The sequence below is a fragment of the Loxodonta africana genome, chromosome 5, assembly GCF_030014295.1.
Source record: "Loxodonta africana isolate mLoxAfr1 chromosome 5, mLoxAfr1.hap2, whole genome shotgun sequence".
In the NCBI taxonomy this organism is placed as follows: Eukaryota; Metazoa; Chordata; class Mammalia; order Proboscidea; family Elephantidae; genus Loxodonta; species Loxodonta africana.
In genome coordinates, this window is record NC_087346.1 from 126,657,131 (window position 1) to 126,801,309 (window position 144,179).

The window sequence follows — 144,179 nt, forward strand, 5'->3', positions numbered from 1 at the left end:
AAATAAAACATTATATTTTCTCAGCGTTAGCATTAGATTCGACTTCCCATCGAATTTCCTTGACTGCAGTGGAATAAAATAAAAGTCTGCTGACCGATGGTGGCCCATGAAGACTTCGTTAGGGGAAATAAGAAGCTTATGCAAGATCTCAAATCACTTTTGTTACAAAACACACTGCTTATGTCAGCTGACAAAGTTTTTATGGACGATCATTGGGATTTTGAAATAGCAAGACTTTCTCAGTGAAGGAAGCCCACGGATTTACATTCTTTCTTAAGCTTCTTGTCTCACCCTTATCTAATAACAAATAGTTAATAAAGAAGCTACTTTGAGTACCACTGCTTTACCCAATTCTTACTGCAGTCTTTAGTTTAGTAACATTCTGTCCAACTAGGTTAAGCTGATGTGGTAAAAGACAAACATACAAACAGATGACGCTCAACTTATTCAGATTTCCAAACTCTGCTTTACTCCACCTACTCTTATGCACTTTCTTATTAAGACTTGGTGAAGCATTAAAAAAAAAAAAAACTAAACAAAAATTCCAGAAGCACCATCAGGTCACCCTTAAAGGAAAAAGTGATTTAGAGTCCACCTTATTCTTTCTCACAATACGTATTGCAGACACTGAATCTATTACTTTGAGGTAAGGATATCAAGTTCCTTAGGCTAGAAAGGTTGAAGAACAGGTTTTTTTTTCTTTTTTATATGTTTGTCTCTTTTACAATATGATAGAGATTTTGTTGATTGCACAGTTCTAGACATGACTTTTAAGAAGAAATAACGATGCTCAAAATTTGCTATGCTTTTAAGTTTGAGTCCCCAGATGTGGAAAATTTCACTGCTTTAAGCAGCTTGCTTAGCTCGCCTTGCAACTTTGCATTAGAATCCTGTTTCCTTTGCTTGGCATGCCCCATAATTTTACATTAAAATCCTGGTGATGCAAGAAGTTATATGTAAACCCCACTGTGCTTGGATAGTATGATTAAGGATGTTGCTGATGTAACTTATACGAACTTCCTACTTGTAAATCCTTGGGAATCACTGAGCTGTCTTGGCAGCAGCAGCTCTATTTGCTTCCTTTCCTTGCACAACAAAATAAAGATGCCTTTCTGTTCCCCCACCTCCATCTCTCGTTTACTGGCCTATATGAGTCATGCGAAGCAGAACCTGGGGTTTCCACCCGGTAACATGATATTGACTATTTTGGACAGTTTTACTTAAATTGAATTTTGCATTCAGCCTAGGAAACATACAAAATTATAGTATGGTAGTACTTTCCAAACCTTGCATATTTCACCAGTTGAAGCTTCAGTATAAATGCAAAAGAAAAACAGAAAATCAACTGCGTGATGTTTCCCACAAATAAATCGGAATGCATCTAGGCCTAATATAACATTGGGATGATTACATATAAATTAGATCTTACTTTCAATTCAGAATACATTTTTTCACTGAAGTATACAACTGTAGGTTCAGAGATACAAATCTTCATAGTTACGATGAATAAACTCTACTTGTTGAGAATTCAGGGACACCCATATTCTTACCTGTTGGATAAACAGTGGCTGGAATATCTGATCACGGATTTCTGCTAAAATAATACACTCCGAAACGGAGCAAAACTATGAATTTCCATTGACTAGTATTGATGATAAAAGATCTAAAAAGAGGGGCAGGGCCAAGATGACTGACTAAGTAGAAGCTACCTCGGATCCCTCTTGCAAAAAGACTCGGAAAAACAAGTGAATCGATCATATACATGACAATCTACAAACCATGACCATCAAACACAAATCTAAAGAGTTGACCTGAGTGACAGAGACTGAGAACAAACAACCACGGGGAAACAGCGACTGTTTTTGGAGCCTGGAACCAGAGTCCCAGTCAGGAAACCTTGGCGCCAGGCTTTGGACTGGGTACAGGGGAGCTGAGCACCACATCCTGAGATGGCACAAACACAGGACACACCCCTGGCCCTCAGAAGTGACCTTGGGGGAAGCCCAGCCAGTGCAGGCAGACAGCGCAGTGACACGGCTGACAGAAGTCACTGGGAGGCAGCGACGAGTTTTGGAGCCAGGAGTGCAGCGTTCCAGCTGGGGAAACTTGGCGCTGGACTTTGGACTGGGACCAGGGGAACTAACCATGGCTTCTGAGACAGCACAAGCACGGGACGTGGGCCTGACCCTCGGGGGCAATCAGTACCCAGCCAGCCCACACAGTTGACGCGCCCCTCGGGAATCTCAGATAAAACAGTCATCCCAAGCAAGATGAGCAACTTTGTCTATATTCTGGGGTGCTACTCTCTCCTGTTTATCTGAACCCTCCCCTCCCCTTCCCAGGTGGCTTCATTAACATTGGAATTTCCTGAGCCAGAAAGTGAACTGCACTAAGGTTTGTCTGTCTGTCTGTCTGTCTGTCTTCCTTCCTTCCTTCCTTCCTTTTCTTCCTTCCTTCCTTCCTTCCTTCCTTCCTTCCTTCCTTCCTTCCTTCCTTCCTTCCTTCCTTCCTTCCTTCCTTCCTTCCTTTTCTTCCTTCCTTCCTTCCTTCCTTCCTTCCTTCCTTCCTTTTCTTCCTTCCTTCCTTCCTTCCTTCCTTCCTTCCTTCCTTCCTTCCTTCCTTCCTTCCTTTTCTTCCTTCCTTCCTTCCTTCCTTCCTTCCTTCCTTCCTTCCTTCCTTCCTTTTCTTCCTTCCTCCCTTCCTTCCTTCCTTTTCTTCCTTCCTCCCTTCCTTCCTCCCTTCCTTCCTTCCTTCCTTCCTTCCTTCCTTCCTTCCTTCCTTCCTTCCTTCCTTCCTTTTCTTCCTTCCTCCCTTCCTTCCTTCCTTCCTTCCTTCCTTCCTTCCTTCCTTCCTTCCTTCCTTCCTTCCTTCCTTCCTTCCTTCCTTCCTTCCTTCCTTCCTTCCTTCCTTCCTTTCTTTCTTTTTGGTCTTTTCCTAACCCATTCTCCTGGACTGAGAGAAGCAGCTACAAAAAACCCACAAACCAAAAATCCTTCCCTAATTGGACTAAAAACACAGAACCAGCTCCAGCCAAGCATATGTGATCCACAGTCTTTGGCTTTCATCCCTACAGGGAACAAGGTGGCTATTATAATGCAAAGGCATTTCTAATAGGGATCTGATTGTACTTGTTTTAGGGGATTACTGGAAAGACAAATTTCCCAGGTCTGATATCTCTGTATATTCAACAGAGCCCTCACTGACCCACAACAGGGAACTGAGGCCTGAAGCTCCCCCCAGACCACATAGACTCCTGCCTTAGGGGTCTAAGGAGGGTGATACCTACCAATCTGTAGAGGTACTTGCACTGGGGGCCTAAGGTACAGCTGCAGAGCCCACCCACCAAAGTGCTTTAGGAATAGAGACACAACTACCTCACTGGCACTTGGGGGAAGCCTGTCAGCATCCTGCCCCCCCCCTGGAGTGTGAAACCCTGCTGCTACTAGAAGCTGGTGCACGTAACTATCACCACTACTTCTCTAGGTGGATAGGTAAGAGTCTACACCACACACTTGATGACCCAAAATCAGATTCTACTCAAGAATAGTGAATGGACTCTTAGGCTTATATATCTGGTAACAGACCAAACCAGCCGGTAATAGGACATAAGTGATTCAAGGGCTACAACAATCAGGACTAGTTCAATCTAGTAGCCCATCTACATACATTGAAAGAAAACAAAACAAGATAAGACACAGTGAGCAAATAAAGAATAAATCATTACAATATCTTAGTGATGGCTCAGAGACAGCAGTCGATATCAAACCACATAAAGAAGCAGACCATGATTGCTTCTACAATTCCCCAAACTAAAGAATCAAAATCTTTCCCAAATGAAGATACAATCATGGAATTGCCAGATGCAAAATATAAAAAACTAATTTACAGAATGCTTCAAGACATCAGGGATGACCTCAGAAATGAAATAAGGCAATCTACAGAAAAAGCCAAGGAACACACTGATAAAACTGTTGAAGAACTCAAAAATATTTTTCAGGAACATCGTGGAATAACCAATAAGTTGCAAGAATCCATAGAGAGACAGCATTCAGAAATCCAAAAGATTAACAATAAAATTACAGAATTAGACAACGCAATAGGAAGACAGAGGAGCAGACTCGAGCAGATGGAATGCAGAGTGGGAAATCTGGAGGACCAGGGAATTGACATCAACATAGCTGAAAAAAAATCAGATAAAAGAATTAAAAAAAATGAAGAAACCCTAAGAATCATGTGGGACTCTCTCAAGAAGAATAACTTGCGTGTGATTGGAGTCCCAGAACAGGGAGGGATAACAGAAAATACAGAAAGAATAGTTGAAGATCTGTTGGCAGAAAACTTTCCTGACATCATGAAAGACAAAAGGGTATCTATCCAAGATGCTCATTGAACCCCATCTAAGATTGATCCAAAAAGAATATCACCAAGACAAATTATCATCAAACTTGCCAAAACCAAAGATAAAGAGAAAATTTTAAAAACAGCCAGGGTTAAAAGAAAGGTCTCCTACAAAGGAGAATCAATAAGAATAAGTTCAGACTACTCAGCAGAAACCGTGCAGTCAAGAAGGCAATGGGATGATATATATAGAGCACTGAAGGAGAAAAACTGCCAGCCAAGGATCATATATCCAGCAAAACTCTCTCTCAAATATGAAGGCAAAATTAAAATATTTACAGATAAACACAAGCTTAGAGAATTTGCAAAAACCAAACCAAAGCTACAAGAAATATTAAAGGAAATTGGTCAGAAAACCAATAATATCAGATACCAGCACAACACAAGGTCACAAAACAGAACATCCTGATATCAACTCAAATAGGGAAATCACAAAAACAAATTAAGATTAATTTTAAAAAGAAAAAAAATGCTCAAAACAGGGAATCCTTGAAGTCAATATGTAAAAGATCACAATAATCAAAAAGAAGGACTAAATACAGGTGGCATAGAACTGCCCTATGGAGAGGGATACAAGGCGATATAGGACAATACAAGTTAGGTTTTTGCTTAGAAAAATAGGGGTAAACATTAAGGTAATCACAAAGAGGTATAACAACTCCATAACTCAAAATAAAAACCAAGAAAAACGTAATGACTCAGCAAACATAAAGTCAAATACTATGAAAATGAGGAACACACAATTTACAAAGAAAAACATCTCAGCACAAAAAACTAAGTGGAAAAATGAAATTGCCAACAACACACATAAAAAGGCATCAAAATGACAGCACTAAACACATACTTATCTATAATTACGCTGAATGTAAATGGCCTAAACGCACCAATAAAGAGATAGAGAGTCTCAGACTGGATAAAGAAACACGATCCGTCTATATGTTGCCTACAAGAGACACACCTTAGACTTAGAGACACAAACTAAAACTCAAAGGATGGAAAAAAATATATCAAGCAAACAATAAGCAAAAAAGAAGAGGAGCAGCAATATTAATTTCTGACAAAATAGACTTTAGACTTAAATCCACCACAAAGGATAAAGAAGGACACTATATAATGATAAAAGGGACAATTGATCAGGAAGACATAACCATATTAAATATTTATGCACCCAATGACAGGGCTGCAAGATACATAAAACAAACTTTAACAGAACTGAAAAGTGAGATAGACACCTCTACAATTATAGTAGGAGACCTCAACACCCCACTTTCGGAGAAGGACAGGACATCCAGTCAGAAGCTCAGTAGAGACACGGAAGACCTAATTGCTACAATCAACCAACTTGACCTCATTGACTTATACAGAACACTCCACCCAACTGCTACAAACTATATTTTTTTTTTTTCTAGCACACATGGAACATTCTCTAGAATAGACCACATATTAGGTCATAAAACAAACCTTTGCAGAATCCAAAACATCGAAATATTACAAAGCATCTTCTCAGACCACAAGGCCATAAAAGTGGAAATCAATAACAGAACAATCAGGGAGAAGAAATCAAATACTTGGAAACTGAACAACACCCTGCTGAAAAAAGACTGGGTTATAGAAGACATTAAGGAAGCAATAAAGAAATTCACAGAATTCAACGAGAATGAAAACACTTCCTATCAAAACCTCTGGGACACAGCAAAAGCAGTGCTCAGAGGTCAATTTATATCAATAAATGCACACACACAAAAAGAAGAAAGAGCCAAAATCAGAGAACTGTCCCGACAACTTGAACAAATAGAAAGTGAGCAACAAAAGAATCCCTCAGGCACCAGAAGAAAACAAATAATAAAAATTAGAGCTGAACTAAATGAATTAGAGAACAGAAAAACAATTGAAAGAATTAACAAAGCCAAAAGCTGGTTCTTTGAAAAAAATAACAAAATTGATAAACCATTGGCCAGACTGACTAAAGAAATACAGGAAAGGAAACAAATAACCCGAATAAGAAACGAGAAGGGCCACATCACAACAGATCCAACTGAAATTAAAAGAATCATATCAGATTATTACGAAAAATTGTACTCTAACAAATTTGCAAACCTAGAAGAAATGGATGAATTCCTAGAAAAACACTACCTACCTAAACTAACACAATCAGAAGTAGAACAACTAAATAGACCCATAACAAAAAAAGAGATTGAAATGGTAATCAAAAAACTCCCAACAAAAAAAAAGCCCTGGCCCGGACTGCTTCACTGCAGAATTCTACCAAACTTTCAGAGAAGTGTTAACACCGCTACTACTAAAGGTATTTCAAAGCATAGAAAATGACAGAATACTACCTAACTCGTTCTATGAAGCCACCATATCCCTGATACCAAAACTAGGTAAAGACATCACAAAAAAAAGAAAATTACAAACCTATATCCCTCATGAACATAGATGCAAAAATCCTGAAAAAAATTCTAGCCAATAGAATTCAACAACATAACAAAAAAATAATCCACCATGACCAAGTGGGATTTATGCAAGGCCGGTTTAAAATATTAGAAAAACCATTAATGTAATCCACCTTATTAATAAAACAAAAGACGAAAATCACTTGATCTTATCAATTGATGCAGAAAAGGCGTTTGACAAAGTCCAACATCCATTTATGATAAAAACTCTCACCAAAATAGAAATTGAAGGAAAATTCCGCAACATAATAAAGGGCATCTATACAAAGCTTTTTTTTTTTTTTTTATACAAAGCCAACAGCCAACATCACTCTAAATGGAGAGAGCTTGAGAGCATTTCCATTAAGTACGGGAACCAGACGAGGATGCCCTTTATCACCGCTCTTATTCAACATTGTGCTAGAGGTCCTAGCCAGAGCAATTAGACTAGACAAAGAAATAAAGGACATCTGGATTGGCAAGGAGGAAGTAAAATTATCTCTATTTGCAGATGACATGATCTTATACACAGAAAACCCTAAGGAATCCTCCAGAAAACTACTGAAACTAATAGAAGAGTTTGGCAGAGGCTCAGGTTATAAAATAAACATACAAAAATCACTTGGATTCCTCTACATCAACAAAAAGAACATCGAAGAGGAAATCACCAAATCAATACCATTCACAGTAGCCCCCAAGAAGATAAAATACTTAGGAATAATTCTTACCAAAGATGTAAAAGACCTATGTAAAGAAAACTACAAAGTACTACTACAAGAAATAAAAAAGGACCTACCGAAAAACGTACCTTGCTCATGGATAGGAAGACTTAACATAGTAAAAATGTCTATTCTACCAAATGCCATGTATACATACAATGCACTTCCGATCCAAATTCCAATGACATTTTTTAATGTGATGGAGAAACAAATCACCAACTTCATATGGAAGGGAAAGAAGCCTCAGATAAGTAAAGCATTACTGAAAAAGAAGAAGAAAGTGGGAGACCTCTCTCTACCTGGTTTTACAGCCTATTATACAGCCACAGGAGTCAAAACAGCCTGGTACTGGTACAACAACAGGCACATAGACCAAAGGAACAGAATTGAGAATCCAGATATAAATCCATCCACATATGAGCAGCTGATATTTGACAAAGGCCCAGTGTCAGTTAATTGGGGAAAAGAAAGTCTTTTTAACAAATGGTGCTGGCATAACTGGATATCCATTTGCAAAAAAATGAAACTGGACCCATACCTCACACCATGCACAAAAACTAACTCCAAGTGGATCAAAGACCTAAACATAAAGACTAAGATGATAAAGATCATGGAAGAAAAAATAGGGACAACGTTAGGAGCCCTAATACAAGGCATAAACAGAATACAAAACATTACCGAAAATGACAAAAAGAACCAGATAACTGGGAGCTCCTAAAAACCAAACACCTGTGCTCATCTAAAGACTTCGCCAAAACAGTAAAAAGACCACCTACCGATTAGGAAAGAATTTTCAGCTATGACATCTCCGACCAGTGCCTGATCTCTAAAATCTATATGATTCTTTTAAAACTCAACCAAAAAAAGACAAACAACCCAATCAAGAAGTGGGCAAAGGATATGAGCAGACGCTTCACTAAAGAAGATATTCAGGCAGCTAACAGATACATGAGAAAATGCTCTCGATCATTAGCCATTAGAGAAATGCAAATTAACACTACAATGAGATTCCATCTCACTCCAACAAGGCTGGCATTAATCCAAAAAACACAAAATAATAAATGTTGGAGAGGCTGCGGAGAGATTGGAACTCTTATACACTGCTGGTGAAAATGTAAAATTGTATAACCACTTTGGAAATCTATCTGGCATTTTCTTAAAAAGTTAGAAATAGAACTCCCACACATCCCAGAAATCCCACTCCTCGGAATATACGCTAGAGAAATAAGAGCCTTCACACGAACAGATATATGCACACCCATGTTTATTGCAGCTCTGTTTACAATAGCAAAATGCTGGAAGCAACCAAGATGTCCATCAACGGATGAATGGTTAAATAAATTTTGGTATATTCACACAATGGAATACTATGCATTAATAAAGAACAGTGACCAATCTGTGAAATATTTCATAACATGGAGGAACCTGGAAGGCATTATGCTGAGCGAAATCAGTCAGAGGCAAAAGGACAAATATTGTATAAGACCACTATTATAAGATCTTGAGAAATAGTATAAACTGAGAAGAACACATTCTTTTGTGGTTACGAGAGGGGGGAGGGAGGGAGGGTGGGAGAGTGTTATTTACTGATTAGTTAGTAGATAAGAATTACTTTAGGTGAAGGGAAGGACAATACTCAATACAGGGAAGGTCAGCTCAATTGGACTGGACCAAAAGCAAAGAAGTTTCCTGGATAAACGGAATGCTTCAAAGGTCAGCGGAGGAAGGGCGGGGGTTTGGGGACTATGGCTTAAGGGGACTTCTAAGTCATTTGGCAAAATAATTCTATTATGAAAACATTCTGCATCCCACTTTGAAATGTGGCGTTTGGGATCTTAAATGCTAACAACCGGCCATCTAAGATGCATCAATTGGTCTCAACCCACCTGGATCAAAGGAGAATGAAGAACACCGAGGTCACACGATAACTAGGAGCCCAAGAGACAGAAAGGGCCACATGAACTAGAGACTTACATCATCCTGAGACCAGAAGAACTAGACGGTGCCCGGCCACAACCAATGACTGCCCTGACAGGGAGCACAACAGAGAACCCCTGAGGAAGCAGGAGATCAGTGGGATGCAGACCCCAAATTCTCATAAAAAGATTAGACTTAATGATCTTACTGAGACTAGAGGAATCCCGGGGGTCATGGTCCCCAAACCTTCTGCTGGCCCAGGACAGGAACCATTCCCGAAGACAACTCATCAGACATGGAAGGGACTGGACAATGGGTTAGAGAGAGATGCTGATGAAGAGTGAGCTACTTGTATCAGGTGAACACTTGAGACTGTGTTGGCATCTCCTGTCTGGAGGGGAGATAGGAAGGTAGAGAGGGTTAGAAACTGGCAAAATTGTCACGAAAGGAGAGACTGGAATGGCTGACTCATTGGGGGAGAGTAAGTGGGAGTATGGAGTAAGGTGTATATAAGCTTATATGTGACAGACTGACTTGATTTGTAAACGTTCACTTAAAGCTCAGTAAAAACTATTAAAAAAAAAAAGGATATAAAAAGAGTTAAGAAGTATAGAAAAAACCTTGGCATCCATAAGGTCATGTAGAAAGGGGAAAACAAAAATATCATAACATGTTTCTCAATATAAACTATTATAGGTCTAAAAATCATACTTCCTAGAATTTTTGTATTATTCTCTAAACTCATTCTCATAACTCCTTTCTACTCTAAAATTTAGGGGCCCAGGTGTATGATAGATGTTGCACATGAACAATCTCAATGAATTATTATTCAAAAAAATCACTAAAATCCAAATCACTAATCGAAAGGTGTTTCCTCTGTTCTAATTAAATTAACAATTTATAGATTAAGTCGTATATGCCATCATGGTATATCTGACACTAAAACCAGTTTTTGGTACCATGCCTGATGAAGCAGATACCATCTTTCAGATACACTGATCATGGATAAAAAAATAAACAAGAAAACGCTTTTGTTTTAAGCACTTTCCTGCATGAATATAAAATTATCCAGTTTGTTTTAAACAAGACCACAGATTTGGCTGCTTTTATTAAACACTTAGCAATAAATGGAAACCATTCATGATCTGTAATTAATCAAATGGTGGAGAAGCTACAATGCTAATATATGTAGAATCTTTAAACCCAGCCCAGTGCCATTGAGTTGATTCCGACTCATAGCAACCCTATAGGACAGAGTAGAAATGCCCCATAGAGTTTCCAAGGAAGTAGAATCTTTATTACTTTGCAAACCACGATATGACAAAGCATAATTCAATTGTAGTTTATGTCCAGATGATACTCATTAATAATTTTATTTTTAAATGTGTAGATCAGAAGTTTAATAACTAGTCAATCAATATTCAACTGATTGTATTTTGAAATGTGTTAGAAAAATAATAGGTTTACTAATTGAAACATCTATTTGTAAAACATTGTTTTGTCCTTGTCCTAAGAAAAATATAGCAAATATAATGAAAAAAGTTTTAAAAGTCAATTAAAAATTTTACTTGTATATTTCATTTTTTAAATAAAAATTTCACAACCATACTCTAAGAGCAGCATAAAACTAACTTGAGAAATTATTTTCCATGAACTATACTTCGGTGACTAATTTTCAAAACAATTCAGTCACAAGCTTTAATGTTCTTGATGTGAATCCCAATTCATAAATAAATGAGTCAGGAAGCTCAAACTAATGACAACTCTAAATGTTATTTAGAAAGAACATTCTGTTCTTAACATATTTCAAACATTCTAAACAAGTCAAGTAACTCTAAGGGAAGACAAGATACTGAAGATTGGATATTTCCTAAACTGTTTGTAAAATACCTTCTCTGTGTAGAGCACTGTGCTGTGTTTTACGGAGAATGTAGGAGTAAGAAGTGATTATTCCTTCAAGGATCACATAAAAATTGCATGATTCCACATATTTGAAATATCAAGAATCAGCAAATGTGTAGAGACCAATGTTTATTAGTGGTTGCCGAGACCAGGGAATGTCATTGTTAGGAAGCATTGAGTATCTGTTTATGGTGACAGAAAACTTGCCAAAGGATACTGATGATGGTTGTACAACATGATTGATGTAGTTGGTGTCACTGAATTGCACATTTAAAAAATTTTTGGAATTGGCAAATATTTATATACATGTATATATGTTTACTATTATAATAAACAAGAATCATATACTATACTAAGATTTAAAAGACAAACTAGCATCTCCGCTCTAAAAAACACACCTTTTAACCCGAATGTCATTTCTGAAATGGTAGCCTTCTTGTTTTTATTCTATTCCGTATAAACAGAGCAAGACAAGTAAACAAAAACTTTCTTCTTTAAACTTGCCCATTATTTTCAACTGTACAAAGATTGTAATGTAATTCCTTCTGTATGATCATAAATAGTTCAGTTGAGTAATCAGTTCGTATTTAATATATCTAACCTCAAGACCATTTAGCCCCAAGACCCTTTAGCCTAAAGCAGTTACCCAAACATACTCAGAATAGGTATTTATTCATAGCTCACCATTTGCTTTCCTCACAACACTTACCTATACACCTACGTGTATACACACACACATCCATATGTGTATATGTGTATAGATGTATATACGTGTATAAATCTATATTTGTGTGTGTGTGTATATATATATATGTGTGTGTGTATATATACATATAAAGAGAGAGAGGGAGGTTGACCTGGTGGAGTAGTAGTTAAGTGCTCAGCTGCTAACCAAAAAGCTGGCAGTTCGAATCCACCAGCTGCTCCTTGGAAACCCTATAGGGCAGCTCTGCTCTGTCCTACAGTATCACTATAGGTCAGAATCAACTCGATGGCAAAGGATTTTTTTTTTTTTTTTTGGTTTTATATGTATGCATGGGAAAATCTGGTGGCTAGTAGTTAACAGCTACAGCTGCTAACCAAGAGTTTGGCAGTTCAAATCTACCAGGCACTCTTTGGAAACTCTATGTGGCAGTTCTACTCTGTCCTGTAGGGTCACTCTGAGTCAGCATAGATTCAACGACAATGGGTGAGTATGTGTGTGTGTGTGTTGCGTGTGTGTATTGGAGCCCTGGGGGCGTAGTGGCTAAGAGCTACGGCAACCGTTTGGTTTTTGGTTTCGGCTAATGGTTTTATTGCCAGGAGCAGTTCAATGAAATTTAGGGGCTCAGTGTCTCCAGATTCCTGGTAATCAGCCCTTTTGTCCCCATCCCAAGTTTCAGGGTCCCAAGTCTTTCCAATGAATGTCCTCATTTTAACTTCAGAGATCACTCGAGGTTGGGAATTTAGTTGGAGTTATAATTCAGCTGCTCTTACAATGGGTGCCTTGCCTTTCACCAATAGCTGATGCTATTTTTCTCATTTCTATTGCTATCTCATGCCATGGATTTGCAATGCCCGCTTTATTACTGAAAGTAGAGTCATTAACATCTCTAAGACTAGTTACACTGGAGAACCCATTTAGAAAACATCCTTACAATTTTGTTTCTCTAGAACCAATCCCAGTACCAAATGTCTTAGGCTGGGTTCTCTAGAGAAGCAAAACCAGTGAAGTGTACATATATATGTGTGTGTGTGTATACATACATACATATATACATATAAAGAGAGAGGGGGGAAAGATATATATCAAGCAAATGGCCACGCAGTTGTAGAAGCTGGAAAGTCCCAAATCTGTGGGTCAGACTGGAGGCTTCTCCTGCCTCACGTAGCTGCAGAGGCTATAGAACCTAAGATCCAGACCACCGAGGCTGACTAATCTCAAGATCAGCAGGCAAGCTGCTAGCTCAGGTCCCAAGAACAGGAGCCATCTGCGGGATCCAGAGCAAGCAAAAGCCAGAGCTTTGCCAGAAAGTCCACCTAGATTGAATGCAGGCCACATCCTCAAGGAAACTCCCTTTCCACTGATTGGCTTTCACAGTATATCCCATCATGGAAGTGATCATATTAGATCAGATATCATCCTGGTGTGATTATATGACTGCCAAAATACATCATAATTGCCAAACCACTGAGAATCATGGTCCAGCCAAGTTGACACACAACCTTAACCATCACACACCCTGAAGTATACATAACCAGTGATCAACTCAATACATGTATATTGGTCCATTCTTTCATTTTAAGGATGCTTGTGTCTCATACTACACTAAACTTTCTAAAGGTAAAAAATAAACAAATAACAGTTTATAACACAACCTGCTTAAAGACATTCTTAAAGCTGTCTCTAATAAAGTCTTATTGATGCATAATACCAGCATATCACAATGTTTTTTTTTTTTCTTAAGAACTCTATGCATTTGACTAACAAAGTAAGAAATACATTAAATAATAAGAACAAAAAAGGAGGAAAAGGAAATAAGGATTAGAGACTTCCATTAAAAAGAAAAGCAGGGAATACAGCACAGAATTTAGAAAAATATCATGGGAAATTCTTGAGGGAAAAAAAGAGACTTTTTAGAAAACAGTAATAAGAAAGGAGAGTGCGAATTATTGCTGTCTTTGAAAGAATAAAAACTTTGTTTTTGTTGTTTACTTTTTTAAATTAGTAAATAGAAAAATGGAAACATTTACATTTGGGAATAGGGTTTTGCTATTTTTTTAAATATTATTTTTCTGCTTGAAAATGAATCACAGAAAGTGTTTAAACCCAAAGATACAATGACATCATGTAATGATTTGCACTGCTTAAATGTTCAATCTGTAAACGCTGTAAACAAAAATTTGGTGGAAGATTCCAGTCCTAGAATTGAGTATGTTCAATCATGAATATTAAATTCATATTTAAGTGAGAAGTTATGGACAATTTCCCAAGTCCTGCTAGCTTTTTCTAGCTTAACTTACTCTTTAGGAATATCTGTTTTATCTACTTAAATTCTATGTTACTGTCTTGCTGGCTTTTTGTCTTTCTTCCCTCACTCTCTTCCTTGCTCCTTACCTTCTTCCTACTCTTCCTGCTTTTCCTTCTCTGCCTTCTTGTGTATTTTGTCAAATCAAGTATTTCAGCAGCAAACTGCTACTTCTTTAATGCAAATCCTTCTCAACTATTTTCTCAACCGAAAGATGAGGTAGCCTCAATATTTAGAAGCTAATAATTTAAAGCATTTGGAAATAATTGAAAAAAAAATGAATAAAGTATAAGTTCATTGAATTTAGATATTTATAAAATTTAACCTAGATACTCAAACAGACATTTTCAAAGCATTCTTCACTGCTTAAAATATGGTTTTTATAACTTAAAAAATAACAAGCAAAATAGATTTTTTTGCTTTTAAATTTTGAAACTTTGAACTATTGTTTTTTAAATTAAATACAGTAATAATCACATTGTAACGTTACATGAAATTATCTTACAAATATTAACACAGTGAAGATTCTTAATTTTTTTTTTTAAAGTGCATATAAAATGACCTTTCTAAGTCCCTCACTTAAATTATCAGCTTAAAGGGTGATCTTGTGAAGTAGAGGAGTTTTGAATTCTTTATGAATGTATTTCTTGTATAGAGAGTTCTATACGCAGTTGCACTTCTCTTTTTGGCTTTGTTTAGTGAGCAGCTGCCAATTCCTTGAAAGAGATTAAATATAAAGACAGTCACAGAAATTTTAATGATCTCATGTGGAAGGACAGCGAGGGCAAGAAAACCTAAAGCAGGACTAATTACAAATTTCAAATGGTTGTCACTTAATTATGGCAGCTTTTACGTTCAAGTAATATATCTCTTTATATGCCCATCATATTTAATTAATTACCACAAACTGCCCTCTTAAAAATCACAGTTCGTCACTTAGTTTTATTCTTTTCACATATTTTCTATTTTTACTGCTCAAAATGACCTCGATGATTGGTAGTACAGTGACCCTCCCCCTGCCATCGAGTCGATTCCAACAGCGAAGGCGTTTTATTAATTGGCTAAATGTATTGAATATATATAACATTTTTTCCACTGAAAAACCTTTTCAGGTCAACGTTTTAAACTTAGTATACCTGTTGAGAAAGAACACAAACTGTATAGACTTTTTAAATCTTCTCTAATTCTAAAGTATAAATAAACCAACCAAAAGAAAAGAAAAAAAAAAAAAAAAACAGTTGTCGTCAAGTCCATTCAGGCTCATAGCGACCTCATATGTATTAGAGGACAAAAATACAAATTAAGCAATAAAAATTAAATATAAACATATTGTGTATAACAGTTGTTTATATACCGTATAACTCAGGGTGTACTAAAAATGTCCTGCTTAAAAAATCGTGGATTATTGCTTTAAGATTTCTAACCCAGGACTCTTTTTACATTTCTGTGGCATATATACCACAATCAGATTAAACAATTCTTTTCCCAAAATCCATACTCTCAAATGAATTAAAAAGTAATAGTTTCACAATAGGTAATATGCAGAGGGAAAATATAATTCATTTATAAAGCATTATCAAATAATATCTTGATTTTTATTTCACTAACTTGTTTCACAAAACATCTTAGCAAGCATTTATTTGCTTTATACAGAGGAGACAGAATAATATTACAGAGTAGAAAATACAGTAAAATTCCTAAAAGAGTCAATCATATTTTTTGATAATTTTAAAACTTAAAATTACACAAAGTCAAGCACAAGTTATATTTATGGTAATTGAGGAAAAGTTTATTAAAACTTTCCTATTACCATAGTTTCAACATTTTTCTAAAATAGCAGTCAAAATCAGTGAAGATATGAAATATACAATAAAAACAATAGTCTCAAGTGTGTATGACACAGGGTAGGTCTTACAAGGCCAAAAGAAGAAAGAAAAGTATCAACGGGGTCTGTTTAGTTCTATTCTGGCCAGAGGAATAGGCTTTCCCATAATTCCTCCTTCCTCACACTAAGTTGTCTAACTGGATTTACAAGAGCCAAAGATAATAAGTGACCATTTCGTGGCTGAAGAGAGGGCATATAATCTAGGGTAGTTCAGCAAGGAGTCCTTTCTACTCTCCTCCACCCAGTTCTTTGGTCTTCCGGATGAGTAGCCCTTCTTCCTCCATTGAAAGATCAAGTTTATTTTTTTCTCCTTCTCAGTCCATGTCTTATTTCATCTTCAGAATTTGAAAAATTTTATGAGAATTCATTTATACTTTCTGTTCTACACTTTGTTCAATGACATTTTTGGAATGTATCACTTCTGTGTTGCCTTGGTGGTACTACAAAAAAAAAAAAAGAAGGTAAGATTACTACTTCGTATTATCATTCTGCCATAACAATTTTAAAAATGTATTTAATAAATAAAATTATTACACATTACCAGCAATTGTGAATGAAAAATGTGCTATGGTCTATGGATGTTGAAAAATCATTTCAACAAAATACAAAATATCTTGAATAAGCATTGTCTTAGGCTGGGTTCTTTTGAGAAGAAAAACCAATAAAAGGTGTAAACATATATAGAGAGAGAGATTTATATCAAGGAAACAGGTCACATGATTGTAGAGGTTGGAATGTCCCAAATCCATGGGTTAGGATAGAGGCCTTTCCCAATTCACGGAGCCACAGAAGCTGGTGAACCCAAGATCAGCAGGTCGGGCAGCAGGGCTCCAGCTCACAGGCTGTGAAGGTCAAGGAATCCCCAAGGTAGGCAGGCAAGACCACAAGGTTTCTCCTATTGCAAGATAGCTGCAGGGGCTGGTGAACCCATGATTGGCAGGTTGGGGAGCAGAACCCTTGCTCTCAGGCTGTGAAGATTGATGAATCCCAAGATGGACAGGTAAGCTACTAGGCTTAAGTCCCAAGAACTGGAGATAAGACAAGAGACAGCTGCTGGATCTAGAACAAGCCAACAACCTTGGCAAGGTGAGCAGGAAAGAAGTAGGTGGCAAAGGTGGAGAGGTGAAGGCTGAGGGGGTGGTGAGCCACGACAGTCCCCACCTGCACTGGTACCACTCAGGAGATTCCATCATGGAGGTGATCGCATATGAAATTTCAACAAGGAAATGATCACAACGTTATACAACTGCCAAAACACTGAGAATCATGGCTCAGCCAAGTTGACATATGACCTTAACCATCACAGGTATTATTCTTTTCCAATTACAATAACTTCTGGAGGGTTAGTAACGTCCAAATCCATCAAAATAATATGTTTGGATAGGACATAATGGAAGGAGGAGTGAAGGTAATAGAAGAGTGTTAGAAAATCTACATCTATAGTTACAATTCCTGCTTTAAGATTCATTGCTATTCCCTTGATTCTGTAGTATGATTTCCTTTTTGAAGAGCTAGCTACAATAGGTTTTGGCCTGCACCAAGATGACTCCAGGCTGAGATGTCAGTTATTGTCAGCATATCCATCATGGAGGTGATCACAACATCATAAAAAAAAAAAAAAGGATTGCCAAATCACTGAGAATAAGAGCCGAGCCAAGTTGACACACAACCTTAACCATCACAGAAATTTTACTGTTCATCCAAAACCAAACCAAACTCATTGCCCTCAAGTCAATTCCAACTCATAGCAAACCTAATGTTGTAAATTAATCCATTCTTGGATTTTATCAAAATACTTCCTTTCATTAATTATTATGGATTAATTTCTTTAAGTGTGAAATTCCATTTAAATTTCTGTTAATTTTTTATTTTATTTCAGAAATTTAAAAAATCCCAAAGTTGTACAGAAGAAAAAAAATCCTGTAATCTCATCAGAAACAATCAGGACATTAAAGTCTCCTGAGCATAATTCTGTACATAGATACTACTCTCATTTCTAAATTGGGATCAACTGAGTTTACAGTGCCATAGTTTTTATCAAGAACTTTTCTTCTATAAATAATGGCAAACCTTACAGCGGGGGTTAAGTAAGAAGGAATTAAGAATGGCATCAAGAAGCCCTGACTACACAGTGGTTAAAGTGCCCAGCTAGTAACTGAAAGGTCAGAGGCTTGAGCCCGCCAGTGGCTCCATGGGAGAAGGATGTGGCATTCTGCTTCTGTAAAGATTTACAGCCTTGGATACCCTATGATGTAGTTCTATTCTGTCCCACAGTGTTACTATGAGTCAGAATTGACTCAACAGCAATGGGTTTGATTTTTTGGTTAAGAATGGCATCAGAAGGATAGACTTTTCACCTTTGCTTTACCCCAGTCTTAGGATGAGACTTTGCCATTATTTACAACATCTTATATTTTCAAGATGGCTACTTGTCCCTGAAAGCATCATACCCATGTCTGGACAAGAGAAAGAAAAAGGGGGCAAAATGCAAGTGTGTCTTTAAAAAAAAAAATTTTTTCTGGTAGTTGCACCCAGCTGCATTTCATTTCTCTCTGTAACTTGAATATTTTCCCCCAAACAACACTTGCATACAGGAATTGAAGTTATTTTGGTATGTGATTATATCGAAAACGAGGGAATCGGGAAGAGTTAGGTAATTAAGAGGGACAATCCCACCTAAGGGCACATGGTTAAGCTGGTTATAACTATAGGCAACTGAACCTTGATCCCATAGTATAGAATACACTTCAAAATTTTCACTCTGAAGCAAAGGAGAGAGTGTTTACCCAATGGCTTCTATGCTCCACTCACATAAGACAAAGGTTTCCCACAGGCAATTAACTTCCTCCAACTTCTCTGTTAGTGTGTGTCTTAGTTATCTAGTATTGCTGTAGTAGAAATACCTCAAGTGGATGGCTTTAACAAACAGAAGTTTATTCTCTCACAGTCTACTAGGCTAGAAGTCCAAATCTAGGGCATCAGCTCCAGGTGAATGCTTTCTCTGATGGCTCTGGAGGAATGTTCATGTCATCAACCTTCCTGTAGACTGGGAACTTCTTCATGCAGGAACCCTGGGCCCAAAGGATGCGCTCTGCTCTCAGTGCTGGCTCTCGGTGGTATGAACTCCCCAACTCTCTGCTTGCTTCCCTTTCCTTTTATCTCTGGTAAGATAAAAGGAGGTGCAGGTCACACCCCTGGGAAACTTTCTTTACATTAGATCAGGGATGTGACCTGAGCAAGATTAATCCTCTTTAACCACAGGCAGAGATTAAGATTTCTAACACACAGGCAAATGACAAAATGGAGGACAATCACACAACACCGGGGATCATGGCCTAACAAAGTTGACACATATTTTTGGGGGACACAATTCAATCCATGACACTCCACCCTTTTCTCCCCAAAATTCATGTCCTTGCTAAATGTAAGACACATTCATCCCATCATATCATACCCAAAGTCTTAACTCCAAGTCCAAAATCCAAAACTTCCTCTTCTTCTGTGAAATCTAGATTAGAAGTTAACTGCTTCCACAGTACAATGACAGAACAGGCACAAGCTAGACGTTTCCATTACAAATAGGAGAAGTTGGAGGGAAAGAAGTCAGCGGAACACATTACATTACATTCTCACCACATCCCCATTCAATTTGTCTGTCTGGCCTGTGCAAGAAACAAATGGGTCTTGGAGAATGACAACTGATTATCATAAACTTAATTGGGTGGAGACTCCAATTGCAGCTACTATTCCAATTGTGGTTTCATTGTCTGAGCTAATTAATATATCCACTGGTACTTGGTATGCAGCCATGGATCTGGTCAATGCCTTTTTCTCCTTCCCTGTTTAGAAAGACCACCAGAAGCAATTTGAATGGGGCTAGTGCAAGCAAATTTCTATAGCGTAGTGATTACCACATCTACCTAACACAGGAAAGGTCCCTAGGAGTTTGAAACCGGATGGAAACAAACAACTCATTCTTTTCTGAAACTCTGGTGGTACAGTGGTTAAAAGCTCAGGTGTTAACCAAAAGGTCAGCAGTTTGAATTTGCCTGCCGCTCCTTGGAATCCCTATGGGGTACTTTTACTTTGTCCTGTAGGGTCGCTGTGGGTTAGAATCAACTCAAAGACAAGTTTTTTTGTTTGTTTGTTTTAGTGTGGTTTTGGTTGCACACATCTTAGTTTTATCATGTTAGGCACAAGTATAACTTTATAATTGTCTTTATTTACAGATTATGTATGGTTTAAGGGAATGTGTAAAGGTGCCATGTTGAGGAGGGGTAGAATGTGATGGTTAATGCTGTGTGTCAACATGGCCAGGCTATAATGCTCAGTGATTTGACAGACACTATATATCACCTGTCATTTTGAGATCTGATATGATCAATCCATCAGTTGGAAGAGGAGTTCCTTTGAGAATGTAGCCTGTATTCATGATATAAATGAATATTCTGGCAAACCTTGCTCTCTATCTATCCTGCAAAACCCTACAGCCTGCTGTCTGACTTGTAGATTTTGGATTTTCTAGAGACTAGCAACACTGTGAACCAGAAACCTTTCTCCTAAACTGTAAATGTTGGGTTTGTCAGTACTATAATGACGCTATTTAGAGAATCTCCAGGCTGCTACCTGACCCATGGATTTGTGACTTGCCAGCCTCTATAATTGTGTGAGCCATTTCCTTGAAATAAATGTCTATATACTTATATATATTCTTCACTGGTTTTGGTCCTCTAGAGAACCCAGCCTATGACAATAAATTTCTTCAGAATAATTTATTAATCAATTGTTCCTTTCCCAATTTAGTGGAACACTATTGGTCATTTAGAAATTTACATTATATTTATATCCCATCATTATTTGAATTATAGAGGAGTATTCCTCTACATTTTAGTATTGTAACTTGTATTATATAATTTGGAATAATAGTGCTAAGAACAGAATGTAACAAAGGAAGAAGTACAAGCTACACTGAATGTATCAACGAAAAACAAGGCTCCAGGAATTGACGGAAAACAGTTGAGATGTTTCAACAAATAGATGCAGTGCTGAAAGGGCTGTCTTCAATACCAATAAATTTGGAAGAGAACTTCTTAGCCAACTGACTGGAAGAGATCCATACTTGTACCCATTCCACATTCCAAAGAAAGGTGACGCAACATAATGAGGAAATTATCAAACAATATCATTAATATCATACCCAGTAAAAAAATATGCAAGTAAAATTTTGCTGAAGAAAATTCAAAAATGGTTACAGCAGTACATCAACAGAGAACTGCCAGAAATTCAAGCTAGATTCAGATGAGGATAAGGAACGAGGGACATCATTGCTTATGTCAGATGGATATTGGCTGAAAGTGGAGAATACCAGAAAGATATTTATCAGTATTTTACTGACTGCACAAAGGCATTCAACAATGTGTATCATAGCAATTTATGGATAACATTACAAATAATAGGAATTCCAGAACACTTAACTGTCCTCATGTGGAACCAGTGCATAGACCACAAAGCAGTCATTTGAACAGAATAAGGGGACACTGTGTGGTTTAAATTCAGAAAAGTTGTGCATCAGAGCTGCACCCTGTCACCAAACTTAATCTTTATGTTGAGGAAATAATCTGAAAAAATAGACTATGTGAAGAAGATTAGAGCATCAGGATCAGGGGAAGACTTCGATATGCAGGTGATACAATCTTGCTTGCTGAAAGTGAAGAGAACTTGAACCACTTACTGATGATAATCAAAGACTACAGCCTTCAGTGTGGACTATACTTCAATACCAAGAAAAGACAAATTGTCACAACTAGATGGATATCCAACAGCATAATAAATGGAGAAAATATCGAAGTAGTCAAAGATTTCGTTTTACTTGTATCCACAATTAACACCCATGGAAACAGCAGTCGAGAAATCAAATGATGGAATGAGTTGGGCAAATCTGCTGCAAAAGACCTCTTTAAAGTGTTAAAAAAAAAAAAAGCAAAGATGCCACTTTGAGATCAAAGGTACCCCTGACCAAGGCCATGATATTTTCAATTCCCTCATACACATGTGATAGCTAGACAATGAATAAAGAAGGCCAAAGAAGAATGGATGACTTTGAATTATTGTGCTGACAAAGAATGTTGAATATATTATGGATTGCCAGAAGAAGGGACACATCTATCTTGGAAGAAGTACAGCCAGAATCCTCCTTAGAAGGGAGGATTGTGTGATTTCATCTTACCTGCTTTGGACATGTTATCAGGAGGGACCCGGTGGAGGACATCATGCTTGGTAAATTAGGAAGTCAGCAAAAAAGAGGAAGACTCTCAATAAGATGGATTGACATGGTGGCTGCAACAAAGGGCTCAAACATAGCAACAATTGTGAGGATGGCACAAGACTGGGTAGTGTGTCCTTCTTTTGTACACAGGGTCGCTACGAGTCTGAGTTGACTAGAAGAAGATTACCTAATAACAACTTGTATTATACCTGTTATTGCAAATCATTCATTGTTCTGCCGCATCCGTTTAATTATGGTTACCCATTTGTCATGGATTGAATTGTGTCCCCCCCAAAATATCCATCAACGTGGCTAGGTCATGATTCCCAGTATTGTATGATCATCTACAATTTTGTCATCTGATGTGATTTCCCTGTATGTTGTAAATCCTTTCACTACAATGTAATGAGATGGATTGGTGGCAGTTATATTGATGAGATATACAAGATTAGGTATTGTTTTAAGCCAATCTCTTTTGAGATATAAAAGAGAGAAATGAGGAGAGAGACATGGGAACCTCACACCATGAAGAAAGAAGCACCAGGAGCGTAGCGTGTCCTTTGGACCCAGGGTTGGTGCTCTGAGAAGCTCCTAGACCAGGGGAAGATTAATGACAAGGAAGTTCGTCCAGTGCTGACAGACAGAGAAAGCTTTCCCTGGAGGTGGTGCCCTGAATTCGGACTTGTAGCCTACTAGACTGTAGAGAATAAATTTCTCTTTGTCAAAGCCATCGACTTGTGATATTTCTGTTATAGCAGTACTAGATGACTAAGGCACCATTTTTATTCCTTTTTTTATCAGATGTACAATTCCAATTTTCAAAGAAATTATTTGTTTTTTCTATTTTCTTCTAATAATATAACCATGAAGAAAGTTGATGTTTGCATTATGACATATGATTCATCTCTTAAATGAATTAAAATGTCTTTATTTGCATTATCAAAGTTGTACTTTTTAAAAAATTTTAGTAATTTTTTCCACTCATTTACTTATGATATTGTTGTTCTTATGGTTAATTAATATATCCCCCCATTATATTTTATAACTTACTATTACCACTAACCCATACTCATATGAGTTGTACTCATACTCAAAGGGTCACTATGAGTCGGAATCGACTTGAGGGCAGTGGGTTTTATTACCATTAAAAAAAAAAAAGTTCTAATGTATGTACCTGACCAAATTCCTAAACTCACTTTTATTAGTTTCAGTTTCTAAGTGGATGTTATTGGATTTTTGGAAGGATCCCTGGTGGTACTGTGGATAAGTGCTGGGCTGTTAACCAAAAGGTTGGCAGTTCCAAACCCTTGGCTGCTCTGAGGGAGAAAGATGTGGCAGTCTGCTTCTGTAAAGATTTATAGCCTTGGAAACCCTTTGGGGCAGTTCTACCCTGCTTTATACGGTCACTATGAGTTGGAATCAACTTCACAGCAGTGGGTTTTTGGGCTTTGGTTCTGGGTAGGTAGAAAAACTCTTCCTAGAGTGGTAACAATTATCTTTGTTTCTTGTCTCCTTGCATTTACTAGATCTTCAAGAATAAATTGTAATAATAGTGGCAAGAACAGGCATCATCTTCCTTTTCTTGACTTTAGTGGGAATGACTGTAATGTAGCATGCTCTTCAAGATATTAATATGTATGTGTAAATGAGGTTTTTTTTTGGTCAAATAATTTGAGAAAAGGATAGGTTGAACACAGAGGAACAGGTCTTCTACCTGAAAAAAATCTTATAATTTACCTTTTATTAGTGCCTTTTGTGACTATCTAAGAAAGAGATTAAAAAAGGTGCATTTTTTTTAACCATAGAACATTTTTTATTCTAGGATATTTTAATGGATCAATAATCTACTACCCCACAAAACCCAGTTTTGGAAATGCTAATAGAGTGATGATTTAAGTTTGACATTTTACTACTGGTTTTGGATACATGCATTTGCTACATTGAGTATCTTTGTCTTCTCAGTTTAATGTAGTCATTATTGCAACAGAATATTGAGCTTTCTTCAGGGAATTCTTGATACTTAAAAAATTGTAGTTATATATTTTATGTCCCTTATGATAAAATGATAAATATGTTATATACGTAACTCATTTTTTTTTGCATTTATGGACTAAATCCACCTTGATCATCTTGTATGGACTTTGAATATATCGTGCAACAATTTGGTAGTATCTTTGAATTGTGGTATTGGTGAAGAATATTGAATATACCATGGACTGCCAAAAGAATGAACAAATCTGTCTTAGAAGGAGTACAGCCAGAACGCTCCTTGGAAGCAAGGATGGGAGACTGCATCTTACATACTTTGGACTTATGGTCAGGAGGGATCAGTTCCTGGAGAAAGACATCATGCTTGGCAGAGTACAGGGTCAGCGGAAAAGAGGAAGACCCTCAACTAGGTGGATTGACACAGTGGCTGCAACAATGAGCTCAAGCATAACAACAATTGTAAGGATGACTCAGGACCGGGCAGTGTTTCGTTCTGTTATGCATAGGGTCGCTATGAGCCGGAACCGACTCGATGGCACCTGACAACGACGGCTAATGACCGCAAGCATTTCCTCATGTATCTGTTAGCTACCTGAATGTCTTCTTTAGTGAAGTGTCTGTTCATATCTTTTGTCCTTTTTTAAATTGGATTGTTTATCTTTTTGTAGTTGAAGTTTTGCAGTATCATGTAGATTTTAGAGATCAGGCACTGATTGGAAATGTCATAGCTAAACACTTTTTCCCAGTCTGTAGGTAATCTTTTTAATGTTTTGGTGAAGTCTTTGGATGAATATAGGTGTTTGATTTTTAGGAGCTCAATTATCTAGTTTTTCTTCTGCATTGTTAGTAATGTTTTGTATACTGTTTATGCCATGTATTAGGGCTCCTAACATTGTCCCTATTTTTTCTTCCATGATCTTTATCATTTTAGGTATTATATTTAAGTCGTTGATACATTTTGAGCTCGTTTTTGTGCATGGAGTGAGGTATGGCTCTGTTTTGTTTTGTTCTGTTTTGCAGATGGATATCCAGTTATACTAGAACCATTTGTTAAAAAGACTGTCCTTTTCCCATTTAACTGTTTTTGTCATATATCAACTGCTCATATGTGAATGGATTTATGTCTGGATTCTCAATTCTGTTCCATTGGTCTATGTGCCTGTTGTTGTACCAGTCTAGGCTGTTTTGGCTGCTGTGGAGGTGTAATAAGTTCTGAACCCAGGTAGAGTAAGGCCTCTTACTTAGTTCTTCTTTTACAGTAACTCTTTACTTCTCTGGGGCCTCTTTCCCCTCCGTATGAAGTTGGTGATTTGTTTCTCCATCTTATTAAAGAATGTCGTTGGAATGTGGGTCAGAATTGCATTAAATGTATAGATTGTTTTTGGTAGAATAGACATTTTTAAATGTTAAGTCTTCCTATCCTTGAGCAAAGTATGTTTTTCTACTTATGTAGGTCTCTTTTGGTTTCGTGCAGAAGTGTACTGTAGTTTTTCTTTGTATAAGTCTTTTACATCTCTGCTAAGATTTATTCCTAAGTATTTTATCTTCTTGGGGGCTACTGTAAATGATATTGATTTGGTGATCTCCTCTTCGATGTTCTTTTTGTTGGTCTAGAGGAATCCAACTGATTTTTGTATGTTTATCTTGTATGCAGATACTCTGCTGAACTCTTCTATTAGTTTCAGTACTTTTCTTGAGGATTCCTTAGGGTTTTCTGTGTGTAAGATCATGTCATCTACAAACAGATATACTTTGACTTCTTCCTTGCCAATCTGGATGCCCTTTATTTCTTTATCTAGCCTAATTACTCTGGCTAGGACCTCCAGCACGAAGTTGAATAAGAGTGGTGAGAAAGGGCATCCTTGTCTGGTTCTTGATCTCAGTGGGAATGCCTTCAGGCTCTCTCCATTTAGGATGATCTTGGCTATTGGCTTTATATAAATGCCCTTTATTATGTTGAGGAATTTTCCTTCTATTCCTGTTTTGCTGAGAGTTTTTATCATGAATGGGTGTTGAACTTTGTCAAATGCCTTTTCTGCATCAATTGATAAAATCATGTGATTCTTCTCTTTTGTTCTATTTATGTGATGGGTTACATTAATTGTTTTTCTAATGTTCAACTATCCCTGCATACCTGGTATGAATCCCACTTGGTTATGGTGAATTATTTTTTGATATGTTGTTGAATTCTATTGACTAGAATTTTGTTGAGGGTTTTTGCATCTGTGTTCATGAGAGATATAGGTCTGTAATTTTCTTTTTTTTGTGGTGTCTTTACCTGGTTTTAGTATCTGGGATATGCTGGCTTCATAGAATGAGTTTAGGAGTATTCTGTCCTTTTCTATGCTTTGAAACACCATTAGTAGTTGTGGTGTTAACTCTTCTCTGAAAGTTTGGTAAAACTCTACAGTGAAGCCGTCAGGGCCAGGGTTTTTTTTTTGTTGTTGTTCTTGTGTGTTTTTTGATTACCTTTTTGATCTCTTCTTTTATTATGGGTCTACTTAGTTGTTCTACCTCTTTTGTGTTAGTATAGGTAGGTAGTGTGTTTCTAGGAATTCATCCATTTCTTCTAGGTTTGCAAATTTGTTAGAGTACAATTTTTCGTAGTAATCTGATATGATTCTTTTAATTTCACTTTGGTCTGTTTTAATATCGCCCATCTCATTTCTTATTCAGGTTATTTGCTTCCTCTCCTATTTTTCTTTTGTCAGTTTGGCCAATGGTTTATCAATTTTGTTGATTTTTTCAAGGAGCCAGCTTTTGGTCTTGTTAATTCTTTCAATTGTTTTTCTGTTTTCTGTTTCATTTAGTTCAGCTCTAATTTTTACTATTTCTTTTCTTCTGGTGCCTGAGGGTTTCTTTTGTTCTCTTTCTATTTGTTCAAGTTGTAGGGATAATTCTTTGATTTTGGCCCTTTCTTCTTTTTGTATGTGTGCATTTGTTGATGTAAATTGACCTCTGAGCACTGCTTTTGCTGTGTCCCAAAGGTTCTGATAGGAAGTGTTTTCATTCTCATTGGATTCTCTGAATTTCTTTATTTCATCCTTAATATCTTCTATAATCCAGTATTTTTTAAGCAGGATATTGTTCAGTTTCCAAGTGTCTGATTTCTTTTCCCTGCTTTTTCTGTTCTTGATTTTCACTTTTATGGCCTTATGGCCAGAGAAGATGCTTTGTAATATTTCAATGTTTTGGATTCTGCTAAGACTTGCTTTATGACCTAATATGTGGTCTATTCTAGAGAATGTTCCATGTGCACCAGAAAAGAAAGTATACTTAGTTGCTGTTGGGTGGAGTGTTCTGTATATGTCTATGAGATCTAGTTGGTTGATTGTGGCATTTATATCTTCCGTGTCTTTATTGAGCTTCTTTCTGGATGTCCTGTCCTTCACCAAACGTGGTGTGTTGAAGTCTCCTACTATTATTGTGGAGCTGTCTGTCTCACTTTTCAATGCTGACAGAGTTTGTTTTATGTATATTGCAGCCCTGTCATTGGGTACATAAATATTTAATATAGTTATATCTTCTTTGTATATTGTCCCTTTAATCATTATATAGTGTCCTTCCTTATCCTTTATGATGGATTTAACTTTAAAGTCTATTTTGTCAGAAATTAATATGGCCACTCCTCCTTTTTTGGTTGTTGTTTGCTTGATATATTTTTTTTCCATCCTTTGAGTTTTAGTTTGTTTGTGTCTCTAAGTCTAATGTGTGTCTCTTGTAGGCAGCATATAGAAGGATCATGTTTTTTTATCCATCCTGCCACTCTCTGTCTCTTTATTTGTGGATTTAGTCCATTTACATTCAGCGTAATTATGGATCTGTATGAATTTAGTGCTATCATTTTGATGTCTTTTTTTGCGTTGTTGACAGTTTCTTTTCCCCACTTAATTTTACGTGCTGAGTAGATTATCTTTATATATTGTCCTTTCCTCATATTTTTTGTTGTTGATTTTGTTTCTGCTGAGTCTCTATTTTTTTCTTGAATTTTATTTTGTTGTCTAGGATAGTTTGTCTCCTTTGTGGTTACCTTATTATTTAGTCCTATTTTTCTAAATTTAAACTTAATTTTTATTTCTTTGTATCGCCTTATCTTCCTCTCCATATGGAAGATCTATGACTACATTTCTTAGTCTCTCTTTATTGTTTTAATGTTGTCTTCTTTTACATAATAACATCGCTGTTACACTGTTTTGAGCATTTTTTTATCTTGATTTATTTTTTTGATTTCCCTGTCTGTGTTGACTTCTGATTGCTCTGCCCAGTGTTCTAGTCTTGGGTCGATACCTGATATTATTGATTTTCTAACCAAAGAACTCCCTTTAGTATTTCTTGTAGTTTTGGTTTGGTTTTTACATATTCCCTCAACTTGTGTTTATCTGGAAATGTCCTAATTTCACCTGCATATTTGAGAGAAGATTTTGCTGGATATATGATTCTTGGCAGGCAATTTTTTTCCTTCAGTGTTTTATATAAGTCATCCCATTTTCTTCTTGCCTGCATGGTTTCTGCCGATTAGTGCAAGCTTATTCTTATTGGATCTCCTTTGTAGGTTACTTTTCGTTTATCCCTAGCTGCTCTTAATATTCTCTTTTTATCTTTGGTTTTGGCAAGTTCAATTATAATACGTCTTGGTGAATTTCTTTTAACATCTACCTTATGTGGAGTTCGATGAGCATCTTGGATAGATTCCTTTTGATCTTTCACGATATCCTCAACAATTCTCTGTATTTTCTGTTATCCCTCCCTGTTCTGGAGTACTAGTAGGTTATTTCTCTTGATAGAGTCCCACATGATTCTTAAGTTTTTTTCATTTTCTTAATTCTTTATCTGATTTTGCTTCAAATATATTGGTGCCAAGTGCTTTATCTTCAAGTTCAGAAATTCTGCCTTCTACTTGCTAAAATCTGCTCCTCTTTCTATCGAGTTGTCTACTTCTGTAATTTTACTGTTAATCTTCTGAATTTCTGATTATTGTCTATCTATGGATTTTTTCCAGCTTATTAAACTTTTTGTTATGTTCCTGAATAATCTTTTTAATTTCTTCAATTGCTTTATCTGTGTGTTCCTTGGCTTGTTCCGCGTATTGCCTCATTTCCTTCCTGATGTCTTGAAGGGTTCTGTATATTAATCTTTTGTATTCTGCCTCTGGTAATTCCAGGAAGGCACTTTCATCTAGAAGATCCCTGGATTCTTTGTTTTGAGAGCTTGTTGAGGCGATCATGGTTTGTTTCTTTAGGTGACTTGATATTGACTATTGCCTCTGAGCCCTATAAGTTATTGTATTAGTTTAATTTATGTTTGTTTACTGTGTCATAGCTTCTTGCTTTGTTTTGTTTTGATGTGCCCAGATGGATAGCCTGAGTGAGCCAGCTTGATTATTTTCACCTTTGGAGCTTTGATGTCCTGTCCCTAGGTGGCTAGAGCTGTTATCAAGTATATCAGTGTAGGAGCCCATTCGCTTTTCTTGATTCAGCTCAGATGTCCAGGTAGCTGACCAAGTGTGCGGTACAGGCTCTATCCTACAGTCTTAGAGTGGCAGGGGTGATTGGTGTAGGTACTGGTATCTGGTTGCAGCAGGGTGTCACATTCTGAACAAGGCTGGGAGCTGAGAATCTTCCACCATGTATCTCTGAGGAAAGCGTATCCCTGTTCCCTAGAGCATACAGGTTGTTAGGTTCTGCAGACAGAGCATGGGCACCCAATGTTTTTTTGTGAGGACTGGGAGGTACCAGTTACCCTTGGACCCCTGTCACAGGTGGCTGCGTGACCTGAGTGGAGCTACCAGTCCTTAGGCCTCAGATGTGGCTATGTGAGGACTCTGTTTAATGGGCAAAGCAATGTCAGACATCAAACACCCACCTCTCTGCCATAGAGCTGAAGGGGTTGCAGTCTCCCAACAAGGCCTATTCCTCTGAAATAGGCCCACACAGGTCCATGCAGAGGGGAAAGGTACTCAAAGTCCATGGACTGTTTATGCCTAAACAGGAGCCACTTCTGTCCTGAGCTCCCCTGGTTAGTGGAGTGTAAAAATAATTGCAAATTTATTCCTTCTCCAAGGCCGGGAGGATGGCTCTAGGTGCTCAACCAGGCCCATCTCAGGCCCAGGGGAATCAACAGCCACTGAAGCTGGCTTGGGGGCGGGTAGAGCAGTAAAATATACACAAGTACTTAGCTTTTGTGGGGAAAGCTGTTCTTCTCTGGTTCTGGAGGTGTCATCAGGCTGTATAGCTGGCTGCTTCTCTGTGAGGAAACTGTGGCTGAGCACTGGTACCAGCCCGCAACTGCCTCTCCAGGAATGGTACCTTAGGGCACCCTGTGATTCAGTCCTCTCCGCTTCTGAACCATCTCTTTCTCTCTCTGTCCTCAGTTCATTTTCTAAGCTTGCCTTTGATGTTCTGGGCTCCTAGCTTGTCATAAATATACTCGTTTCACTTGTTTTGGGGGGTCTTTGTTGTAAAGAGGGCTTGCCGGAAGTGTCTGTCTATTCCACCATCTTGGCTCCACCAGTCCTCTGATATCTTGACTGTTGCTTCTGTGGTGTTGATTGTGGACCCAAATAAAATGAAATCTCTTAAGACATCAAAATTTTTAAAGTTTATCATGATGTTGCTTATTGGTCCAGTTTTGAGGATATTTGTTTTCTTTATGTTGAGATGTATTCCATACTGAAGGTTGTGGTCTTCGATATTCATCAGTAAGTGCTTTAAGTCCTCTTCACTTTCAGCAAGCAAAGCTGTGTCATCTGCATATTGCTGATTGTTAATAAGCCTTCCTTCAAACCTGATGCTGCATTCTTCTTCATATAGTCTACTTCTCAGATTATTTACAAATTGAATAGATATGGCGAAAGAACACAATCCTGACACACTCTTTTCCTGATTTTAAACTATGCAGTATTCTCCTGTTCTGTTCAAATGATTGTCTCCTTGCCTATGTACAGGTTCCTCATGAGCACAATTAAGTGTTCTGGAACTTCCATTCTTTGCAATGTTATCCATAATTTGTTATGATCCACACTGTCTAATGCCTTTGCATAGCCAATAAAACACAAATAAACATCTTTCTGAAATTTTCTGCTTTCAGCAAAGTTCCATCTGATATTAGCAATGATATTCCTTGTTCCACATCCTTTTCTAAATCGTGCTGGAATTTCTGTCAGTTTCTTGTGGATGTACTGCTGCAACCACTTTTGAATGATCTTCATCAAAATTTTACTTGTATGTGATATTAGTGATATTGTTCAATAATTTTCACATTACATTGGCTGGCCTTTCTTTGGAATGGACACAAATATGGATCTCTTCCAGATGATTGGCCAGGTAGCTATCTTCGGCATTTCTTGGCATAGACAAGTGAGCACTTCCAGTGTTTCATCCATTTGATGAAATATCTCAATTGGTATTCCATCAATTCTTGTAGCCTTGTTTATTGCTAATGCCTTCAGTGCAGCTTGGCCTTCTTCCTTCAGTACCATTTTTTCTTGATCATATGCTACCTTCTGAACTGGATGAACATTGACCAATTCTTTTTGTACTTTGACTCTTCATTCCTTCCATCTCTTTTGATCCTTCCTGCATCATTCAATATTTTGCCCATTGTTGTTGTTGTTGTTCAGTGTGTTACAGTCAGTTCCTATAGTGACCCTATGTACAACAGAATGACACAGTGCCAGGTCCTGAGCCATCCTCACAACCATTGTTATGCTTGAGCCCATTGTTGTAGCCACTGTGTCAATCCATCTCATTGAGGGTCTTCCTCTCTTTCACTGACCATCTTACTTTCCCAGTGCCCTCTAGTTGATTCCGACTCATAGCAACCCTATAGGACAGAGTAGAACTGCCCCATAGAGTTTCCAAGGAGCGCCTGGCGGATTCGAACTGCCAACCCTTTGGTTAGTAGCCGTAGCACTTAACCACTACTCCACTACCAAACATGATATCCTTCTCCAGGGACTGATCCCTCCTGACGACATGTTCAAAGTATGTGAGATGCAGTCTCGCCATCCTTGCTTCTAAGGAGGAGTATGACTGTCCTTTCTAAACAGATTTTTTTTTCATTCTTCTGACAGTCCATGGTAAATTCAATATTCTTCCCCAACACCATAATTCAAAAGGTCAATTCTTATTTGGTTTTCTTTATTCATTGTCCAGCTTTCACATGCATATGAAGAAATTGAAAACACCATGGCTTGGGTCAGGGTCATCTTAGTCTTCAAGGTGAAATCTTTGTTTTTTAATACTTTAAAGAGAACTTTGCAGCAGATTTGCCCAATGCAGTGCATTTTTTGATTTCTTGACCACGGCTTTCATGGGTGTTGGTTGTGGATCTAAGTAAAATGAAATCCTTGACAACTTCGATCTTTTCTCCATTTATCACGATGTTGCTTATTAGTTCAGTTGTGAGAATTTTTATTTTTTTTTTTTTCTTTTTTGCCCATAGTATCCTTCAAAATTGCAACTCAAGTCTTGAAATTTTTCTTCAGTTCTTTCAGCTTGAAAAATATTGAGCATATTCTTCCCTTTTTGTTTTCTAACTCAGGTCTTTGCAAGTTTTGTTATAATACCTTACTTTGCCTTCTCAAGCCTTCCTTTGAAATCTTCTGTTCAGCTCTTTTACTTCATCATTTCTTCCATTCCCTTTAGCTTCTCTAAGTTCAAGAGCAAGTTTCACAGTCTTTTCTGACATCCATTTTGGCCTTTTCAATCTTTCTGTCTTTTTCATGGCTTCTTGCTTTCTTCATGTATGATATCCTTGATATCATCCCACAACTTTTCTGGTCTTCAGTCATGTGTTTCCAATGTGTCAAATCTATACTTAAGATGATCTCCAAATTCAGGTGGGATATATTCAAGGTAATACTTTGACTCTTGTGGACTTATTCTAATTTTCTTCAGCTTCAAACCAAGTTTTTCTTTAATCAGGCTCTAGATTTAGTCATTAACTTAAGAGGAAAAGTAGTAGTTTTTTTTTCCCCCCATTTATTTGTTAATTAACATACCCAAAAATATTGTGACCTGCTAAATTCTTTTAAAAAAATTGTATTAATTTTTTTTATTGTGATTTACAACTTTTGGTTTTATATTATAAGCCGTTAAATTTTATTTGACTTGGATTCATAGTCTATAAAATAAAAAATCCCCCAAAATACAGCTGAAAACTTGAAAAACTATACTAGATTTTTTTAGAGACAAAATTGATTATGTTCACTTAAACTAACTTTAAAAATATTTCATTTCCCTTTTTGCTTTAAAAATTTAATCTCTTTAATCTGTGAAACTGAGAGATATCTGTTAAAGTCTTTAAATGTTTATTTCTTTTATTGATAAAACATAGCTCTTAAGAAAAATGGAATTTCATTAGGATTTTTTTTTCTTTTTAACATTGATTTGGGGGGAACTGGTATGTCTATAATTCTTAACTTTTTGTTAAAGAATATGAAATATTCTTTACTTTGTTCAGATCAACTCCTATGTCCTCTATAACAGATTTTGTTACTACTTACAATGGGTTTTTTTTTTTTTTTAATTATTGTTTTTAGTAGTTAGCTGTTGCTTGTATAGCAAGATACTACTGGAGTTTGCAGGTTGAGCTTGTGTTCAGCAAATTTGCAAAGACTTTGTTATTTCTAGTGTGTCTTAATTCCATTATAATTTAATTTCTATGTAAGTAAAATTCCATCTGCAAATGGTGGCAGTTTTATCTCTACTCTTCTAACACTAATATATTTTGCTTTGGTTTACTTTAAAAAACATGTAGACAGTACTGTTAAAGAGAATGGAGACAATGCACATCTTTGTCTATTTTGCAGTCTTAAAGAAAATACATCTAACATTTTTCTATTAAGTAAAATATTTGTGGTAGATTTTTTAATATAAATTTTATCAAATTAAGTAAGTTCTGTTTTATCCTTTGTTTGCCAAAATATTTTCATACATAGATATTAAAGTATACTGAAGGAGGAATTGTGGTTTTGGTTCAATATTTGAAGAGCTTGGGAGTTGACATTTCTACCCTCAAAACAACAAAAAAAGCTGAACAAACTGAAAATCAAAACCCTTGTTAGATCCATGAGATAACTGAGGTCCCAGGGATAACCGACATACCAAAAATAGGAGAGAAAGAAAAGTAAATAGTGTCGTAGCTTACTTAAAGGGTCATCAACAATTGTTGGAGGCTAAAGTGGACTAGCTTTAGAGGTAAAACCTCCAGGAAGTCCACCTTTAAGTACGGCCCCATGTTTTGTTGAGTTTTATATGTAGAACCTCATCAGTTTTTTGAGGAGTGAAGGCTGTAGAATAGTCATCTCATACTTCCTGCAGGGGGATGAGAAAATAAACCTTTTTGAAATAAAATTGAGTGTTCCATTCTGCTTAACAAAAGTCTGCCATCAGGGAAAATTATTTTACAAGAGCCAACCCGTGTTGTATCTACAAGAGCCTAACCAATGTGGAGGAAGGAAAATACCAAACCTCAGATCCTCTAGCCTTCCTGTCTCACCTAAATTGGGAAAAAATTTGAGAACACTTTTGAAGGCTACTGTCCAGGGGCAAAGGCCTACCAAAAGACTTAGAACTAATCAGAGGATTATAGAATGCTTCCCTTCCCCTCAATATTACCACACATCAGTAGAGGATTAGTGCTGAAGAACTGCAAAACTCAGTTTATATTTAAGAAGGAGTTTCTGTTGTTGTTAGAGGTCATTGATATGGTTCTGACTCACAGTGACCTTATGTGTAACAGAAGGAAACATTGCTGAGGCTTGTGCCATCATCACAATTGTTTGTATGATTGAGGCTATTGTTGTAGCCTCCCGGTCAATCCATCTCATGGAGGGTTTCCATCAATCTGCTGATCCTCCATTTTACCAACTTTGATGTGCTTTCTAGGGATTAGTCTTTCCTGATGATGTGTCCAAAGTAAACAAAATAGTCTCTCTACCCATGCTTCTGAGGAGTGTTCCAGTTTTATTTCTTCTAAGACTGATTTGTTTGTTGGTTGGCAGTCCAGAGTTTATAGTTTTTTAGTTGTGTTTATTTCTTTATTTTCCTATCCATTTTATTCTTTGATTCAATCAGTGTGTGTGTGTGTTTGTGTGTGTGTATAATATCTATTAGTACTACTTGGTTTCTGCTTATGTTTATATTATCATTATATTACTTTATCTCTTTATGAATAGTTAGAGGGTGTATTTTAAATTACTGGTATGTCTCTTTTATACTCGTTTAGTATAAACTGCCAAATTTAGTCTTTATTTTGAGGTAGATATATGTTTAGCTGTTTATTTTGTCCTTTAAGCTTATATTTTTCTAAGTGTATTAGCTGGTGATATGTATTGGGGAGAGACTTAAAGTGAGACCTTGGTCCGTATTAGCCCTATAAATCAGAGAAAAGAGGCAAGGGAGAGACCTAGAAGAGGAAACTCCAGGTACAATTATTGACACCTACATTCCTTTACCTTTTTTTTTCTTTTTTCTAATCAGGTAAAATCTATCTTCAGATGTTTACTTCAAAATTTTGGGGAGACGTGGCACTGGGAAAAGGCAGTCACCTAAATCTGAGAACTTATAAGACAGAATTAGAATAGTGAAGGTCATTACCCACAGAGAAACCTACACCAGGTATCAGGGCTATTGCTGATGGTTCTTGAAAAGAGCCAAATGCAAAAGTTTAAAATTTATCCCTCAACCTATTATTTCACTATTGCCTGTGGCCACCTTCTTCCTCCCCCTCCCCTACCCCACACACATCAAATTCAAGAATTTTTTTTTTTTTCTCACACTTTACCATTCACGAACTGTAGTTCAATAATAAATAAATACCGGGAGGGGAAAAAAAAAAAAAAAAAAACAATGTCTTAGTTATCTCCTGTTAACAGATATACCACACATGGGCAGCTTTAAAAAACAGAATTTGAGGCGGAGCCAAGATGGTGGACTAGGCAGACGCTACCTCGGATCCCTCTTACAACAAAGACACGGAAAAACAAGTGAACCGACCACATACATAACAATCTACGAACCCTGAACAACAAACACAGATTTAGAGACGGAGAACGAACTAATACGGGGAAGCAGCAATTGTTTCCAGAGCCTGGAGCCAGCATACCAGTCAGGTACGGCACAAGCACAGAGAGCGGCTCCACCCCCCTGAACTTACCCCAGGAGGGGGACCAGCCGGTTCCATGGGTGGCATGGGATGCAGCCGGTAGGAGAAGTCCCCGGGAGGCAGTGACTGGTCTTGGAGCAGAGAGAGCAGCGTCCGAGCCGGGGAACCGTCCCGCAGGGATTTGGACTGGACGCAGGTACGGCATAAACACGGACAGTTGCTCCACCCCCCTGAACTAGCCCCGGGAAGGGGACCAGCCGGGTCGCGCGGGTGGCCTGGGACTCAGCCGGTAGGAGAAGTCCCTGGGAGGCAGCGACTGGTATTGGAGCGCGGAGAACAGCGTCCCAGCCAGAACACTCGGTCACAGCACAAGCACGGGGACCTGCTCCACCCATCTGAACTAACCCCGGGAGGAGGCCCAACTGGTTCTCGGAGGCGGCACAACCACGTGGCTGGAGGGACGAGAAGTCCCCGGGAGGCAGCGACTGATTTTGGAGTCGAGAGTGCACCGTCCCAGTAGGGGAGCCTTGACGCTGGGCGTGGGGCTGGAAGCGGAGGATCTGACCGTGACTCCAGAGGGCCAGACCCCCCCCCGGGCAATCTCCACACAGCCAGCACACATAGGCGACGCACCCCTCGGGAGTCTCAGATATAATAGTCATTCCAAGCAAGACAAGCAACTCTGGCTATATTCTGAGGTGATACTCTCCTATCTCTCTGTTCCCTCCCCCACCCTCCCCAGGCGGCTTCATTAACATCTGAATAGCCTGAGCCAGAGGGAGAACTCTGATAGGGATTTGACTGCATTTTTTTTTTTAGCGGATTTTCTGGAAAAACTAGTTTCCCAGTGATGGCTCGGAGACAACAATCCATATCAAACCACTTAAAGAAGCAGACCATGACAGCTTCTCCAACCCCCCAAACAAAAGAATCAAAATCTTTCCCAAATGAAGATACAATCCTGGAATTATCAGATACAGAATATAAAAAACTAATTTACAGAATGCTTAATGATATCACAAATGAAATTAGGATAACTGCAGAAAAAGCCAAGGAACACACTGATAAAACTGTTGAAGAACTCAAAGAGATTATTCAAGAACATACTGGAAAAATTAATAAGTTGCAAGAATCCATAGAGAGACAGCATGTAGAAATCCAAAAGATTAACAATAAAATAACAGAATTAGACAACACACCAGGAACTCAGAGGAGCAGACTCGAGCAATTAGAATGCAGACTGGGACATCTGGAGGACCAGGGAATCGACACCAACATAGCTGAAAAAAAATCAGATAAAAGAATTTAAAAAAATGAAGAAACCCTAAGAATTATGTGGGACTCTATCAAGATGGACAACCTACGGGTGATTGGAGTTCCAGAACAGGGAGGGGGGACAGAAAACACAGAGAAAATAGTTGAAGAACTCCTGACAGAAAACTTCCCTGACATCATGAAAGATGAAAGGATAGCTATCCAAGATGCTCATCGAACCCCATTTAAGATTGATACAAAAAGAAAAACACCAAGGCATATTATCATCAAACTCACCAAAACCAAAGATAAACAGAAAATTTTAAAAGCAGCCAGGGAGAAAAGAAAGGTTTCCTTCAAGGGAGAATCAGTAAGAATATGTTCTGACTACTCAGCAGAAACCATGCAGGCAAGAAGGGAATGGGACGACATATACAGAACACTGAAGGAGAAAAACTGCCAGCCAAGGATCATATATCCAGCAAAACTCTCTCTGAAATATGAAGGCGAAATTAAGATATTTACAGACAAACACAAGTTTAGAGAATTTGCAAAAACCAAACCAAAGCTACAAGAAATACTAAAGGATATTGTTTGGTCAGAGAACCAATAATATCAGATATCAGCACAACACAAGGTCACAAAACAGAACGTCCTGATATCAACTCAAATAAGGAAATCACAAAAACAAATTAAGAATAATTAAAAAAAAAAAATACACATAACAGGGAATCATGGAAGTCAATAGGTAAAAGATCACAATAATCAAAAAGAGGGACTAAATACAGGAGGCATTGAACTGCCATATGGAGAGTGATACAAGGCGATATAGAACAATACAAGTTAGGTTTTTACTTAGAAAAATAGGGGTAAATAATAAGGTAACCACAAAAAGGTATAACAACTCTATAACTCAAGATAAAAACCAAGAAAAACGTAACGACTCAACTAACATAAAGTCAAACACTATGAAAATGAGGATCTCACAATTTACTAAGAAAAACGCCTCAGCACAAAAAAGTATGTGGAAAAATGAAATTGTCAACAACACACATAAAAAGGCATCAAAATGACAGCACTAAAAACTTATTTATCTATAATTACCCTGAATGTAAATGGACTAAATGCACCAATAAAGAGACAGAGAGTCACAGACTGGATAAAGAAACACGATCCATCTATATGCTGCCTACAAGAGACACACCTTAGACTTAGAGACACAAACAAACTAAAACTCAAAGGATGGAAAAAAGTATATCAAGCAAACAATAAGCAAAAAAGAAGAGGAGTAGCAATATTAATTTCTGACAAAATAGACTTTAGACTGAAATCCACCACAAAGGATAAAGAAGGACACTATATAATGATAAAAGGGACAATTGATCAGGAAGACATAACCATATTAAATATTTATGCACCCAGTGACAGGGCTGCAAGATACATAAATCAAATTTTAACAGAATTGAACAGCGAGATAGATACCTCCACAATTATAGTAGGAGACTTCAACACACCACTTTCGGAGAAGGACAGGACATCCAGTAAGAAGCTCAACAGAGACACGGAAGATCTAATTACAACAATCAACCAACTTGACCTCATTGACTTATACAGAACTCTCCACCCAACTGCTGCAAAATATACTTTTTTTTCTAGCGCACATGGAACATTCTCTAGAATAGACCACATATTAGGTCATAAAACAAACCTTTGCAGAGTCCAAAACATCGAAATATTACAAAGCATCTTCTCAGATCACAAGGCAATAAAACTAGAGATCAATAACAGAAAAACTAGGGAAAAGAAATCAAATACTTGGAAAATGAACAACACCCTTCTGAAAAAAGACTGGGTTATAGAAGACATTAAGGAGGGAATAAGGAAATTCATAGAAAGCAACGAGAATGAAAATACTTCCTATCAAAACCTCTGGGACACAGCAAAAGCAGTGCTCAGAGGCCAATTTATATCAATAAATGCACACATACAAAAAGAAGAAAGAGCCAAAATGAGAGAACTGTCTCTACAACTTGAACAAATAGAAAGTGAGCAACAAAAGAATCCATCAGGCACCAGAAGAAAACAAACAATAAAAATTAGAGCTGAACTAAATGAATTAGAGAACAGAAAAACAATTGAAAGAATTAACAAAGCCAAAAGCTGGTTCTTTGAAAAAATTAACAAAATTGATAAACCATTGGCTAGACTGACTAAAGAAATACAGGAAAGGAAACAAATAACCCGAATAAGAAATGAGAAGGACCACATCACAACAGAACCAAATGAAATTAAAAGAATCATTTCAGATTATTATGAAAAATTGTACTCTAACAAATTTGAAAACCTAGAAGAAATGGATGAATTCCTGGAAAAACACTACCTACCTAAACTAACACATTCAGAAGTAGAACAACTAAATAGACCCATAACAAAAAAAGAGATTGAAACGGTAATCAAAAAACTCCCCACAAAAAAAAGCCCTGGCCCGGACGGCTTCACTGCAGAGTTCTACCAAAGTTTCAGAGAAGAGTTAACACCACTACTACTAAAGGTATTCCAAAGCATAGAAAATGACGGAATACTACCCAACTCATTCTATGAAGCCACCATCTCCCTGATACCAAAACCAGGTAAAGACATTACAAAAAAAGAAAATTATAGACCTATATCCCTCATGAACATTGATGCAAAAATCCTCAACAAAATACTAGCCAATAGAATCCAACAACACATCAAAAAAATAATTCACCCTGATCAAGTGGGATTTATACCAGGTATGCAAGGCTGGTTTAATATCAGAAAAACCATTAATGTAATCCATCACATAAATAAAACAAAAGATAAAAACCACATGATCTTATCAACAGATGCAGAAAAGGCATTTGACAAAGTCCAACACCCATTTATGATAAAAACTCTTACCAAAATAGGAATTGAAGGAAAATTCCTCAACATAATAAAGGGCATCTATGCAAAGCCAACAGCCAATATCACTCTAAATGGAGAGAACCTGAAAGCATTTCCCTTGAGAACGGGAACCAGACAAGGATGCCCTTTATCACCGCTCTTATTCAACATCGTGTTGGAAGTCTTAGCCAGGGCAATTAGGCTAGACAAAGAAATAAAAGGTATCCAGATTGGCAACGAAGAAGTAAAGTTATCACTATTTGCAGATGACATGATTATATACACAGAAAACCCTAAGAAATCCTCCAGAAAACTACTGAAACTAATAGAAGAGTTTGGCAGAGTCTCAGGTTATAAAATAAACATACAAAAATCACTTGGATTCCTCTACATCAACAAAAAGAACACCGAAGAGGAAATAACCAAATCAATACCATTCACAGTAGCCCCCAAGAAGATAAGATACTTAGGAATAAATCTTACCAAGGATGTAAAAGACCTATACAAAGAAAACTACAAAGCTCTACTACAAGAAATCCAAAAGGACATACTTAAGTGGAAAAACATACCCTGCTCATGGATAGGAAGACTTAACATAGTAAAAATGTCTATTCTACCAAAAGCCATCTATACATTTAACGCACTTCCGATCCAAATTCCAATGTCATATTTTAAGGGGATAGAGAAACAAATCACCAATTTCATATGGAAGGGAAAGAACCCCCGGATAAGCAAAGCACTACTGAAAAATAAGAAGAAAGTGGGAGGCCTCACCTTACCTGACTTCAGAACCTATTATACAGCCACAGTAGTCAAAACAGCCTGGTATTGGTACAACAACAGGCACATGGACCAATGGAACAGAATTGAGAACCCAGACATAGATCCATCCACGTATGAGCAGCTGATATTTGACAAAGGACCAGTGTCAATTAACTGGGGAAAAGATAGCCTTTTTAACAAATGGTGCTGGCATAACTGGATATCCCTTTGCAAAAAAATGAAACAGGACCCATACCTCACACCATGTACAAAAACTAACTCCAAGTGGATCAAAGACCTAAACATAAAGACTAAAACGATAAAGATCATGGAAGAAAAAATTGGGACAACCTTAGGAGCCCTAATACAAGGTATAAACAGAATACAAAACATTACCAAAAATGATGAAGAGAAACCAGATAACTGGGAGCTCCTAAAAATCAAAAACCTGTGCTCATCTAAAGACTTCTCCAAAAGAGTAAAAAGACCACCTACAGACTGGGAAAGAATTTTCAGCTATGACATCTCCGACCAGCGCCTGATCTCTAAAATTTACATGATTCTGTCAAAACTCAACCACAAAAAGACAAACAACCCAATCAAGAAGTGGGCAAAGGATATGAACACACATTTCACTAAAGAAGATATTCAGACAGCTAACAGATACATGAGAAAATGCTCTCGATCATTAGCCATTAGAGAAACGCAAATTAAAACTACGATGAGATTCCATCTCACACCAGCAAGGCTGGCATTAATCCAAAAAACACAAAATAATAAATGTTGGAGAGGCTGCGGAGAGATTGGAACTCTCATACACTGCTGGTGGGAATGTAAAATAGTACAACCACTTTGGAAATCTATCTGGCGTTATCTTAAACAGTTAGAACTACCATACAACCCAGAAATCCCACTCCTAGGAATATACCCTAGAGATACAAGAGCCTTCATACAAACAGATACATGCACACCCATGTTTATTGCAGCTCTGTTTACAAGAGCAAAAAGTTGGAAGCAACCAAGGTGTCCATCAATGGATGAATGGGTAAATAAATTGTGGTATATTCACACAATGGAATACTACACATCGATAAAGAACAGTGACGAATCTGTGAAACATTTCATAACATGGAGGAACCTGGAAGGCATTATGCTGAGCGAAATTAGTCAGAGGCAAAAGGACAAATATTGTATAAGACCACTATTATAAGATCTTGAGAAATAGTAAACCTGAGAAGAACACATACTTTTGTGGTTACAAGGGGGGGAGGGAGGGAGGGTGGGAGAGGGTTTTTTATTGATTAATCAGTAGATAAGAACTGCTTTAGGTGAAGGGAAAGACAACACTCAATACATGGAAGGTCAGCTCAATTGGACTGGACCAAAAGCAAAGAAGTTTCCGGGATAAAATGAATGCTTCAAAGGTCAGGGGAGCAAGTGTGGGGGTCTGGGGAACATGGTTTGCGGGGACTTCTAAGTCAATTGGCAAAATAATTCTATTATGAAATCATTCTGCATCCCACGTTGAAATATGGCGTCTGGGGTCTTAAATGCTAACAAGCGGCCATCCAAGATGCAGCAATTGGTCTCAACCCACCTGGAGCAAAGGAAAATGAAGAACACCAAGGCCACACGACAACTAAGAGCCCAAGAGACAGAAAGGGCCACATGAACCAGAGACCTACATCATCCTGAGACCAGAAGAACTAGTTGGTGCCCGCCCACAATCGATGACTGCCCTGACAGGGAGCACAGCAGAGGACCCCTGAGGGAGCAGGAGATCAGTGGGATGCAGACCCCAAATTCTCATAAAAAGACCAAACTTAATGGTCTGACTGAGACTAGAGGAATCCCGGCGGCCATGCTCCCCAGACCTTCAGTTGACACAGGACAGGAACCATCCCCGAAGACAACTGATCAGAAATGAAAGGGACTGGTCAGCGGGTGGGAGAGAGACGCTGATGAAGAGTGAGCTAATTATATCAGGTGGACACTTGAGATTGTGTTGGCAACTCTTGTCTGGAGGGGGGATGTGAGGATAGAGAGAGAGGGAAGCCGGCAAAATTGTCAAGAAAGGAGAGACTGAAAGGGCTGATTCAAGAGGGGGAGAGTAAGTGGGAGTAGGGAGTGAGATGTATGTGAACTTATATGTGACAGACTGATTGGATTTGTAAACGTTCACTTGAAGCTTAATAAAAGTTATTAAAAAAAAAAAGAATTTTTTTTTTTTCTAAGTGTTTAGAAGGCTAGAAGTTCAAATTCAAGGGGTCTGCTCTAGGGAAAGTATCTGTCAATTCTAGGGGAAGATTCTCATTTCTTTTTCAGCTTCTGGTTCTTGATTTCTTGGAGGTCTCATGTGGCTTGGCATCTATTTTTGCCAACTGCCCTGTCTGCTGCTTGCTCTTTTATATCTCAGAAGAGATTGATTTAAGACACAGCCTACACTCCACCCTGGTGTTGCAGTGGTTAATGCTTGGCTGCAAACCAAAAGGTTAGCAGTTCAAATCCACCAGTAGCTCCTCAAAAAACATATGTGGCAGTTCTACTCTGTCATTAGGGTCACAATGAGTTGGAATCAACTCGATAGCAATTTTTGTTTGTTTTTTTTATCTACACTAATATTGTCTCATTAACATAACAAAGAAAACCCATTCCCAAATGGGATTATGATCACAGGTATAGGTTAGGATTTACAACATATTTTTGTGGTCGAAACAACTTAATCCATACGAAATTATATCTAGTGACTCTACCACTCTGTACAATTAAAATAGTAAAAGAAATTTACTGCAACTACACCTATCTTGTAAGTCCATCTTTTATTTAATATTACATATCAGATGCATGTATTTTTCTTATTATCTAACAACTTTTATTTGATAATTAACATTTTTAAATAAATATTTCTGACATATATCATGTACTATAAACCAGGTTAATTAGACTTCTAGTCATGCATAATTGTTTCAGGCATCATCACTAATGTTTTTAGAGCATGGTTTTCTCATTGCTGGATTCTTCTTTCTAGACAATATTTTAAGATTGCTGGAGAAGGTGCCCTTTAAGCTGAGGTCCTAAGTGAAAGTATAGTCTAGTGGTGACAATGTATCAATGTATCTGGGTGCATCCATGCAGTCATTCAAGGATGTGTGTGTGTGTGTGTGCAATGGTGACCCAGGTGAATGGAGTAATTCGTGGGATGATGCTAAGGTAGAATGACACAAATGTCACATTCTAGGAGATAAAGGATATTAATAGGTGGGAAATTGTGGTCAGGGGTAAACATGGGCATTAAATAAAAACCTCAGTTTCCTTATGAAAAGATGGAACATATGTTTATCTCTCTGAGGCTCTGAAGGCTTTTGATAGAGAATTAATTTAATCAGATACATATTTAAGAGGATTATTCCAGCAGTTGTTTGGAGAAAGAAATTGGAGGATGAAGTGGAATTATGAAGGATTGATATCAAGTTTGCAGTTTGTTGTAGTAATCAAAAAAGAAGAGAATGAGATTCAGAGGAAGGTGGACAGATGAAAAGCTGTTACATGAAACAAGCAGGGTATGAAACTGTGGAATCTCCACTCTGTGTCTGAATATCTGTCTACATAGGTGTGGGCCTACATCCACCTAGGACGGTTCTGTTAGCCTGGACAGAGGATCCACCTCTCCATGGCAAGTGGATAAATCCACACGGAAGTGTAATTTCACATAACGTAGCAGAGGTGTGCAGTGTTTAATTTCATATCATGCTAAACATCACTGACTGCTTAGCAAGTGTGGACTGCAACAGTCACAAAGGTGTTCAAGCCAGGTAAACCATAGGAGTGATTTTTAATGTCTACAGTCTAGAAAATTCTTTTTTATTATTATTCATAGCTCTGCTTTCATATGTCAGTGCTGCCTTCCTCACCTGCGTTAATATTTGTATAGCTTTCTCCCACCTCCAATTGTTCTTATGGCAAAATTCTATAGCTAAATCTTTTGAATGTTTAGCCTATTTAAATCTGTCTTAGTCTGGGTTCTCTAAAGAAGCAAACCCTGGGAATATAAACACAAATATACAGAGAGGTTTACTCCAAGGGATAGCTCAACAATTGTGGGAGATGGCAACACCCAATTCTGTGGGTCTCATAGAAGGCTGAAGGCTTCTTCTGGCTCCCATGATTTTATGGGTTGATAAACCCAAAATCTGCAAGTCAGGTGGTAGACTAAAATGTTGCACTGGCTCATGTGGCTGCAGGGGCTGACAAACCCAAAATCTGAAAGGGCAAATGACAGACTGAAGACTTCTGCAGGCTTGCATCCCAAGAAACAGAGGCCAGGTGACAAAAAGAGTACAGAGACGAGAGAGCACGCTTTGCCAGAACATCTGTTTATATGCTGGAGGCCGGCCAAACCACCCCCAAAGAAACTCACCTTTCGACTGATTGGTTTCTCAGAAAATAGAAGGTGATTACATAGTGTCAGCCAAATCACCGAGAATCATAGCCTAGCCAAATCGACATGCAACATTAACCATCACAAAAACATATTTTTTCCCCTCTAAAGAAGCACTTTAAAACAGATAGGAAGGTCATTTGACTTGGGAAAAGAATCAAGAGCCTATTTTATAACTGTAAACATAGATATTAACTCTGTTTTCTCTATACGAACTGTAATTTCTTTTCTAAAGCAAAGCCTACCTTTCACGTATTAAGAGAGATCTTGGGTTAACAAGCACATAGGAGGTATAAAAACCCAGTTAATACCTCAAAACGTATTAAGCAACAGGTGACATTAGCACCATAGAAAAGGAATTTGCCTCAGATTTTTGCAGAAGTTGTTACGGAACACAAGCAATAGGAGAATACATAAACCACCCACAAGCTGCCAAGATTTACAGTTGAGTAAAAAAAAAAAATCTGTAATTCAATGAACTGTAATGGTGTAGGTCAGCAGAAAGAGCAGTTAGATTTTACTGAAGGAAGGACCTGGAATGGGAATTCCTTGAAGAGTTTGACAAAAGATAAGAGGGGTTTCTGTTATTTGATATTTAAAGGATATGTTTTAGGGCACAGAGAGGCAAACTTGCAAAGAAATAGAATAAGGAATGAAAGTTATAAGAATGAAGACTGGACTAGAAAACATGATTACTGAATAGTATTTGATACAGATAGCTATCTATGTTAATGTGGAGCTCTGTCGACACAGTGGTCAAACATTCGGCTACAAAATAAAAGGTCAGTAGTTCAAATCCACCAGCCGCACCTTGGAAACCCCATGGGACAGTTCTACTCTGTTGCTATGAGGTGGAATTGATTTGATGGCAATGGACAGTCTAGCTTAATAGAGATGAGAAATATTGTCTGTTGGCTGTTCTTGAACAGTAATGGACCCAGAAAATCTTTTATTCCAGTTAACATCTGAGATCTTCACTTAGGTGTTCAAATTGAACACTGGTAAGAAATTGTTCAAAACATCTAAAGATTATGGCAGTAATTAATGGCATTGAATTTTAATTATATGTTAATGGTTTATATTTCATTAGGTTGGAAGTTTAGTAAGAGAGAGTAATTTTCATCTCAGGATCAACCAACAACTTGTTTAGTGTTTACCAAATTGTAGATTCTAAATAAAGTTTTATTGAATGTTGTAAGTAAATGCTTAACCATAAATTATATGTTCATTCAACATATATTATTGATTGCTTATCAAGCGTTGTTTAATTCTTAAGGGTAAAGTAGTAAACAAATATCATTATATCTTCTCTTTTACCTATTACTATATTGGTTTTTTTTTATATATATATTGGTATGAAAGAGGAACTTTTCCACCTTTATATTAACTTGTCATGATCGTTGTACTGTAATCACATAGAAATTGAAAATACTTACCAAGATATTTCTTGATTTCATAATCTGATGAGTTTGTTCCATATACATACACACACACATATATATATCACATTTGGAAGACTATTGCTGTTCATAAGCCAGATTTTAAAAAAGAAGCAATAATTTCGTGTTTTTTTAGCTTTTCATAAAGCAGTTAGAATTTGGAATGTTATAATTTGGTTTTAGCCTAATTCTGCCTTCTTATACATGGGGAGATAGCAAGATGTCTGAGTGATATCATCCAATAAGTACCAAGAATCTCTGATTTTAAAAAGAATAGACTAAATGATATTTTCAAATATTTGGATATTCTAGATAATTAAAAGACAATCAAAAATACCTTATTTATTTACCATCATCTTCAATTTAGCAACTTACACTGCATACCTAATAAATTTTACACATTGCTTTCTGTGCTAGTGAAACTAAGTAAACAAAGTTGAAAAAAATCAAACTTGTTTCCACCTAGCTGATTCCAACTCATGGTGACCCCATGTGTTACAGAATAGAACTGCTCCATAGGGTTTTCTTTGCTATAATCTTTACGGCCAACTTTCTACTCTCAGTTTGCTTTACTGTCGTGGCTTTCGAGTTGTTATGGTACTGGAAACAATGCCACCAGGATTTCAAATATCAACAGCATCACCCATGTTAGACAAGTTTCAACAGAGCTTCCAGACTAAGACAGACCAGGAATAAGGCCCTGGCAGTGCAAACCTTATGTATAGCAACAAAACATTGCCAGATATAGTGCAGAAGATGAGCCTCTCAGGTTAGAAGTCACTCAAGATAGGACATTGTGCCAGCAACAATGAGCTCAAACCTTGCAAAGATCATGAGGATGGCACTAGACTGTTAGTGTTTCTGTTGTACATAAGGTCGCTATGAGTCAGAACTGAATTGAGGGCACCTAACAGCAAACAACGACAATCTTTATGGAATGATCGCTCAGCCTTTCTTCTGAGGTGCCATTGAGGGTTCAAATTGCCAACTTTATTTGCCATCTAGTTGATTCTGACTCATAGCAACCCTATGGGACAGAGTAGAACTTCCCCCATATGGTTTCCAAGGATTCCAACTGCTGACGTTTTGGTTAGCAGCCAGGTTCTCAACCACTGTGCTACCAGGGCTCCACTTTAGTTAATAATGAAGCACAAACCATTTATGGCCCCCAGGGACCTCAAAAACTAAGCTACAGTCGTGTGTAAAACAATATTTTACCATTAAAATTTTTCTAATATATATTGCTTAATTTAATGAATAAAATATTGTTTAGGTGTTTTCCACCATGAGTACACTTAACAGAGCCTGCCACCGTTCTCAAGCGGCCCTCTATATTTCCCTACAAAGAGATATATTCTTCATTGTTGATAGGATTTGATATAATGGGATTTTGTATAACATTTAGAAGAGTTTATACGATAAAACATTGAAAATTGGGATTACTCTTTTCAGCCTGGTAAGTAGAGTGAACAAATGGAGGAGGCTGGAATTTAGAGCAAGTGTCTAGTTGGTTAAACACAGACTCCCCTGTTTAATGACATGATGCTGGTAAAGTTTAAGGGCTATAAATTTGGAATTGACTGGATGAAATCCTTCCCATGGTGTATTGGTCATTGGTAAAATACTGTGCATGAAGAAATCAGCCAGAAATATACTGTAGCTGTACTTTAAAAAGGACTATATAATTTTATGACCAGAGTAACATGTGTAGCTATGAAAGGTAAAATAATGAAGGGTAAAATAAAAAAAAGAGATAATTAAATATCACACTTCAGTGCATCAACCATTTATCTAGAGGGGCATGAGAAATGTTCCTTTTCTTTAATTGGTTCTTGTGGAAAATAATGTTAGAGTTGCTATGCTTTAGTAAGATCTATTTTATTTTTCTGTTGCTGAAATACCATTTGTGGCTCTGTACTGAAAGGATTTTGCAAACATATTGAGAAGGCCATGGTATTTATTCCAGTGCTCAGCACAGTGTAGATACTCAGGCAATCTGTAACCTTCATGTTATATTTCAGATCACAGCAGCCTGAGGGTATAAAATGGTCTGTGATCTCATGTATAAACTGTTTCTCTGGTTCTGCCTCTACCTCCCATTATAAGACTTAAGAAAACTTTCAAATTCTCAGCCAATTTTCTTTTTCTGGGACCCACATGTGCTAATAAAATTCTAATATAACTTTATCCGTACTTATGAAGCTGTAAGTTAACTGTTCTAAATGCTTAAAATCTCCAGAGCTTTTGTTTTGTTTTGTTTTGTTTCTGGTTTGCCTTTTTTATTCTCATTTCTTGGTTGCCCAAGCTCTTTCCATCACTTCTCCTATATCTACCACCCCCCTCCAAAAAACAAACAACAAAAAAAGAAAATATCAAATGAACTCATGTTTATGTTTAAATAATGGTAATTATAGCATATTTATATTCTGAATATTTTAGCTAAAATTGCTAAACATTCGCACATCACTGTTTCATAAAAAAAGTACAGTGTGGAGGGAATCCTACTCAAGGCGTTTAAGGCTCAAGTTGTATAAACAAAAATAGAAAAGTGTTCTATTATTATGACACATTGTGGAAGTAGTTTTACTGCAGGCATTAAAGTTGACCCAACTATTTGGTTTTCCATCAACCTTTATTTATTTCTTGTAACAACGTAGTTTAGGAAGATTATTCAAATGATCTAGTACAGTTGTTCACACAAAGCATGAATGCATGTAAGATAAAATAATTAAAAAAAATAGATACTACATGACAGCGGAATAAACAATAGAAATTCTTAAATCTCTTTTGTGTGCACTAACTCACCTCAACAATGAATTTATATTCTCTTATGACTTCCTATGACTGCCCACAGGACTATTTCCATAATACTTTATAATTTTTTTTTGGAGGGGTTACTAAGTACTACCTGTATGTCAGATGCTGTTTGATTATCTGCATCAATTCAATTAATTATGACAATTAATTTGCACAATCAGTGTAATTATCTCATTTTATAAGTAACAGGATTGAGGAAGAAAGCACAAATACCTTTCCAAAGTCACCCAGCTACTTCGTGGTGCAGCTGGAATTAAGTATCAGATTAAACTGAAAAGCCTATACTCCTTAATCACTGTGTTTTACAAACACCCCTTAATATTTATCTCACTGTAGTACAGCTTATGTATAGACACCAATATCACAAAGGGCACTCTGAGTTCCTTAATGGAGGAAAGTCAGCTTTATTTAACTATTCTCTATTACCACCCAAAGCCAAATCCTTTGTCTTCAAGTTGACTCACTCACAGCAACCCTCTAGGACGGAGTAGAATTGCCATATAGGGTTTCAAAGCTGTAATCCCTAAGGTGCAGAATGCTACATCTTTCTCCTGCAGAGTGGCTGGTGAGTTCAAACCAGGACCTTCCAGTTAGTAGTGAAGCACTTAACCACTGTACCAGCAGGGCTCTCATTAACAGCAACAACAAAAAACCTGTTTGCATCTATTCGATTCTGACTCATAGCCAAACTGTAGGGCAGAGTAAAACTATCCCCATAGGATTTCCAAGTCTGTAAATCTTTACAGAAGCCTACTACCACATCTTTCTCACACAGAGTGGCTAGGGTGTTTGAACCACAGACTTTTCAGTTAGTAGCCAAGGGCTTAATCACTGTACCAGGTCCTCAGAAATAGTCCTGCAACTTAGTTGTGTGACATTGGCCAAGCCCATGTATTTCACTGTGCCTCAGTCATATCCGTAAATGAGGAATAATAACCCACAAAAAACAAAGGGAAGGATAAAAGAAAACAAGAATGGCAGTGAACTGCTCCCTTCGGTAACACATATACTAAATTTGGAACTATACACAGGAGATTATTATAGCCCCTGTGTAAGGGTCAGAAGCCTTGGTGGCGTAGCTGTCAGCAGTTCAAATCCTCCAGGCACTCTTTGGAAACTCTATGGGGCAGTTCTACTCTGTCTTATAGGAGCGCTATGAGTTGGAATCGACTCGAAGATAACTGGTTTGGTTTGGTTTTTGGTGCAAAGATGACACACAAATTCATGAAGTGTTCCATGTTTTTTAAAGCCAATCAATAGTTTAGCTTAACTAGAAAAAAGGTCTGTCTTGAGCATTATGCTCTTTTAAGAACTATCTATTTGGGATCAAATTGACAATAGCTACCGGAAAGATTAAATGTGAACCTTAGGGAGCAATGAATTTATGTTAATGGAGGAGGAACAACTCAGGAAAGGAAGGTGAGAATGGCTGCACAACTCAAAGAATGAAATTAATATCATTTAAATTGTTCATACATAAATTGTTGAATGTTTTGCTGTACATATTCTCAACAACAACAAAGTAAACAAAATTTCCAAAAAGAAGGGAGAGGAAAATATTAACAGGTATCTGAGTGTGGAAAATTTGGTAACTGCCCCCTTGATTTTATTATATAATGAAATACTGACACATTTCCATGGATTATGGAGCAAATTTCTGTCTCTGGCAGTTCCATATGTTTAAAATATTAGTGTGGTGGAGAGGCAGATGGAGAATTGACATAAATTAATTTTTAACCTTGCATATTGAATACATTTTGACCAATGGCCTCCAAAATAGGGTGATTCTTTGGGGTAAAGAAGAAATTTTAGAACTTCTCTTCACATTTATATTTACACCTATTATATTTAAAATACAAACTAGTAAATAAGCTTTACCTACATTTATAATCTGCATTTTAAAATATGAGTTAATATGAAATGAATATTACTTTTAGATTACAATGAAGACATTTGTTAAAATGATAAGCATCTCAAGTGTACAGATTTCAAAATAATTTTATTTCATTATTATACAAATAAAACTTTTGTTAATAAATTACAAGATGATTCTTGGGCTCTTATCTTCTTGGCCTGTGACAAAGTAATAATACACCATGATAGTAAACATTCAGTGCAACAAAATGAAAGAAAAATTATAGAAATAAAATGAATTCTTAAGACTCAAGCTGTGAGTTTATGTCATTATCAGTGATATATTATCCAGGAGTACATACGACTCTACATTAGCTTAGAGGACAAAGACTGGTTGAAATTGTGAATCAAGGGATAGCATGGAAAATAAAATAAAATATCTTAAAACAACACACTCTTTGCTACCTATGAACTATAGCAAACTATGGAAACTGTCATCACCAATATGCTCTAGAGATAACCTTTAATCATTTCTCAAGATCACATGAACTTTGAAAATGTCAAGGAACAAATACTATAGCCTTTTCAGAATGGAATTTGGGTGCCTGTAGTCATCCTAGAAACAGTTTTTAAGTAACCATTGCTGTTCTCAAACAAATGCTGTTAGAATATAAAATTGGATTTTTCTTTTGGATGGCTGTGCAATTGAAATACCTTCCTAGCCAAAGCATCAAACTTTCTATCAGTCCTGTGAAATGTAAGGTATAATATTGTATGTAATGTAACTAAGAATTCTAATTATCTTAAGAAAGCAATGATATGGTAGGAAATGATTTAAAATTAATTCTCAATTGTAACTTGGTTTGTTTAGGAAGAAGAAAAGACCCTATTTTTTCTGAATAAATCTTAAAAAAGAAGAAAATGAAACAAATATATGGCTACCTCCACATTTCCATTAAGACATACTATATTCTTGTCTCCTTTTTTAAATATTTGTAATAAAACATGAAATGAATCTTTAATAATATTTTGTTTTCCTTGATTACCTTAAAGCTCAGTTAAATGGAGGTTGTGATGATGATGATGATTACCGAAAATTACTTTGTTCTTTGACTAATGACATCATGAAAAAACAGTATACCATCACTGTATCGACTCTGCCTTAGCAATTAATGTCCTAGAGTAGAGAGAATTTTAAGCAACAGTTGCCATATGAAAGTAAATTTTCTGTTGTCAAATTATTTACAAAATAATGTAATCATTAAAATCTACCATGCATTATTACTTATGTAGTTTTTAAGATACCATCTTAAATGAAAAAAATTATTATAACACATATAGCTGTATAATTATAACACAAATAAAACATAGTACATTGACAAGGGGAATGAGCTAATAAATTCAGAAGTATAAAATGATACATGAGTCTATAATGAGGCTCATTATTCCTGGTATCTTCACATGACTATGGAAGCTCTCCTAATAAGACAAGAATCTAGAAACTACATCAGGTTGAGAACTCTGGCAGTTTCAAGTTGATAAGTCTTCTCCATTGTTTTTTTTACTTATTTAAGCAATTTACTTACTAAACAAATTTGCTAAGAGTTAGAAATACAAAAAGGATCTTTCAAATCTGTGTAAGATAATAGTGTGAGACAAATAATTGACTAATACAGTGACAAAGTAACTGTTAATAGAAATAGCAGGCACTGATCTTCAGGAAAGGTGTCTACAATGACCTTAGTCAAACTTCCTGGTAAGAGTCTTTCAGGTCAATGATTTCAACGTCAGTTTTTAAGTGACGATTTTGTTCCCAAATTACCTGATTGCAGATGAGTCAGGAAGAGGGTCTGGTTAGCTGAGAGGCTAGTGTCTATCTCAGAAAGGGCACTGCTGGTCACATTTCCCTCATCCACAACTAACGGAGATGGAGGTGGAAATTGGCCTGATTTCCAAAGGAAATCACTCTACAAGCTGTGTGAAGACTGGCACTTTGGAGATTCTGCCTGGGACAAAAAGCTTTGCAAAGGAGCATGTCTGTTAACTCTGCCTTGCAGAGATCCTTTGCTACACACAGAAAAATAAATACAACTGCAATGAGCATGGACTAGCAGATCATATTTGTGGAAAGGAAGGGTGTTTTCAAAATAATTTACGTGATCAAAATGAATGGAACACTTTTTGAAGAAATCTGATGTAGTAATTGCCTAACATTAGAATTAATATACTAAGTATATATTTAAAATTTCCAATGTTCCTTCCCTGATCAAATTCCCCTACATCAAAAGATAACTACTACTCTCATTCCCATGCATATTTTTGTATTTTGCTATACATAAACATATCCCTAATAGATTTATTTTAATATATTTCTCATGAATATATAGTATTTTCATCTTTGTAATTAATCTACAGGGCATCTTTCTTCACTCCAAATATGTTATATTTATTTATGTTGATGTGTACAGCTACAGATTTTGTGTGTTTACCTCAGTCTACTATTCCACGATGTGAATACTTCTACTGGTATACTTTTTTTTTTTTTTTGATAATTTTTCATTTTGATAACATTTTAAGTCTGCATATGCTTGTGTAAGAGAAATTGGAGTTTGTACCTAATTACACAGTCTATTACTGGATCGTAGAATTTGTAAATCTTCACCCTTACTGAATATTGCAGGAATGCACTCTCTAAGTGCCCCACTGAGTGCTACGTGGGAGAGCCTTAGATGTGGGGGATACCTTATTATACATAGAAGACATATATGAAGGTTTTATTTTTGGAAGCAGTTGTATCTAAAACTAAAATAGAGATAAATAAACTTTCTACAAAATGCTGCCTTCAGTGCATTTCTCTTTATGATAAACATTCAGCAAGATCCATAAAACATAACTTTTGAGTAAAAACAAGCAATATTCACTTCCTTCACCAGTCTAGTTGTGGCTTCATTAATATTATTAATCTGATCAAATCAAAGCACGCTAGGAGTGAGTACATTTTCATTTATTAGCTTCATTTTATGTATCTTTGAATGTTAAATTACCTAAAATTTCAGAAGAATTTTTAATCAGGTCTGAAGAGAAATATAAAACTTTTTAGATTGCTGGTGGCTAGGGAAATGTTTTTCAATATAGATTTTCTGTATTTACTGCTCATTTTTGCTTGCATTTACATTTAAAAAATATTGCCTCTGCCCTAACGCCATTGGACATAATTAATTAAATGCATTCAATTTTGGAAAATTAATTGTCTTTTAAAGGGATTGAGATTATATACTTCCAGACATTTAACTTGCAAATTTCTCCTTGTTGAAAAATTATATGGAAAATGTAGCACTAAGTACTTTTCTTCTGTGAATGCCATGACAAATGTTAGCATTGTTTATCTTCAGTGTAAACAGAGCTGACAAATTTCAGAACTCATAAATACATAGAATTAAAGAAGTTTCTTGAAATTTAGGTCTATTCTGCCTTGAAATGGTTTTCCTTCTTAAATTTTTAAAAAACACAGGTAGAACTAGACTGTTAAGAGTGACAATTAACAAAAATAATATTGACTCTTAGTTATCATTTTTTTCTCTACCCTTTGTTTCTAAGACTATTATTAATTTAATTGTCATGATTCCTTCTTCATTTAGTGAAATATTATAGGGAAATTTTACACAAAGAAATCAAAGAATTACAAATACAATGATGTCTGTCTGCCTTTATATCAATATTTGTACAGGGAAACAATCAGATTTGCCTAAATTCCACTCGATTAAACTCTCCTAAGAAATTCAAACATCTTAACTTCTTAAAAAATGTTTTCCACCATGCATTTATATTTTAATTTATTTTCATTTCAGTACTAGAAAATATGCTTTAGGTCCCTAAAATACTGCTGGGGAAGTTTCAAAAGGAATAGTTCAGTGTTCATGAATATATACACTATAACAGGCAGAACACTGTTGTCGTTATGCTGTTGTTTGCACTTGTGTCGATTCTGACTCATACTAGCCCCAAATATGCTCATGTTGTTATCCCTGGAACCTGTGAATATGTTAGGTTACATGATAAAAGCAGTAAATTAAGGTTGCTAGTCAACTGACCTTAAAATGATGAGATTAATTTAGATTATCTAGATGGGCTCCAAGTATTTTCTCAAACCAAAGTAGTAACCATTGAATTGATTCCAACTCATGGTGACACCACATGTTGTAGGTTCTCCATAGGATTTTTGTAGCTGCAGCCTTTCAGAAGCAGACTGCAAGACCTTTCTTCCAACGCACCACTGGGTGTGTTTGAGTAGCCAATCTTTCCAGTAGTAGCTGAGCACTTAACTGTCTGAGCTGGTGGTCCTTAAAAGTAGAAGAAAAAGAAAACTGTTAACCAAGAAAACCAAAGGCTCAGTGAACAAATCCGGTGGCAAGTCCAAAAGGAAGAAGAGATCTAAAGGCAAAGTTCAAGACAAACTCAATAAGCTAGTCTCATTTGACAAAGACACATACGGCAAATTCTGTCAGGAATTGTCAACTACAAGCTTATAACCCCAGCTGTTGTCTCTGGGAGACTGAAATTTTGTGGTTCCCTGGCCAGGGAAGTCTCTCAGGAGCTTCTTAGTAAAGGATTCATAAAGCTGGCTTCAAAACTCAGAGTGCAAGTAATTTACATGAGAAACACCAAGGACGGAGATAGTCCAGCTGCTGGTGAAGATGCATGAAAAGATTCGACCAACTTACATTTTGAAAAAAATAAAACACTATTAAATTAAAAGAAAAAATATTTAAGAGGGAGTCAGAAAAGGAAGAGCCCGACAGATGGTAGCATGAGGAGGACTTAGCTCAACTTTGCTGGATTTAAAAATAAAGGAATAGGAACATAAGCCAGGGAATCTGAGTGGCCTCTAGAAACTGGAAAAGGCAAGGAAATGGTTTTTTTCCTACAACTCCAAAAAGGAATAAAGACCTGTCAATACCTGAAAACCCATTTTGGACCTCTGACCTCCAGAATTGCAAAATAATACATTTGTTTTTTTTAAGCCACTAAATTTGTGGTAATTTGTAATGACCATGACAGACATTTCAGAATTTTTAGTGAGTCCTATTTGTCATAAGGAATAGAATGCAATTAGAAAATATTTTATGTTATAGAACATATACATGAAACAGAAAGTACATTCCACATCAGCTGAAATTCATAGACATAACACTGAACTCATAACCTTTGATTATCCAGCAATCATTGCCATCAGAAACAGCTAGTACACTGATCCTGGGTGAATTTTTCTTTTCTTCTTAGCACTCTCTTTCAGGTGAATGGGAGGCCCATGCTGCCCTGAAATTCCTACATTTTTGTTTTTCACTCTATGTGTAACATTATGATGTAACGTCACTTTAATCACCTCCTGACATTTAGCTTTAATAATTTCCTTACTCTTACCCCATTTCAGATTGTCAAATCCGTGTTTCATTTCTCAAGGATTAGCGTCTGGATACTAAAAAATTAACCAGGTAAGTAAATAATAAAAAATAAATTCTTTGTTTTGCCAGATGAAAAGGAAGCTATTTCTTAAAGCTTGGAATTTCAAGTAATCTTCATGTGCCTGAATTATTCAAATTCAGAAATCTCTAGTTTCTGTATGGAAAGCTCACTTTTGAATAGATAAGTATCCATGACTTGTTTTGATCAGAAGATCTTGGCACACTCAAGCCAGGCAGTTGGAGGATTTTAACACATCTCCTATAATGCTGTACCTAATTTGACCAAATGGTGATGGATGTGTCTTGAAAATGAGAAAATAGATACAAAGAATCTTTTTAGGGAGAGTTAGTAGGAAGTTACCCTTCAGCAAAAATTATATAATTGTGGTAGAATGTAAGGGTAAAGGAAATAAATGAAAATTGACTATTTAAACAGAGAAAAAAGCATTGGTGAGCTTTAAATGTATTTTTTTAGCTTCTAAACCATTGACATCCCATCAAATTTGCTAGAAAAAAAGCCATGCCTATGAAGAACAAAGGAAAGAATATTATAGTATTACAACATTTATTTTATTTTACCTACACATAAAATTGATCTTGCCTAATAAAACTCCTAGACCCCAGTAAGCATTAGTATGAACATTTCTAACACCATAGAAGTCCAGCCAATTAAACAAAAATTAACAAAAAATTCAAGATGGTGAATTTTCCTAATTCTATGTCACAGGAGTAGCAAAGATAATCACCTTTACTAAAAATTATAATCATTAATGAAATTAGGGCAACAGGGGCAATCTACTCAATATAGTATAAATTTGATATTTTTTTTTCTGTTTCCCAAAACACACAGGGACTCATCTTTAATCATATTATATAAGTAAATGGAAACCAGAGTCTCGTATATATGATTCTATTACTGAACCTGAGAAAGTATGTTCTTGTCCAATGCGTTCAAACCTGCTGGTAATCTGGATGCCAGAGAAAGTAACTTTACTGCAATGCTCAGAGCAAGGAGGCAGGAGGAAGTCTTCAGATCTGACTCCCTAAGGTATGGAAAAGCAGGGCTTACATGTGATTTGGGCAGCAAGATGGCAGCTATGCAGGTGTACTGGGGAGGGAAAATTCTAGAAGGCAGCTAGGAAACAGGAGGTGACATGGTTCTTGTCATACCTCTCACTTTGGAATAAGGTTTGGGTGATGATTTTTTCTGATTCATTCCACCAGTTGTTGCATCCTCCATTGAGGACAATTAGCTGTCAAACCTGGCCCTTTTGTGTATGCGGGCTGGGCCAAATCTGGATTGGGCTAGTTTAAGGACTAACAGAAATTTACCAGTATGCATAGGGTCATGTCACAATCCTCGCTTGAGTTGTAGCAACTCCTTAATCTTAAGGGATAAAGGTCTGTGACATATCTGGCTACTTTCTGCTGACGTAGGGCAGAGATTCAGGGAACTAGGTCAAATTTTCCTGGGGGTAGCAGGCAAAGAAGACTTGAAAGGTGGGAGAGGCTATAAGCAGAAAGAGGTGCATGTAGATCACTGATTTGTAAGTTGAGTCTTAAGTCTCCCAGAGGCTCACACTCCCACTACTTTGTTAAGAGTTCTGGGAATTGATTGTCTCTGTGGTTCCACAAATGGTGTGAACTTCGTAAGGACCAGTAAGCTGGCTACAGAATGGTGTCCTACTTCTTTATGAGATGAAGAGGGGTATCTGTGGGAAAGAACATATGACTGGAAGCATACTGGCTAATAGCTTTAGGATTACATATAGTGACCTAAGATAACTGGAAACCCTAAGTTGCTGACTACTTGAGGGAAGCACTACTTCATTGAGGAGAACATTGCTTACCTCGGATACCTTTTCCACTGGGAAGAGGAAGGCTACTAACCATCCAGTAAAAGTATCTACAAACACTAAAAAATACTTGAAACTTCCTATAGCTGCCACCATAACTGTTGAGTTCACTTGCCAGTGTTCTCCAGATCCGGTCCTTTGAGCTTATACCCCAGGCATAGGAGGTGGTGGGTCTGTTTTTGTATTGGTCTTCGTACAGGTGATACGCTGTTGAGTCTTTTGCAGATAAAGCCCTTTAATCGGTTTTACTAGCCAGTGAAACATAGCATCTCAACCATAATGTGCACTCTCATGAGCTGCCTTGATTATCAGGTGCATCAGGTCTTCTGGTATTAACACCAGTCCTTAGAAATTATACAACCACCTGTCTTTTGCTCTGTTATCAAGGTCAAAGCCCCATTCACAAGCTCTGTTTATATCGCATTCAGTGCACTGGGGGTTTTCTGGTAGTTGAAGAGACTCTGCCTTCTGGTGTCTGGGGCAGTGTATAACTGCCATCTTGGTAGGGCATAGTACGTTATTCAAAATAACCACCTGTAGTAGGCTTTTTTTTTCCTTCCAACCGAGATGCTCCTTGCTGTCATGGCCCTCTCAGCATTTGGGGTGAGGTAAGGATGGTGACCTTCTTACCAGGCCCTGAGCCTGTGTGCTGCATCTGCCTGTGTTTGGTGGCTCTCCACCTTGCGAAAGAAGCCAGCCAAGGGCTGGAACTGAAGACTTATCCCTGCCTGGTGTGGCTGGAGTGCCCCCTGTTTGCCTGGGACAGCAGCAGAGGTCATGTTGTCCAGCTCTCTAGTCTGTTGTGTCAGTAAGTTGTCCTCCCACTGTTATTGCAACCCAGGGCTCCTCGTGAATTACAGGGGAGCCCCTGGGCCGCATCAGTTCCAGTCATCTGTTGACAACTGTGAGAGCTGTGTTATGGGTTTCCTGCTCAGACTGGGTTGGCTGCGAGGGGCACTCTCATTTCCAGTTGTCTTGTTGTTTGCAGTAGGCACCCTGTCTGGGGCCTAGCTTTAGCGGACCTTGAATTGGTCACCTGCCCTTTTGCATCCCATGAGGACTTACCCCAGCTGAGGCCTGCTTGGGTTCTGGGTTACCTCCAAGAGCAGTAGCGGGGTCTTTTTTCTTTGTACTGGTCCCGATTATTGAAGACCTTAAAGGCAATGTCAACAAGTTGTGAAGTAAATTTGAAGTTTCTACCTGATGTTGGGGGGTGCCCCGGTTGATGAAAGTCATTTATTAACCTAGCATTCTCTGGGCCTTCAGGGTTTATATCAGTAAATTATATGCTTCATATACCTGTTTAGGAAGCTGGAGGTATTTTTCTTGGGGTCTTGTTGTATATCCTGAACTGTTCTAACGCTCTCCTGTTTTGGGTCCCCTTGCTTGCTGCAAACCAACTCTCAAAACAGTTTCTATACTGCTCTGGCAGTCCTGCCCCCAGCCGATCATTTGGGTCCTAGTGTGGGTCTATGGAAAGTGCAGCTTGGGCTGCTGGGAGTCTAATACCAGTAGCGACTGAAAGTCAGCCCAATTAGGGTGATGTGTGGCAAAGATGGAGATGAACAAAGCTTCTGTGCTTTTTGAGCCATCTCTATTTACTGGGAGACTGTTCTTCCAAGTATACAGGTCAGAGTTGGAGAACAGTGTGTGGACCAAGATAAACCCTCTAGGCTGGCTGTTGTGATCCAGTCCGGCAGGCATTTGTCTCAGCAGAAATTGCCTTGAGGAGACTTAGGTGAATCCCTGGCCAAACTACACCCCACTACTGGTGTGTGCTGGGGAGACTACTGCCTGGATAGGACCAGGAGTTTTGACTCATGAGGGGCCATCGAGCAATTCGCCAGAAGGGTGGCAGAGAGTGCTGCTGAAGGGATAGTGGCTACCAGGCTGGGAAGCAGTCCTATGTCTCCAGGTAGAAGGGATCTGTTGCTGTTGTTGTTGTTAGGTGCCGTCGAGTCGGTTCCAACTCGTAGCAACCTTATGCACAACAGAACGAAACACTGCCTGGTCCTGAGCCATCCTTAAAATCGTTGTTATGCTTGAGCACATTGTTGCAGCCATTGCATCAATCCACCTCGTTGAGGGTCTTCCTCTTTTCTGCTAACCCTGTACTCTGCCAAGCATGATGTCCTTCTCCAGGGCTGATCCCTCCTGACAACATGTCCAAAGTTTGTAAGATGCAGTCTCACCATCCTTGCCTCTAAGGAGCATTCTGGCTGCACTACCTCCAAGACAGATTTGTTCGTTCTTTTGGCAGTCCATGGTATATTCAGTATTCTTCACCAACACCACAATTCAAAGGCATCAATTCTTCTTCAGTCTTCCTTATTCATTGTCCAGCTTTCATATGCATATGATGCTATTGAAAATACCATGGCTTGGGCCAGGCACACCTTAGTCTTCAAGGTGACATCTTTGCTCTTCAACACTTTAAAGAGGTCCTTTGCAGCAGATTTACCCAATGCAATGCATCTTTTGATGTCTTGATTGCTGCTTCCATAGCTGCTGAATGTGAATCCAAGTAAAATGAAATCCTTGACAACTTCAATCTAGATAAATGCAAATCTGGGTAGGGTTCAGGTTATAGACCTAAGTCCCCACTCTATAAACAAAAAGCCTGTGATTCTCTCAGGTAAATCCTAGTTCCAATTAAGTATTGGATAAGGCAGAGTTACACACTCTTTGTAATCTCTAACACCCAATGTTTGTTTCTAGCATACATTTAGGTCTGATTTACATTAGGCAGGAGAAACATTAAATATCCATTGTGCATTCAGTTCAACATATGTCCTAAACATGTAGCCCTTTTAAAACATTCCAGTTGAGTCTTCTCTACACCTTCATATGCATATGGTCTTGGGCCCCTGGCTGGGTGGGGCCAGAAGATTCTGGCCCCCTATCAATCAACCCCTTTATCAGTCCTGGCTTTGGCCCCAGTCCTCTCCAGATGGGGCTTCACTCCCCTTCCTTTTTCCCTGTACTTTTAGCTTACACTATTTTGTAGTTTTTATTTTGACAGAGAGACATAAAAGTTTGTATGTAAAACAGATTTAACTTTAAGATGGTAACATAGTTAAGCAATTAGAATCCAAACAGTAATTAGAATTCACATGAAGAAAAAAAAAAAAGAGTACCAGTAAAAGTACACTAGGTTGGTTCCCCATATTTTACTCATGCACACACACACACACACACACACCCTCAGAACCAGAACCTATCCAAGATCAACAACCAGAAACTAGGCTGTCCATTCTCTGCCGTCAGCTAGGAGGAGAGGTGGAGTAACAGAGATGATATTAGTAGGGCTTTGATCCCCCCTAATGGGATGTCTTTGTCCTACTTCAACCCTCCAGATATCTCCCCACTTCAGAACGAGGGAGTGGCGGAGTAATAAGGATGATTTTAGTAGGGCTTCAATCCTTCCTAATGGGGATGTCTTACTCCTACTTCAATCCTCCAGATACCTCCCCACCTCAGAACCAGAATCGAAATGGACATCAACCAGAAACTAGGGTACCTCTTCTCTGCCATCAGCTAGGGGGAGTGAGGGAGTAATGGAGATGGGCTTAGAAGGGCTTCAATCCCCTCTAATGGGGATGTCTTAGTCCTACTTCAATCCTCCAGATACCTCCTCACATCCAATCCCAAGCACTTAACACTTAACAAGAGAAATTTTGAGGGTGCTTACCAAGTGGATGCCCATATCTGAGTTAGCTTCTAATTTTCAAGGTAAAAGCATCCCTGGCAGTCATTGCCTCTGGTTGCAGTTAGGAGACCCACCCAATTCTGCTGAATAAGAGGCTTGGTGCACACTGAGGATTGGTGGAGTTTCCACTCTTGGTTGAGGGAGTGCCGGGCTTTGGACATAGGGTCTGTGTGACCATCTGACCCCACGCTAGCTGCCAAAATTGTGACCATAACCAGGAAGGTGAGTCCTTGTCTGGTGTGCTCAGACCTGCCAATAATCTGGACACCAACTTTTGACAAAGAGAAAGTAACTTTATTGCAATGCACACAGCAAGGAGCCAGAAGGAAGTTCCTCAGATCCAACTCCCAAGCTTTGGGAAGCAGGGCTTATACCTGATTTGGGCAGCAGCAAGATGGCGGCTATGCAGGTGTACTAAGTAAAAAAAAATTGGGAAAATTCTAGAAGGCAGCCAGGAAACAAGAGGTGACATGGTTCCTGTCATTCCTCTCATTTTGTAATAGTATTAGGGAGATGATTTTTCTTCTGATTCATTCCACCTGTGCTGTGTCCTCTATTGAAGTCAATGAGCATTCACAGCCGGCCGTTTTGCACATGCCGACTGGGCCAAGCCTGGGTTGGGCTAGTTTAAGGACTAATGGAATTTTACTGGCACTGGGAGGGTCAGGTTAAAATTCCAGTTAACAGCAAGCTTAATAGCAATATCTTTAAAGATATGTTGTTTATTATACATTATGTTTTCATGCACACCATCTATATGAACTTTCCTCTAGCTTGCATCTCTATATTGGAGAGGTTAAAATTTTTTAACTATATTTCTTGTGTGCCCTTGTAGCTAGTCTTGTGGATGCAATGTTGATTTGCTCAATCAGATGTATTCTCGTGAGATAAATTCAGAACCCTTAAGGGAATAGGGAAGCGGGACATGAGATAGCCTTTGTGCTGACCCAGTTAAGGCAGAGACAATGCAGTTCTGTGGTCTCTGCTTCCTTATTCCAAGTTTTTTTTTTTTTTTTCTTTCAATGAAGCCTGTGATCATAGAAGAGGCAGTTTTATTGGGAAAGTGGAAATCATTCCTGGAAATATGTCCTAGAATTTTTCCAACACACTTTCAGTGATTTTGTATCCTCGTAATACTTGGTAATAAACCTATTTTGGTTTAAACTTGCCAGAATAATTTCCATTGCCTGAAAGCAAACCCTAGAAGTGAGGGGTTCAATATTTGGAAGAAAGAAATCATCTTTAATTTAAGCTCCCTCACAGCTTTACTTGAAAAAATTTCCAAAAAAAAAAAAAGTCAGTATTTCACAGAATTTTCATTTCAATGTTTTCTTCTTCTTCGATAGAAACACAACCAAATACAGTGCCAATTTGCCTAATGGATTCCCAACCTACCAGAGTGAGCTCTACTCACATAAAAGGCACAGTCAAAGTCTTATGCGTGACTTTGTTCCAAAGTGCTCTTTACGTTTAGTTTGACAAGATAAAATGAGATTATTAATTGTGTATAGAAAGTTCTCTGCTAAACCCATAAAACAGTTATGCCAACATGAGAGTCACTTTAAGGTGCCCACCTGAAACCATTTATTCCCTCACCTCTGTCAGATTCTCTGGAGAGCATCAGCATCGATACAGAACAGATCCATCCCATTTTCTAAAGCTGACAACAAAGAAACAGCCAGGAACACATGCTGAATCATAGGCCAGCAAAACTCCCACTGGTCACCACAACTCCTCCATGCCTTAGGCACTTCCTAGCCTACAATTGTGAGTAAAGGACAACAATAACTCATAATATGAGTTATATGAAATCGTTCCTGGAAGAATTTAAGTTTTAAGGCACGCACATAAAGTCATATCGTTTAAGATTCTGCGTCTCCAAACCACCGAAACCAAATCCGTTGCCATCGAGTGGGTCTAGAGAAACTCTTAAATTTCCAAAGTAAATTTAAATTTTGAAAGTAATTTATGTTTCTGTGTTTGGAACCTCTAAATAAAACTAAAGAGTCACTAAAATGAAAGCATGTAGTGTTTGGGAAATTGTTTTAAAAATAGGCACAAAAGAGGCCTAAAGGATCCTTGGCATCTTATAACACGTTTTATAACCTGTGTTGCCTAAGGAAGAATGTATTTATTTATATTCTGTCCTTCCCTTATGCAAGCATAATTAACAAAATTCTATTTTGAAAGTAAAATATAAATAATTTGTACTTCAATGTTCAGTTTCTTTTTATTCTCATCAATACATGAGAAAAACAAATATTTTGGAAACAAAGTTTTAGTTACCAAGCAGTAAAAAAAGGGAACTCTGCAAAGTATAATCAAAAAGAATAAGAATATAACTACAATCTTCTAAAGAGTCCTAGGAATATGGGTATACAAGTTGAATAAAATAATTGGTATAAAATATTCTGAAATGGTATTCAAACATTTATGTTCATGTTTCTATTTGATAAGATACATTTAAAAAAAAAAACAATATTTGCAGTAATCCTTAGTTCTAATCACCATTTCATATCATAAAGCCCTTCACCCTCATACCAGTCCCATCTTAAAAGTGAGGAAAAATTATTCAGGTATGTTTTCTTTGAATTTCTCTTTTCAGAATAAAAGAAATGATGTATTTAACTTAAGGGGAGAAGGAGAAGAAATGGTCCATTAAGACTTAGAATAAATAAGATAGAGGAATGCAGGCAGAAGAAAGGATTATAACGTCTATAATTATGACAACATTAAGCCCAAGTTTACAAAACAAATGCAGTTGTGCGTGTGTTATATGATATACTAAATAAAACAGTTTGAGAGAGCATCTCATTGGTTGTAGCAATATTGTATAATTGGACCCTGTTTTAGAGCATATGCAGCTTCCTGGACAATATTGCCACAATGCTGCAGAGTATTGCCATCTAGTTGGCACCAAAATTGTGTCTTTAAAAGCCATTCCATGGTTCTATCGAGCCAGCTGCTTCAGGATGATAGGGAACATGGTAAGGCCAGTGAATTCCACCATCATGGGCCCATTGTCCCATTTCATTTGCTGTGAAGTGAGTCCCTTGATCTGAGGTGATGTTTTGTAAGATGCCATGATGGTGGATACAGCATTCTGTAAGTCCACAGATGATAGTTTTGGCTGAAGCACTGTGTAAAGGAAAGGCAATTTCATATCTAGAGTATCTATTCCAGTACGACAAACAACATCCACAGTCTGGAGGGCAGGTCGTTGGTCTCTTTGAACAGAGGATTATTTTCAAGCCTTGAAAACTAATGTCATATGTTCTGCTGACTTGCTTGGTGCCTGTTATCCCTGGTTTCTCTCAAATTTCTCCCATTTATAATGAAAATGTTGTACCTTGGATCTGCTTCAACATTTTACTTTGGAACTGGTCAATTATATTCTACATGTTACAAATGAAGAAGAATTTTTCCCCAGAATAGAATTTGTACTTGAAGTTGATTTAAGGTTTTCAGATGATATGATAGTGTAAATGTGTTTGACATATGGCAAGGATATGAATTTGAGGGGATCAACAGGTGGCATGTTATGGATTAAATTGTGTTCCCCAAAATGTGTGTCAACTTGGCTAGGCCATAATTCCCAGTATTGTGTGGTTGTCCACCATTGTGTGATCTGTTGTGATTATCTTATGTGTTGTAAATCCTGATCTAATGTTAACAAGACAGGATTAGAGGAATCCTGTTAATGAGGCAGGATGCAATCTACAGGATTAGGTTATATCTTGAGTCAATTTCTTTTGAGATATAAAGGAGAAAAATGAGCAGAGCAGAGTAAGACTTCATGCCACCAAGAAAGAAATCCCAGAAGCTGAGCACGTTCGTTGAACCTGGGATCCCTGCACTGTGAAGTTTCTAGATCAGGGAAAGATTGATGACAACAGTCTTGCCCTAGAACTAACATAGAGAGAGAGACTTCTCCAGGAGCTGGCTCCCTGATTTGTACTTCTAGCCTCCTAGACTGTGAGACCCCCACACATCTGTCAGTTAGTCTTAGCATGGGCTTGCACGTTGCTGTGATGCTGGAAGCTATGCCACTGGTATTCAAATACCAGCAGCATCACCCATGGCTGATAGGTTTCAGCTGAGTTTCCAGACTAAGACTAGGAAGAAGGACCCTGTGGTCTGCTTCTGAAAAGAATTAGCTAGTGAAAACCTTATGAGTAGCAGTGGAACATTGTCAGATGATGTTTTCAGTTGCCTCATACGCATGCAAAAGTTGGATGATGAATAAGGAAGACCAGGGAAGAAATGTGGTGTTGGCGAAGAATATTGAATATACTATTGACTGCCAAAAGAACAAAAAAATCTGTCTTGGAAGAAGTACAACCCAGATGCTTCCCACATAAAAACGATTGTGAGGAAGACGCAGGAGCAGGCAGTATTTCATTCTGTTGTACATAGGGTCGCTATATGTTGAAGCCAACTCCAAGGCACCTAACGACAGACTGTGAGAGAATACATTTCTGTTTGTTAAAGCTATCCACTTCTGGTATTTCTGTTACAGCAGCACTAGATAATTAAAACATTCACAACCATTGTTATGTTTGAGCCCACCAATGCAGCCGCTGTGTCAATCCATCCTGTTGAGATTTCCCTCTTTTTTTTTAACACTTTATGAAGCCTGATGTCCTTTTCCAGGAACTGGTTCCTCCAGGCATCTCAGTATCCCCTTATTCTGTTTGAACAACTTCCTCTTGGTTTATGTACACATTTCTCATGAGCACAGTTAAGTGTTCTGGAATTCCCATTCTTTACAATGTTAACCATAATTTTTTATGATTCACTCAGTCAAATGCCTTTGTGTAGTTGATAAAATGCAGAAAAACACCTTTCTCTTATTCTGTGCTTTCAAGCAAGATCTAACTGACATCAGCAATGTTATCCCTCATTCCATGTCCTCCTATGAATCTGGCTTGAATTTCTGGGCGTTGCCTGTCAATGTACTGCTACAACCATTTTTTAATTATCAACAAAATTTTACTGTGTATGATATTGTAAAAAAAAATTTCCACATTCCATTGGATTACCTTTCTTTGGAATAGGCACAAATTTGAATCTCTTCCAGTCATTTGACCAAGTAGTTGTCTTCCAAATTTCTGTGGATAGACTAGTAAGCACTTACAATGTTGCATGTTTGTTGAAACATCTCAATTGCTATTCCATCATTTCCTGGAACCTTGTTTTTTGCCAATCCCTTCTTTGCAACTTGGATTTCTTCCTTTAGTACCATTGGTTCTTGAGTCATATGCTACCTGCTGAAAGAGTTGAATGCCCAACAATTGTTTTGGGTACCGTGACTGTGTATGTATTCCTTCCATCTTCTTTTGATACTTCCTTCATTGTTAAATATTTTGCCCATAGAATCCTTCAATATTGTAACATGCAGCTTGAATTTTTTCTTTAGTTCTTTCATCTTGAGAAATGCTGAGCTAATTCTTCTCTTTTGGTTTTCTAACTCCTTGTCTTTGCACATTTCATTATAATACTTCACTTTGTCTTTTCAAGCTGGTTTTTGAAATTTTCTGTTTTGTTCATCATTTCTTCCATTTTCATTAGCTACTTTACGTTCAAGAGCAAGATTCTGAGTTCTTCTGACATTCATTTTGATCTTTTCCTTCTTTTCTGTCTTATTAGTGACCTTTCGCTTTCTTCGTGTATGATGTCATTGAAGTCATCTAGCAACTGGTCTGGTCTTTGGTCATTTATGTTCAATACGTCAAATCTAATCTTGAGATGGTCTCTAAATATAAGTGGGATGTTCTGAAGGTAGTACTTTGTGTCTGTGGGCTTGTTTCAACTTTCATCATCTTCAACTTGAATTTTCATATTAGCAATTGGTGGTCTGTTATTCATGTTACTAAATTTCCCATTGAAATAGATGTAATCGATTTGATTCCTGTGTATTCCATCCAGTGAGGTTTTCTTGTATGCTCATTGTTTATGTGTTTGAAAAAAAATATTTTCAGAGAATAAGTAATTGGTCTTTCAAAATTCTATCATGTACTCCCTGACATTGTTTCCATAGCCAAGGCCCTATTTTACGAATACTGATTTTTCTTGTTTCCAACTTTTGCATTCCAATCAACAGTAATTGTCAATGTATCTTGATTGCATGTTTAATCAATTTCAGACTGCATAAGTTGGTAAAAGTCTTTAATTTCTTTGTCTTTGGCCTTAATGGTTACTGCACAAATTTGAATAATAGTCGTATTAACTGGTTTTCCTTGTAGTCGTATGGGTATTATTTTATTATTGTCAGTGTTGTACTCAGGATAGCTCATGATATGTTCATTTTGATGATGAATGTGGCACAGTTCCTCTTCAAATTATCATTCCTGGCATAGTAGACCATATGACCAATACCAGTCCGTTTCAGCTCACTAATGTCTAAGATATCAATCTTTATGGGTTGCATTTCATTTTTAACGACTTCTAACATTCCTTGATTCATACTTCATACATTGCATGTTCTGATTATTAATAGATGTTTATAGTTGTTTCTTCTCATTTTGGATGGTGCCACATCAGAAAATGAAGGTCCCGAAAGCTTTATTCCATCTTTATTAAGATTGACTCTACTTTGAGAACATGGCTCTCTCCCAGTATTATTTTTGTGCCTTCCAAACTGAGATGTTAATCTTCCAGCACTGTAAAAGACAATATTCCACTGCTATTCACAAGGTTTTCACTGAATACTTTTTTTTTTTTTTTTAATTCAGAAGTACATTGCTAGGTCCTACTTTCTAGCCTGTCTTAGTCTGGAAGCTCCACTGAAACCTGTTCATCATAAGTGACTGTTCTTGTATTTGAAATAATGGTGGCATAGCTTTCATCATCATTGTGACACACTAGCTATCACAGTATGAGAAACTGATAGGTTTCTAAGTCCCAGTAAATATAAAGCATATAACTATGAGACATCAAGTGTAACCATGTAACCAGAACTGTCTGTCCTAAGCTGGTTCTGCAGACTCACCCAAGCATAAGCTTGGGTAGGCCCAGAAGCAATTAATCATTAATATTAATATTTAATATGTATGTACATTAAAGTACATACAGGAGCTGACTTGAGCAAGTCCAAAAGGCCCAAGCATACTGAATAACAGGCTTCATGACACCTAGCACAATTTTAATGTCTTTTTTTTTTTCCCTATTATTGTGATAATGATACCACATTTATTATTTCATGGGAGCTCCATAAAATAAAATCCCAAAAGTGGATGAAAATGAAGTTTGATTCAGAGATCAATTGGCTCTGTGTAGGGACATAAGCTGAATATGAACTGCTTTACTACAGTTACATATAAGAGTGGCCCTAAAATTCAATGATGAAGGAAATTCTTCCCACTGTGTGGAATTTTGGATGCGGCACTTCATCACCCACATTTATGGAGAAAGCATTGGCCTGAGAGAAAGGTACACATGGGCTTACAGGGCGTGGCAGGTAGTTTAGCTGGTTAGTTAATGTCCTGGAAAAACCAGTATTTGAAGATCAAAGCAAGGAAGTCAGGGGAAAAGGCATGTAAATAGAATTTTGAGAGTATGTGTAAAGGATAAAAATCTTTGTGATAAACATTAATTTTCATTAAAGAGCATCAGTTTAAAAAGAGGCACTGTTATGGACTGAATTATGTCCTCCCCAAAAACTATGTTGAAATCCTAACCCTATACTTCTAAGATGACCATGATTGGAAATATAGGTTTTATTTTGTTATGTTAATCAGGTGATAACAGAATAGGGTGGGTTGTAAAACTAGTAACTTCTGAGTGATTATAAAAATAGCAGAAGATATACAAAGACCTATAAGGGAAAGATGTCACGTGAAGACAGACACATGGATGATGCATCAACAAGCCAGGAATGCCAGATTTCTGGCAGTGACTAGAGATGAAAATAGACAAAGAAGAACCTCCCCTTAGTGCTGATGCCCTGAGCTCAGACTGCTATCCACCTGAACTGTGAGAAAGTAAATTTTTGTTCTTTAAAGCCATGCACTGTAGTATTTTATTGTTGTTGTTGTTGTAACAGTAGCACTAAGAAACTAAGCCCGACACTAAACCATCAGGAGGAAAAGATAAGCTAGCCAGTTTGTATCTGGCAGCCCCTGTCTCTGATCATCCCAGTGTTTACAAAACGGACTGTTTAACAGAGGAGTCATAGTGACAGAACTGGATAGTATATGTAGACCCAACAACATTGCCTCCTACTCTTGAGTGCTGATTGAGCTACAGTTCATAATTAAGCTTTGGCTTGCCAGCATCAGAGGTGGATGCTGTGTACCTTACACAAAAAGATCTGATTTACTAACATGGGAATCCCCCTAGTATCCTTGAAAGTAAAAGACATGATTTATGACAAAGGAAGTTCATCAATGGACATAAGCAATTTACTGGTTCCACCTCACCCAATATCTCCAGAAGATGCTAGCACAATATTATAGTGAAGTGATCTCCTAATGATGCAGCTGAGGTGCAAGCTTAGAGATCACACCCCGAAATGGTGGAGCACTTACTTCACGATGCAATATTCATTACATGTTGGTCTGTCAAATAAACAGAGAACAAAGGTCTGAAATCCAAAAGGTACAAAATATAGCAGTTCCCAGCTTACCGTAACACTCTGAAAATTTTTGTAAAGTTGTACTTCTAGTCCCCACAACTTTAGACTGTATGTGTGTAGAAGCTTAAGAGGAATGAACTATATATTGTAGGCAATATGGGCCCGCTTGTACCAGTGGGCCCTAAAGCACAAAGAGCAATTATATCGTGCTAGTGGTTATTAGGAAACCCTGGTGGCATAGTGGTTAAGTGCCACGGCTGCTAACCAAAGGGTCCGCAGTTCAAACCCGCCAGGCGCTCCTTGGAAACTCTGTGGGGCAGTTTAGTGGTTATTAGGAAACTCTGGTGATGCAGTGGTTAAGAGCTACGTCTGCTAACCAAAAGGCTGGCAGTCTGAATCCACAAGGCACTCCTTGGAAACCCTATAGGGCAGTTCTACCCTGTCCTATAGGATCACTATGAGTCAGAATGGAATCGAAGGCGACTGGTTTTAGCAGTTATTAATTGAATTGTGGCCATCGTGAGGAGATACTGCTGCTGTCTAATGGAAGCAAGAAAGAATATGTACAACACAGGTGATTTATCTTGTGCACCTCCTTCAGACATTTTATCCAAGAACAGCTGACCCACCAGCACAATTTGTGATTCCTCATCTTCCCATCTTAATTTAGAAAACAAAAAAACAGCACTCTATTAAAAAAAAAAAACAAAAAACTTTATATCCACAAGTAGTCATTGAACTTATCAAATGTAAAATAAACAAAAAAGTAATCAGGAAACTTCTTTATTTGCTTCTCATTCTTTTCCATGACAGCAAGTAGAAGTAAGAATTCTCAGTGTATTAGGTAGGTGACAATTTAATTCTTTGAAATTCTCCTAAAGCTAAATATATGATATGCATTGGCATTATTTTCAGGATCTAATTTTTTGGGTGGTAACGGTCATAATGAACTTTGTTTAGTCTATCATAGATTATAGCTAGCTCCCACGTCTGAAGATAAAATTCTATCATAACAACAACAACAACAAAATTGTCAAATGGAAATAATCTCAGAAAAAATAAAAATTTAAGAATATTGTAGTGGCAAATGATTGGCTTAAGAAGCTATAAAAATGGTTGATAATAATAACACAGTGATTTTTTGAAAAACCCAAATAAATCATAGAAGACATTTTAGCATAAATGATGTACATTGTTGTTGTTTCTTATAAAATTCAAGTCGCTGTGAGTAACAGAGGTGACCAGTGTCTTTATACCTTCAGCCCAAGGATTTGAATCACGTCTTCAGCACTTTACTTTTTGTTGGTTCCGGATTTTTGACATGTCATTAATCAAAGAAACCTGATGCTTAACCACTATATGCAGTTTCTCTGATGTAGTTTAACAGCAAAAAAAAAAAAGTGAGAGGGATAAAGAAACTTAGAAAGAACCTATCTAAATGCATCACAGTGATATCCATTCCTTTAATTAGATAAAATCATCCCTCAAATATGACTCATCCTATTGAAGAAAGTATAATTAAGAATCAAATGATCAAAATCATAATTGGGCCAGAAGACAATATAATGCCAAGTTTGTTTTGATTGTTTTATTGATTTTATGTTCTCTCCTGGGCAAAGAGAAATTTCCAGTGTTTACCTCTCAGGCACTCAGATAAAATATTTTGCAGCCTTTAGCAAAGTTCCCTGTTCTGTTTATGATGCAGAGATGCCTAGTTGTAAAATAGACCATAAATATTTCAACTTGTCTGCCACTTATTCCCTAATGGGGTATTAATTTCATCCTTAAAATATTACCCAGTCTTTAATAAAACTATTCCCTTATATTTTATTTTATGGAGATAAAGAAAAAAAGTGTTTAACCTGATGCTGTTTTAACACTTTAAGAAAAAAATGCATATCTATCTATCTATCTATCTATCTATCATCTATCTATCTATCTATCTATCTATCTATCTATCTATCTATCTATCTATCTATCTATCTATCATATCTCTCTATCTATCTATCTCTATCTCTCTCTTTATCCATCTATCATCTATCTATCTTTATCTATCTATCTATCTATCTATCTATCTATCTATCTATCTATCTATCTATCTATCTATCTGTCTGTCTGTCTGTCTGTCTATCTATCTATCTATCTATCATCTATCTAATCTATCTATACAAACTAAAAACTAAATTCATTGCCGTCAGTCTATTCTGATTCATAGTGACCATATAGGAGAGAATAGAACCGTCCCATAGGGTTTCCAAGGAGCAGTTGGTGGATTTAAATTGCAGACCTTTTGGTTAGCAGCTGAGCTCTTAATCACTGTGCCACCAGGGCTTATATTTACAGGGTTAGTAAATGCTTTTGATGATAATGTTTCTAGACTATTTTTATTGTTTAAAGTGCTCATTGGAAATGTTAACTCATGTGTAAACATATTCTATGCTCTGTTGCAGTATCAATAGAATTCAAAACCCATGAACATAAATGTGAAATTGAAAGGTGTAAGTGCATATCAATGTTAGGTGTATCAAAAGACTGTTGGAGAAGTGACATGATCATCTAAGATATTCTATCATCTAGAAAAAAAGTTTGAATCACGTGCTTTAGATAAAGGCTATAAATATTGTTACCGCAAATTGTGGGTTCGAGCCACCTGCCACAAAGCCCATACTGAGACAGGAGGAGGTAAGCAGTAAGAAGGCTTTATTGAATACCAGCATTCAAAAGACAGAGGGGATTAAATTTCTCCGAAATTCTGTCTCCCCTAAAGGATTGATGGGAGGGTTTTATATGGTTACCCAATGTTTTGAGCATGTAGTCCACGGATGGTCTTATACATCAGAAAACAACTACAAAAACTCTTTTTTAAACTAAAGATAAACATGTCAGGCACCTGGACTCTAATCAGTATATTTGTAACAGGCTGAAAAACTCTCACAAGAATCTTTCGGCTAGTGGAGCTGTTTTGCCAAGTCCTGTGGCTGAGATAGGGAGCGAGAAAGAAAGCCTACCTGTTGGTTTGCAGGCTGAAGGCCATTTCTCAAGAGAACAAAAAAAGAAGAAAAGAGACCAAGGCCACAGGAGCTGAGATAGCTCCACACCCCTTTGGAAGAGACCAGTGTAGCTGGTGCGATTAAAAAAACATTCAGAGATTACTTAGAGCATCATAATGGCGTTAGTCATGTCAAACTCTCAATCATCTATGTTGAATAGGGGAAAACATGTTGTAAGGTATTAGGGTGTTTGTTATGTTTAAGAGTGGAACAGGCTGCTCAGCTATATTTTGAACAGAACCTGCACCATTTTCCAAGGACTAGAGATTACTCACAGGTTATACAGCTGTATTAAAACAAATGAGAAAATATATTCTCTTTCTAATGTTAAAACACTGAAGACAATGCATTTTCTCTAATTCAATATTATTGTATTAAAACTCATTTTCAGGACTGTAAATCTTAAATATCAGGAGAATATAGTTTAAAAAACAAAAACCATTGCCCTTGAGTTGATTCTGACTCATAGTGATACTTTAGTACAGAGTGGAACTGCCCAGTAGGGTTTCCAAGGCTGCAAATCTTTATGGAAGCAAACTGACACATCTTTCTTCCATGGAGCAGCTGGTGGTTTCAAACTGAACTTTTGGTTAGTAGCCGAGCACTTTAACCACTGTGCCACCACCACTCCTGAAAGTGTACAGTGTCCAGTCTTCTGAGAAAATGGTTACCAAGTACAGTCTGAATTTAAGCAGTTGTAAAAGTAGGCTACAAGTGACAAGCTTAGCCATAAGAAGATAGGTCAAGTTAGCTAATCTTGTTTACATTGACATTTTCTTCTTTTAACCAGTGCCTTCATGTTTCCTCTCCACTCTCTTCCAATCAAGTTGGCAATCTCACTCATTCTTAAGATATTTTTGAGGAACTTATATTTACTTACATTTTACCAACTAGGTATAATATATTAATGTTTTAATATAGAGAATTTAAAGAAAAGGTGTAACCTCTAATAACGGAATTGTGGAAAAATAAGGATTGAGTCTGGCAGAAATGCTGCCTATAAAGGGAGAAGAAAGACATCTAATAACTGTCCAGAATGTAATCATGTAGGAGGGTCCTGGCCCTAAGAACAAGAGGCATGAGACTAAAAGAGACGCTGGATAAATATCCATATTGTTTGATTAATTACATAACCATATATAATCCAGGGGCCCTGGTGGTGCTGTGGTTAAGAGCTACACCTTGCTACGGATGCTAACCAAAAGGCTGGGAGTTCAAATCCACCAGCTGCTCTTTGGAAACCCTGTGGAGCAGTTCTACTCTGTCCTATTGGGTCACTATGAGTCAGAATTGACTCAAGGGCAACAGGTTTGATTCTTTTGTTTTTATAAAAGTGACAATATCTCAATGCTCTCATACTTAGCTTATGTGAATGCTATGTAGCTAAAGTGATCTCTTTAGATACTTTAAATACAAGAGCTGAATATGCAAAGATGTTATTCAAAAAGTTTTATTTGGTAAATAATGTTTCTACAATATCGACTTATTTGACCATGTGCCCATTATTATTGTTGTCTTTGTGAAATTAGTTGTGCAAATATAGAATTCACAGACACCTAATTATTTTTATCTTTTATTGATCATGGTTTTAAAATATAAAATGTAGTTATTTAGCATCACTCATAAGAAGCCCTAAAAGTGCGATGATAAAGCACTCAGTTGCTAACTGGTGGGCTGTTTGAACTCACCAGCTGCTCTACTGATGAAAAGACCTGGTGATCCGCTCCCATATGGATTTGTTTTTGTTGTTGTTGTTAGGTGCTCTCCAGTCAGTTCACTGCCCAGTCGTGTACCATACTCATAGATGTTGCTATGTTTAAGCCCATTGTTGCAGCCACTGTGTCAATCCTTCTCATCTAGGGTTTTCCTCTTTTTCACTGACCCTTTACCTTACCAAGAATGATGTACTTCTCCAGATACTGGTTCCTCCTGATAACAAGTCCAAGGTACATGAGATGAAGTCTTGTCATCCTCACTTCCAAGGAGCACTCTGACTGTACTTCTTCCTAGATAGGCTTGTTGGTTCTGTTGCAGTCCATGGTAGAGTAGTCAAATATTCTTCACCAGCCCCTTAATTCAAAGGCATCAATTCCTCTTATGTCTTCCTTACTCGTTGTCCAGATTTTGTGTGAATGTGAGGCAATTGAAAATACCGTGGCGTGGGTTAGGCACACCTTGGTCCTCAAAGCGACATCTTTGCTTTTCAATACTTTAAAGAGGTCTTTACATAAAAAAAAATTACTGCCTAGGGAACCCTGTGGGGCAGTTCTACTCTGTCGTATAGGGTTGCTGTAAGTTGGAATTGACTTGATGGCACACAACAGCAATAAATGGCATCAGTCATCAGGTGTGTACTTAATTTGTAATATCATCTTTCAATTAAGCTTATGTGGCAGAGACTCTTATTCTATTTCTTACCTAATTACAATTGTGTTCTTGAATTTAGTAGAACATGTTGAAATTATCGAAAATGATGATGCCTATTCAGCCTGTGTCTTCAATCAAGTGTGAAGATTGTCATAGGGGAATGAAAAAATGACTTAATTAAACTTGTTTTATGTAAACTAATGAATGACTTTTAATTCCTGAAAATAATAAAAGTTGTATGCATTTTCAAATAATATTGCATACTAAATTAACTTATAATGGCCTTGTCACATTCTAGGATATTAGAAATATTTTACAAAGGTTTAATGGGCATGAGCTCATGACAGGTCACTAATGGAGTCTACTTAATGTATGCCTTAGGAAGCTTTTTTTTTTTTTTAACATTTCATATAGATCAGCCCCAAAATAGATACTTTCCCTAGGATTAATCATGTATAGTGAATACGACTAAATTAAATTGGCAAAAAGCTGTAGTATGTACTCTCACATAATATTATCTGTACATAAATATAAAATAAATGTGCCACAGAATTCTGTACTTTCACTTTTTGAGACTAAGATCATTAAAAAAGTCTTTCCATTCTCCATCCCTCAGAATTTATAAACCGGTCATTATTTAGAAGCAGTAGCGTGGGAATGGAACAATCAAATGTTGATGGCAAACACAAATTTAAAGGTATATTATTGGATACATAACTCTACAAAGAATGTTGAATTATTTATTAAACAGTAATGTCTTATTTAGCAAGTTTCAATACACTAGTGATTAAAAAAAAACTAGTGATAGGACAAGTAAAATACAGACAAAGAATAAATCACCATTTTTTTAAGTCATTAACTATTTCAAACCCACTGCCGTCAAGTCGATTCTGACTCACAGTAACTCTTTCAGTATTTACATATTATTTAGATTGACTCAGATTTGGGGATTGCATAAAAATGATTCACATGCCTCAAATTTCTATTTCTTTAGAAAGATACACTTCTATCATGGTATTCTCTGTCATTGAACTAAGATAGGTTTCTCTCTGTTCTTGAAAGAATGTTCCCAGTAGATTTTGCCCATGAATTGGAAGAAGAACATGAAAAATAATCTATCTAAGGTCATTTAAAATAGATGTACTAATGATTTTATGTATTGAAAATGAAAACAAATGCTTTTACTAATTTTTTTACCAAACCCACTGGAGTAAAAAAAAAAAAAATTTTTTTGAAAATGTGCATCAGTTAACATTATTACTGTGGATCCTATATACATATATATGTATATATATATATAATCTGTTAATTATCAGGAGTTAGGGTAGGCTATCAAAAAATAGTTTTTTTTTTTTTTTTTTATCAAGGGTAGATAGGAAATTAATGGTTAATTAATTTCCTACCTCTCCCCCCACCAAAATACAAAACAACTGCAGTTGAGTTGAGTTGATTCTGACTCCTAACACCCCTATACCCTATAGGACATAGTAGAACTGTCCCATAGGGTTTCCAAGGAATAGCTGGTGAATTGGAACTGCCAACCTTTTGGTTAGCAGTTGAGCTCTTAAGTATTGCACCACCAGAGCTCCACGTTCCCCCCAGGATGGAAAATTGGCTTCTTATAAAATAATACTTGGCAAGTTTCAATATATTTCATGTAATGTAGATTTCTTTATGGTGTTTAAGGCTGATCTTGAAGACAATTCTTGAGTACTAAATGAGATTAACTGTATCAGATAAAATGTCAGGTGCTGTTTTATTCAGATTGAGTAAATTTATTAAATGTATGATAAGAAGTCAATTATGTCCTATATGATTACTATATGTCCCCGAATTCTCAATTTAAGGGTAATTATGAAAATGATAAACTATTATGCCCTTGAAAAAAATTTCACAATGGAGTCCTTTGAACTTTGGTCATTTTAGAGTAAATTCACTGCCAAGAGTGAGATATTGCCTTTTTTTTTTAAACATCTCATACCTGGAAACATCTCTGATCTCATATCTCAAGGACTGTAAGTACACATATTCTCAAATTTCCATTGGTAGGAAGTAAAAAAAATGAATATCATGCCATAAGATAATAAAATGATGAATGGACTCTCAATGACCACACGTTCACAGAGAAGCAAATATTCTATTTAAACTAATGATTAAAATTTTCAGCTTTTTTCTCAATTTCAGTAGTTTGAAGTATTTTTTAAGACCATTATATAAAATCTATAAAGTTAGCACTATTCTATTCTTAAGATATCTGAGCTTGAAGGTGGCTGTAAAATCATCTGAAAGTGTAATCAAACATCCAGATATAATTGAGCTGACTTCCCTTGTAAAATATAATAAACTTCCTTGAACAAATATTTCTTTTCAAACTTGTTTCTTTCAGTTTGAAATGTTATTGTTTTTCTCATTTAAGATACATTTTCATATGATGGTGTTGTAGGAGACTAAAGACTAAAAAAAAAAAGCAAGAATAAAACTCTAGAAAAACTTTCAAATATTATTTAAAATGAAATGACAGCAAATGTTCTGCATCTGAAGCAAAACAATAAATAAATCAAATAAAACTCTCACTTGTGTAAACACATTTGTTGTAGCTCAGAAAAAATGTCCCTGCTTTGAGTTTAAAAATCCAGGCAGTCCCTGTATTGGTCTGTTCTTAAATACATGCACATAAATTGGATTAATGCATTATAATAATCTAAATATGCTCAGAATAATCTAGAGGAAGGGGTATGTTTGTGTCTCAGAAAAATAGAAATAGATTTAGAAACGAAGAAAAATTGTCCCCCACTCACAGGTTTGGAAGAAAATAGCTCAACTTACATTTTATTATCTTTAATGTGAAATAGCCATTCATCCCATTTTCTCTCAACTATGGAATAGACAGAAAAAAAGAAGCATGAAATAAGGTGTATATCAACCTCGCATGAGAAAACTCAGACATCCAGCTCAACTCTAAAATTCATCTGCTTTTTATTATTCTTTTTGCCTTTTAAACAAATCCCCAACCTCAGTTATGTGATGTACAGAAAAAAATAAAAAATGTTTTTTCAACTATCAGGTTGGTATTGTTGTTGTCGTTGTTGTTATCTGCTTCAAGTCTGTTCAGACACATAGCAACCCTATGAACAACAGAACTAAACACTGACAAGCCCTGCACCATCCTCACCGTCCTTGTTACGTTTGAGCTCACTGTTGCAGCCACTATATCAATCCATCTCATTGAAGGTCTTCCTGTTTTTTGCTGACCCTCTACTCTACCAAACATGACGGCCTTCTCCAGGGACTGGTCTCTCCTAATAACATGTCCAAAGTATGTGAGACATCATCTTGCCATTGTCATTTCTAATAAGCATTCTAACTGTACTTCTTCCTAGACCAATCTGTTCATTCTTCTGGCAGTCCTTGGCATAGTCAATATTCTCTCCCAAAACCATAATTCAAAGGCGTCAATTCTTATTTGGTTTTCCGTATTCATTGTCCAGCTTTTGCAGGCATATGAAGTGATTGAAAACACCATGGGTTGGGTCAGGCACAGCTTAGTCTTTAAAGTGCCCTCTTTGCTTTTTAATACTTTAAAGGGATCTTTGCCCAATGCAAGGAGTTGTTTGATTTCTTGACTGTTGCTTCCATGGGCATTGATTGTGGATCCAAGTAAAATGAAACCCTTAAAACTTCAACCCTTTCTCCATTTATCAAGTTGTTGTTTATTGGTCTAGTTGTTTAGATTTTTGTTTTCGTTATGTTGAGATGTAATCCGTACTAAAGACTGTGGCCTTGGATCTTCATTAGTAAGTGTTTCTGCTCATCTACATTTTCAGCAAGCAAGGTTGTGTTATCTGCATAATGCAGGTTGTTAATTATTCTTCCTCCAATTCTGATGCCACATTCTTCTTCCTATAGTTCAGCTTCTTGGGTCATTTGCTCAGCATACATGTAGAATGAGTATGGTGATAAGATACAATCCTGATGCACACCTTTCCTGACTTTAAGCTATGCAGTGTAGCCTCGTTCCGTTCAAACAAATTCTTCTTGGTCTAAGTACAAGTTCCTCATGAGCACAATTAAGTGGTCTGGAATTCCAGTTATTCATAAATTTGTCCATAATTTGTTATGATCCACATAGCCTAATGGTTTTGCATACTCAATAAAACACAGATAAGCATCTTTCTGGTATTCTCTGCTTTCAGCCGGGGTCCATCTGACATCAGCAATGATATCCCTGGTTCCAAGGCCTCTTCTGAATCTGGCTTGAATCTGGCTGTTTTCTGTGGATGTACTACCACTACTGCTTTTGAATGATCTTCAGCAAAATTTTACTTGTGTGGGATATTAATAACATAGTTCAATAATTTCCACATTCAGTTGGATTGCCTTTCTTTGGAATGAGTACAAATATGGATCTTTTTCATCAGTTGGCCAAGTAGCTGTCTTCCAAATTTTCTGGCATAGATGAGTGAGCATTTCTACTGCTACCACTGTTTGTTGAAACATCTCGATTGGTATTTCTGTCAACTCTAGAAGTCTTGTTTTTGGCCAGGGCTTTCATTGCAGCATATACCTCTTCCTTCAGTACCATCTATTCTTGATCAATATGCTAAGTCCTGAAATGGGTGAATGTTGACAAATTCTTTTTGGTACAGTGATTCTGTGTGTTCTTTCCATCTTCTTTTGATGCTTCCTGTGTCGTTTAGCATTTTCCCTACAGAATCCTTTGCTATTGCAACTTGAGACTTGAATTTTTTCTCCAGTTCTTTCAGCTTGAGAAATGCCAAGCATGTTCTCCCATTTTGGTTTTCTACCTCCAGGTCTTTTCACATATCATTATAATACATTTCTTTGTCTTCACTAGTCACCCGTTGAAATATTCTGTTCAGCTCTTTGACTTCATCATTTTTTTCCTTTTGCCTTATCTACTTGACATTGAAGAGCAAGTTTCAGAGTGTCTTCTGACATCCACTTTGGTCTTTTCTTTCTTTCTCGTCTTTTCAGTGACCTCTTGCTTTCATGTGTTATGTCCTTGATGTCATTCCCCAGCTTGTCTGGTCTTCGGTCATTAGTGTTCAACGCTTCAAATCTACTCCTGAGATGGTTTCTAAATTTAGGTGGGATGTACTCAAGGTTGTACTTTGTCTGTCATAGACTTGTTCTAATTTTCTTTAATGTCGACTTGAACTTGCATATGAGTAATTAATGGTCTGTTACAAAGTCTGTGCCTGGCCTTTTTCTGACTTATGATATTAAGATTTTCATCATCTCTTTCCACAGGTGTACTGTCCTGGTGGCACAGTATTTAAGAGTTCAGCTGCTAACCAATAGGTGAACAGTTTGAACCCCCCAGTGACTCCATGGGTTAAAGATATGTCAGTCTGCTTCCATAAAGATTAAAAAAAAAATGTTGTTGAGTCAATTCCAACTCATAGGGACTCTATAGTACAGAGTAGAACTGCCCCATAGAGTTTCCAAGGAGCACCTGGTGGATTTGAACTGTCAATCTTTTAGTTAGCAACCACAGATCTTAACCACTACGCCACCAGGGTTTCCCCATAAAGATTACAGCCTTGAAAACCCAATGGGGCACTTCTACTGCTCTGTCCTATATGGTCTGTTATGGATTGACTTGTGTCCCCAAAAAATATCTGTAGACTTGGCTAGGCTGTAATTCCCAGTTTTTGTGATTGTCTACCATTTTGTCCTCTGATATGATTTTCCTACCTGTTGTAAATCCTATCTCTGTGATGTTGATAAGATGGGATTATTGACAGTGATGTTAATGAGGCAGGACTCAATCTACAAGATTGGATTGTGTCTTGAGGCAAGCTCTTTTGAAATATAAAAGAGTGAAGTGAGCAGACACAGTGGTACCTCATACCGTCAAGAAAGTAGTGCCAGGAGAAGAGTGCATCCTTTGCACTCGGGGGTCCCTCTGTTAAAAAGCTCCCAGTACAGGAGAAGATTGATGACAAGGACCTTCCTCCAGAGTTGACAGAGAGAGAAAGCCTTCCCCTGAAGCTGATCCTTGAATTTAGACTTACAGCCTACTAGACTGTGAGAGAATAAAATTCTGTTTTTTAAAGTCATCCACTTGTGGTATTTCTGTTATAGCAGCACTAGACATCTAAGACAGGGCCACTGGATGGCAATGTGCTAATCACAAATATTAGTATACAATTACATGTTTGTATTCCATCACTTGTATGAATTTTACTCAAGTAACTCAGGTTACCAATGTGAATTTGAAATGTGAAATATTAATTGTAGAAGGGAGATATCAGAGAAATGTGATATTCAGCTGAAAATAGTACTTTTATTCGAAAAAAGAGTACTATGAAGTGAAAAGGGTTTATGATTTATGTCACATATTAATAAAACTTATCAAAGTTCGAGTTCCTTCAAAAAGTTAGACAATTTTACTCAACAGCTTATAACAAAGCACAAAGTCTAATCCTCGCAGGAACTCTGAGCATGTAATTGCAAATAATAATCTTTAATCCTTCTAACAACTAGTTTCTTTTACTGCATCTACACATCTGGGCTCACACTCCAAACTTTAATCCTAGGCCTGATAGGCTTTTTATCTAATGCATTCAGTAAGTAACTTTAACATTCAGCTCTCATTTCCCTGGTTATAAAGTGAGAATATTAAACCTTGCCTTCAGTGTTGTGAGAAATAATTATTTAATGTTGCTAAAGTTTCTTTGCCCTCCAAAGTGTAAAAGTCACAAAAGTCTTTCTTGTACTCATAATGGATGTTCTCATAAATATAAATCATGGAGCAGGGTTATTGTTTACTATAATCAAAATATAAAAATTACTATTGGTCATGGAGACAGAAAGATAATGCAATACATATTGTAATTGCTTGTTACAGGAATGAGTTTTCATATTTTGTACTTTTTATCTTCAGCTGTGCTAAAGAACTCAAGTTTAAGGTTTCAGGTCAAGAAGGTCTAATATTTAAAAATGAGTACTTACTGTCATAAACGTAAAACTTTTCTCTGAAATTAAATTAAATCTGTAGCTCAAGTTGTTGCTGTTAGATGTCTTCAAGTCACAGAACACTACGTACAAGAAAAGGAAACACTGTCCAGTCCTTCATCATCCTCACAATCATAGTTATACTTGAGGCCACTGTTGCAGACACTGTGTCAATCCATCTCATTGAGCGTCTTCCCTTTTTCGCTGACCATCTACTAAGTTCCACCCAAAAAACCCAGTCAGAATCTGTAAAAAGAGGTCAAATGGAAGAAGGCTTATCTGGACCATGCCTTCAATACATTCTGTAAATTATCATCAGTTGGTAAATTTATGGCAGTAGATGGTTCATTTGATGGTCAGAGACCAGTGCTAATCAATGGTAATTTTTTTTTTAATTTTCCTATTTTCAAAAAGAAGATAAGAACAACCTATTTGAATTTTAAACAAAATTTTATTTTTTTTCAGATATTAAATTCTTCCTACAATGTTACCTTGAAGACTAAGGTATGCCTGACCCAAGCCATGGTGTTTTCAATAGCATCATATGCATGTAAAGGCTGAACAATGAATAAGGAAGATCAAAGAAAAATTGGCATCTTTGAATTGCGGTATTGGTGAAGAATATTGACTATATCATGGAATGCCAAAAGAACAAACAAATTTGTCTTGGAGGAAGCACAATCAGAATGCTCCCTGGAAGCAAAGATGGCAAGACTGCATCTTACACACTTTGGACATGTTGTCATGAGGGAGAAGGACATCATGCTTGGTAAAGTACAGGGTCAGTGGAAGAGAAAGACCCTCAATGAGATGGATTCACACAGTGGCTGCAACAAGGGGCTCATGCATAACAACAATTGTAAGGGTTGCCCAGAACTGGGTAGTGTTTCGTTCCGTGGTACATAGGGTCGCTATGAGTCGGAACCAACTCGACGACACCTAACAACAACAACATTTTGGTTTTAAAATGCTCTATTCATTTTTTAAAACAACAGTTACAGTAAACATAGCATTTTGTTTGTCCATTTGTTTTAATTTCCTTCACAAAATTTTAATAGATAAAATAGCAATTTTAGTGTTTGCCATTTTTTTTCCCTGAAATGATCTTTTTTGATATTCAAAAGCTTGAAAAGTAACTTTGACACCTGAAAATACGTGTCCAAGGCTTGTGTTTTATCATTCTTATGTGACAAGTTGACAACATAGTAGTATTGTGGTTAAAGAACATTAAATTTGTATTAATAGTGATTAAAATACCCAGAAAGTCAGCTCTCTGGATTTTGCACTATATGTGTAAGTGGAGTGTGGTAGGGAGAAAAGAGGTCTTAATTCATTTATCACACAATTAATTCAAATGTTCTTTGGGACTGTGTCTTGGAGGTCAAAAGTTAATTTTGAGTATTTAATTATAAATATATCAAACAAGGTAAACTAGCAACATAATTTTCTTTTTTATTACTGTATCATATCAAAGAAAGGTGACTCAAATGAAAATTAAATACAAAATCAGAGTATAAAAGTTTCCAAACTAGAGTACTGTCGAATCAATTTAAAAAATGTTCTATTGAATACTTATATGCAGTAGACTCTAAAATTATCTTTAGCTATGTATTCCAGAGATTTGTTTGGTCAGTTGATAAAAGCCTTAACCTTTCTCCCTCAGCCTTTTGATTGGTGAAATAGGGTTATGTTATCACATTGAACTTTTGGAGTCAGAACTTCAAAGATATCAATAATGTGAAGCCTGTAGTGCTAATGTCATTGCTCTTTCCAAAATGATGGATAGAATGGGCTGGTTTTAAAATACGAAGCTGTCCAGTTCTGGTCCATGACAAATAGCATCAACATGATTATATCTGGAATGCGAAAATAAAATCCCTCCCAAATGCTTAAGGCCTGGGCTAAAAAAGTACTGGGAGCCATATATCAGCATTTTGTGTTCCTTCACGATTGAAATTTATTCAAGCAAAATTGATAAACAAAGAGAATAACGGCAATTTTTTGGTCAATTTCAACTTAAAAGGCTTTTGATCAAGTATGCAGCTCTGAGCAACAAATTGTTCCTCGCTTGGTATCTTTTTCAAATATCTTGCTTTATATTCGGTATTGCACTTACGTTGTCGCTAAAACTAAGGAAAGTAATTAAACTATACAAACTAATGTAAATATGGTATTGTACCATTTCGGGAAAACTAGCTTTTGTTTTGTTTTCCTCAACTGGATATGTTCTCTGGGAATGCTTACTAGAGTGACAGATATTTATATAAAATTAAAAAATTTAGTGAGCTTATTAACTAATTAGTCAGCACTTTCTACAGCCAATCATCTGTTTGAAGACTTATCAGATTATATTGTCGTTTTTCTGTAAATTCAAAAAGGAAATAAGTAGAATTATGATTAAATTTTTAGCTATAAATGTCACAAAAAATAAAATAAAGTCACCTGAAATCTCCTGACTCACAGTGTCCTGCTTCCTTGATTAAACTCTAACCAATTTTTTTTTTTTAATATGCAAGAGACCAATAATATTTAGACAATGAAAATAATTATATTTTATTGAAAATATCCATACAAAAAAGGGGAGGGTCAAGGTTGATTATTAAAAATGATTATAAAAATGTCACCAGAATTTCAGGATAGTAAAACAATTGTGGAAATGGTCTGACTTTGCTATTTAATGTACATTTTTTCACATAGGGCTAATATTAAAAATACTTTCATACCATTATTTCCAGGACTGCCTCCATATTATTTAAGCTGACTCATTACATGCCATAGTGTCATCATCTATTTCAATTAAATTTTGCAAAAAATGCTACCACTTTTGTTCTATTTTTGACACAACATCTGTATATTAATACAATTATACGAAAATAACAGAAAACATATTCTTTATATTTAGGTTTAATTATTGTCTCAATTTTACTGAATTATCCTGTCCCATTGCACTACCAGGGCTCCCATATATTATATTTTAACTCTACTTTAATTTACTTGTATTTTTCAACTAAGTCCCTGGGTTGTTCAAATAGTGAATGAGGTCAGCTGCTAATCTGAAGGCTGGAGGTTAGAATTCACACAGAGCTGCCTCAAAAGAAAGGCCTGGCGATCTACTTCTAAAAAAAAATCATCACTGACAAACCTCTGGAGCACAGTTCACTCTGACATACATGGGGTTGCCAAGGGTGGGAACTGATCCAAAGGCAAATATATTTTATTAATGAATAAAATAATTGAAATTATATAATATGTTAATAAAACAATTTTTATTACTTTTCTGCTAAGATAACCCATACTTTTAAATATTTGACCTTTGCAGTTTCAAAAATTCCCATATCTCTAAGATGTAAATCATAAACTTATAATATAATTTTTAATAACTCATGCATAGTTATATAAATCTGCTATGCACTCCCACTAAAAACCACTGCTGTTGAGTCGATTCCAACTCATAGTGACGCTATACACTAGGAATTAATTTTTAATTATTTTTTGATAAACTTAAATACTTAATTTTATATTAGTTAATTAAAATAGTAAAAACTGTTCAATAAAGTAATAGTTTATAATTTTGTTAACGGTGTTCTAAAAATTGATTCTAATATCCATTTATGTAACAGAAACATATTAAACGATAAGAAATCTCATTCCAAGGGATATGTTACAGAAAGTTACTAAAGTATTTGAAAATATCATTCCTCCCAAATATAAAAACAGTAGACATTGTAAAAATTTTTAAATATAAATAAATTAAAATTTGTAAATCTGTTTTAATTTTGATGAATTATTTCCTATTTTCATGTTTACAGGAATTAACAATTTGATGCCTATGATTCTAGATTATAAAAACGTATTTTTTCTATAGTTTTATGAGACATACTTAGCATTCAATAAACTACACCTATTTAAAATGTACAGTTAGGTAATATTTGATATGTTCAAACAAACATGAAACCAAGACGATACTGAATATATCTATGACCTACAGAAGATTCTCCTCCATCTTTCAGTAACCTTCTTCCTTTTCCCCTTTTCTTCCCTCTTCTTTCCTAGGGATCCACTGATTTGCTTTCTGACAATATAAATTGATTTGCATTTTCTAGAATTTGTTTTAATAAATGGAATTTTAGAGAAAATACTCTTTTTGTTTTATTCAGCATAATTATTTTGAGATTAATCCATGCTGTAGCATGTATCAATAGCTTATTCTTTTAGCTGATGAGTAGTGTTCCATTGTACAGATATCCTGTAGTTTGTTTCTTCATTCTTCTCTTAAAGAACTGAATATTTTCCCACTTTTTAGCTATTACACCATAACAGCTACTATAAATATAATGTACCTGCATTTGTGTGGACATATTCTATCTTTTCATTTGAGTAAATATCTAGGAGAGTAAAGAGTGGTTCATATGATATACTCTTAATTTTTTAAGAAGCAACAAAACTGTTTTAAAAAGAGTCTGTACTATTTATATTCTCATCAGCAGTGTATGATACACCACTTCTCTGTCAGACTGTCACATTGTGGTGGTTTGCATATTGCTGTGATGCTGGAAGCTATGCCCCTGGTATTTCAAATACTAGCAGGCTCACCCATGATGGATAGGTTTCAGTGGAGCTTCCAGACTAATACAGACTAGGAAAAATTACCTGGCAGTCTACTTCTGAAAGAGTTGGCCAGCGAAACCTTATGAATAGTGGCAGAACACTGATGTATTGCCAGGAGATGAGCCCCACAGGTTTGAAGGCATTCAAAATATGACAGGGAAAAGCTTTCTTCTCAAAGTAGAGTCAACTTTAATAACGTGGAAAAAGTCAAGCTTTCGGGACCTTCTTTGCTGATGTGACAGGACTGAAAATGAGAAGAAAAAGCTGAAAATATCCATTAATAATCAGAACATGGAATGTATGTAGTATGAATTAAGGAAAATGGGAAGTTGTCAAGATTATGCTTTTGACATCACATCTAAGAAATTTTTTATTTATCCAAGGCAACGAAGATTTTCTCCAATGTTTCCTTCCTTTAGTGTTTACATTTAGGTTTATGATATACTTTGAGTCAATTTTTGTATAAGATAAGAAGTATATGTTGATGTAATACTTTTGCAATTGTGTATCCAAATATCTGAACTATTTATTAACAAGCTTAGTTTTACTCAACTGAATTGCTTTTTTTTTTTATACCATTGCCAAAAATCAGTGTGGGCCTATTTCTGTACTTTTGTTCTGTTGATCTATTTGTTGATCACGATGCCAGTATCACACTCTTCTTGATTACTTAGCTTTATAATATTCTAAAAATTACGTTGGGCTTGTCTTCCACTTCTGCCCTTTTTCAAAGTTATTTTGGCTATTCAGAGTAATTGAATTTTCATAGTTTGACTGATTCTAAGTTTAAGAATCAGCTTTTCGGTTAGAACTTGCTGAGATTTTAATTGGGATTGACTTAAAACCATAGGTCAGTTTAGGGAGAATTGACATATTAATATTTATTCTTGTGATCCATGAACGAGCTGTTTCCCCATTTACCTCTATTTTCATTTTTTTCTAAGAAATGGCATTTCAGTTTCAAAATTTATATTGAGAAATTGATACTTGGTTAAGTTTTTTTTTTTTTTTTTTAACCTTAGATTCTACTTCGTTCTCTTTATTTTATTTTAATTTTATTATTGACATTGGCCTATAGGGTCGCTATGAGTCGGAATCGACTCGATGGCACTGGGCTGGGATTTTTATTCATATTTGAAGGTCGTCATGGATTGAATTGTGTCCCCTCAAAATATGGGCCATGATTCCCAGTATTGTGTGGTTGTCCTCCATTTTGTGATTGTAATTTTATGTTAAAGAGGATTAGGGTGGGATTGTAACACCCTTACCCAGGTCACATCCCTGATCCAACGTAAAGGGAGTTTCTGTCAGGTGTGGCCTGCATCACAAGAGATAAAAAGGAAAGGGAAGCAAGCAGAGAGGGGGACCTCATACCACCAAGTAAGCAGTGCTGGGAACAGGGTGTGTCCTTTGGACAAGGGGTCCCTGCACAGAGAAGCTCTTAGACCATGGGAAGATTAATGAGAAGTCCAACAGAGAGAGAAAATCTTTCCCTGGAGCTGATGCCCTGAATTTGGACTTTTAGCCTTTGTTACTGTGAGGAAATAAACTTCTCTTTGTTAAAGCCATCCATTTATGGTATTTCTGTTATAGCAGCACTAGAGAACTAAGACAAAGGTCTAATTTATTTTTTTAAGTCCAAACAGATAAAATTCTGGAAGCCACAACTTTAGAGTAGCTATCTTGAAATTTTAAATTGGATTTGCAATATTAATATATTAAAATAATGATTTCTCTAAAATTGATATTAATATATTTTAAATGGCAAAAAAAATAATAGATACAATTTTAGATAAGATTAAAAACTAAATGGAAATATCAAAGAAAATATAAATATCAAATGGCATATATTTGAAAGCTATATGCATTTAATGGAACCCTAGTGGTAAAGTGGTTAAGAGCTATGGCTGCTAACCAAGAGATTGGAAGTTGGAATCCACCAGCTGCTCCCTGGAAACTGTATGGGGCAGTTCTTCCCTGTGCTATAGGGTTGCTGTGAGTTAGAATGACTCAACAACAATGGGTTTGGTTTTTTTTGGTTAATGATGCAATGGTTAAGTACTGGGCTGCTAACTGTAAAGGCTGGTAGTTCAAACTCGTCCAGTGGCTCTGTGGGAGAAAAACCTGGCTAACTGCTCCTGTAAGGATTATTGCCTAGAAAACCCTACGGGGCAGTTCCACTCTGTCATATGGGTTTGCTGAGTCAAAATTGAGTCGTCGGCACCTAACAACAACATACCAATTTTAGTTCCATTATCTCCACATTATTTTTCCTTGATATATTATTCCAAGGTCTTAAGTGGGAACTAAAGAGAGAGCGATTTTTTGTTAAAAAAAGAAATCTAAAAAATATAGCTAACAGATATACAATCTTACACAGATTATTTATATACAAATCTATTTTACCAACACTGGCAACAAATGAAAAATAATGCAGATAAGAGATACATTCCGAATTTTTATATTCAGCCAGGGAAAAACAAAATTTCAGGCTTTCGTCTCTATCTTCAAGAGTGCTACACACAGAATAGTATTAAGAAAAAAAGAATTTTAAGATGTACAGTAAAATACAGAATTTTTTTTCCTTATTGCTAGAGTGCTTGGAAGTTATAACTAAAAGAGCTCTTGACCTCAGGAGCACCTCTATCTTTCATGAGAGTAAAAATACCTCAAGTGCCTCCGTGCTTCTTCTTCTAGCCCTAGTTTCATTAATTTAGATATAGAGTAAATGTTCTCTTTCAGTGTTCTTGTATGGTCAAGACAAAAGAGACCATAAGAGCAGTGGGATTACAGGGAAAATGATGAAGGATTGGTGAAAGTGAGGTCAATAGGTGTCGGTATTAGCCTGTCAGTGGAGATGATTCTGGATACCGCAGTCCTTTCTTTTAATTTCTTTTTTTTTTCCAAAAGCCAATCTAATTCTTCAGTCAAACAGTTTCTGTCTTCTCTTACCATTGATCTTATTCATTGCCAATACAGAATCACAGATCAGGAAATGCTAGAAAATAAAAGTACATTGAAAAGGTTTTTAGTTAAATGTGCTTGGCATATACTTCAGTGGAAAAAAAATCAGAATATTTGCACTCCCCCCACTGAAATAAATTTGAAAATGACTATTTAATTTTATATAAAAAACTACATATATCACTACCCACAGTAACCTGGAAGTTTTACATTAAAAACAAGCAAACAGAAAAATAGCAAGCAGAATATAACTTCAAATTTTACTTTTAGCTTTGTCTGTATAATGGAAAGGACTTCTTAATTTCTTTCAGTTAGCTTTATAGTTCCACTAGCTTCCCCTTACATTTGTTTTGTGTAGTCATTATTATACATACATATTTTATATATTTCACATATCTGGTATTTATTTATATATATATATGTGTATGTAAAAACCCACAGCCGTCATGTTGATTCCAATTCATAACGACCCTATAGGACAGAGTAGAATTGTCCCACAGAGTTTCCAAGGAGCACCTAGTGGATTCAAACTGCCGACCTTACGGTTAGCAACTATAGCTCTTAATTCACTATGCTACCAGGGTTTCCATATATGTATGTGTTTGTGTATATACATAAAATAAAATAAATCTAAGCTCCTGACCTCATATCAGCATGCATCAAATTTGTCAAAATAAACAGCTGAGTCTTCTCAAAATAGTCAACTAAAATGAATATGTGGACTTCTGGTTTTCAGAATGAAGCAGTTTGGAAAAAAATGATTACAAAATGATGTTTGGATGATTTGTTCCTCAAAAAAGCATGGTTTTTGCACAAGGCTACTGATTTGCAGTTTTGGTCACTGTCTGTAAAGCAATTTTCATTTTTTCTGAGGCCAGCAGAATAAGATAAGTATGAGAAACGAGAACTTTAATACTGAAATCAGAGTTGGTGAGCTTTTTATGTACTAATGTTTTAACATACAATTTTTTTTTTTTTTACTAAAAGTCTAACTAAGTGAAGAGTAGAAAGAGATTAATAATTAATCACACTGATAAAAATTTTATCTTGGGTTTTTTTTTTACTTAAAAAGTCAAGTTCTGAAGGTTCAATTAAATTGTCCAATGTTTTACTTTAATATTTTAAATTTTCCAACTGTATAATGATGGTGATCTTTTGACATAGAGAAGGAAGAGTACCATTCCTGTGACCTGTTTTTTGAAAGGAGCAAGTCAACTTCTCAGAAGACTAAAGAATCCAACTAGTAATGAAGGGCTCTGCCCTCATAAAACCATGCTGATTAATCATGTACTTTGCCTACCTAATTTGGCAGCTCAAATTCAAAACACTGAAAAAGATTAAATTTAGAAAATGAATTGTAGAAAAATGTATTCACCACTCATATTAACAATATCGAATTTGAAGAATAGATTTATGGCAAATCTGAGCATTTACCCAATTTATGGGGAATTATTGCAGATAGTGCTCACCGTAATTTTAAAGTTACTCTCTTTCCTCTAGGTTACTATATCATCGATAACTGAGGTTTTATCAGAGCCATTCTGTTTCAAATAAACAATTTGAGCTTCAGAGTATTATTTATCATTCAATCATGTCAGGAACAGTGAAAAAGATATTCATCTGCTGGCAGGTTTTACAGAAACATGCATTTATGAGATACTGATTTCATATCCGCACTTTAGACTGGCAATATGTATTCAAGAACAACCTGTTTGGGAGACTATTGTATTATAATCTCAGAACTCTGGAGAGTTATTTAATCAAAATAGCCTTGCTTAAGTGCACTACAAGAGGAGACATGAAAAAGATGTCAGAGGATCAAGGAGAGACAAAGGACTAGGAATTGTAATACTAAAAGTAATTCAGTGCCTTAAGGCATAGTAATTTTTTTTTTTTTCTCCTTAAACTTGAGGTGGAAATGCACAGACAAGTCAGGAATATCAGAGCTACAACTGAGATCTCAGTGAATGGCAAAATAAATTCTCATACCCATAAACAACTGAACACCTAGATTAAATGTGTCAAATCAAGATGTAAATGTAAGTCACACTGTGCTCCTTAATAATCAGTGTTAGTAAAACACTAATTGGTACCATATGATTGTAAGGAACCAAAGTGGATTTATCCTTCTTTCTTTTTAACTCTTCTGTGTACAACACGACTTCACGTAAGCTTTTCTGCTACTCAGTGAGCTATATCCTAGCAGTGCTTATGACTTACAGCAATGAGTTAAATGACATAATGACCTTGCGTAAAAAATCAGGTATTAAGGTATGCACTCTTATCTTACTGTGCAAACCTATGTTAATTACACTATTAATGAGGAGAATGTGTTTAACCAACATGCCTAATTACCTTAAACTTTGATTATTGAGGTTAAAACAATATAGGACGCACAGGATGTTATACACTGGTTTTGTGTTTCTTTTTTTTTAAACTACTTTTTTTGTACATATGTATTCTCTTTCTGCGCTGTAAATGGAACCTGTCAAAATTGCTGTCTATACTACCATTACAAATCTGTTTTTTTCTCTTCATTGGTGAAGTCAACACCCTTGGCAATATGCTATTATTGATATTAACTTATTAATATTTGCAAGGTTTTTCATAACATTTCAATTAAAGTACGTACTCACGAATGTCCACCTTTTAAAAATGTATAATCCAACTTAAAGTAATCAAGGGCAACTCTTTGTAGACCTTCTTTATTTCCAGAATTATCCATTATTAGTGAACAATACATCCCTACTAATAATGAAGGTAACGGTAGTACATGGGTTATAAAATATAAATTCTTATTTTATTTATTTATTTTTTTGGAATTGTATTTTAGATGAAGGTTTACAGAGTAAACTATCTTGTCTTTAAATGATTAGTACACTTATTGTTTTGTGACATTGGTTACTAACCCCACAACATGTCAATACTCTCCTTTTCTCCACCTTGAGTTTCCTATTATCTGTCCCCTCCTGCCTTCTGGTCCCTGACCCTGAGCTGTGGTGCCCCTTTAGTATTATTTTGTTTTATAGGCTTGTCTTATGTTTGGCTGAAGGGTGAATCTCAGGAGTGACTGCATTACTGAGCTGAAAGGGTGTCCAGGGGCCATACTCTCAGGGTTTCTCTGGTCCTTGTCAGACCCATAAGTCGTTCTTTTGTTTTTCTGTGTGAGTTAGAATTTTTTTTCTACATTTCCCTCCACCTCTGCCTGGGACCCTCTGTTGTGATCCCTGTCAGAGCAGTCTGTAGTGGTAGCTGGGCACTGTCTAGTTGTGTTGGACTCTCTCCGGTACAGGCTGTAGTACTTGTGATCCATTAGTCATTTTGACTAAACTTTCCTCTGTGTTTCCTCATTCTCCCTTGTTCTAGATGGGGTAAGACCAGTTCAGTATCATAGGTGGTCGCTCAGAAGCTTTTAAGACCCCAGACGCTACTCACCAAAGTAGACTGTAGAACATTTTCTTTATAAACTATGTTATGCTCAGCATTTCTCTAGTTGAAAGAACTAAAGAAAAAAATTCAAGCCTCGAGTTGCAATAAGTGAAGGATTCTGTGAGGAAAATATTAAATGATACAAGAAGTATCAAAAGAAGATGGAAGGAATACACAGTCATGACACCAAAAAGAATTGGTCAACTTCAACCATTTCAAGAGGTAGCATATGATCAGGAACCAATGGTACTGAAGGAAGAAGTCAAAGCTGCACTGAAGACATTAGCAAAAAAAAACACTTCAGAATTGACAGGATATCAATTGAGAGATGTTTCAAAAAGTGAATGTAGTGCGGGAAGTGCTCACTCATCTACACCAAGAAATTAGGAAGACAGCTACCTGGCCAAACAACTTGAAGAGATCCATATTTATGCCTATTCCCAAGAAAGGTGATCCAACTGAACGCAGAAATCATCAAACAATATCACGCACAAGTAAAATTTTACTGAAGATCATTCAAAAGAGGTTGCAGCAGTATATCTACTGGGAACTGCCAGAAATTCAAGCTGAATTCAGAAGAGGAGGTGAAACCAGGGATATCATTGCTGATGTCAGAGGTATCCTGGCTGAAAGCAGAGAATGCCAGAAAGATGATTCCTGTGTTTTACTGACTGTACAAAGGCATTCGACTGTGTGGATCATAACAAATTATGAATAACATTGTGAAGAATGGAAATTCTAGAACACTTAATTGTGCTTATGAGGAAAAAGTACACAGATCAAGAGGTGGTCGTTTGAACAGAACAAGAGATACTGTGTGCATTAAAGTCAAAAAAGGTGTGCATCAGGGTTGTATCCTTTCACCGTATTTATTCAATCAGTATGCTGAGGAAATAATCTGAGAAGCTAGGCTCTATAAAGAACAGGGCATCGAGATTGGAGAAAGATGCATTAGCAAACTGTGTTATGCGTATGATACAGCCTTGCTTGCTGAAAGTGAAGAGGACTTGAAGTGCTTACTGATGAAAATCAAAGACCACAACCTTCAGTATGGATTGCATCTCAACATAAAGAAAGCAAAAATCCTCCCAACTGGACCAGTAAGCAATATCATGATAAACAAAGAAAAGATGGAAGTTACCAAGGAATTCATTTTACTTGGATTCACAATCAACATCCATGGAAGTAGCAGGCTAGAAATCAAAGACGCATTGCATTGGGCAAACCTGCTGCAAAACAACTCTTTGAAGTGTTGAAAAGCAAACATGTTACCTTGATGACTAAGGTGCACCTGTCCCAAGCCATGGTGTTTTCAATCACCTCATATGAATGAGAAAACTGGACAACGAATAAGAAAGGTCGAAGAAGAACTGACGCCTTTGAATTGTGGTGTTGGTGAAGAATATAGCATATGCTATGGACTGCCAAAAGAACAAACAAATCTGTCTTCGAAGAAGTACAACCAGAATGCTCCTTAGAAGCAAGGATGGCAAGACTACATCTCACATACTTTGGCCATGCTATTAGAAGGGATCAGTGCCTGGAGAAGGACATAATGTTTGGTAAAGTAGAAGTTCAGCAAAAAAGAGGAAGATCCTCAACAACTCTTATTTCTCTAGGATATATTCCTAGGAGTGGGATTGCTGGATCATATGGTATTTCTATTTCTAGCTTTCTAAGGAAGTGCCATATCGTTTTTCAAAATGGCTGTACCATTTCGCATTTCCACCAGCAGTGCATAAGAGTTCCAATCTCCCTGCAGCTTCTCCAACATTTGTTATTTTCTGTTTTTTTGATTCATGCCAGTGATGCTGGGGTGAGATGGTATCTCATTGCGGTTTTGATTTGCATTTCTGTAATGGCTACTGATCACAAGCATTTCCTCACATGTCTGTTAGCTGCTTGAATGTCTTCTTTGGTGAGGAGTCTGCTCCTTTCCTTTGCCCATTTTTTAATTGGATTATTTGCCTTTTTTGCTGTAGAGTTGTTGGGTTTTCCTGTAGATTTTAGAGATTAGGCCTTTGTAGATTTGTCATAGCCAAAATTTTTTTTTCCCAGTCTGTAGATTCTTTTTTATGTTGTTTTGGTGAGATCTTTTGACTTCAAGCGTTTAATTTTTAGAAGATCCCTGTTATCTAGCTTACCTTCCAGAGTTTGTGTGTTGTTTTTTTTTTATGGTTTGTATCCTGTTAATGGAAACCCTGGTGGCATAGTGGTTAAATGCTACAGCTGCTAACCAAAAGGTCGGCAGTTCGAATCCACCAGGTGCTCCTTGGAAACTCTATGGGGAAGTTCTACTCTGTCTTACAGGGTCGCTATGAGTTGTAATCTACTCAATGGCACTAGGTTTTGTTTTGTTTTTTCTTATCCTGTTAATGCCATGTATTAGGGTCCCTAGCATTGATCCTGTTTTTTCTTCTGTGATCTTTATAGTTTTTGGTTTTATATTTAGGTCTTTGATCCATTTTGAATTCCTTTTTGTGTATGGTACAAGATATGGGTCCTGTTCTGGTTTTTTTTTGCAGATGGACATACAATTTTGCCAGCACCATTTGTTAAAAAGAAGACTGTCTTTTCCACATTTGATGGACTTTGGACACTTGTGGAAGATCAGGTAACCATAGGTGGATGGATTTACATCTGAGTTCTCAATTCTGTTTCATTAGTCAACGTATCTTTCGTTGTACCAGTACCAGGCTGTTTTCACTAATGTAGCTGTACAGTAGGTTCTAAGGTCAGGTAGTGGGAGAAGGAAAACCAGTAAAATGTATAAATATATATAGAGAGAGATTTATATCAAGGAAACAGCTCACCTGTTGTAGAGGTTGGAACGTCCCAAGTCTGTGGATCAGGATAGAGGCCTTTCCCAATTCATTGAGCTGCAGAAACTGGTAAACCCAATATTGACAGATCAGAGAGCAGACCTTCCACTCACAGGCTGTGAAGGTTGAGGAATCCCAAGATCAGCAGGCAAGACTGCAAGGTTTCTGCTGATTCAAATAGCTGCAAGGGCTGGTGAACCCAAGATTTGTAGGTCAGAGAGCAGGACTCTTGCTCGCAGGCTGTGAAGATCGATGAATCCCGAGATGGACAGGTAAACTGCTAGCTCAAGGCCTAAGAACTAGAAGTCAGACAAGAGGTAGGTGCTGGATCCAAAACAAGCCAGAAACATTGGCAAGGTGAGCAGGAAGGAAGTATGTGGTGGAAGGTTGGGAGATAAAGGCTGAGGGGGTGGTGAGCCACCACAGGCCCTGCCCCCAGTGGTTTCACTTAGCAGGTTCCATCTTGGGGGTGATTACTTATCAAACTTCAACAGGGAAGTGATCACAACATTATTCAACTGTCAAAACACTGAAAATCATGGCCCAGCCAAGTTGACACACAGTCTTAATCATCACACCATTTTTTATTTCTTCTATTACCCCATGGTTTTTAAGCAGGGTGATATTCAGTTTCCATATAATCTTTTTTTTTTTTCTTTGCTCTTCCTGCTGTTAATTTCTACTTTGATGGCGTACTGACCTGAGAAGATGCTATGTATATCTCAATTGTTTTGGATTTTGTTGAGGGTTGCTTTGTGACCTGAGATGTGGTCTATTCTGCAGAAAGTTCTGTGTGCTTTGGAAAAGAATGTGTACTTTGCAGCTGTTGGGTGGCATATTCTACATATGCCTATGAGGTCAAGTTGGCTGATTATGGCCTTTAGATCTTCTGTATCTTTGTTGAGTTTCTTTCTAGATGTTCTATCCTTTACCAAGAGCGTGTGTTGAAATCTCCGACTATTATTATGGAACTGTCAGTTTTGTTTTTCTAGATTTTGTGTTTACTGAGACTTTTGTGTTTTTCTTCTTTATTTTGTTGAGTAGGTTTGTTAACTTTCTTTGTGATTACCTTGAAGTTTATCCTTATATTCCTAAATTTGAACCAGCCTTTTATTACTTGGTATTGCCTTGTCTTCCTCTCCATTTGAAAATTCTATACCTATACCATTTATTCCCTATTTTATTGTTCTGATATTGTTGTCATTTATAGATTAATCTCTCTGGTTCCCTGTTGTAAATTTTTTTAGTTTTGATTAATTCTTGAGAGTTCATTATGTAGGTTGGTACCTGGCTGATGTGGTCTTGCATCCTAGATTCAAGCTATCATCTGATGCTGTTTGTTCTCAAACTGAAGGACTCCTTTTAATAATTCTTGAAAGTTTGGTTTGATTTTACATATTCCCTAAATTTCTATTTATCTGGAAATGTCCTAATTTTACCATCATATTTGAACGAGTTTTGCAGGATATATTATTCTTGGCTGGCAATTTTTTTCTTTTTCTTTCAAGGTTTTATAGATGTCATCCCATTGCCTTCTTGCCTGCATGGTTTCTACTGAGTAATCAGAGTTTAGTCTTATTGTTTCCTCTCTGTATGTGACTTTTTGTTTCAGTGCATGATTATGATATGCCTTGGTGATTTGCTTTGGAGGACTATCCTATATGGGGTTCATTGAGCTTCTTGGATATTCGAGATAATAGGGAAGTTTTCTGTCAGGGTTCTTCAACGATCTTCCCTGTGTTTTCCATTTTCTCTCCCTGTTCTGGAATATGAATTACTGCCACATTTTTGCTTTTAACTCCATCCCACATCAGTTTCAGTTTTTCTTCATTTTTCTTTGTTCTTTTCTCTGATTTTTCCTCAAACAAAATGGTATCCATGTATTCGTCTTCAGTTACACTGATCCTGTCTTCCATTGTTTCAAACCTGCTCCTCAGACCTTCTATGACACTGTCCATTTCTGTAATCTTGTTGTTTATCTTTTGGGTTTCTAATTGTTGTTTTTGTATGATTTCTAATCATGAGTTTATTTTGACATTTTATTCCTGTATTATTTTCATGAATTCTTCCATTTTTATTTCTGTGTTTTCCATGATTTGTCTGCCTTTTCTATGAATTTGTCTACTTTTTCCTCATTTTCATTTGCTTTTTTCTTTGACTCTTGGACAGTTTTATACATTAAAGATTTGAATTAACTATCAAGTAGTTTCAGTGCCTTTTCTTCTACTGGAAGGTCATCTGGTGTTTTATTTTGGACACCTACTGGAACCATCCTGTCCTTTTTTTTTTTTATGTTTGATATCATCTGCTGTCTTTGGGACATTCAGTAGTTATTGTCTTCATTTATTGATTGTAGACTTATTTATTTTGTCCTGCTTTTCTGTTTTATTTGGTTATGTCTGAGCAGGCAGGCTGGGAGTTCTTTGTTGTTTGCTTGTCTATTGGTACAATACCTCTCATCACCTTGTCCAATGGGCGGGACCAGTCACTCAGCTCTGGTGCAGCAGTTCAGGTCAAGTGTAAGGAAAGGGGCTGCAATGGGTTGTTCGTGGCACATACTGTGGCTGACAAAATGGGGCCAGGGGTCAGTGCAGGGCAGGTTCTGATAGAATGTACCTGTGTTGTTTGGGGGTGCAATGTTCACCACCAGTGCAGATAGATAGGAGGGAGGGAGAGGCTGTGATGTGTGGAGCTAAGTGGGTATGGGAAAGACGAGAGAGAGGAGAGAGAAACAGGAGGCAAAAAAATTCTGAGGGAGTCTACTATTGGGCTGGCACAGATTCAAGGAAGATGAGTGTTGGTGGCTTTCTAGTGAGATGGTGAGGCACAGCTTGTCAAGAAGGGACAGACATGGCACAGGCAGCTACATGGGCTGGAGAAAGGGAAGAAAAGAAGGATGAGAGAGATAAGAAACTGTATTTTCAAACGAAGGAGAGAGAAAAGCACATGAGGCTATATGGTTGGGAGAAAGGAATGGAAGGAACGTAGAGAGAGACAAGAAACTGAGAAAATAAAAAGAAAAAAGATGTCAGGTGGTTGGGAGGAAGGGAAGGAAGGGAGGTAGAGAGAGACAAGAAACTGAGAACAAAAGGAAGAAAGCATAAAGAAAGAAAGAAAGGAGGGAGGCAGGCAGGGAGGCAGGCAGTAAGGCAGGCAGGCAGGCACGCAGGCAGGAAGGAAGGAAGGAAGGAAGGAAGGAAGGAAGGAAGGAAGGAAGGAAGGAAGGAAGGAAGGAAATACCCCAAGGGAGCCCACCAGAAGTGGTCCCTTACTGAGTGGTGCTGCACAGCCCATCCAAGAGTGGAGATGCCATATGGTGCGAGGCATTCAGGAGAAGGGTAAGGAAGTGAGGTGCAGTGAGACAGGTAACTGAGATTAAAAAAAAGAAAGGAAAATTCCCCAACAGAGCCCATTGGAAGCTGTTCCCCAGCTGAGCATCACTACCCAACCCATCAAGAAAGAGCACAGATGACACATGGCTTCCAGTGTTCAGGAGAAGGGTAAGAAATATATGTAGAGAGAGACAAGAAACTGGGAAAAATAGAAGAAAGAAAGTCAAGAAAGAAAAAAATGCCCAAGGGAGCCCACCAGAAGCAGCTCCCCAGCTGTGCTGCACTGCACAGCCCATCTAGAAGATTCAGAGATGGTACACGGTGCCAGGTGTTCAGTAGAAAAGAAGGGAAAGATGGTAGAGGGAGGCAAAATCGAGAAAAGAAAAAAAAATCCCCAAGGAAGCACACTGGCTTGGCGGCTCAGACTGGGGAAGTGGCTGCCAAGCTGCTAGGCACTGCACAGGCCATCTATATATGATGGAGACGACACACAGAACCAGGTATTCAGGGGAAAGGAAAAGAAGGAAAGTAGAGAGAGACAAGAACCGAGAAATGAAGAAAAACAAAAAAAAAAAAAAAAAGAGAGAGAAAAAAATAAAAATTAAAAATGCCCTCAGGAATCCCACCAACCTGGCACTGTGGACTGGAAAAGTGGTTCCCCACCCAAGTGATGCTTCACAGCCTGTAGAGAAGAAGTGATGATGGTACAAGGAAACAGGTGTATGAGAGAAAGGAGGGAAAAAAGTGAGCAAGAGAGAAGAAACCAAAAGTAGGCAAAAAAAAAAAAAAGCAAGAACAGCATCAAAAAAAATGGAACTGAAGACGTCAGCCAATTTGGGTGGGGCAAATCCAAGCAGCATGGAGCTGGCACCTCCCAACTGAGTGACCTTGGCCCACTAGGAAGTGGTGGAGACTGAGCAGAGGGAAGAAAGAGTGGGGAGTGGGAAAACATGTTTTGTTGGTTACCAGGTGCTCTGTCTCCTGCTGGGAGCTCCATGAAGCTGCCTACTCTAACTCCCTGTCCACCGACCTGGGTGGCTAAGGAGTCCAAGATGGTGAATCTGAACTGTGTTAGGTGATAAGGGACTTCCACCCACTCTCCATTCTGTGTAATTTTCTTATTCCATTCAGTGGTTGTCTGAGTTTTTTATCTCTCCATTCGATGCTTAGTGTTCCAGGATTGACGTTTGTCTGTTTTACATAGTTTTTGGGGTTTTTGCTGTAGAGGGATGGCCTGGTGTTTCTGCCTATAGCACCATGTTGGCCCTGACCTTCATCTTTTGATGCTTCCTTTGTTAGGTGCCATCTCCAAGTCTTTGTATATGTCATTATAATACTTTACTTTACCTTCTTGAACAGCCCTTTAGAATCTTCTTTTCAACTCTTTTTACTTCATAATTTCTCCCAGGTTTCCTAGATTCATACTTTGTACATTCCATTTTCCTGTTATTAATGGTTTGACTCCATTCGTGTCATTGAGGTCTACTCTACTTTGAGGAGGTAGCCCTTCCCCAGAGGTCTTTTGAGTGCCTTCCAACCTGAGGAGCTCATCTTCTGGCACTATATCAAACAATACTCTGCTGCTATTCATAAGGTTTCCACCGGCTAAATCTTTTCAGAAGCAGACTGCTGGGTCCTTCTTCCCATTCTGCCTTTGTCTGGAAGCTCAGCTAAAACCAGCTCACTATGGGTGACGCTGCTGGTATTTCAATACTGGTGGCATAGCTTCAAGCATTACAGTAACATGCAAGTGCCCACAGTATGACAAACTGACAGACACATGAGTGAAGGGGATACTGTGTGGTTTAAAATCTGGATTTGTCTGCATCAGGGTTTTATCCTTTCATTATACTTATTCAACCTGTATGGTGAGCAAACAATCCTAGAAGCTGGACTATATGAAGAAGAACTGGGCATCAGGATTGTAGGAAGACTCATTAACAATATGTGATTGCATATGACACAACCTTGCTTGTTTGATGTGAAGAGGACTGGAATTTATGATGAAGACCAAAGACTACAGCTTTCAGTGTGGATTACACCTCAACATAAAGAAAACAAAAATTTTCACAACTGAACCAGTAAGCAACATCATGATAAGCAGAGGAAATACTGAAGTTATCAAAAATTTCATTTTACTTATATCTACAATCAACGCTCCTGGAAGCAACAGTCAAGAAATCAAATCCCATATTGCTTTGGCAATTCTGCTGCAAAAAAACTCTTTAAAGAGTTCAAAAGCAAAATTATTACTTTGATGATTAAGGTGTTCCTAACCCAAGCCATGGTATTTTCAATCACCCTATATACATGCAATAGATAGGTAATGAATAAGGAAGATTGAAGAAGAAGTGATATTTTTGAAAGATGGAGTTGACATAAAATATTAAGTATATCATGCAGTGCCAGAAGAATGAACAATTCTGTCTTGGAAGAAGTATAGCTACAATACTCCTTAAAAAACCCGTTGCTCCTCAGAAGGTAGGATTTTGAGACTTCATCTCAAGTACTTTGGACATGTTATTAAAAGGGACCTGTACCTGGAAAAAGACATTGTGCTTGAAGTATTGGATCAATAAAAAAGAGGAGGACTCTCAATGAGATGGATTGACACAGGGGCTGCAACAGTGTGTTCAAAAATAGCAACCATTATGAGGATGGGCAGGACCGGACAGTGTTTCATTCTGTTGACATAGTCTCACTGTGAGTCAGAACCGATTTGAAGGCATCTAACAACAAGAACAAGGGCATACGAGCTTAATTCTTTCAGCACAACCCAGATGAAAAGGGCTGCCTGAGAGTGTTCTTGGCTTTTTCTGGACTCTACTTCATCTCTACAATGTTTGACATTTTATTATTGTTGTAAAGGTTAAAAATTTGCTATATCTCAGGGTTCTGTATAAGTATATAATTTCCAATTGTGTGGATCCTGTATGATTTTCAATGCTATATGTACACTTTCCTAATACTTCATATTTTTGTGTCCAAAAAATCAAAACTATCCTTAAGTATATAAAACCTTTATAGATGTTAAACCTTTTTTTGAAACACTTGTTGTATTAAATGAACAAAAGTTAGAGATGTTATGTAAAGCAAAGTAAAAAGATGCGTAATCGCATAACATAGATGTCTACACCAGTTTAACTTCATGTTTTTGTGTTTAAGTACATTGCTGTTGAGTTAATTTCAACTCATAGCGACCCCATAGGAAAGAGTAGAACTGCTCCAAAGGGTTTTCAAGGAGTAGCTGGTGGATTCGAACTACCTACCTTTTGGTTAGCAGCTGAGCTCTTAACCACTGTGCCACCATGGCCTCATGTTTTTGGATAGTCTTCTTTAAAGCCTACAGTAGCTTCAATATTTCCAATAATTACATCCACTTTCATGGTATAAATCAACACCTTATTTTGAGATTCCCCAAGATATTTCTTTGTTACTGACTTTTGGTTCAATTCTCCCACTTGCAGTAAAATGCTGATGATTTTACCTTTGATATCTTAGCAAAATTATGATCATCTTCCTTTTCCAGAATGTCTTCAAGTTTTTCTACCTTAACTGCTAATCTCGAACATCTGTATTATTCCATTTACAAACTTGTTTTTCTTTTTTATTGTTTTCATGCCTCTTTTATCTTTTTGTTTTGTATTTTGTTTTTATTTTTTTTTTCTCCATTACTAAATTAACTCCCCATACATCTATCAGATTGTCATACTTTGGTGGTTGTGTGTTGCTGCGATGCTGAAAACTATGCCACCGTTATTCAAATACCAGAAGCGTCACCCTTGGTGGGCAAAATTCAGCTGAAATTCTGGACTAACACAGATTAGGAAGATGAACCTGGTAGTCTATTTGTGAAAAGAATTCATCAGTAAAAACCTTATGAGCAGCAGCAGAACATTGTCTGATATACTGCCAGAAGATGAACTCAAGAAGACAAAGTAAAGTGTTATAATAACACATGCAAAGACATGGATTTAGAAAACCAAAAGGGAAAAGCACGCTCGGCATTTCTCAAGCTGAGAGAACTGAAGAAAAAATTCAAGCCTCGAGTTGCAATATTGAAGGATTCTACAGGGAAAATATCCAATGACTCAGGAAGCATCACAGAAGATGGAAGGAATACACAGAGTCACTGTTCCAAAAAGAATTGGTCAACGTTCAACCATTTCAGGAGGTACCATAAGAGCAGAAACCAATGGTACTGAGGCAAGAAGTCCAAGCTGCACTGAAGGCATTAGCAAAAAAAAAAAAAGGCTCTAGGGATTAAGGGAATACTAATTGTGATGTTGCAACAAATGGATGCAGCACTGAAAGTACTAAATCGTCAATGCCAAGAAATTTGGAAGACAGCTGCCTAACCAACCAACTGGAAGAGATCTATATCTATGTCCATTCCCATGAAAGGTGATCCCATCAAATGTGGAAATTATTAAGCAATGCCACTAATATCACACTCAAGTAAAATTTTGCTGAAGATCATTCAAAAGTCGCTGCAGCAGTATATCAACAGAGAACTGCCAGAAATTCAGGCTGGATTCAGAAAAGGATGTGGAACCAGGGATATCATTGCTGATGTCATACGGATCCTAGCTGAAAGTAAAAAATACCAGACAGATGTTTACCCGTGTTTTATTGACTAAGCAAAGGCATTAGACTGTGTGGATCATAACAAATTACAGATAACATTGTAAAGAATGGAAATTCCAGAACACTTAAATGTACTTATGAGGAACTTGAACATAGGTCAAGAGCAGTCACTCCAACAGAACAAGAGGATACTCTGTGGTTTAAAGTCAAGAAAAGCGTGTGTCAGTGATATATGCTTTCACTATAGCTATTCAATCCGTATGGTTAGCAAAAAATCCAAGAAGCTGGACTATATGAAGAAGAATGGAGCATCGGGTTTGGAGGAAGATGCCTTAACAACCTGTGTTATACAGGTGATACAGCATTGCTTGCTGAAAGTGAAGAGGACTTGAAGCACTTACTGATGAAGATCAAAGACCACAGCCTTTAGTATGAATTACAATTCAACGTAAAGAAAGCAAAAATCTTAACAATTGGACCAATAAGTAACATCACGATTAACAGGGAAAAGATTGAAGTTGCCAAGGATTTCATTTTACTTGGATCCATAATCAACATCCATGAAAGTAACAGTCAAGAAATTAAAAAGACACATTCCATTGGGCAAATCTGCTGCAAAAGACCTCTGTAAAGTGTTGAAAAGCAAAGATGTCACCTTGAAGACTAAGGTGCACCTGACCCAAGTCACAGTGTTTCTAATGGTCTCATGCATGTAAAAGCTAGAAGATGAATAAGGAAGACTGAAGAATTAACACATTTGAATTGCGGTGTTTGCAAAGAATATTGAATATACCATGTACGGCCAAAAGAACGACCAAATCTGTCTTGGAAGAAGTACAACCAGAATGCTCCTTAGAAGCAAGGATGGCGAGACTAAATCTTACATACTTTGGACATGTTATCAGGAGGGGTCAGTCCCAGGTGAAGCAGAGGGTCAGTGAAAAAGAGGAAGACCCTCATTGAGATGGATTGACACAGTGGCTGCAACAATGGGCTTAAACATAGCAACCATTGTGAGAAGGGCGCAGGACCGGGCAGTGTTTTGTTCTGTTGTACACAGAGTCGCTATGAGTCGGAATCGACTCTATGGCACCTAACAACAACAGAATCCCCTTGTGTTCAAATGGCAGCCTCTTGGTGTTTGTATAGGTTCCACATAAGCACAATTAAGATCTCTGGAATTCCCATTCTTCTCAATTTTATCCACAATTTATTGTAATCCACATAGTCAAATGCCTTTGCATAGTCAATAAAACACAGGTGAACATTTTTCTGATATTCTCTGCTTTCAGCCAATATCCATCTGACATCAGCAATGATATCCCTATTTCCCTGTCCTCTTCTGAATCTGGCTTGAATTTTGGCAGTTCATTGTCAATGTACTTGCTGTAACTGTTTTTTAATTAACTTCAGCAAATTTTTGCCTGTGTGTGATATTAATGATACTGCTTGATAATTTTCACATTCTAATGGATCACCTTTCTTTGGAATGGGCACAAATGTGGATCTCTTCCAATCAGCTGACCAGGTGGCTGTCTTCTAAATTTCTTGCCAGACTAGTGAGCGCTTCCAGGCCTATATACGTTGGTTAAAAAGTATAAATGGGTATTCAGTCAATTCTTAGGTTTTGTTTTTCTCCAGTGCCATCCGTGCAGCTTGGACTTCTTTCATTCCTGTTGGTCTTGATCATATGCTACCACTAGAAGTATTTAAATGTTAACCAATTCTTTTTGGTACAGTGACACTGTGTATTCCTTCTATCTTCTTTTGATGCTTTCTGCATTGTTTGGTATTTTGCCCACAGAATCCTTCAGTATTGCAATATGAGGCTTGAATTTTTTTCTTCAGTTCATTCAGCTCAAGAAATGCCAAGCATGTCCTTCCCCTTTGGTTTTCTAAGTACAGGCCTTTTTACATTATACTACTGCTTTGTTTATTGAAGCTGACTTTGAAATCTTTGTTCAGTTCTTTTATGTGATAATTTATTCCATTCACTTTAGATACTCTACATTCAAAAACAAGTTTAAGAGTCTCTTCTGACTTCCATTTTGTTCTTTTTTTTCTTTTCTGCCTTTGTAATGACCTTTTCCTTTCTTCACGAATGATGTCCTAGATGTCATCCTACAACACTTCTGGTGTTCAGTCATTAGTGTTTAAAATGCATCAAATCTATTTTTTGAGTGGATTTCTTCATTCAGGTGGGATATACTCAAGGTCATACTTTAGCTGTCATGAAATATTTTAAATTTTCTTCAGTTTCAGCTTGAACTTGGTCTGCTCCACAGTCAGCCTCTGGCCTTTTTCTGACTGATGATATTGAGCTTCTCCATCATCTCTTTCCCCTGATGTAGTCAATTAAATTCCTGTGTATTGCGTCTGGCAATGTACATGTGTATAGCTGCCATTTATGTTGTTAAAAAAAAAAGGTATTTGCAATGAGTAAGTCATTAACCTTGCAAAATTCTATCATCTGGAATGGTTTCTATTAGTAAGACCATATTTTTCAACTATATATCCTTCTTCTTTGTTTCTGCCTTTTGCATTCTAATCAGCTGTAATTATCAATGCATCTTGATTGTATATATGACCAATTTTAGTCTACAGAAGTTGGTAAAAATCTTCAATTTCTTCATTTTTGTCTTTAGTGGTTGGTGCATAAGTTTGAATAATTTATTAACTGGTCTTTCATGTAGGCATATGAATATTATCCTATTACTGACAGTGTTGTACTTCAGGATAGATCTAGAAATTTTTCTTGAAGAATTAATGTAACATCACTCCTCTATATCATTTTGTCATTCACTGCGTAGTGTTGCTGCTTTTGTTAGGTGCCATCAGGTCAGTTCCAACTCATAGACACCCTGTGTACCACAGAACGAAACACAGCCCGGTCCTATGCCATCTTCACAATCGTTGTTATGTTTGAGCCCATTGTTGTAGCCACTGTGTCAATCCATCTCCTTAAGGATCTTCCTCTTTTTTGCTAACCTTCTACTTTGTCAAGCATGATGTCTTTCTCCAGGGACTGATTGATTCCTCCTGATAATATCTCCAAAGGGTGTGAGACATTGTCTCATCATCCTTGTTGCTAAGGAGCATTCTGGTTGTACTTCTTCCAAGATAGATTTGTTCATTATTTTGGCAGTCTATGGTATTTTTTTTTCTATGGTATATTCAATATTCTTTGCCAATGCCACAATTCAAAGGCGACAATTCTTCTTCAGTCTTCCTTATTCATTGTCCCTGCATAGTAGATCATATAAATGTGTGATTCAAAATGGCCAATACCAGTGCATTTCAGCTCACTGATTCATAGGATATCAATCTTTATGTGTTTCATTTCATTTTTGAAGACTTCCAATTTTCCTAGGTTCATACTTTGTACATTCCATGTTCTGATTTTTAATAGATGTTTGCAGCTATTTCTTCTAATTTTGAGTTGTGCCCTAGGCATCCATTATAGATAGCAAGTTAATTTTTCTCCTGTACATCAAAGCTAATACTCTGTATACCAGTTCTTGGAGAATTGAAAAAATGGTCATTCAAATCATTTACTTTAGGCCATAATCTTCTCACCAAACTCTAGTTGAGAAATGTTGCTCTTAAGAAACCTTACGTAAAAAAACTTTTTCAAGTTTCAGTAAATTATATTGTCTCTGTCTTTTCAGCATTGTCCCTAAGGGTACTAGGAAGACAATGATCATTAAAGGAACAGGTACTAATAGTAACAAATCTGGTTCTTAGGATCTAACACTTAACTCATCTGGGTGATATTTCCCAGTAAATTCTCACATTAAGTTTTGTAACGCTACAAAAAACATAACAGTCTAAACAAATTATCATTTTAAGACTGAAAAAAGTACACGTTAAACAATAAGATCATATCATGCTAATTATTGTAAATATTGACTATTTATACTTCTGTAGTCAATGTTTCTGTAAAATGTAGGTCTCTGATATTATTTACAGATAGGTAAGATGAAGGGAGGGCAGTAGTAGTTCAGTGAAAGGCTTTCGAACTTCCATGAAGGAGACCTAGTTTCAATTCCCACCCATGCAGAGTCACTATTCATCTGTCAGCAGAGGTTTGCATACTGCTGTCATGGTGAACCCAGCATTCCTCTGTCAGTTTTTTATGCTATGGTGGTTTGTATGTTGCTGTGATGCTGGAAGTTATGACACTGGTGTTTAAAATGTTAGCATGGCACCATGGTGGAGAGGTTTCAGTGGAGCTTCCAGACTAAGACAGACTAGGAAGAAGGACCTGGTGATCTACCTCTAAAAAAACTGTCCAGTGAACCTTATGAATGGCAGCAGAACATTGCCTGATATCGTGCTAGAAGATGAGTCTCTCAGGTTGGAAGGCATTCAAAATATGACTGGAGAAGAGCTGTCTCCTCAAAGTAGAGTATACCTTAATGAAGTGGATGGAGTCAAGCTTTCCAGACCTTCATTTGCTGATGTGACCTGACTGAAACTGAGAAGAAATGGTTGCAAACGTTCTTTAATAATTAGAATGTGGAATCCACAAATTATGAATCTAGGAAAATTAGAAGTCCTCAAAAATGAAATGGAATATATAAAGATCAATATCTTAGGCTTTAGTTAGATGAAATTGACTGGTACTGGATTTTGAATTGAACAATCATATGGTTGACTATGCTAGGATGGCAAACTGAAGAACAATGGCATCACATTAATCATCAAAAAGAACGTTTGAAGATCTATCCTGAAGTACAACTCTGTCAGTGATAGGATAACATCCATACATCTGCAAGGAAGACCAGAAAATATGACTATTATTCAAACATCTGAACCAAGAAGATAAAATTGAAGATTTTCACTAACTTCTACAGGGTGAAATTGATCAAATGTGCAATCAAGATGCTTTGATAATTACTGGTGATGAGAATGTGAAAGTTGGGAGCAAAGAGGAAGGATCAGTAGTTAGAAAATATGGCCTTGGTGACAAAACGGATTCCAGAGATTACATGATAGAATTTTGCAAGACCAATGGTTTATTCATTGCAAATACCTTTTCATAACAACACACATGGTGACTATATACATGGAACTAGCTGGATGGAATACACAAGAACCAAATCAACTACATCTGTGGTGATGATGGAGGAGCTCAATATCATCAGTCAGAACAAGGCCAGCGGCTTACTGTGGAGCAGACCATCAACTGAACACAAGCAAGTTCAAGTTGAAGCTGAAGAAAATTGAAACAAGTCCATGAGAACCAAAGTATGACCTTGAGTGTACTCCACTTGACTTTAGATCTCATCTCGGAAATAAATCTGAGGCACTGAACACTAATCAACAAAGAAAAGAGGAGTTATGGGATGACATCAAGGATTAAACATGAAGAAAGCAAAAGTTCATTAAAAAGACAGGAAAGAAAGAAAAGACCAAACTGAATGTTAGAAGAGACTCTGAAATTTGCTCTTGAACATAGAGTAGCTAAAATAAATGGAAGCAAAGTAAAAGAGCTATGCAGAAAACTTCAATGGGTGGCTTGAGAAGACAAAGTAAATATTATGAAATGTGCAAAGACCTTTAGTTAGAAAACCAAAAGGGAACAACACAATCAGCATTTCTCAAGCTGAAAGAACGGAAGAAAAAAATTCCAGCCTCGAATTGTGATATTGAAGGATTCTATGGGCAAAATATTGAACAATGTAGCAAGCATCAAAGTAAGATAAAAGGAATATACAGAGTCATTGTACCAAAGGTTGGTGGTTCAAATCTACCAGGCGCTCCTTGGAAACTCTATGGGGCAGTACTACTCTGTCCTGTAGGGTCACTATGAGTCATAACTGACTCAACAGTAACAGGTTTGGGGTTTTATTGTACCAAAAAGAATTGGTCGATGTTAAAACATTTGCAGGAGTTAGCATATGATCAAGAACCAATAGTAGTAAAAGAAGAAGTCCAAGTGCACCGAAAGCATTGTCAAAAAGCAAGGCTCCAAGAATTGATGGAATACTAGTTGAGATGCTTCAAAAAAGAGATGCAAGGCTGGAAGTGCTCACTTGTCCATGCCAAGAAAATTAGAAGACAGCTGTCTGGTTAACACACTGGGAAAGATCCATATTTATGCCCATTCCAAAGATATGTGATCCAGCAGGCAGTGGAAATTATCAGACAATATCATTAATTTCACTGGCAAGTAAAATTTTTTGGAGATAATTAAAAAATGATTGCAACAGTACATTTACAGGGAACTTCTAGAAATTCAAGCTGAAGGGAAATCATTGCCGGTGTCAGATGCATTGTGCTAGAAAGATGTTTACCTGTTTTTTATTGACAATGCAAAGGCATTTGACTGTGTGGGCCATAACAAATTATGGATAACATCACAAGGGATGGGAATTTCCAACTGTGCTCATGAGGAACCTGTACATAGACCAAGAGGCCATTGCTCAAAGAGAAGAAGGGTATACTGCACGGTTAAAAACAGGAAAGGCATGTGTTAGGGTTTTCCCCTCAACAGACTTATACAGTCTCCATGCTGAGCAAATAATTTGAGAAGATGAACTATATGAAGGAGAACAGGGCATCAGGATTGAAGGGACACTCTTTAATAACAGTGATACACAAATGATATAACCTTTGTTGCTGGAAGCAGAGAGGAATTGAAATACTCACTAATGAAGGTAAAAGACTACAGCATTCACTATGGATTGCACCTCTACATAGAGAAAACAAAAATCCCCTCAACCAGATCAGTAAGCAAAACCATGGAAAATGAAGAAAATTTTGAAGTAGTCAAGGATTTCATTTTACTTGGGTCCACAATCAAAGCCCATGGAAACAGCATTCAAGAAATCAAACAACGTATTACATTGGGAAAATCTGCTACAAAAGACCTCTTTAAAGTGTTAAAAAGCAAAGATGTCACATTGAAGACTAAGGTGCACCTGAGCCAAGCCAAGGTGTTTTCAATTGCCTCATATGCATGTGAAAGCCGGGTAATGAATAATGAAAATCAAAGAAGAATTGATATCTTTGAATTGTGGTGTTGGTGAAGAATATTGAATATACCATGAACTGCCAGAAGAACAAACAAATCTGTCTTGGAAGAAGTACATCCACAATGGTCCTTAGAAGATAGGATGGTGAGATTTCATTTCAAGTACTTTGGACTTGTTATCAGGAGGGACCAGAGCATGGAGAAAGGCATCAAGTTTGGTAAAGCAGAAGGTCAATGAAAAAAAAAGGAAGATCCTTAGCTAGATGGATTGACATATCTCTGCAACAATGGGCTGAAACATACCAAAAATTGGGAGAATGGCACAGAACCGAGCAGTGTTTCATTCTGTGGTACATAACACCTAACAATAGCATGAGGCTGAACATATTTCAGCCATGTGTCTATATTAATATGGAGTAGGAAGATGGAAGGCATGGTGATGTACTCCCAAAAATCAGACAATGAAAACACTAAGGATCACAATGCTCCAATCTGCTACCAATTATGTAAATTGCCCACTACCCAGGAGCTTTTCCTTTCATGTGTGTGAGGATCTTATGAGTCAGGGCAGACTCAATGGCAGTTAACAACAACAACAAGATGAAGGAAAAGCAGAAAAATATCTTTTCTCTCTAATTATCTGACTTTGAGGACTGTGTGGCTTATTTCCATGCCAGAAAGCAATATTTAATTTAATATATTACTGAAGAGAAAAAATGTTTTGTTTGCAGCAACAGATTTTTTCCCCACACAATTTCTGAAAACTATCTTTACAAAAACTGTCCTAATTCTAAAGTTTTAAGTGTCTCATTAAATGCATAAAATAGAAGAATGTATGAACTAGCATGTGATGCTGATTACCTCCGATTATATTAAAGAAGAAAAGGAGAAGGAGATGAAGAAGGGAGGAAGATGGGAGAGAGGGAGGAGGAAAATTATTGATCATTGTGACAACCGATTTCCAGAATTTCCAATATATTACCTCAAAAAAGAGTCATTGGTCTCCCCATTGGGGACATTTCATCATGATACAGTGGGAAATTGAAAGAGAAAAAACAATAATTGCATTGGTTCCATGACTTCCCTTAAAAGTAGCAAGCTATGCTTTGAGATATTTTCTTTTGTGATACTTGACTCAAAATTCATGTTTCAGCTATCTAGTGCTGTGTAACGTATCATCCCCAAACTGACATTTTTATTTATTCTCAATCTGTGAGTCAGCAATTTGTACTGAACTCAACCGAGGGTTTCTTCTACTTGATTTTAGTGTTCAACCAAAATGGCTCCTGACGGTTGCATTGTCCTGTATCCTCTAGAGACTAAACCAAAACCAAACCCATCATTGTTGAGTTGACTCCAAGTCATAGTGACCCTATAAACCAAACCCCCATTGCCATGGAGTCAATTTTGACTCATAGCGACCCTATAGGACAGAGTAGAACTGCCCCATAGAGTTTCCGAGGAGCAGCCTGGTGGATTTGAACTGACGACCTTTTGGTTAGCAGCCATAGCTCTTAACCACTACTCTACCAGGGTTTCCAGTGACCCTATAGGACAGCGTAAATCTGCCCCATAGGGTTCCCAAGGCTATAAATCTTTATGGAAGCAGACTGCCACTTCTTTCTCCCTCAGAGCAGCTGGTAGGTTTGAACCGCAGACCTTTCAATTAGCACACAAGTGCTTAAACACTGCACCACCAGGGGGTTCTTGTCTAGAGACTAGACGAGGCTTTTTTTTTTTTTTTAACATGATTATAGAAACATTTTGGAAGAAAAGAATAAAAGTTACTGTTGAGAAAGCATTATCAAAGAATGTCTCATATTTCTACATATTTAGGCATTTACAGTCAATTTAAGAAAGTTTGTATAGGTGACATTGCAGAATAGTAAAGTCTCCTCCTTCCAGAAGAAGATTTTCTTACATTACCAGATCAAAAAACAAACCAGATGTCGTCCAGTAGATTCCGACTCATAAAGATTCTATAGGACAGAATAGAACTGACCTACAGGGTTTCCAAGGAGCAGCTGGTATATTCAAACTACCAAGGTTTTTTGGTCAGCAGATGGGCTTTTAACCACTGTCCCACCAGGGCTCCTTTATTATAACCGTTTTTGTTGTCAGGTACCGTCGAGTCAGTGACAACTCATGTGATAATAAACACAATGTCAAACTTTGGGGCAAGGTTTGGGCAAATTTGCTGGCAGCCCTTTATAAGATGGTGGGTTTCCTGAGCTTGAGGTTCCTAAGCTTGCGGTTCCAAAGTTTTGACATATATTAGCTATGTGCACAGCAGTCACTTGGCTCCACTCTATTGCTTCCATAGGCCTGGAAGGGCAAGAGGAACCAGTGAAAACATGAAGATCAAATTGTCAGCTGTATAAGAAGTAAAAAACTGTCCAAATTCATTTGGGCTTGCTGTCTCCTTACTGACTAAACCTATGGAAGCGTGCCAAGCCAACCCAGGGGAGCCTTGCTTGTTGGTGACTATTTGATCACTTGATAGTAACAAAGCCTTCTGAAGCTTAGACTTGAAAACAAGTGTCATTTTTGCCACTTTCCATTGATCAGATTGTTCTATGACCATTCCTGATTCAAGTGGTGAGGAAAAAGCCTATATATAACGAAAAAAAAAAAACCCTTTGCTGTCGAGTCGATTCTGATTTATAACTACCCTATAGGACAGAGTAGAACTTCCCCATACTCTAAGTTCACGAGCAAGCTTCAGAGTCTCTTCTGACATCCATTTTGGATGTCTTCTCCATACTCCAGAAGTTTATAGATACACTTCATAAAAAAAAAAAAAAAAAACTCTAGTTTGTCCAACTGGCAAACTTATCCTATCCCAACTCACAATTCACTTAGCAATAGCTAAAGAATCTAGGAATTCTAAAAGTTAACAGAGAACTGACAGTGAGGGAAGAATTCAAAGTAGTTTCAACTATGTGAGTCCCAACACCAGGATTTTATGATTTAAAACTGAATTATTTTTCAAAAAGAATCCTTCTTTAATAAAAAATCCATTAAAAAATTTTAGCTCCTCTCACTTATGCCATCCAAAGACTTCACCAAAAGAGTAAAAAGACTACCTACAGACCGAGAACAAGTTTTTAGCTATGACATTTCTGATCAGTGCCTGATCTCTAAAATCTACATGATACTGCAAAAACTCAACTGCAAAAAGACAAATAACCCAATTAAAAATAGGCAAAAGATATGAATAGACACTTCACTAAAGAAGACATTCAGGTAGCTAACAGATATATGAGGAAATGTTCACGATCATTAGCCGTTAGAGAAATGCAGATCAAAACTACAATGAGATTTCATCTCACTCCGACAGGCTGGCATTAATCCAAAAAACACAAAATAATAAATGTTGGAGAGGCTGTGGAGAGATTGGAACACTTCTACACTGCTGGTGGGAATGTAAAATGGTACAACTGCTTTGGAAATAGATTTGGCCCTTCCTTAAAAAGCTAGAAATAGAACTACCACACGATCCAGCAATCCCACTCCTTGGAATATATCCTAGAGAAATAAGAGCCTTTACATGAACAGACATATGCACACCCTTGTTCATTGCAGCACTGTTTACAAAGCAAAAACATGGAAGTAACCAAGGTGCCCATCAACAGATCAATGAATAAATAAATTATGGTATATTCACACAATGGAATACTACGCATTGGTAAAGAACAGTGAGGAATCTGTGAAACATTTCATAACATGGAGGAACCTGGAAGGCATTATGCTGAGTGAAATTAGTCGGTTGTAAAAGGACAAATATTGTATAAGACCACTATTATAAGAACTTGAGAAATAGTTTAAACTGAGAAGAAAACATGTTTTTATGATTATGAGAGGGGGGAGGGAAAGTGGGAGAGGGATATTCACTAATTAGATAGTAGATAAGGACTACTTTAGGTGAAGGGAAAGAGCACACAGTACAGGGGAGGTCAGCACAATTGGACTAAACCAAAAGCAAAGAAGTTTCCTGAATAAACTGAATGCTTCGAAGTCCAGCGTAGCAGGGGCAGGGGTCTGGGGCCCATGGTTTCAAGGGACATCTAAGTCAATTGGCATAATAAAATCTATTAAGAAAACATTCTACATCCCACTTTGAAGAGTGGCGTCTGGGGTCTTAAACGCTAGCAAACAGCCATCTAAGATGCATCAATTGGTCTCAACCCACCTGGATCAAAGGAGAATGAAGAACACCAAGGACACAAGGCAATTACGAGCCTAAGAGACAGAAAGGGCCACATGAACCAGCTACTACATTAGCCTGAGACCAGAACAACTAGATGGTGCCTGGCTATAACCGATGACTGCCCTGATAAGGAACACAACAGAGAACCCGTGAGGGAGCAGGGGAGCAATTGGATGCAGACCCCAAATTCTCATAAGACCAGACTTAATGGTCTGACTGAGACTAGAAGGACCCTGGTGGTCATGGCCCCCAGAACCTCTGTTGGCCCAGGACAGGAACCATTCCCGAAGCCAACTCTTCAGACATGGATTGTAGTGGACAATGGGTTGGAGAGAGATGCTGGTGAGGAGTGAGCTTCTTGGATCAGGTGGACACTTGAGACTATGTTGGCATCTCGTGCCTGGAGGGGAGATGAGAGAGTGGAGGGAGAGAGCAGGCTGTCTCATTAGGGGGAGAGTAATTGGGAGTGTGTAGCAAGGTGTATATGGGTTTTTGTGTGAGAGACTGACTTGATTTGTAAACTTTCACTTAAAGCACAATAAAAATTGTTAAAAAAAAATTAGCTCCTCTTTCCTAAATATAAAGATGAAATAAAATAAAATGACTAACTTTATAGTAAATGTAATTCTAGAAAAGTTATTATATTTATAGAATGCTTCTCTTATCTTCAAAACTTAAAAAAACAGATCCTATGTATGCTTTCTCATTGTGTAAAAGATTAGACTTTTTAAAGGACTTGCTCCAAGCTGCAAAGTCACACCAAATTTAAGAACCAAAATATCAAATTTGCAACATCTCTAAAAGACCAGAATATCATTTTCTGTCTGTTTAACTCTGAATCTTACTTCTCATCAAAATATATTTAAAAATTTCTGTGTTCACCCAGTGGTGTTATACACACTTGGGGTGTGAAACCTTTGGCACTGTACACATAAGCAGCAGCTGGAGTTCTTCCAGCTTGATACATCTCAGCAGCTGTTTTCAGAAATTTTGAAGCCAGAATCCTTTACCCTCTACTTCTGTTCTTCTTTGGAAATGTTGACATTGTGCTGTTTTTTCCATAAAAACTGCTATGCATCTTTATATAAATAATGCATTTATGTTAAATCTTCAATATTTTTTTCCTTAATGTTTTCTCTAGTACCTTTTTCTTCCGGTGACACTAGTGCTCTTTTATTTACTTCCATTTTATTTTACAAAAAATATCATTACCTTGGTGATAAAATACTGTTGTTTTTGTTATGTGTCTGACTCATGGCAACCTTATAGAAAACAGAACAAAATATTGCCTGGTCCTAAACAATCTGCAGGATTGTTTGAGTCCATTGTTGCAGCTATTATGCAGTGCTTTCCAACCTAGAGGGCTCACCATCCAGCGTTATATCAGTTAATATCTTGTTGTGACCTATAAGATTTTCATTGGCTAATATTCGGAAGTAGATTGCCAAGCTTTCTACTTAGTCTCCCTTAGTCTGGAAGCTCTGCTAAAACCTGCCCAGCGTATATGACTCTGCAGGTGTTTGAAATACCAGTGGCATAGTTTCCAGCATTATAGCAACATGCAAGCTATCACAGTATGACAAACTTATAGGTGATGGGATACAGTGCTAGAGACCACATTACTCCCTGGTACCCATTAGTTTCAAATTAATCTCTCATTCATGCCATGAGTTTCTTTGATGAACAAGTCTATGAAGTGAAAAAAAAAAATATTTCTTTGCCCTTAAATTTCTTTTATAAACTTGTACTTGTGAAGTGGTCAGGCTATATTTTCTGTGGAATTTTTTATCAGATATTTTGAACATTCAAGAAATCAAAAGACACATTGCATTGGTCAAATCTGCTGCAAAAGACCTCTTTAAAGTGTTGAAAAGCAATGATGTCACCTTGAAGACTAAGGTGAACCTGAACCAAGTCATGGTATTTTCAATTACATCATATGCATATGAAAGGTGGACAGTGAGTAAGGAAGACCAAAGATGAATAAAAAAAAAAAAAGATGAATAGATGCCTTCAAATTATGGTTTTGGTGAAGAATATTGAATATATCACGGTATGCCAAAAAGGATGGACAAATCTGTCTTGGAAAAAGTACAATCAGAATGCTCCTTGGAAGCAAGGATGGTGACACTGCATCTTACATAAATAGGACGTGTTGTCGGAAGGGTCAGTCCCTGGAGAAGGATATCATGCTTGGTAAAGTAAAGGGTGAGCAAAAGAGGAATACACTCAATGAGTTGGATTGACACAGTGGCTGCAATAATAGCTTAAGCATATCAATGATTGTGAGCATGGCGCAGAACCAGGCAGTGTTTCCTTCTCTGGTACGTAGGGTCACTATGAGTCACAACCAACTCGATGGCACCCACTAATAACCACAACATTGTAACAAGTGACTTATCCTCTGAATTCAAGAAAATCTCAATTAACAGCTAAAATTGAAGCAATATATATTTCAAATAAAACCTTAAAATCAACTTAATGTTTTGTGAGTTTTATATAAAAGATATCAGAGATGATAAGCAAATGGTTAACACTGTATTTTGAATTTCATCATAGAAAACTGGAATATAGCAATACTGAAGTTTCTTTTATGTTCGCAAGTATTTAAAATCAAATGAGTTTGGGTTGGGCCATTTGTGTTTCTAATCAGATCTGTAGCTTTGATCCTGCTGGATCTAATTTTATTTGGAATCCCTGGAAAGACTCCTTAAAATAGTTTATCTATGTCATGTAGTTATGAGATTCTACTACATTATAAGTCATTTAAAATGTTAGATTTCACATTCTAACGGGAAACTTTGAGCACAAAAGGCACAGCACTCAAATTATTGCTGTGCATACCAAATTACTCACATTACCATATTCATATCAATAAATTATCTTATTTTTCTACCCAAATCATTTTCAATTAATCTCTCATCAGGGCAATCAGAAGTGTTTTGTCATTCTAAAATTAAAGGATTTCCAATGTAGTCTCCATTCCTACTACATTTTCATCATCCTTCCATTTAACTTTCTTTTTGAAATGTTATTTCCACAGCACTACAGATTCAGAGAGTTGAAGAAATCAAGCTGTGTTGATATGAAATTGTCTGTCTAATTCCGAGAAAGAATCCCTGATGGGCCAATGCTCTTTTATCATTGTCTGATAATTGCCTTGCATCAACTCTTCATAACTTTCATAGTCAATTAAATAATTCCACAGTTTTCCTTTTTTTAAAGCAGAGTGTCTCAACCATGCCATTGTTGATATTTTGGACAAATGATTTTTTGGAGTGGGGAGCTGTTCTGTCATCCTTGGCCTCTATCCACTAGTTGACAGTAGCAACTACCCAGTTGTGACAATCAAAAATGTTTTAGGCATTGCCAAATGCCCCTAGGAGACAATATTACACCTGATTGTAATATAAATAAATATAATTTAATACAAAAATAAATGAGAAAAAGAGACTATTGAGTCATTCAGGATATTTTAAGTGAATGTCCACTCTCAGCTAATGCTTGAGGAGGGTACTAATATGCATAATATTTGGACTACAGATAATATTTAATCTTACTGGAAGGTAAAATTCCCCCCAAAATTCAAGATGTTAATATTTATTTCCAACTTACTTACAGATACCTTTTATTGAAATTTTCTGCTTCTTCACTATTTCTTACTAATTCCCTTTCCTAACATGCTTGTGATTTTCTTATAAAAGTTTCTCACCAAATAAAAAAACTGAGAATTGCCTTAATATTGTGAAAAGTGAAGTCTATTTACCTCTATTTGGATTTTATAATGTGTTGTCTATGTAATGTCCAAAGTAGGTTTGAATCTCTTGGTGTGGCACTGGTTTTCCAGATACGGAATTTTTCCCCCTGTGGAAGTACCCATGGAGCTTAAATTCCACAAAGAATGTAGAAACTTGCAATGGAGTTCAAGGAGAGTTTTGTTACTGAGTCTTGATGGAAGGAACTTATTTAGATGTGTTTCGTGTGTGCTAAAGAAGCCCTGGTGGCACAGTGGTTAAAACACTCAGTTGCTAACAGAAAGGTCATTGATTGATACCCACCAACCTCCATAGGAGTAAAAACCCAGCGATCTGCTACCCAAAAGACTTGGAAACCATATAGGGCAGTTCTACTTTGTCCTATAGGGTCTCTACGAGTTGAAATTTTACTCAACACAATGGATTTGATTTTGAGCTTTGGAGTGTGCTCTAAAATCCTTATAAAATCATCTGTTCATTTGGTAAATACCCCACTTTTTAAAGAGTTGCTGAAAGACACCAAAATCTTCAAAAGTGCCCCTTGATGTCTTCAGCTTCTGTTAATCTTTAGAAGAATAAAAAGATCATATATAAGTAACTTTAAATAAATCTTAATATAATTGGTGCAAGACTTCATAAATTTTGTGATAACTCACTAAATTTTTTTTCATTATTTTATGACACCCTGATGCCACCTTGTTTTCTTGATATTATAAAGAAATGCTTTCTATATACAGATATACTCATATATACACACATATATACAGTTTTACATACAATTTATTATATATCATAAAAGCATATTACTACAGCAGGAAGGAAAATATTAACCTTTTTTTTTTGGAAACCCTTAAGGAAAAAACATTTGTCCCCACTTTTCCCGCTTTTTTTTTTTTCCTCAGTAAATTGGTTGTAATTTGTAAATACGTGGAATTTTGTCTGGATTACTAGGATGATGCCCAAGCAAAGTTTATTTAGCAAGATTAAAAAAATTAAAAAAAATACTAGCAATATTTTAAAAAATCAAACAAAATATTAAAAACTGATGTTGTAATTATTAACAAGCATAAATACTTTCCAAATTTGGGCATTTCTATCTTGATTTTACATTCCTTGGTAATCATTGGAATGAGCCCTGGAAAAGGCATGACAAGACCCTTTTTTTGGTGAAGATATCTATATTAAGCAGAAAGTATAATGAAAATTTAACCTGTGCTAGTGAAAATTTCTTCAGGCTGTGATTTGATTAAAAAAGTGATTTGATTAGCTTATAATTATTTCTCCTGGCATGTTCCAAATGCAAGTCAACAGTAGAAATGTATTTTGTATTCATCTATAATTGATATGGGACTCCATGGACATACCTGTATCTTGTTATTGCTGAATTTCCTTCTCATAATCTAGGCTGAAACCCAATGCATTTAAAAGATGGCTTTTCATTTCTTTAATATTAAGCACTAAAACATTTATTGTTACATTGCCCAATTTTTGATTTTTAAAGCCAGTTTTTACTTTGGATACCACCCACCTATTTGACCTAAACTCATTAGAAAGAGGTTTAATCCATTTAGTGTCCTAACGCCAAAAGGTATTTCATGAAGTATAGATTTAGCCTAGTGATTAAGATCACAGGCTTTAGAGTATGGTGGACCAGAGTTCATGCCAGTTGATGTCACTTATTAGCTATACGACACTGTGTGAATTATACCATCTCTTAAAGTTCCTGCTTCCTTTTTATAATAAAAAAAAAACCAAACCCAGTGCCATCGAGTCAATTCCGACTCATAGCGACCCTATAGGACAGGGTAGAACTGCCCCATAGAGTTTCCAGGAAGAGCCTGGCGGATTCGAACTGCCAGCCCTTGGGTTAACAGCCATAGCACTTAACCGTAGCACCTAAACGCTATACCACCAGGGTTTCTGACTTTTTATAATATAGGATATAAAATAGTACCTAGAGTTGTTATAACAATTAAGGTAATGCATGTAAGGTGCATATTATTACTTATTATTAGTCTTGTTGAACACCAGTGTTTTACAGTTAAGATCAAGAAGTTTAATCACTCTTGACTTTTAGTGTATTCCACCACCTCATAGAATCATACACTTTCTAAAAACTAAATACATAAACAGATGGCAAGCAAGCTCAGCTCTCTCCTTTGAACTTCTGATGTTAGACTAAGCTAAAGATCTCTCCCAGTGAGATAAAAAAAAAAAAAAAAAAACTCATTTTTACATGCTTCATCACCAATGTAAAAAAAGCACTAATAAAAATGAGTGTTTTTATTTTATTTTTTTTACGTGATCTCTATTTAAAAAATAAGATTGAGGGATTGTTGAATCTCTTTTAGAGTATTTAACATCATGAGATAAGAAGTAAGCTTCTTTATATGCTAGCAGTCTAGAATGATAGAAAAAAAAAGATTACTTTGCAGCAAAGTGGCTGTTTGGGGATCCTGTGGTTTTATCTTTATAGGAATGAGCTATGTGAGACTTATAACAAAGAAAGATGTATAGCTGTCCTCACAAGTTTAGAAATAGTCACTATCCAAATGTCAGGTCTTTATCTAGAATTAAAAACTTGAAGTCTCTCAAAATGGACTAGGATATTCCTCACAAACAGTGGAAAAGATTAAAATTCTCTGACTTTTTCAATGCATAAGTATATTCATCGTGAAGAACTCTAGCTTGTATACAATGTTAGAAGTAATTAAAAATAAAATGACAGTCATTCAAACACTGAAACGTTCAATTTTCTAAACTGAAGTTCTTTTGTAATTTGGGCTCTAAGACAAATACACTAGTTTTCCCTTCCCCATCTGCCTACCACTCTATTTACCCCTTTCCTCACAAACACACTTTATTTGCTCCAGAATGACCACTGAGTAATTGGAAGAAATTAATTTAATGGAAGTTAACTTTTCCAGGTTTAAGATTGTCCACATTGTATCTAAGGTAATGCAGGCAACACGAGGAAGTGCTATCCATGATTCCAACTTGTTCCAAACCTCCATGTTCCAAGTACCAGCTACTCTCAAAGGAAAACAAAAATTCAAAGGACCCATATACATAATTCCCCCAGTGATTGGGTATTATCCAAACAATGGTAGCAGATGAGAAGGAAAAAGATACTTTGTGGGAATAAGAACTTTGGTGCTGCCAGAGGAGCTGTTGTTATTGTTAGCTGCAGTCAAGTCAATTCTGACTGATGAGACTCCGCGTGTGCAGAGTAGAACTGCTTCATAAAGCTTTCAAGGCTGTGACCTTTTGGAAGCAGATCACCTGATCTGCCTTCCGAGGCACTTCTGGGTAGATTTGAACTGCCAATATTTCAGCTACTAGCGAGGCACGTAACCTTTTGCACCACCCAGGAAAATAAGAGGAAATAGGTTTTTTTTGTTTTTGTTTTTAAAGGAGTCAACTGAAAGTTCTATAAAAGTACCTATGTTTCAAGTCGTTATGTGTACTAGAAGAGCCTTATTTCATCATCCCGTAAATATGGATAACTATGTCAGTCTTTTGGGGTTGTTATAGCACCTTATTCAGTATAGGTATGTATTACATTTACCACCTGTTTGTCGGTTTGTCATACTGTGGTGGCTTGTGTGATGATATGACGCTGGGAACTATGCCACTGGTATTTCAAATATCAGTAAGGTCACCCACGGTGGACAGGTTTCAGAGAAGCTTCCAGACTAAGACATACTAGGAAGAAATACCTGGTGATCTACTTCTGAAAATTAGCCAATAAAAACCCTAGGGACCCGGAAGATGAACCCCCTAGCTTGGAAGGCACTACACAATGGCTGCAACAATGGACTCAAACATGCCAGCAATCATGCTGCGGGACTGAACAAGGTTTTGTTATATTGTACATCCATGAATCTAAACCAACTTGACAGCAACCAACAGCAACATGTATTAGTTTTCTATTGCTGCATCACTATTACCATGAACTTAGTGACTGGAAACAAAACATTTATTATCTCCCAGTTTCTATGGGTCAGGAGTTGGGACATAGCTGAATCCTTTGATCAAGTCTCACAAAGCTGCAACTTACAAGGTTATTACCTAGAATAGACTCTCATTTGAGGCTCAGGGACCTCTTTCAGGCTTATATGGCTGTTGACAGAATTCAGCTTCTTGCAGATGTGGCACTAAGCTCCTCACAACTTTTAGAGGCTGTCCACAGTTCCCTGTGATGTGGCCCTTTCCACAACATGCCACCTTGCTTCTTCAGTGCCAGCAAGAGAGCATATCTTACTCCAGTCAGCCAAGATGGAGTCTTATAAAAATACTCAAGGGAGGTTAATCCTATAACCTTTGTTTTACTCAACTGGTTAGAAGCAAGTCACAGGCTCTATCTACATTCAGGTGGAGGAGATTATACAACAACATTACTTCTTGGGTATAACTTTAGAGGGTATCTTTCACAGTCCTACCTCTGATCCTCAATGATTCATATCACTTCTACATGCAAAGTATATTCACCCAATGCCAAGGTTCCCAAAAGTTGTATCCCATTACAGTATCTGCTTAACATTCCATGTCATTACAGCATCTGCTTAAGGTGCAGAATCCCATTATATAAATTAAGTATAGATATAGATGAGGCTTCTGGGTATAATCCATTAATTACAGCTTCTGTGACCTGTGAAACTGAGGATATCATCTGTCCTTCCAAAACCCAACATATTAAGGTGGAGCAAGTCTAGGATAACAGCATTAGATATTCCAATTAAACGAGGAAGAAACAGAGATAAAAAGAGAAGTCACTGAAATTCAGCTTGGCAAAGACTGGGACTTTCTTGATCAAGTTTTAAGGATTCATAATAATTCTCAGTAGCTCTAGACTCTGCCTTTGTCATCTGGTCCCTCCTTCTGAGTCTTTCTTTTCCATGGAAGATAGCATGTCAAAGCAGCTGAGTAGTTTTGTCAACCTACTTCTGCCAGTAAATTCTGAGGATTTGACAATCTCCTTTTATTTTGTACTTGGTCCTTTTATTTGTTTATTTTTATCTTCTTTTCTTTCCTTTTAAATCCAAACTGACAATATTTTTGTGGCGAAAAAAAAATTACTTAAGTGGTTTCAGGGTCTTCCATGGATTTAAGTAGCTTTTATTCCATTGGACAAAAGCTACCTATACAGACCCTTTCAATCTGTTGTTTTTGTTGTTTGGCGCTGCCCTGTCGGTTCTGACTCATAGCGACCCTATGTGCAAAAGAACAAAACACTGCCTGGTTCTGTGCCATCCTCACAATCATCGTTATGCTTCAGCCCATTGTTGTCTTCTGCTGAAATGGCTGAAGAACAACACCTTCTAGAAACCCAAGGTTTGACTTTGAATTTCAATGATGAGTCACACCTTTCATCTCCGAAAAGAGCCCTTTTTTTGACTAAATATATGACCTTGAACTTTTGATCTTCTGAAGTTTTAACAAAAGGTTGTACAGTCACATCCTTGGCTTTTTCTTTAGAACATGCGTCCTGAAAAATCTCTTAATTTTAACATTTTTGTTTGCTCTCAGGAGAGGCTGTGCATTTTCAAATCAACAACTACTAGTAATTTTTGGTTTAGCAGTTATTTGTCCAATTCATCTCTTTCCTCTATAATTTTACTGTAAGCAGCAAGAAGGAACCAAGGGGAACACTTTGCTTATAAATCTCCTTAGTGATACAAACAAATTCATCATTCTGATTTCCACTTAACTGCAGGAGACAGTTTTGCTGTGTTCTGCCACTGCATAATAAGGAATCTTCTTCCTTCAGTTTTCAATAACATGTTCCTCACTTCCATTTGAGCCTTAACTGGGAGCAACTTCTAAGTCCAGATTTCTGTAGTCTATTGAAGGTAATTTGAGCTTTCCCTGTCATGCTCTTTAATATTTATCTAGCCTCTGCTTTCTTCCTGATTTTAAATCTACTCCCATGTTTTTGCATATTAATTACAGCGACACCCAAATTCTAGATATCATGATCTGTATTTAGTTGTATGTTGCCACATAGATGATTACCACAAACAAAGCAGTGTAACATAGCACATATATATTATCTCACGGTTTCATTGGAAGAGGGATTTGAGCATGGCTTAACATGGTCCTCTGATCAGAGGTATCAAAGACTGCATTCAAGGTGTTGGCTGCATTTTTTTTTTTTTTTTTTAGGAGCCTCAACTTGTGAAAAATCCACTTCTAAGCACATTTAGGTTGGTGACAGAAATCATTTCCTTACAGCTGTATGATGGAAGGCCTTGACTTTTTGCTGGGTCATCGTAGTTCCTTAAAAACCAAAAAAACAAACCCAGTGCCATTGAGTCGATTCCAACTCGTAGCGACCCTATAGGACAAATTAGAACTGCCCCATAGAGTTTCCAAGGAGTCCCTGGCAGATTCAAACTGCTGACCCTTTGGTTAGCAGCCATAGCACTTAAACACTACACCACCAGGGTTTCCGCAGGTCCTTAAGGCTGCCTGCATTTTTTTGCTTTGTTGACTACCTGAACATATCTACGTACTTCACAAGGGAGCTAGTCAGAAATTCAGAATCTTGGACCTCATCGCAAACATCCTGAATGAAAATATCCACTTTAACAAGATGCACAGGTGATTTTTGTTTACATTAATTTTGAAAATCATTTTTAGAAGAAACTTCACAAATGAAAGTACTATTATCTTTTCAAGAATTTTTCTTGAGCAAGAACTTCTACACAATTCAGTTGTTTCTAGTTACAATAAATAAAGAAGGAAAATGCAATGCATTTTTAGTTCCTGGGAAAAATAAACAGGAGAATTTGGATGGCATAAACAGCATTATAATTACAAATCTGAAAATCACACTCAACCTTAATATTTCCATATATATAATGTAATACACTATACTCTGGAAACCCTGGTGGTGTAGTGGTTAAGTGCTACAGCTGCTAACCAAGAGGATGACGGTTCAAATCCGCCAGGCGCTCCTTGGAAACTCTATGGGGCAGTGCTACTCTGTCCTATGGGGTTGCTATGAGTCAGAGTTCACTCGATAGCAGTGGGTTTTTTTTTTTTTATACTATACTCTTAGACTCTAATCTCTTCTACTCATTGATTTATCTTACTTATGCCCTAGGAGCCCTGGCATCAGTGACTAGAGGCCTATTGTGCTTTGCTAAAGGTATTATGTATCTGCCTTAGTCTGGTGGACCATCAATTGCTCAAATGCAAGTTCAGCTTGAATCTCAGGAAAATTAGAACAAGTCCATGAGAGCCAAGTACGACCTTGAGTATATTCCGCCTGAACTTAGAGACCATCTCAAGAATAGATCTGACACGTTCAACACTAATGACAGAAGACCAGATGAGTTGTGGAAATACATCAAGGATATCATACATGAAGAAAGCAAGAGGCCATTAAAAAGACAGGAAAGAAAAAAAAAGACCAAAACGTATGTCAGAAGAGACTCTGAAACTTGGTCTTAAACAATGGGTAGCTAAAGCAAATGGAAAAAGTGATGAAGTAAAAGAGATAAACAGAAGGTTTCAAAAGTCAGCTCAGAAAGACAAAATAAAGTGTTATAATGACATATGCAAAGAGCTGGAGTTAGGAAACCAAAAGGGAAGAACATACTCTGCATTTTTCAAGCTGAAAGAACTGAAGAAAAACTTCAAGCCTCGAGTTGCAATGGTGAATAATTCTATGAGGAAAATACCGAATGATACAGGATCATCAAAAGAAGGTAGAAGAAATACAATCACCGTACCAAAGAGAGTTGGTCAACACTCAGCCATTTCAGGAAGTAACATATGATCAAGAACCAGTGGTACTGAAGGAAGAAGAGCAAGATGCACTGAAGACAATGGCAAAAAACAAGGCTCCAGGAATTGATGGAATATCAATTGAGATGTTTCAACAAGCAGACGCAGTGCTGGAAGTGCTCACTCTGCTATGCCAAGAAATTTGGAAGACAGCTACCTGGCTAACCAACTGGAAGAGATCTGTATTTATACCTATTCCAAAGAAAGGTGATTCAACTGAGTGTGGAAATTGTGAAACAATATCATTAATACCACACTCAAGTAAAATTTTGCTGAAAAGTATTCAAAAGCGATTGCTGCAGTACATTGACAGGGAACTGCCAGAAATTCAAGCCAGATTCAGGAGAGGGCATAAAATAGAGGATATCATTGCTGAAGTCAGATGCATCCTGGTTAAAAGCAGAGAATACCAGGAAGATGTTTACCTGTGTTTTATAGACTATGCAAAGGCATTCAACTGAATGGATCATAAGAAATTATGGATAAAATTGTGAAGAATGGGAATGCCAGAACACTTAATTGTGCTCATCAGAACCTGTACGTACATGAAGAGTTCAGTCATTTGAACAGAACAAAGGGATACAACCTGGTTTAAAGTTAGGAAATGTGTGTGTCAGGGTTACATCCTTTCACCACACTTATTCAATCTGTATGGTGAGCAAATAATCCAAGAAGCTGGACTATGTGAAGTAGAATTGAACAACAGGATTAGAGGAAGACTCATTAACAACCTGCATTATGCAGATTAGACAACATTGCTTGCTGAAAGTGAAGAGGACTTGAAGAACTTACTAATGAAGATCAAAGACTATAGTCTTCAGTATGGATTATTCCTCAACATAAAGAAGACAAAAATCCTCACAACTGGACCCACAAGCAAAATCATGATAAATGGAAAAAAGATTGAGGTTGTTAAGGATTTCATTTTACTTGGACCCACTATCAACTCCCATGGAAGCAGCAGTCAAATCTGCTGCAAATGGGAAAATCTGCTTCAAAAGACCTCTTTAAAGTGTCAAGAAGGAAAGATGTCACTTTGAGGACTAAGGTGCACCTGACTCAAGCCATGGTGTTTTCAATTGCTTCATATGCATGCAAAAGCTGAACAATGAATTAGGAAGGCCAAAGAAGAATTGATGTCTTTCAATTATGGTGTTGGCAAAGAATGTTGAGTATACCATAGACTGCCAATAGAACAAACCTGCCTTGGAAGGTGTATAGCCAGAATGCTCCTCAGAAACAAAAATGGAATACTATGTCTCACATACTTTGGACATGTTATCAGGAAGAATCAGTCCCTGGAGGACATTATGCTTGGTAAAGTAGAGGGTCAGCGAAAATGAGGAAGACTCTCAAGGAGATGGATTGACACAGTGGCTTCAGCAATGGGCTCAAGCATAACAATGATTTTGACCATGGATAGGACTGGGCAGTGTTTTGTTCTTTTGTGAATACGGTAGCTATGAGTTGGAATGGACTTGATGGCACATAACAAGAACATTATTTGTCTAGCTTGGCTATCAACAAACGATAAGAAAGATGTGAAGCTTTTATACAAGCTTCACTCCCAACGAATACAGGAGAGTTGTTAAAAAATTCATCCTCAAACAAGCAAAGATAAGGAGAAAGGCTCTTTTCTAACAACTACCTATGAAAAGTAGAGGCTTCTTCTTCACTTATTCAAAGTGGTTTCATAATCCATTCTAAAAGCTGAACCAGAGTGAACTGCTGAGATTTATTTGATATGAGAATATAAAAGTTGTATTTCATGTTGACCTACCAAAAAAAAGATGGGGAGATGGGGAGATGGGGAGGCACAAAAAAACTGATATGCAACTATATGTGCGTGTGTGTGTGTACACATGCGTGTGTGTATGCATTGGATTTACTTTTGGATTTACTTTTTTTTTTCTAACTTACTTTAGTTTATATTCAAAAAGTGCCCGAAAATTGAACAAAACTAGGTTAAATCAACGATTCTTTCTTCATCAGAAAAATAAGCTTTTGAATTATATGATTACCAATCCAACAATGAATTAGGTATTTATGCACTCTTAAAATATGAATCATTAGCTAGCTGAAATTGATTTCTAGCACAACACTTAAACAAATGAAATCAATTACATTCAGCAAGAAAATACTCTACCATTTTTACTTTGATCCTTTGAGCTAGAATATACTGATTTTATCACAAGATCTTACACTTAACAATTCCTAGAAACCCCTTGCTATTGAGTCTCTTCCAACCCATAGCGACTCTATAGGGCAGAATAGAACTGGCACATAGGCTTTCCAATGAGTGGCTTATAGGTTTGAACTGCCAACCTTTTGGTTAACAGCCGATCTCTTAACCATTCTACCACCAAGGCTCTTAATAACTCCTAAAAAAAAAAAAAAACCCATTGCCATCAAGTCAAGTTGATTTTGACTCATAATGACCCTACAGGACAGAGTACAACTGCCCCGTAGGGTTTCCAGGGAATGCCTCACGGATTCGAACTGCTGACCTTTTGGTCAGCAGCTGTAGCTCTTAACCACTATACCACCAGGGTTTCCTAATAACTTCTAGTAGGTTGCAAATTTTGTGTCAACTATTATTTGATTTTTGTGTAACAAAATATAGCTATTATGGCAAGGATGTTGACAATATTTTAAAATGGTTTAGAAATTTGATATATACTTAGAATGCTCATTTTGGGGGGTGTTGATAGGAGAGGGCATTGTCATTTTCACATTCATATTTACCAATAAGTCAATAAATCTAAAATATTTTGAGGAGATTATTTGATATATTGTCCTAGCTTAACACCTAGTATGTTCATTACACATAGGCATATTATTCACAGTTTAATTGAATATTTAATGTATCAAATGAGCTTCTTAAAATATGCAAAACAACCATTGATATAAGACCCAGATGTGGAGGAAGTTGTTTACTGAATCAAGAGGGACGGGTGTGAGGAGATACCATATTCTAATATAGTGCCTCTTGTTTTTATGGAAGCTACAAAAAAAAAAGTGTTTTTTCTTTTTTTCTTCACAATAGCCATATTTATCTATCTGGAAGAATTTCAAAAATGAGATGTTGAATGGAAAACCCAAAGAAAATTGCAATAAATGCACACAGTATGTTTACATTTATAAAGAGTTAAAAAACATGGGTATTTAACCATAGGTGATTTATGTTTTCATACTTTTCACACACATACACACAAGCAAGCACACATACACAAAAAGATTATCAAAACAAAATCCAAGCATCCAAGCAGAGAAAGGGGCATGGAACAGGAATGGGTTCAAATAAGATTTCACGTATGCTGGTAACGGTTTATTTATTAAAATGGATGTAGGTACATATGCGTGTTTAGTTGTTATTTTTACATATTTTACATTTTATGACTATACATGTCACTATTTGGAGATCCCCTATTATTTCCATAATATTGACCAGGAAACTGAAGCTCACATAAGTTATAATGCTTCCCAAATCACAAGTGTGATAAATTGAGTAATCTAATTCTTTATCACTTTCTGAATCTATGCAATTACAACCACCTAAGTAAGTATAGTATAAATATACCTTTTGTTTATTTCAGAGCTTGGTCATATGACTTGTTTAGTTAATGTAATATTATAAGGCAAGAGACAAGGAGGGGCTTGAAATGTGCTTCTGGATGTGTTCCCTCTTCCTTCTCTAATGACTATGAGATAAAGTTACCGTAAGTATCTGCTGCCCTTTCATCCTAAAGACCAGAATGAACATACATGGAATAAAGCAGTCCCAGCTGGCCCACAGACTTGTAGCAAAAAAGCAGAACAACTCCAGCCAACTCAAAGTGAAGTAGGGTCATCCTGTCAAATTCATGTAAAAAATTACAAATTTACAAGCCCATGAGAAGAAATTATTATGAATTTTTTAAAAAATATCAGGAACCACCTGTTACAAAAAATTAGCATAGATACTTAATTCCAAGTCCTGAGGAGTAGAAACCAATTTTTCCTCTCAGTAAGACCTCATTTACCTTGAGTTAAGCATCGTAGATGGGTTACACTGGAATCAGCGTGACAATGAAATCCAGACTCTCGGGCAGATAATCCAGTGGTTTTGCAGATCACTGAATGCTGTCTCTATTTTGATGTGGCCAGTGAAAGCTACATGATAGCTGGGTAGGGTGAGTGTATATTTTGAAGAAAAATACAAAGAAAAAAGTATAATATGCATTTAAATGGCAGATAATTTATAAATATAATAGCTGTGCATGTTTGTGATTATAGGTTTATGGTTGTTTCATTTTTATAACTATCATCTCTGCATAGGGGATTTTATTTTTACTTTCAATATTTCTCTTTTTTAATTTATATAATGTGTTTATCAAGATAAAGTTGATATTTTAGAGATGGGGAGGCACAAAAATCTAAAGCGGGGGGCAAAAATAAAGGCCATGTTAAAGAGATGTTGAAGCAATTGTTAGAAATCCTGGTGGAGTAGTGGTTAAGAGCTACAGCTGCTAACCAAAAGATCCGCAGTTCTGTGAGTTAAAAGGTGAGTAATTTGAAACATTAAGAATCTAATAATTCAAGGTTGCTGACTATAATGATGATTGCAACCATGGCAGAAAAAGGTAACTCAGAAGGGAGAATTCAGTGATATGTTGGTAAATGTTAACAGCTGGCCTTTTGGTGGTGGTTAGGCAGGTGGGGAGGAAAGCCTTGATTTGTAGCATATGATGATTCAAATTGTGTAAATACTTCCCCATGGTTGATTTCAAGCCACCAACACTGAACTTTGTACATAATTGTCCCTCACAATGAGTACTGGTCAGTTCTATCTCTCTCTAGTAGAGGCATCTTGGTTTTCACATTGACATCTTATTATAGATATTTCTTGGGAAGCAATTTCTAATGGTGTTCCTACATGCCTTTTGACTCAGATTGTATTTTCCAGAATGTTTCTGTAACAACAACAACAACAGCAAAAAAAAAAACCTTGGAAGCTAGAGATAGTGTTTACCTCTGGGTCAGAGAATATATTTGTTTTCTGAGCAGAATATTAAAGATGGGGCATGTTTCCATCCCTAGACACATTCCAGGACATTAAAGGCCTCTCCTTCCTCTCTTTGAAAAGATTTGCTTACACTCCAGGGTAACAAAGATAATGTGTCTTTCCAGAGGTGTAGATAGGTAGGATTTACAGCAGCCCCTTATAAGATCAAAGGTTTCCTAAGCTTATCGATCCGTGCTGTGACATTGTTTGCTCACCATCTATCTGGGGTCATTATTAATTGCTCCTCTGTGGAAACCCTGGCGACATAGCAGTTAAGAATTCAGATGCACCAAAAGGCTGGCAGTTTGAATCCATGAGGCACTTCTTGGCAACCCTATGGGGTGATTGTACTCTGTCCTATAGAATCACCATGAGTCATAATTGACAAGATGGCAATGGGTTTGGTTTTTGGTTTTGAGGAAAAAGAGAATCCCTTGTGAACATTAAACTCATGCTGCCTCCTATGCCCTTCTTAATAAACTAAACTATTTTAAGCTAGTTTTCTTCTTAACAGCCAAGTTTATGGAAGCGTGGCAAGTCAACCTGGCAGCTGCAGTAGTTACTCCTGCTTAGGAAATGCTTGATTACTTGACATTATTTTGAGACATTATGAAATAAATCTAAGTCTGAATGAAGATATAACTGTTGGATATGTGATAATGTTATGTGATAATGTAGATTGAGTAAAAACGTCTAAATATAATTTTTGAAGACTTTAAACAAGATGTTTGACAAAATCCTAGTCATTTTTGAATTCATAAGGAAGCAGAGTGATGTGATGGAAGGGTGGTAGTGACTGTGATCTATAATAATTCTAAGGCAAGAAACCATGAAAATTATGCAAAAGAAATTAGGCATGAAGGAAGAAAAGAAACTAAAACAATAAAGCATCAAAGAAAGGTAGGGAATGGGAAAGATTAAAAATAAGTTGCTGCTCATAATAACAAATGATTTTAACAAATCACAGAAAATGAAGAAAGTTAGAATAATTGAACTGAAAAAATTAAATATATTGGAAACAGTAAGATACAATTGCCATCTTACTGAGCATTTAAAGTTTAAGAGTTTTAAACAGTGGTTGGTGGTAAGGAAATTAAGACAGAGATAGACCAGTTGATCTACAATTTGGTGACAAAAGAAAGCACACAGTAGCACTCCTTATTTTCTTCTTACATTTTTAAATGGTCTTTTAATAAAGTGTAAATTCATACAGAAAAGTGCACAAATCATAAATGTATAGCTTGTTGAACTTCCATAAAGTAAAACACACCTGGGCAACCAGGAACAGATCAAGTAAAATACAACAATCGCAGAAACCCTTGTACCCACAGTCACTACCCCCACCCAGCTTATAATTTACAACACAATAGTTTAATTTCTCTTGCTTTTAAACATTAAATAAATAGGAATCTATAGTATTTACTGGAAACTCTGGTGGCATCACAGTTAAGTGCTACAGCTGCTAATCAAAAGGTCGGCAGTTCAAATTCACCAGGCATTCTTTGGAAACTCTGTGTGGCAGTAATACTCTGTACTATAGGGTCACTATGAGTCGGAATTGACTCGACTGCAATGGGTTTGGTTTATAGTCTTTACTATTTTTCTTTGGGGGAGGGTTTGATGTTTTCACTTGACATGATATTGAGGTTTATTAATGTTGATACACACAGTGATAGTTTAAACATTTCCCCATTGCTATGTAGTACCCCTATGTGAGAATATACTGTGATTTATTCATTCTTCTTGCTCCCCAGGACATTTATTTTCCAGTTTCTGGTTATCACAAATAACCCCACAATGATCATTCTTACATATGTCCTTTGATGAACGTTTAGAAACATTTCTGTTGAATGTGTATTTCAGTGTGGAATTACTGGATTATAGTGGGAAAAAAAGTCCCAAACTGTTTTCTGAAGTGATTTTACCGATTTGTATTTCCACATTCAGTGTATTGAGAGTTCCAGTTGGGTTACATATTTGAAGAAACTTGATATTGTCTGCTTTTTCCAATTTACTTTTTCTGAAGTGAATGAAAGTGTTTGAATATAGCTTTTAATTTACATTTCCCCAAAACTAATGAAGTTGATCATTTTTCATATGCTTATTGTCAATATGTATATCCTGTTTAGGGAGAGAACTGCTCAAATCATTTGTTTTTCTATTGAGTTTTTTTTTTTTTTTTCCTTATTATTGGTTAGTAGGGATTCTTTGTATATTCTGCATACAAATCCTTTTGGAGGAGCGGGATATATGCTTGTACCATTCTTTCCCGTTGTATAACTTTCTTTTCTTTCTTTTTTTTTTTTTTAATGGAAAGAGAACTTCTTAGTGTTAAGGTATTACAAATTATCATTTTTCTCTTTAGGTTTTTGATTGGTAAAAAATAAACTATTTTTTGTATTTCAAAATTCTCCATCTTTTCTGTATTTGTTTTCAAATTTCTCTTTATTTCCTTCACTAAATTAATGATAGTTATTTTAGAGTCCTTGTCTGATAATTTTAAAACCTGAATATCTTGGTACATTCTCTTTTTTTTTTTTTCTTTGTTTTAGTCATACTGTATTTTTACATCAGCATCCACCCTTTTCTCAGCAAGGCAGTAAGGAGAGGTCTGAAAACAGTCATTCATTTACAGGCTAGGCTGGTGAAATACAACGAAGAATTGTGAGTTAGTTGTGCAGGTGGCTTTCACCTACAACACCTATGTTCCATTGGCCAAAACTCAAACCCGTGTCACACCTAACTGCAAGGGAGCCTGGGGAATATAGCTTAGCCCTCTTTGCATGGAAAATGGAAATAGATTTTCAGGAATGTATAGTTTCCTCTGGCACAGAAAATACAGGATAGGGCAAAGAGAAGAATGAAGTTATATGTGGTGAATTGTTTCTCATCCACCTTGTGTGATATAGGTAGATTGAGAAAGAAGACTAAGGTAGGGAAAAGTATGCCAAACATGGGAGATGGGCCAAAGATAAATTCCTCCACAAAAAGTTTTCCTGCTGCCTACTTCTTCCCCTGTTTAGGGAGACAAAAGCTGATTCACAGTAAGAAAATCAAGTGGGGTATAAGTTGCATGACTTAGGATGCTTAAAATCCATAATCTTGAATGAGGTAGCTCTAGGGAAGTAGGATTTCAAAGTGTGGTTCCTGGAATACCAACACCACCTTAGGAGTTTTTTAGAAATGTAAGTTCTGTAGTCCTATTCTAGACAACTAAATCATAAAGTCTGGAGGTAGATTGAGCAATCTGAATATTACAGGCTCTCCAAATGATTCTGATGAAGGCTAATGGTTGAAATCTACTATTACAAAGGAAATGCACAAATATAACATATGTTTTTTTAACTTACAACTCTTAAAACTTTGAATAGTTTAAGAATCATATTTTCTAAATAATAATAAGTAAAGGAACATTTTCAGATCAGAGGGATCAATTTAAGAGTTCTCTGATATATTAATTTGTTGAATAATCAGAGCTCTTTGGTAACATGCCCATTTGTGATTGCAGCTCAGACTTGTGACAAAAGTTTGATTTCCTACTCTCTCTTAATTGAAGATAATTGGACCTACACAGGAGACCTAACCTGATTTTCCCAATAGCCAAGCAGAAAATCTGGAAGTGAAAAGTTACAAAAGGCCAATCAAACTGTGTTTCTGATTTGCAAGTGTGGGACTGTTGAGTGATTTAGTAGTTTTGTTTTTTTTTCTTTTCTGGGATACCCAACTTGACTTACTTCCTCCTTGGAACAAATACCCCAGATTTGACCTTTAGATTGATCACCAACTTAGTATGAGAATAACCATCCAAAACAATGTGAGGCTGAATCTGCTATTGTGTGCATTGACATGTAACACAACTACTCCACCAATGTGAATATATACCAAGTTAATGTTAGGTTCTTTTCAATAAAATTACCTATTTCTGGAAAAAAAAAAAAAAACACCTTTAAGGTGCCGTAGTGAGAATATAGAGTAGAGGGAGAAAAGCCATTTTCCCCATGGATGCATGCATGAGAAGGCAGCTTACATTTTCTCCAATTATACCATTTTTAGTTAAAAAACTGTTTATTTCTTTTGTGAGTAAAGTCATTATTCTCTCTTCTTCATTTTTTTCCTCTTCTTCAAGGATTTCAATAGCTAATATCCCATAAAGAAGATAAAGTATGCTTATGATTTTCTTCTTGATGCATTTGCTAGAACAGAGAGTTGTTGCAGCTTCCTGGTGAGCCCTTGAAAACCACCTGATACAGGGCTTCAAGTTAAGATGTTTAGTGTTGGTTCTGACATCATTCATAGTTATTTGCTAAATTTTGAAGCTCTTCAGGGACAAAGAATAAGAAGCTCAGAGAAAAGCCTTTGAAACACAAAGGCTACAAATTTTCATGCAAAACCTCTTACATCTAATAAAAAAATGCCAAGCATCCCAAGAAGCAAGACTAAAATATAAAACACAGAAAATAATAATAGATCCACAGACGAACTAGTTTTTAGAAGTATCAGAATAGAGTTTAATCAGGCATGTGATTGTTAGATTCAAGAAGTTTATGACAAGAAGTATTTTATCAGAGAACTAGAATTATAAATAAAAAACTAAAAAGGGTATTCTAGTACTAAAAAAAAAAAACCCAAAAAACCTGACCAAATACTACCATGAAGATCATTGCTGTTAGTTGTCATCCAGTCAATTCTGACTCGTAGTGAACCCATATGTGCAGAGTAGATCTGTGTTGTATAGGGTTTTCAAGGCCGTGCCTTTTTGGAAGCAGATTGCCAGGTGCCTGATCTTCCAAAGCACCTCAGGATGAATTTGAACTGCCAACTTTTAGGCTAGTAGTTGTGATCTTAACAATTTGTGTCACCTGAGGACCTTACCATGAGCATATGTTTAGTTAAAAAAAATAAAATAAAAGCAATTGTTTGCTGCAGCAAACTACAACATAATTCAAAGAACTGTAAGGTTTCTCAAAGAGGGGGAGACAGAGAAAGTACTTGTGGGTTTTAGAGCTGGAATTAGTCTCAGCAAGAATCGTTCAGAATATGTAAAGTAACCTAGTTCCTACAGAGGTCAGTGGGTTTATTCTTAAATCATTCGAGTCCATACTGAGTTATTGCTAAATCAGGTTGTTTGTGGCTTAATTTTGTAATTATATTCTGAACTGATATAAAAGGAATTTGACCTCAGATAGTTTGTAACGTATACTATGGTTTGACTTAGTATAGCTTATCTGTTTTGATGGAGCCACTGCATGTTGCAGTTACTACCTTTGGCTGCTAACCAAAGTGTTGGATTTTCAAGTCCACCCACACACATAGGGTTGCTATGAATTAGAGTCCACTCCGTGGCAACTGATTATCTGTCTTTACAGTTTTCATTCAGTACGATTTTAAGTTGTGAATTTTGGTATAATTCTCACTATGTACCAAATCTAAGAAAAGCAAGAAAAAAATTAGAATAATAATAGTACAAAATAAATAAAATAATGAAATAAAATAAATTAGAATAATAATAGTATGTAATAAACGGAAAGGTCTTGATGACTTCTAGGTTTATGGCTTGGCTGCCAGGATGAGTGATGATTTAGTTAATTAAAACAGAAAATGTATGAAGAGGTCAAGGTTAAGATTAAATAGACAGTTTCTAGTTTCCAGTATGTTAATTTTGATGTTTTCTATGGTATATCCCACCACTGATCTATCAGATTGTCATACTGCGGTGGCTTTCATGTTGTTGTGATGATGAAAGCTATACAGCCACTGTTTAAAATACAAGCAGGGTCACCAATGGTAGAGCGGTTCCCGTGGATCTTAAAGACTAAGACAGATTAAGGAGAAGGACCTGGCAGTCTACTCTGAAAAAAATTGGCCTATGATAACTGATGAATACTAGCCAAACATTGATTACTTCTGGAAGATGAACACCTCAGATTTGGAAGGAACTCAAAATTCAACTAGGGAAGCTCTACCTCCTCAAAATAGAGTCAACCTTAGTGACGTGGGTAAAGTAAAACTTTAGGGATCTTCATTTGCTGATGTGACACAACTCAAAAAGAGAAAAAACAGCTACAAACATCCATTAATAATCAGAACATGGAATGTAAGAAGTATGAGTCTAGGAATGAAATGGACTGTGTAAATATGGATATCCTAGGCATTACTGAGCTGAAATGGACTGATACTGGCTGTTCTGAATTGGACAGTCATATGGTCTACTAAACCAGAAATTACAAAATGAAGAGGAATAGTGTTACATTTATTGTCAAAAAAGAACTTTTTAAGATCTATCCTAACTTATAACACTGTCAGTGATAGGATAATATCCATACATCTACAATGACAACCAGTTATGACAAATATTATCAAATTTACCCACCAAATACTAATGCCAAAGACGAGGAAGTTAAAGATTTTTACCAATTTAGGCAGTCTGAAACTGATCAAACGTACAATCAAGATGCGTTGATAATTACTGGTAATTGGAATGCAAAAGTTGGAATCAAAGAAGCACTAATAGTTGGAAAACATGATCTTGTTTATAGAAAAGAATCAGGAGATCACATAATAGAATTTTTCAAGACAAGGACCCATTCATTGAAAATATTTTTTCTAACAACCCATACAGCAACTATACACACGAATGTCACTGAACAGAATACATAGAAATCAAAATGAGTATGTCTGTGGAAAGAGACAAAGGAGAAGCTCAGTATGATCACTTAAAACAAGGACAGGGGACTACTGTGGAACAGACCATCAATTGCTTATATGCAAGTTCAAGGTGAAGTTGAAGAAAATTAGAACAAGTCCAGTAGAGCCAAAGTACGACCTTGAGTGTATCCCCCCTGAATATAGAGACCATCTCAAGAATAGATTTGACACCATCAACGATAATGTCTGAAGACAAGAGGAATTGTGAAATGACATCAAGGACATCAGACACAAAGAAAACAAAAGGTCATTAAAAAGACAGGAAAGAAAGAAAAGACCAAAATGGATGTCAGATAAGATTCTGAAAGTTGCTCTTGAAAGAAGAGTAGCTAAAGCAAATGAAAGAAATGATGATGTAAAAGAGCTGAAGAAAAGATTTCAAAGTGCAACTCGAGAAGACAAAGTATTATTATGTAATATACAAACATCTGTTGTTAGAAAACCAAAAGGGAAGAACAAGCTGAAAATTTCTCAAGCTGAAAGAACTGAAGAAAAAATTCAGACCTTGAGTTGCGATATTGATGTATTCTAAGGGTAAAATATTAAACGATTCAGGAAGCATCAAAAGAAGATGGAAAGAATATACAGGGTCACTGTACCAAAAAGAACTAGTCAGCATTCAACCATTTCAGGAGGTAGCATACAATCAAGAACCATTGGTACTGAAAGAAGAAGTCAAAGCTGCACTGAAAGCATCGGAGAAAAACAAGGCTCTTGGATTTGACAGAATACCAACTGAGATGCTTCAATAAAGGGATGTAACACTGAAGTGCTCACTCTTATATACCAAAACATTTGGAAGACAGCTACCGGGCCAACTGACTAGAAAAGATCCATATTTGAATCCATTCCAAAGAAAGGGGATCCAACAGAATACAGAAATTATCGAACAATATCATTAAAAAAGCAAGTAACATTTTGCAGAAGATCATTCAAAAGTGGTTGAGGCAGTACAACAACAGGGAACTGCAGAAGTTCGATCAGGATTCAGAAAAGAAGGTGGAACGAGGGAAATTCTTGCTGATGTCAGATGGATCTTGACCAAAAGTAGAGAATACAAGAAAGATGTTGACCTATGTTTTACTAACTATGCAAAGGCATTTGACTGTGTGAATCATGCTTTTTTGGATAACATTGCAAAGACCGGGAATTCCAGAACACTGAATTATGTTCATGAGGAACCTGTACAGAGACCAAGAGGCAGTCTTTCAAACAAAACAAGTGGATACTGCATGGTTTAAAATCAGGAAAGATATGTGTCAGGGTTGTGCCCTTTCACCATACTTATTCAATTTGTATGCTGAGCAAATTATCCAAGGAGCTGGACTATTTGAAGAAGAGCACAGCATAGTGGTTAATTGCTACAGCTGCTAACCAAGAGATCGGCAGTTCAAATCCTCCAGGCGCTCCTTGGAAACTCTATGGGGCAGTTCTACTCTGTCCTATAGGGTCACTATGAGTCAGAATTGACTCGACAGCAGTGGGTTTGGTTTTTGTGGTTTTTATATAACAACCTGCAATATTCAGATGACACAACCTTGTTTGCTGAAAAAGAAGACTTGAAGCACTTAGTTATGAAGATTAAAGACCAGAGGCTTCAGTATGGATTACAGAGCAACATAAAGAAAACAAAAATTCTCACGAGTGGACCAACAAGAAATATCATGATAAAAAGAGAAAATATTGATGTTGTCCAGAATTTCATTTTTCTTGTATCCACAATCAACACCCATGGAAGCAGCAATCAAAAAAATCAAAAGACATATTCCATTGGGCAAATCTGCAGCAAAAGACTTCTATAATGTGTTAAAAAGCAATTATATCACTTTGAGGACTAAGGTGTGCCTGATGCAAGCTGTGGTATTTTCAATTGCCTCATATGCATGTGAAAGCTGAACAATGAATAAGGAAGAAGGAAGAAGAATTGATAGCGTTGAATTAGTTGTTGGTGAAGAATATTAAATAGACCATTACTGCTAGTAGAAAGAACAAACCCGCCTTGAAAGAAGTACAGCCAGAATGATCCTTAGAATGGGGTATGGTGAGACTCTGTCTCATGTACTTGCACATGTGATCAGGAGGGATCAGTCCTTGGAGAAGAACATCATGCTTGGTAGAATGGAGGGACAGTCAAGAAGAGAAAGACCCCCAGTGAGATGGATTGACACAATGGCTGCAACGATGGGCTGAAACATGGCAACATTTGTGAGGATGGCACAGGAGCAGCCAATATTTCATTCCATTGTCCATGGCTATGAGTCAGAACCTACTGGACGGCACCTAACGACAACAACATGGCATATCCAAATGCTGGTTTTAAGTAAGAATCTGATTCTCTATATACAATACCTAGTTTGGGGAAGATATATTAAAAAAATTAATTTAAATGCTTATTGCTTATTTTTGCCAAATAGCTGTTTCCTGTATTTAGTTTTATAATAATCTAATTTTACACACTATACAGTAATTATCAGTACTTCAATGTAAATTTAAATAATTTTACAATAAAGCTGCCCTCATCTTGCTTTACATCTGTTGCTTTATTAATAAAATCTGTAATGATAAGTATTATATAAACTCTGTAGCAAAAACAAAATGATCTAAATATGCCAGATACTTTTAGTGTTCTTAGCCGTTTTAAATAATTCCTAAAATTTGTTTCCTTAATTATGAAAAGTCCTATGGAGTTTGTTGCTGATGTAAATCTGTAACACTAAGGATGACATGCTGAGTTATTAAATTAACCTCTAAATTAAATGTTGAGTATGTTTTAGCTTGCCTTTGGCACCACACAAATTTATCAAGCTTAAAGTACATTCAAGCACAGTTAAAAAGCAATACATTTTTAAAGAAGTGTAGAAAGTATGTGTGTGTGTGTGTGTGTGTGTGTGTGTGTGTATATATATATATAGCTTTTTTTTTTTTTTTTTGCTTTGGGATTTAGAAATCAGTATCCATTTACAAATTTAAACTACTTTCCATCTATGCAAAATAAAATGTGGTATCTCTAAAAGTGATGTGACTAATAATCTTGTGGGGTAGATATTCTTTCACAATTTATATTTAATCCTATTCAGCCACGGCTGTGGACAACTTACTTGTCATGATAGGGTAATTCATCCCTTTCTATTTAACTCACTTTTTTTTTATTTTGAGTTTCTAATCTTTCACCCTTTTTTGAATTTCTATTCTATTTCCCTGTACCGTTTTATTATATTCTTTTTACTTCTTTTTTATTTACCTATTCCAATAATTAATTACCATTTATTGATTGCCCACTACATAAGAACCATGTGCTAAGAGTCATGGCTGGAAGATAAAAGACAAAGTCTTTGTTTTTTATGAACATACAGACAGATTGTACATAAAGATCATGGGTTCCTGAGCTTTCTTCACATGCTCACAACACAGAAAGCAAAAGTACAAATATACAAGGTGAAAACCACACTCACAAATGCCTGAGGCACCCAGGAAGAGTTTGTGAATAGTTAGTAACATCTCATTAGGAAAAAAAATCTTGGAGAAATTTAAAGAGAGGCAGGATTTTAAAGAAAGAGACAGAAGAGTACCAAGCGGGCAAAAATTACATGCACAATGGTGTCTAGCACTGTCTCACAAATACCATCTGTTATTTGAATTAGTCACAGGTGGAAAGAAGCAAGTAATATGTCGGCAAACTCAGTCAAGTGAGTCTGGAACAGGGAGTCCACAGTGGGAAAAACAAAAATTAAGAGGTGAGCTTGAGGTGATTTGGGAAAGATTATACGCCTTAGAAAGAGATATATAGATTTTATGTTATTAAAAAAAAAATTGGAACACAATGAAAGTGGCGTTTGAAGTAGATAATTAAAAA